General features: G+C 44.8%; 4 protein-coding genes across 9 annotated transcripts in view; 2 read left to right on the forward strand and 2 right to left on the reverse strand.

Annotated features, from left to right (window-relative positions):
* Positions 1-16175: 16175 nt before the first annotated feature.
* On the reverse strand, positions 16176-19991 carry LOC115658658 (cytochrome c oxidase assembly protein COX19). The gene is made up of 3 exons (XM_030577928.1): positions 19744-19991; positions 17962-18073; positions 16176-16776 (listed from the first exon to the last, which is right to left on the reverse strand). The coding sequence occupies exons 1-3, from the start codon at positions 19823-19825 to the stop codon at positions 16689-16691; spliced, it is 282 nt and encodes a 93-aa protein (XP_030433788.1). The 5' UTR covers positions 19826-19991; the 3' UTR covers positions 16176-16688.
* LOC115658657 (cytochrome P450 2K1-like) lies at positions 19480-41314 on the forward strand. Of its 2 annotated transcripts, none has more exons than XM_030577926.1 (9): positions 19480-19528; positions 35239-35401; positions 35599-35748; positions 36481-36641; positions 38301-38474; positions 38924-39065; positions 39686-39873; positions 40501-40642; positions 41086-41314. In XM_030577926.1, the coding sequence occupies exons 1-9, from the start codon at positions 19514-19516 to the stop codon at positions 41271-41273; spliced, it is 1323 nt and encodes a 440-aa protein (XP_030433786.1). In that variant the 5' UTR covers positions 19480-19513; the 3' UTR covers positions 41274-41314. The 2 variants fall into 2 exon arrangements, with proteins under 2 accessions (XP_030433786.1, XP_030433787.1); XM_030577927.1 differs by lacking the exon at positions 19480-19528 and adding an exon at positions 31375-32071.
* Positions 41315-51916: 10602 nt separating this feature from the next.
* LOC115658656 (cytochrome P450 2W1-like) lies at positions 51917-64162 on the forward strand. 2 transcript variants are annotated; one of them, XR_004002359.1, is made up of 10 exons: positions 51929-52114; positions 54465-54627; positions 55561-55710; positions 55839-55996; positions 57993-58163; positions 59206-59347; positions 59867-60051; positions 60928-61069; positions 61186-61305; positions 63821-63905. XR_004002359.1 is itself a non-coding variant. In XM_030577925.1 (9 exons), the coding sequence occupies exons 1-9, from the start codon at positions 51917-51919 to the stop codon at positions 64009-64011; spliced, it is 1500 nt and encodes a 499-aa protein (XP_030433785.1). In that variant the 3' UTR covers positions 64012-64162. The 2 variants fall into 2 exon arrangements, 1 of the variants encoding a protein (XP_030433785.1); XM_030577925.1 differs by lacking the exon at positions 61186-61305 and having other exon boundaries at positions 51917-52114; positions 63821-64162.
* Positions 64163-118148: 53986 nt separating this feature from the next.
* The window catches only part of C10H7orf50 (chromosome 10 C7orf50 homolog), a 200222-nt gene continuing 174191 nt past the window's right edge, over positions 118149-144179 (reverse strand). For 3 of the 4 annotated variants that reach the window (XM_030579174.1, XM_030579176.1, XM_030579177.1), the window contains exons 4-6: positions 131196-131291; positions 124615-124696; positions 118149-119237 (exon numbers count right to left, since the gene is read on the reverse strand). In XM_030579174.1, coding sequence (XP_030435034.1) covers positions 119055-119237; positions 124615-124696; positions 131196-131291 — 361 coding nt within the window. In that variant the 3' untranslated portion in view covers positions 118149-119054. The remainder of the gene's footprint in view (positions 119238-124614; positions 124697-131195; positions 131292-144179) is intronic. The other variant, XM_030579175.1, reaches the window with a different exon arrangement.

Consider the following 144179-nt stretch of genomic DNA (forward strand, 5'->3'; position numbering starts at 1 on the left):
CTTGTTTCTTGGATTATTAAGTTCCATCCATAGACAAAGGATGCATTTCAGAGAGAACTGCAGCAGTGAGTGGAACAGAGGCTGGGGAATTCCTGAGTTCTAATCCCAGCCCTGACACTGACTCCCTCCAGTAACCTTGAGCAACTCTCCCTTCATAGAACAGGGACAAGAACCCTCAGCTCCCTCCCATGAGGAGTCATAAGGATGGATTCATGTACATCAAGTGTTGCCAAGATGAAGTAGGCTATGAAAGTGCAAAGGAAAATTAGGCATGGGTGATAAAGTAGGAAAGTAACAATCTTTGGCCTCACCTCTGCAAATGGCTTTCCCAGGCAGATCCTGCACCTGTACCAAAATTCAGGGAGGATCCATGTAAATCCAGGACTCCACCCAGATGGGTCTGCTTGGAGGCTAAAGGCCTATATGATTTCAGCATCACTGCATTCCAGTAGCACCCGGTCCTTCTCAAAAGCACAGCGCCATGAGCAGAGAGACCTGGACTGATTGTGAGCCCCGTCCTCCCGTTAGCTAACAGTCGCACAAGCAGACCTAGGACTTCACCAGACTACTGGTGCATGCAAGAGTGAGAGAACAGGAAGGTTTAGACTGGTCGTGGGGAGGAGGAAGGAAAAGAGCTTGATTTCTCTGATGCTTCTGGGAGGTTTGTCTAGATACATTGGACACATAACCCACATTTTCAGTCTGTTACCATAACTGCCAATGAGCTCTGACCCTAGCTGCACCCGGGTCATGTCCATTTTCACCTCATGCTGTTTGGAGTCTTGAATCTCATTCATACAAAGTGCTCAAGGGGAAATCACAAAAGGGAAAGTTAATGGTCACGGCTGCTTTTCTGCTTTAGTGGCCACTGGTGCTGGAACTAGGGGTGCCGGAGGTGCTGCCGCACCCCCTGGCTTGAAGTGGTTTCCACCATATACAGGGTTTGCAGTTGGGTTCAATGGCTTTCAGCACCCACAGTACATGAATTGTTACAGTATCCCTGCTCTGGCTAGTACCGCTGCATCCAAATAATCCACTTACAGTTGGAAATCAGTACCTGGAGGTGACAGTGTGGATTCTTCTTGGCTGGTGCACAACTAGCTCGATATCTGAACAGAGCCAAGGGGAACAATAGGAGATGATTATGTTACTTGGTGCCTCTGGGATACTTGTATATTTGTATTCCTCTGCTTTGTAACATAAACTATATAACACACTACATGAAACTCAGATAGTGGTGCAGATCCCTTGTCATTAGTGAACAGAACCAGTTTTGTATGTATGAAATATTACACCTAGGGGCCATATCCTCAGCTAGAGTAAGACGGCATAGCTCCATTCAGTTTGATGGCGCTACACTGTTTTATACCAGCTGAGAATCCAGCCCTATCAATGAGCCCTGTTCTGCTCTCACTTACAGCAGGGAAACCAGGAGTAACTCTTCTGAAGTCAGTAGGCCTTATTCTGATCTCATTTATACCACTGTTAATCCACTAACTTCAGCGGAGTTACTCCTGATGTATAGCGATGAAAGTGAGAGCAGAATTGGCCCAGTAGGGGAGAGTTGGAGTGAGAGAGGAGACACAGACCCTAAGTGTGTATCAACTTGTTCAACTAAAGCTGAAGTGGTTTCTCAGTGCTGGCGATCACCAATTCATTCCGAGTAGGAGACTGCAGGAGGACAAGTTCCACAGTGTACAGCACACAAGGCAAGCACTTATCAGGGAAATTGCTTTTGCTCCATTCCAGTAATTTAATCTCTTCCTGTTCAAATGCACATCCTTATGGGAACAGTTCTGAGACATTTGAACCAGCCGTTTGCATGGCACAATGTCTCACTGCCCTTCAGAGATGAAAGTGAAAGTAAGCATGCCAACGGCTGAATGGTGCATGCAGATGGGGAACTGGTGGTTACTGTAAGTGATGCAGGATATAGAACATGGAAGTGATAATGCTGCCTGCAAGACAGACGATGGCAGGAGCATTCTGTGACAGAGAGAAAAAGGAAGTAGCAATAGGTCACTTCTGGCTAGAGAGACCAGACAGCAAATGTTAAAAAATCAGGACAGGGGGTTGGGAGGTAATAGGAGCCTATATAAGAAAAAGACCCAAAAATCGGGACTGTCCCTATAAAATTGGGACATCTGGTTACCCTACTTCTGGCCCTAGTATCCCAGAAAAAGGACTTTAAAAACCGGGCCACAGAAGAGAAAGGTAGCAAAACTTTATAATAATGCGGTATGTGTGTCAGTCTGTCTTCCAACCATGCTTTGTACCAATGCCCTCTGCTGGTTGGAATGTCAGAACCATTCACACATATAAGACCATGTTGCCCTCTGTGGCTAAATGCTAGTACTGTGTAGCATTGATGTGGATACAACATTATCTGGAAAGAGGCTGTTTGGAGGAGGAAAGAAGCAGAGCTAGTTGGAGAAGGGTGACAAAGGTCCCCTCAATTTCCACTCCCCTAAAAAAAATGTTTAGTGGAAAATATTCAGCACAATTAAAAAAAAATTAATAATCTCTAAGTCCCAAGTTGCTGTAACAATCCTCCCTTTTTCATACCTTAGGGCAAAATGGTCTGAATAGCTTTGGGAAGGCTTTGTAACTTGGCATCTAACAGACAACATAACCAGAAATAGTTGCGGTACCATTATTATATTTGTTAAATATTTTTGCTTTCAGTGATGCCTTCTAGCAAGAGAGGGCAGCACTGCTCCACAGCCAAAGCCATGCGGGAGCATGAAGCCAACATCATGAGAACCTGCAGCCAAACTTCTTCAGTGCTACAATAAACAGGTGCAAAAAATAAACTGTTCTACAAAAGGTTATAAAAGTCATCCAAGCCAGCTTAGAAAATGGCAGGAGAGAGACAGGCTCTTTGTACCCATGGATTCTTCAGATCAGCTGCCCGCCCAGGGGACCTCTACAAGAGTGCTTTAGTAAACCAACCAACCCAGGTTATAGGTGCAAACCTGATTCCATGTACCAGCCAGCCCAGGTTATTACTGTAGCAGTGGGTTTAATGTATCAGTCAGCCCACATTTGTGGTGCCACTGAGTGATTTGCCGTACCAGCCAGCCCAACCTGTTAGTGCCAGAATGATTTAAAATATTAGCCAGCTTAGGATTCAACAACAAACAACATCAGCCTGCTTATCACTTACACACACTGGCAGCTCAGATGAAGCCATCAATCCAGAACCCTCTCTGCTTTAAATTAGCCCTGTTAGCTGGCACTGGAGCAGCTACTCCTGCAACTGTCCTGAAGTGAATATTCAAGAAGCTGGGGACAGAGATTCCAGGCAAAATTCATTCATCCCTTTCCAGATTCTTTTTGAGGGAATGGGAATGAACTCTGGGATTCCCCCAGCACCCCATTTACCCCAAGGAAAGGCCCTGCATGGATTCTGTTCTACATAGGTTCTTATACCATACACACACTACACATCTCTCCAGGTAAGGCGGGCTGGATGTAGCTCCGTCTAGAGTGGATCAACACTGTTCCCATGCTGTCCACTTCTACATGGAGCAAGGCACTCCCCTTGAGCTATGCTTGCTGCCTCCGCAGTGCTCCCAGACTCTCAGGGAGGCAGGGACTGAGCTGAAGACCAAATTCAGCTCATCTGCATAATATCACATTGACTCTCAACAGAAGCCACAGGGAGGCATGCCAGGGTACAATGTCATAGTCTATGCACATAGACCAGTACTACCTAAGCCAGCGATGGCAACCATGTGTGTATTGGTACTCCTGGCTGAGATAAACTGAGGTGGGTACTCACAGGTGTGATGGCATAAACACCTACTGTATCTAGATGAGACAGCTGCAGATTGTCTGGACAGAGGTGGAGTGACAGAAATATAAAGCCAGGATATGGGCACGTGCTGATGCTGCCTTTGCAGTATATCTGAGTTTATGCTCTGGAGACACACACATACTGGGCCAGACTATGGGCCCCTGAAAATGTGTGCTCTGTTAGTGGCTAGGATGTAGCACAAGGTGGGGAACTCAAAGGGTTAATGATGCTTTTCTACACCTTTTAGTCAGCAGCCTGCAAAAATTGAACTCAAACTAAACCCAAGACACAGAAGCCCAAGTGGAAAGGGAAGCTACCTCCAAAAGGGAATTTTCTGTTATCACAAATAAATGAAAGCACTCAGATTAAGTCAGCCTCATTAAACTCATTGACTCAGTCCCCTGACATTTTGTATTGATATTTATTAATGGTGACTTCAGACCTCATCCGGTACTGACGATTTCTTCTCGTTCAGTTCAGCGGCCTGCATTCTTACTGATTTTCTCAGCACTGCCCTGCCCTGCAGCTTCTGTGCAATGCTGAATGCATCCTGGGTTTAAAAGTAAAAATTCACCTCTTGGAATCCTCCTGGCAGATCTTAATCCTGACTCTCTGTCCTTCCTGCTTTTCAGATCTCCCATGAAGTCAGCGGATGTTTCATGGGCATGGAGCAAATTGTACGGTCACTGCGCTTCCTGAATAACCCAGTGAGGAAATCCTCAGAGTGACAGCAGGTCATTCCATAGGTGAAATCCTGGCCCATTGAAGTCAATGGGAGTTCAGTGGGGGCAGGATTTTCCCCAAGGCTGCTACTGAAGCATCAAGGTTGCAGTAACTCAGGAGCCAGTCCTACATCCCCACCTTCCATGAGTGAAAGGAAGGGCTAGTGGATCCAAGTATGCCAGTGGCCCCCAAAGGGCAGCATGCCATGGCATGCAAGAATCTGGACCTTCTGTGCTGGCTCCCCCAAATCCTGCTTTGCCTGAGCCAAAGAACAGCATTGACTCGGCTATGGTCAGAGTCCTGTGTGCCTGAAGGATTTGTCCCCTACAGTATCATAGCAAGTCCACAGGGCAGGCTAACGTCCAGGCCTGTGCCCAAAGCTTAGCTGGAAGGATATTCTTAGGGGCTACATGTATTTCTATTAGGGCTGTCAAGCGATTTAAAAAAAAGAATCACGATTAAAATTAACGTCCAGGCCTGTGCCCAAAGCTTAGCTGGAAGGATATTCTTAGGGGCTACATGTATTTCTATTAGGGCTGTCAAGCGATTTAAAAAAAAGAATCACGATTAAAATTAACGTCCAGGCCTGTGCCCAAAGCTTAGCTGGAAGGATATTCTTAGGGGCTACATGTATTTCTATCAGGGCTGTCAAGCGATTTAAAAAAACAATCACAAATAAAATTAATCGTGATTAATCATGCGATTAATTACACTGTTAAACAATAATAGAATACCATTTATTTAAATATTTTGGATGTTTTCTACATTTTCAAATATATTGATTTCAATTACAATATAAAATATAAAGTGTTCAGTACTCACTTTATTTTTTATTACTAGTATTTGCACTGTAAAAACAAAAGAAATAGGATTTTTCAATTCCCCCGTTACAAGTACTGTAGTGCAATCTCTTTATCACGAAAAATGCACTTACAAATTTAGAATTATGGACAAACAAACCTGCGTTCAAAAATAAAACAATGTAAAATTTTAGAGCCTAAAAGTCCACTCAGTCCTACTTCTTGTTCAACGGATCGCTGAGACAAACAAGCTTGTTTACATTTGCAGGAGATAATGCTGTCCACTTCTTGTTTACAATGTCACCTGAAAGTGAAAACAGGCATTCTCCTGGCACTGTTGTAGCCAGTGTCACAAGATATTTACGTGCCAGATGTGCTAAAGATTCATATGTTCTTTCATGCTTCAACCACCATTGCAGGGGACATGCACCCATGCGGATGGTGGATTCTGCTTGATAACAATCCAAAGCCGTGCAGACTGATGCATGTTCATTTTCATTATCTGAGTCAGATGCCATCAGCAGAAGGTTGATTTTCTTTTTTGGTGGTTCAGATTCTGTAGTTTCTGCATCAGTGTTGCTCTTTTAAGACTTCTGAAAGCATGCTCCATACCTCATCCCTCTCAGATTTTGGAAGGCACTTCAGATTCTTAAACTGTGGGTTGAGTGCTATCTTTAGAAATCTCACCTTGGTACCTTCTTTGCGTTTTGTCAAATCTGCTTTGAAAGTGTGCTTAAAATGAACAACGTGCAGGGTCATCGTCTGAGACTGCTATAACGTGAAATATATGGCAGAATGTGGGTGAAACAGCAGGGAACATACAATTCTCCCCCAAGGAGTTCAGTCACAAATTTAATTAACACTTTTTTTTTTTTAAACGAGCATCATCACCATGGAAGCATGTCCTCTGGAATAGTGGCTGAAGCATGAAGGGGCATACAAATGTTTAGCATATCTGGCTCGTAAATACCTTGCAATGCCAGCTACAACAGTGCCATGCAAACACCTGTTCTCACTTTCTGGTGACATTGTAAATAAGAAGAAGGCAGCATTATCTCCTGTAAATGTAAACAAACTTGTTTGTCTTAGCGATTGGCTGAAGAAGAAGTAGGACTGAGTGGACTTATAGCCTCTGAAGTTTTACACTGTTTTGTTTTTGAGTGCAGTTATGTAACCAAAAATAAATAAATAAAAATCTACATTTGTAAGCTGCACCTTCATGACAAAGAACTTGTATGAGGTGAATTGAAAAATACTATTTCTTTTGTTTATCATAATTTTACAGTGATATTTTTAATAAAAAATAATATACACTTTGATTTTAATTACAACACAGAGTACACCATATATATGAAAATGTAGAAAACCATCCAAAATATTTAATAAATTTCAATTGGTATTCTATTGTTTAATAGTCGATTAAAACTGCGATTAATCACAATTAATTTTTTTAAATCACAGTTAGGGCTGTCAATTGCAATTAACTCACACGATTAACTCAAAAAAATTAATTGCAATTAAAAAAAGTAATCACCATTAATCATAGTTTTAATTGTACGGTTAAACAATGGAATGCTAATTGAAATTTATTAAATATTTTGGATGTTTTTCTGTTATCAAGTAGAACCTGTCATCAGCATGGACACATGTCCTTGTTAGCACTGGGGAATCCAAGAAGCAAATAAGGAACCTCATCGGCCAGCTCCTGGAAAGCTGTTGTTGAAACTGAAAAAAAAGGAAGTACCCTGCCCCCTGAAAGGAGGGAAGTGACAGCCCACATCTGGTGCTTTGTTAAACCACATCGATTAAAGGAACAAGCCTGAATCATTCCAACCCATCATACTGACTCCCCTCGAGGCTGACTGTTGATAATTACAGCATTTACTTCTGCATCTGAGGGCTTTTAGATACACTTGTAAGTTAGAGCACATTAAAGCAGCCCCAGGCTCCCTAACTCCTGACCTGTCCACACTGGCAAGGCACTAAGAGCGCCCGGACTCTGCAGCTGGAGTGCTTTCACATCCACAAGAAGCCTAACTCTTGCTGCGCTCTGGTTGAAACGCCCGGGCATCAGTGTGAACAAGGCGTTGCACTACTGCACTGTGATCAGCCTCCGGATACATCCCATAATTCCCTGAAGTCAAGTGGCCACTCTTCTCATTGTTTTGAACTTGGCTGTAGGAATGTGGATATCCCAGGCATGCTTATCTGGTCCAGGACAAAGCAACCATTAGTGTGGAATGTTGTTGCTGTGAGTGTGTGAGAGAAAGAGGCAGGAGGGAGAGAGGGGTCTGCTGCTGTCTGAATTTACAAGACAGCATACTGACACACTCTCAGCACCCCAAAAACCCACTCTTTCTCCCCCCACAAATACACAACACACTCCCCGTTACACTCTCCCCTCCCCCCATTTGAAAAGAATGTTGCAGCCACTTGCAGGCTGGGATAGCTACCACAATGCACTGCTCTCTGTGGTGTTGCAAGAGCTGCTAATGGGGCCACGCCAGTGCGCTTGACTCTGACAGTGTAAACACACAGCAGCATTTTCCCTGCTGTGGTCTCTGAAGGCTGGTTTAACTCCCAGCGTCCTATATCTGCAAGTGTATCCATGCTCTGACTCTTCTCTTTGCTAGGCTGTTTCTCACCTTGGCTCATGACAAAACTAAGGCTCACGGATACAGTACAATGACTGTCAGGTCTGCATGTTGTTTGGAGTATGGTATTCATTCAGCCAGACCTGGGTGGGGGTTAGTAAGCAATCGAAATTGATGCACACATTAGCTCACCTGTTGACCGTGCCCCCCATTGACCTTACCATCTTCTGAAGAAGTGCTGCAGTGGTCCTTAACATGGTGCCCACGGGCACCATGGCGCCAGCCGGGGCATCCATATGCACCCACATACTGGCCAGCGGACAAGGATCCGCCAAAATGCCACCAAAAAGCAGCGTCATCAAAAGGCATAGCTGCTGAAATGCCGCCGAAAAGCGGCATTATCAAGAGGTGTTGCTGCCGAAATGCTGCTGATTTTCAGTGACAATGCCTCTTGACGTTGCCACTTCTTGGCGGCCTTTCGGCGGATGCTTCTCCATCAGCCATGGTCCTCAATGGCTCGTCGTCCAGTACCTGCCACCCGGAAAAGGTTGGGGACCACTGAAGAAACCAATGGCTAACCCAGAAGCTAGACAGAAAGACAGCTATCACAGAGTGGGCTAATAGGTCCCAAGAAGAGCAATGAAAATCTGCCTGTGATGGGGTTCTCCCATCACCTACAAGAGAAAGGGGGGAAAATTAGATATATGTTTCTCTTCTGGGGTGATAGGTCTGCCCTCTTTGGCTGGGAGGCAATCAAGGTAATTATCCATTAGGCATCTGGCCCTTATAAGCCGGCTGAGGGAACTCAGTGTGGAGAGAGACTGTAGGACTCTTCTGCCAGGGAAGGCCTAGCATTTTGGAGCTGGAGAGCTGAGTTACAGGAGCAGCGCTAAGCCCTGTGGTGGACCCCTGGAACAAAAGACAAGGTGTCCAAGAAGGCAGGTGCGGCGCCAGGGTTTTTGGCGCCCTAGGTGGGGGTCCTTCCACGCTCCCAGTCATTGGTGACAATTCTGCGGTGGGGAGGGGTCCTCCCGTTCTCCTGGTCTTCGGGGCACTTTGGTGGAGGGTCCTGGAGTGAGTGAAGGACATGCCGCAGAATTGCTGCCGCTGACCCAGAGCGCGGAAGGACCCCCCACCGCCGAAATGCCGCCCTCCCAAATCCTGGTGCTCTAGGCGACCGCCTAGGTAGCCTAAATGGAAGCGCTGGCTCTGCAAGGAGATACTCCTGGGGCAGTGTTATGGAAGGGGAACAGGGAATAGAAGCAGCCCACAGGGAAGTCCTGAGCTAAGGCCTCTAAGAAACAGGGAAATGAAGAGACTATCAAGAAGAACTATGAGCTGAACCCAGGAGATGCAAAGGATCTTTTGTTTATGTTGGAACTTTGAATTTTCCGGAAGGGGATTCACTTTTATAAGACCTGGCTGGAGATGACCAGATGACCCAGAGAGAGCCAGTCCATTGAAGGGCTAAAGAAGTGGTCACCAGAGCAGTGCGAAGGATGAGGATCCCGGGCAACATTGCACCCTGAGTCACGAAGGGGTGTGCTACTCAGAGTGATGATGTGCCATTACGCTGCCACTGCACCATAAGAACAGTGGGCCAGCCCCCAGGAAATTAAAGTACAAGCTGCGGCCTAACAGGAACTCTGCATGCCTACGCAACTGATTTGGATTGCTATCTCCAAAGTCTTTGTCTCGAGCGATGACGCTGACATTTTGCGTTGGAAGCCATATGGCATTATTAGCTACATTCCAAAGCATTTTATCATGAAATCTGCAAGCCAAAAAACAATAATCTCTGCTATGCTGATGGGAACTCAGCTTTGCCAGCGTTCCTCAAACAGGAGTGATTAAAAAACCTAGGGGAAGGGTAGTGAGGCACCCAACTTCCATTGACAGCCACTAGGAGTGGGGCACTTGCTTTCCATTTGTGCTTTTGCAAACCTGGATCTAAGGATAAAGACTCTTGTGGATAAAAGTCTCGAGATTTAGAATAAAATTAATCAAACCAGGTTAATAGCCTGTTAGGAATATTTCACTTAAGGGACACTTTGGTGTGGCTGAGGTGGAGCAGTCCACACTAATTAAACATTTGATGGAGCTCTTGTAAATCTTATAATAAATTACAAAGAGTCAGTGTATTAGTGGGGTTCAACTCATTCCCAGATAGCATGAGTGAGAGAAGTAAAGAAATGCACTGATATTTGTTAGGAATGGGAAGGATCTGTGTGGTAATGCTTTCTTTGGTGCATGTAGCATTAAATAACACAGGGTAGTTCTCTGCTTGGTGGAGTGCTTAGCACGAAAGGAAACTATCACCAATAGGCTGTGTCTTTTTTTCCTGGAATTTAACACTGTTGCTATCAGCAGCAATGGAATTCTAGTGGAGACCAGGCATTAACCATGGTGTTGTCTAACCTGCTCAGGGTAGATCTAGATGACATGCTGGTAAAGCATGCTAATGGCTGCCTGGCACCCTGTCTAAACTAGCACCCCTATGGCTGCTAATATTGAACCGTATGTAACAAGAGTATCTGGAGGGGGAAGGCTAGTGTGGACGCAGACATACAGCGCTGTAAATTTTAACACAGACTAAGGCTTGCTCCCTGTCAGAGCTTGCAATCTTAAGCCCCCCTAGAAAACCACTGGGATGATAGCTGGTAGTAAACACTATGCCCCGTAGTAAGGACATGTGTAGCCCTGAAATAGACAAGAAAAACAAGAGACGAGTCATAGGAAAAGAATTCAGAGGAGACAGTGTCAGCTTGCGTAGACTTCTCTATATACCAGGCCGAATGTTTACCCTTACGCTCGTGAACATCCATTTTAATTGTTTTGTTATACTACATATCCCACTTCCAGACAGATCAGTTGCATCACAGAAGACTAAACCCAACTGCTAATAGCAATGGAATAATAATAATCCTTTACTGCCTTGCAAAATTCAACCCATCCATTTACCCAGCTGCGTGGGGGTTTTGGGTGAGTAAAATATCAATAGTTTTTTTCCCCTTATTCTCATCATTACGACAAAGGAAGGTCAAGTTGATTTTGTGCCTGGGCTTGTAGTTTTGTGACCATTTTGCAAGACTAATATAGTCTATATGGAATACAAAAAGAAGTTACAAACCATCCTGCCAAAGGGTTGGTGCCTGAGGCCAGCAATTCTCACCTTTTTTCATACTATGAGCCCATGTCAGAAGAGAAAATGTCAGGCCTCATCTCTCCGTAATGAAAGGGTGGGAGGTTGAGACCTCCATGATGAGAACCCACACATCAGGCATACCTGGCAGGTCTCACTCTTCCAGAGACCACATCCCACCCTCGTGTCTGACTGATGCCAGGACTCAGACACAGTTCCACAGGTGTGAACAAAAAACACACAGGATCTCAAAGGCTGCAGAGGAAGAAGCCAATAGTTGCAGCTGAAGCCACTGTGGCGCCTTATCTTATCTGCGTCGGTGGATGTGCTGTCCAGCTCATTTGCTGTAGCCTGAACTTGCCTAAGTGTCTGATGAAAAGACACTGTAATCATTTTTGTATTTGTCCCCTTCTCAAGGCAACAGGTGACTCAAGGAGAAACTTCTGCCTGTAACATCTCATAAATCATGCATTGCAGGTTGTTATGATGAACAGCTGAAAACAAGCTCCCCATGGTGTGGTGTGTGAGTTTAAGAACTCTTTGATAAAGGTAAGTGGAGTGGAAGGAACTCAGCTCTCAAAACTGTACAATACCATCTGTGTAGCAGCAATGGAATGATTCAATGGGAGCTGGATCAGGCCTTTATATAGTACTTTTCATACAAGGCGTTCCAGGTACTTTGGAAATGTTAATATCTGTGAGCCAGATAAGTCCTAATAGTCATTACATGGGTGGATAAATTGAGGTAGTGAGTGGTTAAGGTCACAGTGCAAGTCCAAAGAAGGGCTACCTCATGGCAATATTTACTTTGGGGAAACTACTGCAATATTCACATTTAAAAGGTTTTGGCTAAACTGACTTTAATCATAACTAAAAGCTTCCTTGGGTGATGCTGTCATTAGATACAGTGCTCAGAGTTTTACTGAGTTACAACCTCCCAGAGGTTCATTGTGATTGGAATATAACTAGTAGAAAGCCTCGAGTTACCATGGGAATTAAACCACATGGAAAGGACAGCTGTAAGCATTAGCAGATTAAGATCTCTTAGATAAATGGCTTGATTTCCGCTACTGCACCAAAGAGTCAGTGCACAAGGCAGTGCTGGGTATATAGGAGTAAGCTATTTTTTCCCCACACCAGGCAGCTAGAACTACATTTAGTTTAGTAGTTTGAACATTGAAGCTGATCCCTATTCAGCAACCATTTGATGCTCCACAGGTGCCCCGGCTTTCCACGAGGTGGCGCTTTGCTACAGCTTTTGTAGGTGGCACAACCCCACCTAGGACTCAGTTTGACATGGAGCCCACGTTTAGGCACAGAACTGACCTTGCTTCTCATGCCAGGGGCAGAAGAATGGCAAGTTAACTCACACTGCTATGGGAGGAGATGGGTCAACCTGAGACACAGCAAACCCTTCGCTTTCATCCCAGTCCTGCCAGAATACACCCTACCATAAGAGGGGCTTGCTCCTGGATCTAGGAACAGGAAGATAAACTACTAGCTCATTAGTTTGCTTTGGTTTAAATGCTGGTGTCATTTTAAAGCTCACTCAGGAGGCACAAATCCTGATCCCACAAGCAGAGTGGAAGTTTAAAAGGAACTTGCCTGACAAAAGATGGCCTGGATCAGCTGGTCTTCCTGCAGGACCTGTGGGAGTAGGGGAAAAAAGGGAATTCTGGAAAGTTCCACTTGTAGGGCTGCTCCCAGGTTGTTCCATGGTGGTGGGGAAGGGACTTAGAATGCCCAGCCCCACCCCTCCCTTAGCTGCACTGGAGCATCTGTATCAAGACCTTTGCTGCGTCACGGCTGTCCTGGGGCCCACCTTAAAGCCTGAACTACACCCCCGAGTATATTGCCTTCTCCAGGTAATTGCCACAGAGCCAGAGGATGTGTGCCTCCACCCCTCCCCAGACACTTACTCTCCACAGAGAACCCTCTGTCTTTGACCCGTACTGGGGAGCTGACTGACCTTTCGGCACAGGCAGGGCAAGATTCGTTTGAGAATTGGGGCAATGAAAATTGGATCCAATGGTGGGGGGTGGAGTCTCAAAATTCTCAACGCCATGCTTCTGTCTTGTGGACTTTCTGGTGCTAGTTTAGCCTCTGCTGAAGGATACAGCATGCTCTGCCATTCCTCAGTGGTTTTGTAGTCCAGTCTGTCAGTGATGGGCAGGGAGTCCTGCCCATAGCAACAGCCCTTTTGCAGTCAGACACCCTCTACAGACTTACTTGCAGCATCCCAGAGGCTACTGTGTTGGGCCTTCTTCACAGCAGTTTAAACTGTTTTTTGGGGCCTATCACACCTGTTGAAGCTGGTTTAGGATTTGGGTTTCAGGGATTACAAATCAGAGAAATGCCCCACCTCAAATAACCTGAGTAGTTTAAAATAAAGCATCTTTGATCATTCCAGCTCATCAGATGCAATTCAACCATCCAGGGCTTTAGCAACAGTTTTATTTCTCCTGCTCACATGGTTATAGAAGCAGCATCTGATGCATGTTTTTCCTAATACGAAATAAGTCATGGAGGAACTGTCTTTTTAGGATAAGATCTAGAGACAAAACCAACTCGACCATTGAGAAAGATGTGGTTTATTCCATTACCACTAGTGGGCTCCTTTATTGCCTCAAGGGATTCTCTTCCCCTTATAATATCCGGGGAGCACAGAGGCATGAAATTTGATTTCTTTATTCTAAAGATAGTGGAGATTATTTTAATAATTTTCCTCTCACACTATTACTCTGAAAATTTCTCATTCAGTGGTTTAATATAAAATCCTTTAATATCTGCTTCAGCAATACAAATCTCTGCTTTCTTTTCTGTAAATGTATTAATCTCAGTAAAGGATATAATTTAAACACTGAAAAAGAATGGTACAAAAATATAGGGGCAAGTCTGTTTCCAAACAATGATGCCTCTGGCTGTTGAGGGTCTGCTCAAATCGCATCAGGTTGGAAAAAAAGGTTTTGTATGCCATGTCCATCCATCAAGGTGTATCTGTCCAGTAGGACATCCAAGAGAGAACCAGAGAAACAGACAGATGCAACAAGAGTAGCAGAAAGAGAATGTGAGAAGCATTAAATACAGATTGTAAACAGAGAAAGACCAGCATGAACTAGAGTGAATTACTATTGCTTTAGCACCACCAGCGTGCTCACCCTCAGACAGATCAACAGCAAACCCTGCCCCACACTACTTACTCTCTAAGAGCTACATGGGGTACTTTGGAAGAAAACAAATGCACAGAGGATTTTGTGGCTGATTTTTTATTTTTGAATTTTAAACCCACTTCTATATGGCCATCTGACTGGCCAAACCTTATTGGTGCATACTTTTGGATTAAATATCAACATCAACTAAGATTTATTTTCCTTTGAGTATAAGAAATGGCTCTGTCTCTGTGGAAATCCACCAGGAAGCAACAAAGTTCTCAGAGGCCATGACCATGCTATAGCAATATAGCTATGGCACCACAGCTATGCTGCCTGAATCCTGTAGCATGCACACACAGACTATAGCGAAGGAAGAGGAGTTTCTGTCCCTGAGCTACAGTAGCTAGGTTGATGGAAGCATTCTTCTGTTGAATTAACTGCATCTGCACTGGGGGTCAATTCTGCATACCTACAGCGCTCAGGAGTATGGATTCTTCATACTCCTGAACACCAAGGCTATGTTGACCTAAGTGTAAACCAGGCCTCGGATCCAATATGTAGATTCCATTGCAAATCTATCTTAGGGCAGGTCTCCACTAGAAACGCTGCAATTGCACCAATGCAGCTGCACCTGGTGAAGACATTCTTTGCTGGGGTGGCCAAGCTGTGGCTCCGGAGCCACATGTGGCTCTTCAGAAGTTAATATCCGGCTCCTTGTATAGGCAACGACAACGGGGCTGGAGCTACAGGTACCAACTTTCCAGTGTGCCAGGAGGTGCTCACTGCTGAACCCCTGGCTCTGCCACAGGCCCTACCCCTACTCCACCCATTCTCATCCCCTCCCCTCAGCCTGCCATGCCCTCGCTACTCCCCCCTAGAGCCTCCTGCACTCCACAGAACAGCTGATCAGGAGGTGCAGGCAGGGAGGGGGAGGTGCTGATTGGCCGGGCTGCTGGTGGGTGCGAGGCACTGAGAGTGGGGGGTGGGTAGGGGAGTTGATGTGGGCACTGTTGATATATTACTGTGGCTCTTTGGCAATGTACACTGGTAAATTCTGGCTCCTTCTAGGCTCAGGTTGGCCACCCCTGCTCTATGCTGACAGGAGACTGCTCTCCCACTGGCATAATTACTCCACTTCCACGAGAGAGCCTCTCCTACCAACATAGCGCCGGTGTGGACAGCGCTTAGGTCGTGCCACTCAGCGGGACATCCTTTTCACACCCCTGAGCAATGTAAACAGTAGTATAGACCTGCCCTTATTGTTTTGTAGTAATACCCATCACCGTGACATCCGAGCACCCCCTTCAGAATTACGTTAGCAAAGTGATGTCACTAGTTGATTTTTCAAGCCTGTTTTCTTTCCTAGGCTTAGAACTTTTGTTCTGCTCATTTTTAATATACATGTTTTGCTTTTAAAGATGCAGAATGTAAGAAGAGAGATGAAGTATCATTTTTGGGGAGCAACACAGAGCCACACCCTGGCTGATGTCCTGGGGTTCTCAATTAGCCCCAAATTCATGTTTTATTATAGACATGCATCTAAATGCTGTCCCTGCCTAGAGTCTGGTTTCTCCATAGAGAAATCCGAGGGAAGCTGTAGCATGCAAAGACACTGCACCATTAAGGATCTATACATTGTTATAAAAGTAGAATCAGCTGAATGTTTGTATACTGGTCAAAGAGGGAGTTGGTGTGTATGATATGACTAGGGTAAGAAACTGATAACCTGCAACATTCTCATGGTGGTGAAAGAGAAAAGCTGCACAACCAGGACATAAGTGGAGAGAGGAAACCCCAAAGGAAGGTGAATTTAATATAAATGTGTGTTTAAAAAAAAAAAAATCACATGCACATCACATGCTATATAAGCATCCTATTTCCAGCTGATTTGTGCACCAGTACTGCAAGCAAGTTATTAAAACCTGCATCATGTTCACCTTTAAAAACAAGTCTACATTATGAGACTCCAATAATAAAATTAAGTTTATTATAATGTTTTGATGTCCAGTTACACAGGTACGGAAGAGAACAACACTTGTAATTAATAGAGAAGAGAAAGCAGGCCCGAGTCTCCTACTAGTAAAACCAGCTTTTTCATCTTATAATACAATTTGTCCAAACAAGAGATTTTACCTTTTAGACCCATTGGAGGATCTTCGTTATTTCAAAGAGTTATTTATCTAACAGAATAAGAACATGTTGATAAATGGCATTTGTTTTCTCTGATGCAAATTTTTCTTATTGCTCTGCAAGCCTATGCTAAGAAATTAACTAAATACTGTTTTTCTTGTGAAATAGTTAACATAATGGTATTTTCTAAGGAAAGCACTTTTATTCTTTCAGAGCTCTTACTTTAGAATAAAAAGCTTTGGTTTCCCCCAACCCTTGAGAGAATATATTAAGATATAAAAAGAATGTACAATATGTACTACAATAGCATCATGATTTCCATACATAGGTAGAGTTGTCTTTTCTTCATTATAATTTTTTATGCTTTGCTTCTGATTTCTCATCTGTTAGATCTTTGAATCCCAATTTTTCCAATGGCTCCTTAGCCATAAGTTGCCTAAATAAAAAAAAAGCATAAGCTGCAAAATGAGCTTTGTTACCAACTTAGCAATATTAATACCTATTCAGTAGCAATAATGTCACTTAAAACAATATTTACTTTTAAAGGGTCCGACAGTGCTGCTGAGAGAGTGTTAACTGCATACCCCATCCATCTCCCTCAAACTCCCAACACCTCACAAGATATCGGCCTGCTAAAACCAGGGTTGTGAGTTCAATCCTTGAGGGGGCCATTTAGGGAACTGGGGTAAAAAAAAAATGTCTGGGGATTGGTCCTGCTTTGAAGCAGGTTGGACTAGGTGACCTCCTGAGGTCCCTTCCAACCCTGATATTCTATATCAATTCAGGAACAGCCATGTCCAGTAAATGCTCTGTTGTTTGGCCAGAGCTTTTCCAGTTAAATGTGTTAAATATCCCATACTGCAAGACAATAGGTTATTTAGGAATTGAGCTGAGTCATGGAAATGCACAATAAGAGTAAGAGCTGATTTTCCAAGATAGCTGTAGAAACTGCTAAGTGTGAAATGCTGCATGTCTATGAAAACTAGCGCTATTTTACTAGAATGGAGGCATGAAAACCATCATATGTCCCTTCAAAAAGAATTTCAATACTCCCTCCCCCAGCTGAATAACTCAGGAAGAGGTTTACTTTTTAACTTTAAGCATGCTACGGATGTGGTCCACAGTGAGGACAAGTGTCACTGAGGTGTCAAAGGAAATTGGTTCACGAGAAGAAAGAGCAGTGTGCAGCTGAACTGGCTATATATCGCAGTGACACCGGCCCTTGGAGAGGTCTGAGTCCGTGACAACTAAAATTTGAGCTAATGCTGTTAGGGTTCTCCAAGTCTGTTTTTAAAGGGGATAGGTGCACTTTTCATACTTCCATAACTCAAGAAAGGCACTATGTGAATGCCTACGTGAATTCACTTCTGATGCTTACTGATAGCGAAAGTGGGTGTGGTCACTGGAACTAGCTTTAAAAGGTCACCTTTGTTTCAAGTGGAACTAGCAACAAGAAAAAAAAAAAAAAAAGGGAAATCAGTCACCTGCAATACCACAGGCGAATACAGTCCTGCACTCAAAGAACAACAATCTGGCAATGATGCACACATGTGCCAGTCTCACACCAGTGAGCCTGGAGTGAAAACTCATCTGCTCGAGTGTTTAAAAGAGATTTACTTGCCTCTCCATTCTGCATTCTAAATATTCCTTTGACTCCAGTCTGCACGAAGCATTCTCAAAGCTGTTCTCTCTCAGACACTTCATGAATTTCTCTTTAAATACTTTACATTCACCTAGAACAGAAAACAAATTTAAAAACAATTACAGAAAAAAGAAAAAAACTGGAGTGATGTTCTAGCACTGATACAAATTGTAAGGGAGATGGGCAGTTCTGCATATGGTTGGAACCTCTCCCTCAAGCTGTTTGTGAGTTCACAGACCAACCTATATGAAAGTCTGGACCTGATCCTGCAAAGTATTATGAGTGAGCAGTTATTAACTCTATGCAGTCAAGAACCATGAATCAGCACCCAAAACACGATTTATAACAATCTTGTGATTTTTAAGGCAAACAAATATGAGGTCTTATTTGCCTTCTGGTGTTTGAGCCTTTCAGGGGTCCTGTTTTCAATCTTTACTCTGCAACCAGGAAGGCTGGAGAGTTTCTGTTTATCAGCGAAAGCTGAGATTCTCATGTGGGCTGAGGCTGTGAGATGATGGCTAGTATCACAAGATGTGCAATGTCAGGAGAGTTGGCAATGCTGAGTACTGTGCTTGCTATCAATGGGGATCAACAGTACAGGCCCAAGAGTGGTGAATTTGTCCCACAGAGGTAGGGCCCTACAGAACTGATGATCCATTTTGGTCAATTTCATAGTTGTAGGATTTAAAAAAATCACAAGTTTCATGATTTCAGCTATTTAAATCTGAAATTTCACAGTGTTGTAATTTTAGGGGTTCTGACTCAAAAAGGAGTTGTGAGGGGGAGGGGAGTCACAAAGTTATTGTAGGGGGGTTGCGGTACTGCTATCCTTACTTCTGCGCTGCTACTGGTGGCAGCATTGCCTTCAGAGCTATGCAGCTGGAAAGTGGCAGTGCAGAAGTAAGGATGCATCCGACAAAGTGGGTACTCACCCAGGAAAGCTCATGCTCCTATATGTCTGTTAGTCTATAAGGTGCCACAGGACTCTCTGCTGCTTTTACAGATATGGTATTGTCACCTTACTTCTGCACTGTTGCTGGTGGGGCACTGCCTTCATAACTGGGTACCTGGCCAACATTCACCACTCTTTGGCCACTGAGCTCTGACAGCAGCACAGATATAAGGGTGGAAATACCGCAACACCCCTAAAACAACCTTGTGACCCCCCCCAAAACTCCCTTTTGTGTCAGGACCCCCAGTTTGAGAAACTCTGGTCTCCCACTGTGAAATCTGTATTGTACAGGGTAAAAGCCCACAAAAGATCAGATTTCATGGGAAGAGACCAGATTCCACTGTGCAGGGCACCTTTTTCATGACTGTGAATTTGGCAGGCCCCCAGGGAGCTGTGATAACGGGTCACCCAGGGGGGAGGGAACCACGGCCTGAGGGGACTGCGCTGGGGGAGGGCGGGCTGCGCAGGAGGGTTATGAGGAGGAGGGGCAGGCTGCGCGGGGGGCACTAGGGTACCGGGTTGAGGGAGGTTGCGTGGGGGAGGAGTCACTCGGCGGAGGGATCGGGGCAGGCTGCGCGGATGAGCTCCCCAGGGGTAAGCGCGGGGGAATCGCCCAGCGGAGGGGGAGGGGCAGGCTGCGCGGGGGGGCAGTCACTCGGAGGAGGGGGGCAAGCTGCGCGGGGGGATCGCCCGGCGGAGGAGGGGGCGGGCTGGCCGGGGGGGGTGTTGCCTGGCGGTGCGGGGGCGGGGTCAGACTAACTCCAGGCCGGGGCACTGGGGGCGGGGAAGGGCCCGATCCCGCTGCGCACCGAAGTGATCCAGGGGGAAGGCGCCCTTGTCCGGCGGCCGCGGCGTGAAGCTCTTGCTCCCGAAGTTCATGGCCGTGGACATGGTGCCAGTGCTGGTGCCGGGCTCTCTACCTGAATCGGCCGCTGGCCCAGGAGGAGTAGCCGAGCGCCGAGTCAGGCCGGAGCCAGCGAGTACCGAACGAATCGAGCGGGAGTCCGCCCAGCCACCCGCTCTGGCCCCGCCCCCGCAGGGACTCCTGCCCCCAGGGCAAGTGAGCCGGATTGCCCCAAGGCAATGGCCTTGCCGTGGCAACGCCACTGTGCAATGACATCATCTGACAGTGACTCCAGCACCGGCTGTGCCAAGAATGACATCACTGCAGTGCCAGCGCCCACGTTGCCATGGCACCTCCATGCCTTGTGTCACCATGGTAACACCACCATTCCACCTTCATGTCATGGGGGGGCACTGAAGTTTGTTGGCCTAGTGGAGCTGCCTCCTTCCTGGACCGCGGCACGAGGCTCCTGGGACCAACGTGAATGCAAACACACACGCCTGGTCCCTCTCTGCACTTCCCCATGAGCGCTCACCACCCACCAGTCACAGCCAGGGCCTGTTAGAGTGACCAGACAGCAAGTGTAAAAAATTGGGACAGTGAGTGGGGGGTAATAGACGTTTATATAGGAAAAAGCCTCAAATATTGGGACTGCCCCTATAAAATTGGGACATATGGTCACCTTAGGGCCTGTCTTAGTACACCTTGGGCTCTTTAACACTAGGGAGAGAGTTCCACTCCCTCAGCCCTTCTGCTGTCTGGAAAAATCTGTAAGTAGCAGCGGTGGTAAATCAGGTAGAGCCCTGCGTGGATACAAAGCTTGTATCTCCATCCAATCCATGATCCGCAAAAATAGTCCACAGATATAAAGCGGATATCGGAGGATTTGCAGGGCTCTAAAAATAGGGTTTAAAGTGCACCACACCAATCTGGCTCAATTGATTAATTGATTTTGGCCTGGTCTGTGTCCTCCCATCTTGCTACTTTAAGCGCTGATCCTGGAGCACTCAAGTTTTGAGCAAGGGAGCAGAATTTGGGCCTTTATACTCATGTGGGCCCACTGACCAAGAGCAGCTGACGGGGGTGCTGGTCCGGAGAGGAACCAGCACTGTCACTGCATAGCTGCGGTGTGCATGGAGCATCATGGACCACTGTGGTGGGCTGCCCCAGGCACAAGCCCCTGCTGCCCATTCCAAAAAGGCCGTCCCTGGTCCCGATGGTGCCCCAGATTTTCTAGTGCCTAATGCAGCTGCATAAGGCTGAGTATGTCGAAGGATGGCCCTGAGGGGAGATTGCGTATGTGGATTTTCTGTGGACCCAGATAGACCACAAATGCCCTTGTACTTGATCCAATTAATCTCAGTGAAATGAACCTTTTCTTCTTCATAAAATCAGTTATTTTCCTAATATGCCTCCATACTCTTCCTCAGCTGTTATTCCAAATCCAACAAATGAGAACAAACTCCGTGGAGAATCTATTTAGGGAAGGTTTTTTGCTGAAATACTGAGATAGTTATCTAATTCTTAAGCCTCAGGATAATCTGTTTGCACTTCTCTTTTTTAATTAATCCACTGCCTGAATTAAGGAAAAACTAGTCTAAACAGCTCTTTGGTGGAGACAACTCAACAGAATTTATGTAACAATCCAACCACCTAATTGCTGAATCAACGGTATTATTATTATTATTGTCTGTACTTTTCCAAACCGGCATATTTAGTAAAAGGGGGCCTGATCCTGAAAGGTATTGAGCACTCATCATTTTCCTTGATTTAAGCAGGAGTTGTGTACCAGCTCTTCTCAGGATTAGATCAAGAGGACTCAATTTAAAAAATTGCCTTCTGGGCAATATAAATATATAATCGCTGGTGAAGTGCTTTGAGAGCCTTTGAGATAAAGAGATTTAAGAGTTGACGTTCCTTTGAAAAAGGCTGCAGAGGTTACACACAACTTCTGCTCTAGGGGACCGTCAAGCTCTGAAAAACTTCAAGGGGTGAAATCCTGACCCCATTTGAGTCAATGGAAGTTTTGCCATTGACTTCAGTAAGGCCAAGATTTCACCCAAAATGTGTGTATCTCAGCAAAGTACTTCCTTATCCTCCATAAACCCTTAGCATGCTCAGTCACACTCAATTTAACCTCTAAGCCAAGAGCAGGTGTAACTCACACTCCTCCTGCATGTGGTATTCTGTCCTATCTAGTGGCGCCAAGACGACCGCTTAGAGAGAGATCGAGTCTGCTCTACAGCCTTAGCTAACAGAGTGGATCCCACCCGCCAACGGCCAGGACCTGTCAGTGTTACATAGGGACTTTCCAGCACAAAATTCACCTTCAGAAATGAATGAGCTAATACCGTCTAGTGAAGGATGGAGAAGCTGTAAACTATGCTGTGTAGCCTAATTAGTTGATAACAGCACAGGTGCTTAGAGATGGGGCAAAATTATGTAGTTCATAACTGGACAGCCTTTTTTCAAAAGGTCAAATAAATACACCAGCAGCAACTACTGGGAATGGCATGCTGTGTATTGTATGAACATTCTCAGCTCTCATTCTAAAACAAGACTGAGAAATGGTGTTGATTTAACCCAGATTTGGTTAAAGCAGGTTTTTCATCTGTTGACTTTCTTTTAATTAAATGAGTGAGATAAGTAGAAAATATTTCAGGGTGAAGAAAAACAGTTGCAATTGTTAAGAGAATCTATTACAGAAATATTACCTGCAGCACCATTTAAAGTGCTTTTTCTTTATGCTTTGATTGTTTTCCTATTACCGTACTTGAAACTCTAAATGGAAAATTATACAAAGTTGTATTGCATAAGCAACTGTTTTACACAGCTTGAAATATGAGATTTTATTTATTATTATGTTTCCAGGCCTATGAACAATAGATGTTTTTATTATAAAGTAAATAGCACTTTTCCACTTGACTTCATTATAATACTTAGCAATAAAAGGGAGATGTTTCTCTCTCATAAATATATACAACGTGATGCCTCCTGGGCCTCAGAGGAATAAACACACAACAAAAAGCTTTGCTTTTTCTGAACGATTTTAATTGATGTATCAAAGTATCTGATTTTACCAAACTGCCTGAATTATGTTTCAGAGTTCCAGGCTTAATGGGCTGGATTACTGCCTTCCTGCACTCCCCACAGTGAAAGTGGAGAAAGGGGGATCAAAGGGAAAAATCTCATTGAGGATCCCATTTGAAATTATTTCCTGATCAACAGGAGACAATATGTCTCTGTCTTTTGGTTGCACCTGAAAAGTTTTGTTCTCCTGCTACATAATTCACCATCTAACTTAGGGCAGTTAGTCTTTTTAATGACCCAAACTTGAACTTGGTTCTAGAGGAGGTTGTTGGTTTTTGTTTACTTACTTTATTTATTGCCGGTATTGAATTTATCTTCTAGAGTTTCCAGTAAAGATACCAATTGTATTAGAATTGCATATAAGCAGTTTAGTGGTTCATTTTCCCAAGGGTATAAAATGAAGCCAAAATTAGATAACCAGTGTGAAAAAAAGGGAGTGCCAACCCAGGAGCAAATCAAGCTAACTAGTTCCTTCAATACTTTCTGCTCTGTAAAAGTAATGCTGCAAAGTAACACGATGATATTGAATTAAATGCTTTCCCCACATTATCTCTTTTAAGAAATATGGTAAGTGAGATTCCCTGAGCTGAGAAGAACTAAAATAGCTGTGCTATAAGAAGATGCTGACTGAACATTAATGCCAAGATTTTTGAAAGCAACTCGTGCTTTGGGTGTCTCCAGTTTGGGGTTCTCAGTTCAAAGCACCTTATGTGCAGAGGTGCTCAACGTTTTCTGAAAAGCGGGCCACTTTCTGATGCTTCATGTTGGCCACCCAAAAACCGAAGATCTCCAGACACTAATTACTTCAGAAAATCTGGACCTTCACCTTTCAGTTTACATTACTTTGCACATGTAAAAGATCCCCCATTACTTGAATTAGTGTTGTTCTTTAGATTATATAACCCACAATAATAATGAAAAATTGTTGTTGTTTTTTAACAAAAAGATTGCTCAGTAAACTTTCTGACAGTAATTTGTGTTTATTTGTACAGACAGAGATTTAGGAAATTGTCACATTTTGGGGTTCAACCCAGACCTGTGAGAGGTTGTCACCACTTGCCCTATTGCCCTAGGTGCCTTAAACACTCTGCTACTGTAGCTCATAACCCGGACACCAACAGCCAGCAGACAAGGGTGCTGTTCCCTGAATATCTGTGTTCTGGGAAGCCCAGGTTAAGCTCTCTCTGACCCTACCAGCCTGCCTACAACACAGCAGCCTCACCCTGCTCTCCACCAGCTTTGATTACTACTTGTAAGGTGACCCTAATTCACCGCCAGTCCCAAATTTCCCCCAAACCGTCTGCCCTCAAGTGTCCAGCCCTCTTCTGGAACACTCAGAGAAGTAATAAGGTTTGTTGCTATTTGAAGAGACCAATATACAGTTTATTACTTTAGCTGGAGTTAACAATTCCTTCAATTCAAACAAAACACTTGGTTGCTTTAGATTAAAAATAAAACAAGTTTATTAACAAAAAGACAGAGGTTTGAAGGGAGTTCAAGTACAAGGGAGAAATACAAGTAGGTTACAAGCAAATAAAAGTAAAATATACTTTTCAGTGGCTATGACTTTACAATTTACTGCCTTGGTTCAAGGTAGTTTTCTTACCGATCTTCTTCTTCCAAGCAATGGCTGACTTTCAGTCAACGCCTTCCACAGAAGTACAAGGTGCTGGTTTCCCTTGTCTTCCTAGGTGAATGATCTTTGCCTAAGCAGGTTTCTCACCTATATTCAGTTCCCGAGTCTTCAGCCTCTTGGTTGAACGACCTTTCTTTCTCGGCTTGCAAGAACTCTGGCCCCTTGTGTCTGTCCAGTGATGGATGCTAAGATGGCAGTTTCTTTCTCGTTATATCTTCCCAATCTCACTGTGACCAAAGCTGTTCTTTGCTTTCTGCGGACTTCCTATCCCCCGTCTGATTTATATGTAAATGGGGCTTCCATTGTTTTTTGGTCACATCTTGTTTAAATTTATGGGTTACCTTCCTTCTTGTCTGGAAGAAAACCCATTTCTGCCTGTGTTTGATCACAGACTTTAAAGTATAATATCATTAAGTATCCATAATTCCTCATATAGCGTTAAAACATACATTTCACAATGATATTAATCACCAGTGTGTAAGCAGTTTTCATACAGGACCTTACTTGATAATACAGGTTTCAGAGTAGCAGCTGTGTTAGTCTATATCTGCAAAAAGAACAGGAGTACTTGTGGCACCATAGAGACTAACAAATTTATTTCAGCATGAGCTTTCGTGAGTTACAGCTCACTTCTTCGGATGCACAGAATGGAACACACAGACAGGAGATATTTATACATACAGAGAACATGAAAAGGTGGAACTATGCATACCAACAGGAAGAGTATCTAAATACAATTAACTCAGGCCTAAACAGAGACTGGGAATGGTTGGGTCATTACACTAATTGAATCTATTCCCTATGTTAAGTTCTCCTCACACCTTCTATGGGTCATCTTAATTATCACTTCAAAAGTTTTTTTTCTCCTGCTGATAGCTCATCTCAATTGATTAGACTCTTCCTGTTGGTATGCATAGTTCCACCTTTTCATGTTCTCTGTATGTATAAATATCTCCTGTCTGTGTGTTCCATTCTATGCATCCGAAGAAGTGAGCTGTAGCTCACGAAAGCTCATGCTGAAATAAATTTGTTAGTCTCTAAGGTGCCACAAGTACTCTTGATAATACCGTAATAGTGCTTACAATTAATAGATTCAATTGTTTATCATCTGAGGTTTAGACCCCCGCAAGAGGCTATCTCCCCCACTCAGTAGGGTTGATGGATTTGTTTACCTTTTATGTAAAGGTGCCTTTATTGTGTCTGCCTGATGACCAGACTGGTCGGACAATCAAATACACTTTACTTTATCTAAGGCAGGCTGTGCTTATGCATTGCTTGCCAAACAAATTTTAGGAACATAATTCTAGCACATATTCATAACTCATTGTACACAGACCATACATACATCACACAAGAATATTCATGATCAGTGAGTTATTAGTTTTCCAATGATATCTTATATGATGCCTTTTAGATACAGATTATGATGACAACAATGTGTGAGGTATACTATATGAGGCCTGACAAGAGCTGCTGACATAGAGTAGTGAACGACCAATGGGCCGCTGTATCACAGAAAGTGTACATGTTTCAGCCAGTTAGAGTTAGCTATGATACTCTTTTATAGCTACCAAGCTCATGTACAATATAGAACCCAAATCCTGAACTGGAGTCCATTAGCTTGGATGCCAGTGAGATCTTGCACTGATCCCAGGACTGTCACTAGCACATCCCATTGCAGGGACACAGCCTTAGAACACAGAGATCCAAAATACCAGGTACTTAATCTGATAATATTTTGTAGGTCAGATCATGAAGTCCTGGCTTGGGCAAAACTCCTAAAGACATTAGGGCTTTATCTTGGAATAGTTGCGAGAAATGTGTGTTTGCAATCAAATGAACAAGAACAAACACATCAGACATGAATTTGATACTAATGTTCATTCTTTATGGAAAGAAGAAGCTGAGAAAAAAAGCCATGGCAAGTTGTTCCAGACTGTCAGCTTTCCCTATTGCCGATCTGGAGAACACCCCCAAGAGAAAGAGCAATCCATGGCCATTCAATCCTAGCCTTGCCCTGACACTGCAGCTAGTCCAGGGTTCTCAGTGGGGCTTTCTGATATGTATTATTATGTTATTTAACATTTGTCTTGTGTTAGAGTCTACAAGCAAACCAGGTCAGGGTCCTATTATGCTTGGCACTGCACAAACTTAGAGAAAATGCTGAATCATTCTCTCTCAAGATTCAGCCAAAGCAGCACCAGGAATTGAAAGAGAAAGAGAGAAAAGAGCAACAAAGAATAGTCAGAATGTGCAGAAAGTTGCCCAAAGTCACACAGTGAGTGAATTTGCAGAGCCATGAAGAGAGGTTTTGACCCTGATCCCCAATTCTAACCACTAAAGAATGCTCCCTTCCCTGCATGGACTCACACATAGGGACATTTTTTGGAGTCAGTTGAACCAAAGTCTTAGCTGCATTTAAGATACAGGTTGTATCTCTGTCTCTGTCTCCATTATCAATTGGGAGTGACTAGGAAGAAACTGCTTAATCCAAACACAAGGAACCCAACTCTGCAAAGAAATATCTGACTAGATGGATATTTGTCTGTCAGAATGTGGCCTGAGACCACTAGCTCATTTCACATAGATTCTGACTGAATCTCAGATGACTATTATTTTGAGTTACTACCATCCTGGTAAAATTCTGAGCTGCTACCATTTAAATAGGCAACCTGCAGATGAAAGATCCTATATCCCATGATCTTTGAACTTTCAGTCTCCCTAGAGTCCACAAAAGCACGAAGAAAAACTCTTCATAATTCGACCTCCTCAAAAATCACTTCTCAACTCTTAACAATCAAAAGAAAAATGTCTTTTCTCCTTGGCAAAAATTAAGGTCTCACAAGTCGCATCTCTGCCATCCATAACAATGGTTTATACTACAAACAGAAACTATAATGGGCACCCCCATCAGTTCTGAAATCCCAGGATCTCCTGTTTGTTTTGTGGCTATGAGAGACTGAATGAAGAGCAAGACTGATGGTTCTGAAAGCAGCAGAGCTCCTGCAGGAGATTTGTTGCGAAGGGAGTGCCAGCAAGCACATAGGAAGATTGTTACAAACCCAGAATCTGCATGTGTCCAGCTTTGTTTCCCTATGGAGCCTAGTGCAAGAGGCAATTTACGAACCCCATTTGCTTTTCCAGTTAACAGAGCCATCACACACAATATATCATGACTCCAAATGTCAGATGCACAGAACATGGAAATGCAGCTAGCATTCTTGGAAAATCTGCATTAAGATAATCATTTTCAAAAGTACTTTGAAGACTTTCTTTTCTAAGCAGACTGATTTGACAGTTAAATGACATGACTTACTTGTGCCACAAAGTTTGTATCAGATACTTAGGATATTAGTCACTTATGCTTTTAAGAAATAAATAACAGGGGCACAGAAGCTGAAGGAGACACAGGTGGGATCTCATATACTCTGCCAATATACCATTACAGGAAATGGAAAGAGGCCAAGATTTGAGAGCTTCCCTCTTGCCCCCCCATCAGCATTTATCAAGGTGAAAGGAATCCATAACAGCAAAGAACATTGTGCTTTTTATCACACCAAAGTCTTTTTAAAATGTTAACATTTAATAGGGTGTTCCCATGCTTTATATATTTCAGATAACAATGCATGGGCTGGTAGACATCACTACAGGTTGTAATTCGGCTGAAAAGTCTTGTGATGCATATGAGCTGCTTGAGGTTCACTCTCCTGGTTTATTACATTATCAGGACTCATTGATTGAATTACAGCCTTGTAATAGCTCTCTCCCTCTGCATTATGCTACTATTATTGTAGTTGTTATTACCCTATCTCCGATTAGAGGATTATATGTCCTTCTCAGGGCAAGCACACAGAAATTAGGTAAATGTGGATGTTTAATCTATTAGCCCAGTTTCTACAAGAAATGCATGAATTATTTCCCTAAACTGCAGATAAAATGACGTGTCCACACAGTAAAATTTGGTCCCTGGGGGTTGATGCTCCCCTCCAGCTTGTGATGGTGGAGGGGAAAAGAAGCTTCGCAGAGTGAGGAGCAATGTGTTCGGATTGCCTCTGAGGCCTTTCCACTCAGCTTATCCAAAACACCTTATCCAGTCCTGGAAGAATACTTCATCCAGCTTCCCAGGGGTCCAAAAATCTCAGTTTGAATCCAACTCCTCACTCAGGTGATTCCGTTAGGCATGTGACAGCTCTCTGCCCAGGCTGGCCAGGCCCGACACAGGTTTTAGGTACGGGCTGATACCACAATTCCAATTCATGCCACACGCTACACAGTTTATATTCATCTTTCCTACTACTAACATCTATACTTCTTGCATTTAAGGACCAATTACGTTGCAGATTGTGTAAGGCAAAAGTTCTCACATAATCATTCCCTGCTATGTCTGCACTTATCGAAGAATCACACTACAGGTTCTTAAGTCAGTAGGAGTTTTGCCCGAGAAAGGTTTTGGCACTGTGTAATTACAGAATGTAACTATAGTGGTTAGGAATCAGGTACTATCCTTTAAAATAGTTTGGGACCCCTTTAGTGGGTCTCCTATCTTCTATTGCAGAAGCCATCAGAACCCTAACAGGGCAATAGCTAGACTTTGTATGTTTGTGTACCATTAGTAAAAATGGATATTTGGAACCCAACTGTGTCCATGTGGTTTCCTCATATTCTTAATATTTATCTTAATATTAATTCTTAATCTTCTTGCAGCATCAGCCCTTTCCTTGCCAGTTTCTGTGAGCAGGGCCTGCCTCTGGCTCACAGCTTCACTTTGCTTTATGTTAGCAAAGTCTTGGCCATTATTTTAGTTCAGGCCTCAGGCCTCATACTGGGCCTTTATCAGGGCCTTCACTTACTACAGTGGAGAGAGCAAAGACAACAGTTAGTAGGATCCGTCAGCACATATCTTCAGGCCACCATAGATGTCTCTAATGGGAGCTCCATCCATCAGAAAAGGGTACTTTTGGGAAGGTCCATTAAAGGAAATAAACTCAGCACGGCTTGCATAATGGCTTGACAAATCTTCTGAGTGATTTTCCTATCCATATCTTCCCTCTTTCTTTCTGCACACCTTGACCGGAGTCTACACTTCCTAGGGTTATTCCTTTTTTTTCCATAAAACCCCTCTGATAATAAGCATCTAAGAGCGGACAGGGATGTACAGTCGCCTTTGTTAATTTGGTTAGAGTTTATTGATTCAAGCTGCCTTTGGCTGATGTACTTTTATTATTAATAAATAATCAGCATTTTCTCATCCAAGCAGCTCACACCCTGAGGCTTCTGAGGCCCCTAGCAAAAGTATTATTAAAATTAAAGATTTCTACAGGGGTCGACTACAGCATGGCCTAATAATCAAGCAGAGTCTACAGCCAACGTGAAAAATGCCCTGATTTGGAGAATATTTTATATAGAACCAAACTGGCTCCTGTCTTGGCCCCTGGCAATAGCTTCGGGCTATTTTGTAACAATTTGTTTTGCAGAATACATTATGTCTCCAATGAATTTGAGAGCTAGATTCACTCCACTGGACACAAAGGAATGGAATGAGCTTTTGCACGGTGCTGCACCAGAGGGGAGCATCACTTCTTGGACTATCCTCTGGGAATATAGCTGGGGATTGCTGATGCAATTGCCAGTAGCAACTCCATAGGCTGAGGCTGCCTGTGAGATGCACCAAATCACTCATCATCCACTCAGCTTGGATTTGCCTCCTTCCTGGCTGGGTCCGTCCTGCCTTGGGACTGCATCAGCCAGCCACAGGCCTCACACCACAGCAAGTGTTGCAGGCAGCTTTTATCGCTGCACCCTACTTCTTAAGTCCAAAGCAGACTGCGAAGAGTTACAAAGGGAGCTCACAAAACCAGCTGACAAACCAGCAACAAAATGGCAGATGAAATTCAAGGTTGATAAATGCAAAGTAATGCACATTGGAAAACATGATCCCAACTATACACACAAAATGATGGGGTCTAAATTAGTTGCTACCGCTCAAGAAAGAGATGTTGGAGTCATTGTGGACAGTTCTCTGAACACATCCCCTTAATGTGCAGTGGCAGTCAAAAAATGAACAGAATTTCAGAAACCATTAGGAAAGGGATAGATAATAAGACAGAAAATATCATAATGCCTCTGTACAAATCCATGGTACATCCACGAATACTGTGTACAGATCACAACATCTCAAAAAACATATATTAAAATTGGAAAAGCAACAAAAATGATTAAGGCTATGGTACAGATTCCATATGTGGAGAGATTAAAAAATTGGGACTGTTCCATTTGGAAAAGAGACCATTAAGAGGGGATATTATTGAGGTCTATAAAATCATGAATGGTGCGGAGAAAGTGAATAAGGAAAAGTTATTTACCCTTCCCATAGCACAAGAACCAGGGGTCATCCAATGAAATTAATTGGCAACAGGTTTAAAAGAAACAACCAACCAAACCAACAAAAATAGGCAGCAGGTTTAAAAGAAACCAAAGAAAAATTCACACAGCACACAGTCGACTTGTGGAAGTCGTTGCCAGGAAATGTTTTGTAGGACAAAACTATAACTGCATTCAGAATAGGGTGACTAGATGTCCCAATTTTATAGGGACAATCCTGAAATTTGGGATTTTTTCTTATATAGGCACCTATTACCCCCCACCCTGTCCCGATTTTTCACATTTGCTGTCTGGTCACCCTAGTTTAGAAAAAAATTAGATAAGCTCATGGAGGATAGGTTATTAGCCAGGATGGTTAGAGATGCTACTCGTGCCCTGGAAGTCCTAAACCTCTAACTGTCAGAAGCTGGGAGTGATGACAGGAGACAGATCACTTGATAATTGTCCTGTTCTGTCCATTTCCTCCTGGCATTGGCCACTGTCAGAAGACAGGATACTGGGCTGAATGAACCATTGGTCTGACCCAGTATGGCTGTCTTTATGCTCTTCCACTTTATTTTCTGCTGCTCAGGGCTGGTAGCGAGGGACCAGAGTAACCCACGGGCAAATTCAGCACAAGGGACTTCCCTTTCCCATTCTGGGTCCAATACTTCAATGGGAGCAGGAGCCAGCCCTTACTCTCCTGAGTGCTCAAACACATTGCTGAGGATATTCACCTGAAAATAACCCCCTGCTCAAGTGTTGAGGCTGAAATAGGAGCCCTGGCTTGATAATAGCCAGGTTAATCCATGTTTGAAACAGGGCTTTTGCTGCCATTTTCCCAACAAAATCTGATCTGACTGTAAGTAAACAAAGGTCTGAACCTCTCTCAGTATGAAAGAGCTGCATTCCCAGGGTGTGTCCAGGCACCTCTATAAAAGGAAGCACCAAGATGAGATGCTCACGTATTTGTTCACCTCGCCCTGTGCTGTCCCTTGAGCTAAGTATGGCCACGGTGAAGGTTTTGCTGCAGTACCTGAGCACCAGCTCGCTGCTCTGTTTGACAGGTGGATTGGCGGCTTTCATTTATTTTTTGACCCGCTCCAAAAAGTCAATTTGCAGTTTGCCTCCTGGGCCACCTCCCCTTCCTCTCATCGGGAACTTGAATGTGGTGGATCTGAAAAAGCCGTTCCAGTCGCTGATGGAGGTAGGATAGATATGACAGAATAGATATGAGGAGCTTTGCAATATTTGCTGATTGGGAAGTAAAAGGAAATCTAGTGAATGAGGACGTCATTGTATCTGCATTGTGCCATTTGTGGAAACAAAAATGACCTCATTTAAAATTTGTATCTATAGCTACGCACACACACACACACACGCACACAAATATGGTCCAGTCAGAGCCATGTGAGTGAACCCTGGAGCATGTGACAATCCCCATTTAATCTAATGAGACACTGGGTGGGTGTAAGGCACATTCGTGTACATCTGATTGCAGGATAAGGATCATATATTAAATAGACCGAGCTGTACCTCCTTTTTAAAAAAGCTATCACTCCAAACATAGACAGACTTGCTCATTTTTAGATTATTTCCAGCGTTAGATGTTTATTGCTAAGGCAAGTGCAAATTCATCCCTTCCCCCGAGCCAGTGTTAAGTAGGGTTGGCAGGAAAACAAGAATTATTTTTGCAAAAAATTGAGAGAGACACACACTCACCACCTTGGAATAACCAGTTGTCCAGTGCTCTGAATTAAGTAGAACAGGGACTTGAGACAGGGTCCTCCATATTCTAGGTAAGTACTCTATTGTATTGGGTATCCAAGGATGGTGTGGGCAGGTGTCTTCCTCTCCTTCCCATCGACTAATTCCCAACCACGCCTATATTTAAGATTCTTGTGCATGATTTTAATTTCACTCCATTTGGGCAGTTCCATGGACACTTTTTTCCTACAGGAAAAAAATGGCTTAAATATATTTCAATTTGACAGCGGTGTTCCTGGGAAGAGGTGTGAACAATTGAAATTCCTTTCAAAGCTCTTTTGAATCCCACAGCATGCTGACTCATTTTGCCAACCAGTTTGCCTCCTATCTTCAAATCTACCACATGAAATATTCATGTTGCAGACAGAAGTCAGCAGCAGGAAGTCAGATTTGATGCCAAGAAACACTTATGCAAAGAAGTAACTGAAGGAAAGTGGGCAAATTACCATGATTGCCCACTGATGGTATGGTGCTGTGCAAAAAGTAGACAGCAAAGAATCTCCCAAGCTCTCAAACCGTCGTATGATGAAAACAAAATTCAAATTGTCTTGCATAATAACAGGAGCCTCTTGTAATCTGAAATACTGTTTACAATATGTACATAATGCATTGCAAATCAGCATCTGGGCACATACGAAAGAAGATGAAATGTGTTGGAGCAGATGACTTAGAGTATGTTTAAACTAGATATAAAATTCTGAGTGAACAATTAGATTGTCAAAGCTGCTGTGGAGTGTAACAGATGATTCATTCTTAGCTAGCTATTAAAGCCTAGAGCTCCTGTGACATTATCCAGGAGTATATGCCTCAAGGCTGGATTCCAGCATCTGATGGACACCAAATAACCCTCGATACGACTGAAACACTATCCTCCTCGCAACTACTGAGAGACAAGTGCCAAAGATAGAATTATTTTTGAAATTGTTTCTTGCAAATATTGTCGATTGTATTTTAATGCTTTATGCACAAGTCCATTGATAACAGGTAAGTTATTATACGTCAACAGGACCCAATGCAGTGCATTTCTGCTACAGCATTTTATAATGGTCATGGTGTGAGAGTGGCAATGTTTCGGACTGCGATTGTAGAGACACTAGTGCTGGCTGCTAATATATTAATAAATATCTGTTTGTCAATTAAAAACTTGGCCCGAATCCCAGTCTATGAATGAACTGTGCTCAGTCCAGCTCAAAAAAGGGTTGCAAAGGTGGCTTCAAACCACCTTTATGCCCCCAAACCCTGGGGCTGGACTAGCACCCGGCATAAATTAGAGCAAACTTGGGTATGCTCTAAGCTATGCCTAGTTGCACACAGGCCCTGGGGCTGTTCTATCAGCTGGATGTTGCCAGGTCATGGGATGTCTTGCCCACGTCCCCTTTCTGCCGTAGCACTTAGAGGCCTCAGTCAGAGATCATGGTCCCCTTTGTCCTAGGAAGTGGCCACACATAAAGAAGACATGGTCCGTGCCCCAAGCAGCTTAGGCTCAGATCCTCATAGTTAGTTAGACTCCTAACTCCCTTTGAAATCAATGGGAGTTGGGCACCAACAAACCTTTGAGGATCTGGGCCTTAGCGGCTCAGTATAAGACAAGAGAGTGTATGCTACAGACAGATGGGGGGAGCACAATACTGAAGCTGTTCCAGCCACACCCCTCAAAGTAGGGGCCAGCAGGGCAGTGGCATAGCAGTTGCTCTGGTCGCTCTGCCATCCAAGACACAAATCAGTCAGAACAGGGGACAGTATCTGACTCACCTCCGATCAGCTATAACAAAGGCAAAAACATTTATTTATGCTCAAATATATTTGTTAGTCTCTAAGGTGCCACAAGTACTCCTGTTCTTTTTACAGTCCCCTGCAACCGCCCAGTCTGACCACATCTCTTTTGCAGAGAAGAGGTGCTGGAATTTTTACCCACTAAATGATCCAATTAGCTAAACATTCTTAGAGGCTTTTAGAATGAGTACAAGAAACTCCTCGGACTTTGTGGTCTCTTCTACAGCCAGTATTTAAAAGCTAGAAGGAAAAACGTTTATTTTGCAGTGACTGGGCTAATTCTTTACATACAGTGCAAAGATTTTCATGTAACCAGTGTAGGGCCAGATTACGCCTGTCACCACACCTATGCTGTGTATGCTACTGTGCGCAATGGTTAATCTTCTGGTTAATTCAAAGGGAGTGAGACACCTGGGTGTTTTTGAAAATCCTAGTAGGTGTCTATCTGCATCTGTAGGTGCCTAAATACCTTTAAAAATATGTCCCTGAATGCCTCCCATTCCTACTGAAATCATTGCAAAGTCCTAGTGAAGTCAATGGGAGTTAAGGATGCTCAGTTCTGCATAGAATTGGGCCCTCTGGACTCTTACTGGGCCGGATTCTGACCTCAGCTCTGTATAAAGCTGTTCTTAATTCCATGAGTGTATTCTGAAGACAGAACTTTTCCCATTGGGTGTGAGAGGCATAAGAGGCTTAGAAGATTGTGGGGTTACTACATTTCTGTGGGCCAAAAGCAGTGGATCAGACAGTGTGTACACAGATGATTGTACACTGTTAGCTACATCTGGGATCCAGACCTGTTTCTGAATTAACATATTTACTTACATGTTGAAGCTCTCTGAGAAGTATGGCAACATATTCACTGTACATTTTGGACCCAGAAAGGCAGTGGTGCTGGCTGGTTATGAGACCATTAAGGATGCCCTTTTAAATCATGCTGAAGAATTTGGAGAGAGGGCAGAAATACCCATATTTAGGAAGACCACACACGGAAATGGTAAACAAGCTTTTGTTTTGTTTTTGAATTTGATCATATTTAGTGTATTCTTATGAAAAGGAAACCATCCTGTTACTACACATTTTCATACATAGAATACTTTGAAAGTACATAGCAGCTTTCACACAAGGAAGTAAATGTACTTTACAAGCACTCATTAATCAAACTCAATACCAATGTGTTCACCTGTATTTTAGGCATAGTGTTCAGTCACGGAGAGTTATGGAAAACAATGCGAAGATTCACCTTATCTACCCTACGGGATTTTGGAGTTGGAAAGAAAACCATTGAAGTGCGAATTCTTGAAGAGCTAAATTTCCTCATTAACTATTTTGAATCTCACCAGGGTGAGTGTTAAGAATTTCATCCTGAAATGGACAGTTAAGCCCCAGTTCAGAAAGGTAATTTAGCATGAGCCTAAGGCTTTGTCTACACTGGAACTTGATTGGCAAAACACACCCACCCCCCGAATGACAAAAGTTTTTACAGACGAAAAGCACCAGTATGAACAGCGCTTTGTTGGCAGGAGCGCTCCCCTGAGGACAAAGCTGCTGCCGCTTGTCGGAGATGGAGTTTTTTTGTCAGCAGAACAGCTCTCTCCTGCCAATAACAGGAGCTACACTGCGTGGCTTTTAGCAGCACAGCTGTAGCGGCACACCCATGTCTCTAAAAGCTGGGTAGTATAGACATAGCTAAGGATGTGGAGTCAATGGGATTTCTCATGTGCTTAAAGTGAGGTGCATACTTAAGTACTTTGCTGAATTGAGGGTTTAAGCATCTAAAAGGGTAGCCCTGGTTCATATCCTGCATGGTGAACTTGTTTAGCTTTAAAAGTTAAGGACAACATTTTCAAGGGAAACCATAACCAAGGTTCTGATTTTGTGCTCACACTCATTTGTATGTGCAATTTTACACATCATTACCTCAGCATGTACCAGAACTTAGTCAACTGCTCTAGAGAAAACAAAATCTAGTCATTTCTATCTGAGAGTGAGCACCTCTGTGTGGTAGGCTGAAATTGATGTTTTCAGCAGGAGTGCAATTCCAAAGCCAATTTATTTTAATTGTTTTAAACATAGAGAAACCCTTTGATACAACGGTGATACTGAACAGTGCTGTATCCAATGTCATATGCTCTATATTGTTCGGGGAGAGGTTTGAATACGAAGATCCCATATTTCTAGCTTTGCTGAAATTGTTAAATGAAAATACCAAGTTGCTGGGCTCTCCTATGGTGCAGGTAATTATTTTTAACTTGGGGGGAGGGGGTTATTAACACATTCCCACTCTGAACAGACTTAGGGCTAACTGCTGGGTTTAATAGCTAGAAATGAAGAGGGGATGGGATTGGTTGTATGGAGAGGGAGCAACCATCATAACCAAGCAGTGGTGACCAGAGGAAATCTTTAGAACACAGCAGTTGCAGACGGAATGCCTCCGGGTCATTATGAGCCCACGCTCTGCAGTAGCCCTTTGTTGTCCTTTAAGGAGAAACAGTATATTCCTAACTCCTCATCCCGGCTACCCGATGCTACCATGGGTGCACAACTGCCTGCAGCCCTTTGGGCTTCTATCTCTGTGTTCAGGGAGTGTTAGCAGCAGCACTCTGGCTGCCTCCTGCATGACGGTGCATTCTGGCTGCCTCTTCCAGACCAACCCAGACAGAATTTGGTAACTCAGATCCAATGCAGAATCACCACATACTAGATTTTCTCACCTCAAGCTATCCTGCTGCGCCAGCAGCTTTTGCTGAGACATTCAGTCGCTCCTGTTAGTTCTCCCAGCCTCCTGGGATGGGATGGGGATGGGCTGTAGGTTGGGCAGTTAGCTGGTTTATAGGGTGTTGGTGGTCTCTGAGTGCAACAGGGCAGGTGCTCTTTGGTCTGGTTCTGTGCTCAGATCCCCACCCTCCAGGTCTGTGGCTCTCAGTGTCCACAGCAGACAAGGCGGGAAGAAGCAGCGTGAGTGTTAAGGTTTAATTCCTTTCTGCTGCAACACGGGGATGTTCCCTGAAAAGAAAACAGCAGATTAATGAGGAACTTGACTGAAATGGACCAACCTGTGAAGGGCCAAGTGAAAACAGACCCCAGGGGCCTTTCCCCAACTCACTCACAAGAAGTGACATTCACTCTAACCACATAAAGACCCAGCGATTGATGGTTTAGGGGAGGGAGAGAAAACTGACCGCCACAACCTGTGGTCTGCCCTTGTGGCTGCTATCCCCCAGCTGATGGGGAGGGGTCACTATCCCCTTTGTGCTACTTAGGTGGGAAATCAGAGCCATTTCTCCCTCATCTGGATTGATCCCATGCCTCTCCCCATCATAACCCCAGCAGCATGCCATGAATGCTGGCCTATTTCAGACCAGTGTGAAGACTCATCCTCACCACTGACCTCTGCACCATTAGTGAATTTCACCTAACACAGCACACTCAATGAAACTGAAAAGCAGTAAAATAAAAGGAAAAGCTTCTCTATGCCGCATATAAACAAACTGAGGAATCTGTTGTCGGAGAAGGATTGAGAGCAAACATGGAGGGCTGAATAGAAAGGGCATAATAGCTTTATAACCACTCATAACAGTTTGGGCTGTACAAACTAAAGCATGGATACAGTGACCTTCCAATCTTGAAACTTCCGGGCATCCATAGTTCACATGTGGGGGGTCAGAAAGGAATTGCTTGTGGCACATCAGAAACATTACATGAATTAGTTAAGTACCCACTGGGGATTCTTCTCCATGCTCTCAGAGAATCAAACTCTGGTCACTGCCAGAGCCCATTAGACTAAGGGTACAAATGGTGTGATATGCGGAAGGCCAACTCCACCCATTTTATATAAAGATGGTACATGGGTTCACCACAATGCCGGTGAGCATTAATCCTTTTGTTTTTCCCAGTTATATAATTTCTACCCATCTCTTGGATTTCTGTTTGGAGCCCCAAAGACCGTGCTACGAAATGTAGATGAGCTGAATGCTTTTCTGGAGAAGTTCTTTAAGGAACACAGGCAGGAGTTTAATGAAAACAACTTAACAGGTTTTGTTGATGCATTTCTGATGAAGCAACAGCAGGTACTTTAAAGCTAATTCTCATCTTAACTTGCATCTTTCCGTTCTGTTAGCTTTCACTTCACTTATTAATGCTGAGCATCTGGCAGGGAACAGGAGATGTGAAGACACAGATTTGTTGTGATCAGAATACTCTAGACCAGGGCTAGATCCTCCTACCCATACTCACATTGAACAGTACCTTACACTATAAGTAGGCTTATTGAAATCACTAATGAAGTGACCTATCCAGCACTCCTTGCATACCTGCAGCATGACCAATTCTTTTCTATTCCATGGTGTTTGGTCTACAATATATCCCTTTTATTCCCTATAAAATAAACTAAAGTGGTAAACTCACCCTAATATATATATCCATACACAACTGGAACAAAGATGACAAAAATACAAAAGCTAAAGTCATCTGTATCACTTGCTGTAGAACTAATGTTCATTTTTTGCATGTTTTGAAGGAGTCGAGAAATTCTCACACACACTTTCACAATGAGAATCTTCTGTTCTCAACACTGGACCTCTTTGCTGCTGGCACTGAGACTACATCTACCACTGTCCGTTGGGGTCTTCTTCTGATGATGAAATACCCAGAGATTCAGGGTAAGACTAAGAACTAATCTCTTATAAAAGTCTGTTAAATACCTAATCAAGTCTCCAGTTACAGAAGGCAGACAGCAGGGTTCCCGCAGTTGAGACTCGAGTAAAAATTAAGTGCTAAATTAGAAAACATCTAGCTTTACAAAGAGGTTTCATTCAGCTAATCTTAACTGAAATACATAAGCAAACAAGAAAAGCTGAATTCCATTTCTGTTTATAAGCCTCCATAAGCCTCCACCCATCAAAACTCTCTTACAAGCTATCAGGTGACACCAGCATAACAAACTTATAGGTTTTCCATTTTATCTGAGATGGTGGGCTGGAGTCTGCTCTCCCTTCCACTGAAGACTGTGGAGTGACACTGATGTGAGAATAGAATCAGGCATGGGATTTACCACAATACCCCCTAACTCTGCATTGGCCCAATAATAGCTCTGAGGGACCTACAGACCCACTCGCACTAATTGATGCAGCATGCAGATTTTTTACTGAGGAGTGCCATCCAAATCCCGGCTAAATTTAATCCTATTGAGATTGCAAGACAAAGTGAGATCACAGCCTGTGGTAATGTGTTCTCAGCATTCCCTGACAACTGGAATCCATCTCCTTTTTTCCTTTTCAAGGAAGGATTCAGGAAGAAATGGATCAGGTAATTGAGCCAGGACAAATGCCCATGCTGGAGGACAGGAAAAAACTGCCTTACACTGATGCAGTGATACATGAAATACAAAGGTTTTCCAATATCGTCCCAATGAGTGTTTCACGTTCAACTTCCACCGATGTAAATTTCAGGGGTTATATGATCCCAAAGGTAAGCTTTGAGGCTGGCAACAGAAACGGCAAATATTCATGCATTTTTGTGAAAAACTAGTAAGAAAATAAATGTAAGAAGTCTTGGCGTTTGGTGTTTCAGTATTTAATCCCTCCCTCTACCATCTGTGCTACATCCAGAACGGATGGTGCAACTCTGGGCCAGATTCTACACTCAGTTATAGCCGTTTAAATCCAGAGTAACTGAACTGCTGTCAGTGAAGTTACTCTGGGTTTACATTTGCTTATCTGAGCACAGAGTTTGTGCTGGATCTTTGTTCAGAGGGTGAATGAAAACGTTTAGGAAAGAAATCACTTTTTATTTCATGAGATGAGGAGGGAGAAGTGGAATATTAACCGGTCTCAGTATCAAAAACCATGTATTCTGGCTACTAAACATCCATAAACAATGCTTATAGCTTCCTGTTCTGATGTTTATTTCTATGCACGTGAATCTACCAGATTAAATATTCCACAGAGTAAGGAAATATCCTGTAGAGCTAGTTAATCCTGCTCAGAAATCCATCCACTGTTTACTTTCTTGCATGGAAGAAAGAGTTGAATTTGTGAGAGTGACCACCACAGACCACTGGCTGCTGCACCTGCCAGTTTCCCTTATTCCTTCCAGGGAATAGAAGTGATTCCTCTGCTGACCTCAGTTTTGAAGGACAAATCGCACTGGGAGACACCAGATCAGTTCAACCCTTCCCACTTCCTTGACACTGACGGGAGCTTTACTAGGAAGGAGGCATTTATACCATTCTCCATAGGTAACAACAACTTCCTGTGCTCAGTCTGTAGTTATGCTGATTGTACAGCAGGAGCAGCAGATGCTCGGCACCTCTGAAAACCAGGCCAAACATGTCTGAAATGAGGCACCTGGAAATGAGGCATGTGATGGTACTTTGGGAAATTTGGGTACAAGTCATCCAAAGCACATAGGTAGACACTGGCATTCCTTTGTCTGCCAACCTCCAGACACCTGGAATGGTCACAGTTTCTCACAACTTCCTGAATGGGCAGAAACCATTTCCTTTTAAACAGCCCTTCTGACATATAGATTGGGGGGGGGGGGGGCGGAGGTGTCGGCTAGCTCCTTTGGCTGCAGTTACAGTCTGTATATACATTTTAAAAGATCTCAGACAAAGGCACTGACCAAGCCATGCCTTGCTGACTGTCCTTCCACTGACCTACATGTTGGTTAACTTTACAGGACGAAGGGCTTGCGTTGGAGAAGGACTCGCCAAAATGGAACTTTTTCTCTTCTTTGCGGGTTTGCTCCGGAAATTTATTTTCCAGCCCCCTCCAGGGGTGGTGAAGGCCGATCTAGATCTCACTGCTGACGTTGGCTTTACCTTAAACCCAATGCCCCATCTGATTTGTGCTGTGCCCCGTGAATAACTGAAATGTAACTGAATGCAATAAATATTGTCCATGGCTGATGTCTGAATTTGGATCTTTGATTGCAACGATGCAAAAAACAAAAGATAATTAATGGAGAGTGTCACGGGGTGAGATTCCCCCCTGCGGCGCCTCCTGCTGTTCATCTGGAGAATTAGCATTTCCAGCCTCCGGAGCACCCTCCGGTGTTCTGCTTGCCACTGGGCCCGAGTCCCTCCTGGATCCCGGTACCCCTTTCAGGCCACTGTGCTGCCCCCTGGTAGTGCCTCCACAGATCTGGGTTTCCCCTCCCCAGGGAACCTTCACCCTATATCCCCACCTCGCCTCAGACTATGGCTACTGCCAGTCTTGATCTAGCCCCCATTCACTGGGGCAGACTGCAGTGTAAATGCCACTCATCACCGGCAAGGGGGGGGTTGGACCTGCTGCCTCTGCCTACCCTTGGGGCTGCCCCTCTGCAACCCCAGTACCTTCTCGGCCTTTAACAAGGCCTGCAGCCTGGGGGTTTTCTAGGCCGGAGCTCCCCAGCTCCTCTGGCCTTTCCCCAGCCCTGCTCCACTCTAGGTACCTTTGTCAGCTCCCAGGCAGCCAAGCCCTTCTCCCTCAAGAGCTAGAGGGAGGCTCCCAGCTTCCCTGGCTTTTATAAGGCCAGCTACGGTCTGATTGGGGCGTGGCCGCAGCTGTGGCTGTTTCCCCAATCAGCTGAGGCTTGCTGCTTTCCCCAGCAGCAGCCCTCTCCCAGGGCTGATTTAAGCCTTTGAAGGCAGGAGTGGGTGACCACCCCGCTACAGAGAGAAAGGGATGATCTGTGGTATGACAGCTTATTCCCTAAGTGCCGGAACTGCTGTGTTACGCTAATAGGGGGCGCTACCTTGCAACGGCTGACTCAGAATCATAGTGGAGGTGGAAAAGACTAAGGGTCAGATTGTTCCTGCATCGCGGAATGCAGGTGTGGTAGCTAAGTTCAATCAGTCTTTCCCTCTTGTCAGCCTGGTACAAGGCCAAGGTCACTCATGGTGCCTGTACTTCTATGTGCCACTGGGGCCATGGCCCAGCCGTCCCATCCCCGACAACTCTTGGCTAGCCCACAAGTTGGTTGGGAGCAAGCTGCACCATTCTAATAGCAGGTGCAGCCTGCATGCTTCCCCTCCTCACTAGGTAGCTCAGGGAGGATGGAGCTGAGGATATGGCCCTGGGGCCTTTAGGAGAAGGAGAACATGAGTAAATGCTGATTGGGAAGCTGTGCCCAGCACAGAGACGGCAGTGTGAAGAGAGAAGCAAAGGCAGGAGGGTCTTGAGGAAACACAGGGAGCCCATATGAGACAAACAAGTATACAAAGCAGCACTTTCAGTCTCTGCTAAATGAAAGCCAGTTGCTCCATCAGATGCCTATAATTTCCCAGCACCCCTGTCTGTAAGAATGGGGAATTCTAATGGATTAACTGAAATAACTGGAAGTGTCCAGTTAGTGCCTTTCTGCAGATAGAACCTGCCACAGACTGGGAAGATATTTTATGTCCTAAGATAGAATAATGTGCCAATTACCGAAAGCATTCAAACCATCTGTCATGGTTGTGCCAAGAGCTCTCTTTTTTATTTTAAAGCACTTTACATCCAATTGTAAATGGCACTCCCAACTCTATCCATATTTGTTTGTTTGTATTTTTAATTTCCAGCTCCTGGATTCCTGTGATTACCTGAGAATCTCAGCTTCCATTAAAAAAAAAAAGTATGTTTTTAGCCCTCAAGATTGTAGAGACAAGTCTGAAAATGCGGACCAGGTACACCCTAAAGGCATGGAAACCAGAAGGCAAATAAAACAAAGTCAAGATTTATTGGGTTTTTTTTTTAATCTCATGATTTTCAAGCCAATCTCATGATTTTGGGGGGCCTGATTCATGATTTTTTGAATGCATAGAGTTGGCAACATTGCATTCAACCAAAGCACACAAAGACTCTATACATCTCAAGTGTATCTGTCACCACTGGCCTCATTCCATTCCTTTCATGCTATCTGTTACTCCCACTAAGGTCAGATGTTTCCCCCTCCTTCATATCATTCTTTTCAAGAACTCTACTGACTTCTGCAAAGTAGGGTGACCAGATGTCCCGATTTTAAAGGGACAGTTCTAATTTTGGGGTCTTTTTCTTATATAGGCTCCTCTTACCCAATTTTTCACATTTGCTGTCTGGTCACCCTACTGCAAAGCAAAACTGGGTATCAAAACCAGAGCCAATAGACATCCCCAACTTGGAAACAATGGGATCCATTGCTGCAGTGGTACCTATAAACTGGCAGCAATCCATGAAATTTTAATCTAAGGAATGAAATTGATGTGAGTGTTCTCTGCTGAGGAAGCCAGTGTGGACTGACTGTATCGTCAGACTCTTCCTCTGGTATTTCACAACACACAATACAAGCGTCACCCTGATTATAACCTATCACTCAAGAATCAGCTGGAGCACAGCCAGCATGCAGCTAGAAATACCTGATGGGTTTAAAAACCTTCTTGAGACATTTTGACTCAAAATTTCCGCTGAGCCTCAGCTTGGGCTTCCTTCATGCAAGCACAATCTTCCCTTTCTATTTTTCTCTGTTAGTCCCAGTTCTATTGGTGTCACATGGGGTTATAATAATGATCTGCTAAGTGAGGGTACAATGTTCAAAAAGAACAAAGTGACTACACCCCATTTTCAAAAGTGACTGACGCACTTAGGTTCCCAAGTCACTTCTGGAAATGAGACTTACAGGAAATGAAAATTCTGCCTTCTTTGCTCCCCATTATACAAGACATATATTCCATGCTCCAAGGAGCACGATGTTTCAAAACTAAGCAGCAAAGTCTCCAGGAAGAGCAATGTTATATTGTCTGGTCTCCAGTTTACCAAACAATGGGCTTGGGTTTGTTTGATGCCAAGCAAATGCAACTGCCATTGACTCCAATGGAAGCTACAGGTCCTCGGCACCTCTCAGGATCAGTATATAGCACAGCAAGATTTGGGGTCAAATTCTGACGCATGCAAAAGGTGCAATGGCCCAAGTACAGACCCAGGTATGCTGCAAAAGCAGTGTTAATATAGGCCCATATTCTATTCACCAGACACCCCATTCTATCCCCACATACGACCTCTGTGCAACCTATGCTACTAAGAGCATATTTAGAAATGTAGACACCTTTTCAGAAATACCGTACTTAGCTCAAAGGAAAGAATTTAATCTGAACTCAGAAAATTGCAATTGAAAAAGCAATTATAGCCGTTCTTTCTTACTTATTATCACCTTTAAATATCTCACCATCACAAGAATATGCAAATTCAATTCATATATGCCTAGTTTAATCATATTATGATCCTGGGAACTTGGCAACCGCATTAGCAATGCCACACCTGGTTTCACCCACCCACTGCGTAATAAGGACTAGAAAGATTAAGAGTCTCTATAGCTCAACTCATGGTGAAGTAGAGGCTAAATCTGCATGCACAGGCAGTTCTCAGTGCACGTCTGGTCAGTATTAGAAGGCATGTGCAAACTCAGCATAGACCAGCCCCTATAGGTTTGGTTAGAGTCACAAACCTCCATGAATTCCTCTTCCCCCACAACTGCCTTTCCAGAACACCTGCCTCACCTTACCCTTTGATGTCTTCAAGGGAACTGGTGACCTGACTCCTCCTGTTCTGTTCAGGCCAAGGCTCTTCCTGGGTCCTCAGGTGGTGCCAGGGTGCTGTTCACTGCCAGCCCTTCAGAAGGGTCTTCAGAGGCGAATCTGTGTGGGTGACTTCATCTCAATCCACCAAGGCCTGTTCTAAAAGGGAAGGGTGGTATGGTGAAGGTGGAGTCTGAAGCACTTGTCCCACACATAGGACAGGAGATGCTGGGAAATGACTGTGTTCCCAGCCTGCTCTCTACTGAGTTTCCTGCAGAGATGATTCTTAGGGAACCCGATGGGTTCTGTAGCAGTAGCACCATCATGCCAGCTATTTCTCAACCCCAGTGCCTTTTTGCCAGAGAACACCTGCCATCAGGGTCGGTGCAACCATTTAGGCAAACTAGGTGGCCACCTAGGGCGCCTAGTGATTGGGGGTGCCTAAAAGTCCCCTCAGGCAAGGAGATGGAGTGGAGGTGAGCTGGGGGGGGGCGCGCAGGGAGGGCTGCCCACAGTAACGAGGGAGGGGAGGCGCACAGGGGAACAGCTCCCCGCCCCAGCTTGCCTCCACTCTGCCTCCTCCACTGACCACACAGCCTCCTCTCTAAGTCTCCTCCAATCAGGGCTGCACGCCTGGGCGGGGAGGACAATTAGAGTGGCGCCAGCGTGCTCAGTGGAGGAGGCAGAGCCGAGGTGAGCTGGATGGGGGAAAACCCAGGCAGGTTTAACTGCCGTGGCGGGGTGGGGGAGGTCAGGTCTCCCCAGGCAGGGTTAGCTACCACGGGGCGATGGGGGAGAGTCTCCCCGGGTGGGTTAGCTGCCATGGGGGGACAGGGGAGTCTCCTAAGCGGGGTTAGTTGCCTTGGGGGGACAGGGTGGAGAGGGGTTAGCTGTTTTGGTGGGGGGGTAGCTGCTGCGTGGGGGGGCTGAGTTAGCTGCTGTGGGTGGGGGGGTTAGCTGGGTGCGGAGTGCAAGGTGGAAGTTTTGCCTAGGGCGTGAAACTTCCTTGCACCGGCCCTGCCTGCCATAGCCTAATATTGACAAAGGTACTAGTAGCCGAAAGCATCCCTGATTACAAGTGGGGTTTTGGCTCTGCACAAAACTTTTGAATGCCTTAGTCATGGGGAGATGGCGACTAGCTGGCACTTATGTTCAAGTTTGGTCACCGTATCTTCAAATACAGCAGAATTAAGGAGCGGGAGGAGGGTCCAGGATGGGGCAATAGGATGGGGCAATAGGACTGATTATAGACATGAAAGACCTCTCACATAGAGAGAGGTTGCAAAGAGTGCCACTGTTTGCGTGAGAGGGCAGATGAATAAGAGTGGGGGGGCATGAGAAAGATAGGCTAAATAATGAATGATGCGGAGAAGGCAGATCAGACACTCCTGTTCAGCATGTCTTATTGTAGAAGCACAAGGGGACGTTCATTGAAATTGAAAGGCAGCAAATTAAAAAATAATAAAAGAAATAATTTTTACACAATGCAGACGTAGACTGTGGAAGTCAGTGCCATGGGATAGCACTGAAGCCAAGGATTAAAACAAACTGGACCCCAGAGCCTCTAGAGTTATAATAAGGAAGATTTAAAAACCCTAAGAATTTGGGAAGGGATGGAAACCTTCATGCTTTAGGTCATAAGCCAATCTTCAGCTAATGGTGATCAGGCAGAAAAATTTCTTCTGGGCAGATAAACCCATAATTGTCTGGTGTAGTTTCTTGCACCTTCCTCTGAAACACCTGACATTGACCATCGTCAGACACAGGAAACCGGGCTAGATTGACCACTGGTCAGGCTCGGTCTATGTTCCTAATGCTCTGTATGTAGTTACGGAGAAGGCAGTCATAATAAAGAAAGCTAATATGGAAGTCACTAATAGGTGTCTCATAGACTCACAGACTGTAAGGCCAGAAGGGACCATCAAAATCATCTAATCTGATCTCCTGCATAACGCAGGCCACAGAACCTCGTCCACTCCTGAAATAGACTCCTCACCTCTGGCTGAGTTACTGAACTCCTCAAATCATGGTTTAAAATCTTCAAGTTACAGCGAATTCACATTTATACTAGTTTAAACCATTAAGCCAGTGACTCATGCCCCATGCTGCAGAGAAAAGCTAAAAACTTCTCTGATTCTGTTCTCCCTCACATTTGGTTACTTTAGTGTGACATTAGTAGAGCTATTCCTGATTTACGCTGATGTAAGTGAGAGCAGAATGAGGCCTCAGTATGGAGAATGCTGATATCCTAACTGCTGATTGAAAAGCACATGTTGATGCCCATCTACAATGTACACGTCTTTGTTTAGTGATTCAGGCTTGTGCACACATTATGCCATACCTGCTGCCATCTGCACATTATATCTAGGAATGGCTAGGGAGCTAAACAGGGACACACTTCTAAATCCCCTTCATATGCATTGGATTAGGAGAGTTTATTTCAGGTACAGAATGGAAAAATGGTTTATATTTTGTTAATATAAACATGTCTATAAACAGGTCTATAAAATCATGACAGGTGAAGAGAAAGTAGAAAAGGACGTGTTGTTTACTACTTCTCATAACACAAGAACTAGGGGTCAACAAATGAAATTAATAGGCATCAGGTTTAAAACAAATAAAAGTAAGTATTTCTTCATACAATGCACAGTTAACCTGTGGAACTCCTTGCCAGAGGATGTTGTGAAGGCCAAGACCATAACAGGGTTTAAAAAAGAACAAGATAAATTAATGGAGGATAGGTCCATCAGTGGCTATTAGCTGGAATGGTGTCCCTAGCCTCTGTTTGCTAGAAGCTGGGAATGAGTGGCAGGGGATGGATCACTTGATGATTACCTGTTCTGTTAATTCCCTCCGGGCTAGATGGACCTTTGGTCTGACCCAGTAGGGCCATTATTATGTTTTTATGACTGTTTCTCCCAAATATGGATGATGAAGAGTCATGATCCTGATGTGCACATATCAACCAGTCTGATATGCCTTTCCTGCCAGTGTAAGAGAGAGAAGAACCAGGCCCAAAGACCTTAAGAAATATAAATGGTATCTGTATATTGGGCACCCAGTGGAGAATGCAAGTGTTATGATCACTGGGCATTCTTGCACAAAGGAGACACTAGCTACCCCAAGCAGTTACCATGTCAGCATATGGTCCAATGAGCCTCCAAAATATTTCCTTTGAAAAATTTGTGTCGTGTGATATCACAAACAACAGAACTGGACAATGGTCTGTCTGAAATCAGATGGACACTGAAACTTGACATACCCAGAACTAGCCCAATCCACCCTGTGCATAGGTTTGGAAAGTTGCTTTGGGGGAAGTTGGGCTGAAACAGTAGCTGTGGGGTTAATCTGGGGACCTGGATATGCACAGCGGTCATGTTGTACAGTGGGCGTCATGCTGCTTGGGAAGTTGGAGTCATGGAACGGCTACCAAACAGTTTGGGAATCTGGACTGGGGCAGTGGGTGCAACAGTTTGGGAATCTGGACTGGGGCAGTGGGTGCAACAAGATCTGGAAGTTTAGATTTCAACTAGAAGGGTAGAGTGTTTTCTTTTCAAGGGTTGATCTCTGTGTGTGCTCAGGCAGGGGAGCACGTAGCCAGGGGCATGTCAGGGAAACACGTAGCAGATGCATTATCTAGACAGGAATTTCTTGTCATCACAAAAACCCCATGTAACCTTGTCATATCAAAGCACCACACCCAAGGGCCTGTTTCCAGAAGGTCTTTTCTATGGCAATTGAAAACTATTTCTGAAAAATCCCTTTTTATTATTTAAACATTAAACAAAGTTAGGGCAAAATGCCAAGTCAGTAGGTAGCAGCACACAGCTCCACAGGCTGGGGGTATGGCAAGCCAGGGAAAATCCTGCAAGATAGCACAGGTCATAGTGGCTTGATGTGTTGGGAGTATATTGACTATTCCTTTCTGAAGGGAACAACATACTAGCTTGGTGGTTGCTGTGGATGGCAAGGTATGCATCTGTTGGAGAGCATACAAGTCTTCTCTCTCACACTGCATCCCTTTCTGTCTAAACATGTCCCTCATGGTCATGCAATCATACTCTAAAGTGACACAACAGCAAATTTGGCGGGTGCACTGTATCCCACATCTGGGCGCCATCAGAATGTCTGCATCATGTGCATTATGCCAGCAAAGGTTTTTGCACCTCTTTACATGCCTGCAAAAGCAAGAGTTAGTCTTGTGACACATTTTTGGAACCAAGGCTTTCCATGAGCGAATGACTACTGCAGGCAGTTTTATAAAAATTGCTTCCAGATCTACATGTATCATGTAACCAAAAAATGAGTTTGCCTGCGTTTTTGGAAGGGCTAAAAAGCACAATGAATTTCACTGGTCCTACAACACCCAGGAACAATGCTGCATATTTTTGAGCCCCATCTACCAGTACCGTATCTAACTATTTCCGTATTGTGACAGACGCAGGCCAGTGGGGTACAGGAGTCTGGTAGAGGGCAAATATACTGGTCACTGGGTGAGTAGTTTTCTGTTCCCTGAATGACCAGAGCAGGGGCTGCACTAGAGTAATCAGGAACCTGCTAGAACCAATTAAGGCAGACAGGCTGATTAGAACACCTGCAGCCAATCAAGGCAGGCTAATCAGGGCACCTGGGTTTAAAAAGGAGCTCACTCCAGTCAGGGAGAGGAGAGGAGAGGAGAGGAGAGGAAAGTGAAGTGAAGTGAAGTGAAGTGAAGTGAAGTGAAGTGAAGTGAAGTGAAGTGCGTGTGAGGAGCTGGGAGCAAGAGGTACCAGAAGCTGAGAGTGAGAGGCTGTGCTGCTGGAGGACTAAGGAGTACAAGTGTTATCAGACACCAGGAGGAAGGTCCTGTGGTGAGGATAAAGATGATGTTTGGAGGAGGCCATGGGGAAGTAGCCCAGGGAGTTGTAGCTGTCATGCAGCTGTTACAGGAGGTACTATAGACAGCTGCAATCCACAGGGCCCTGGGCTGGAACCCGGAGTAGAGGGCGGGCCCGGGTTCCCCCCAAACCTCCCAACTCCTGATCAGACACAGGAGAAGTTGACCCAGACTGTGGGGAAGATCACTGAGGTGAGTAAATCTGCCAAATTAGTGCAGGACCCACCAAGGTAGAGGAGGAACTTTGTCACAGTATGTACATCTGTAGAGCACTTGTGTACCATGAATGCAGGGGAAGCTGCAGGGCACTGCTTGAAAATGAATGTAAAAAGCCCCAGACATGCTCACGCATGATTGCCAGGTCTGAAGCTGAGTTGGCCGGCAAACAGAGTTCCTCTTTCAACCCCACTAGGAATGTGGTGTAACAATAAACTCGATTCAGATGTTGGAAATTCATGTAGAATTGTTGTATTTTCTGCCATCATTTTAGAATGCTGGTGCCAATGGAAAGCATTTTCACGTCGGGCAAATGATGCCAAACTAATGAAGCAATTGCTTCAGTAATGTCAAGGATTAACTATTATGTGTCTAATCTTGCTGTCATTCTTGGGAAGATGTCAGTTAAAGACTGCTGCTTTTAGTTTACTATTTCCACACAGCGCTTCTGCACATCACTTCCACTCTTTACTGGCTCCTTATTAAGCTCATACCGACAGCAATTATTCTGAGATGTGGCATGAAGGCGACTGCTGAAGGGTAAGATTACATTATAATTAAGGCTATTGATTTACAACCACACTTTCAACTGCCATGCACTAATACACTTGCAGAATGTGCTGGTAACATCCATTTGTACTCGAACATGTGAATTTGTGTGTGCAAACAAGAATTTGTACATGCAAAGCAGGCAATTGGGTGCACAACTACCTGCTTTGTCCACACAGTTGCACAATTATTCCTGAAAATTCTCATCTACATGCCCAAAGATGAGTTTTGCAGGCTCAGTCAGGTTCAAATGCAACACTGATGAAGGTCCATTTGAAAATTTGACCAATAATATCATAGTTCTCCATGTTTCACTAAAATCAGCAGAATAAGTATTGGTAAGATTCCAGATTTTAGCATATGTCCCTGGTCCGGCTGTTCAGGCCTTGGAGTGTTTTACACTCACTTTGTACAAGCAAAAATGACTGTAGAAGGTGTAAGGCAGAGCAGAATTGGGCCCACAATTTCTATCTAAGATAGAACAAACAGGAGGAGCTGCACCCACTACTACACACCTTTACTGAGTGGGCATGATAAGCATTTGCATACATTGGACATGAAGCTTTACAGTCAAGTGCCAGTCTCTGTCTATTCCAAAGGCCATAATCAACCACTATGAGACTCACTTGCCATGACTATTTCTTGAAGAGTCTTGTGGTTGTGGCACAGATCTGGGCATCAGAAGTGCTAGGGTTCGACTCCACACTAGGAAAACAGACTGTTGCTGACAATACTTGTCAATGACAAATCCTTATGTTCCCCACTTTCAACAGGCATCAAAAATGGTCTATCTATACTAGGGCATTTTGATCCCAGCTTCACTAGAAGCTACACCATTCTCAAGCCAGATGAGGATAATCCACTGCTGACAATTCTACAGGCCACTGCCCTCGGGTAGACAGACCCCTGGGTTCTATTCCTATCTCTGCAACTGACTTACTGTGTGATCTTGGGCAAGTTACTTCACTGTCCTGTGCTTCTGCACAAGAGGCATAATGGTACTTACGTCACTGCTCATAATGTGCTTTGAGATCCTCAGGTGGAAGGTGCTATAGGAATTGCAAAGCTCTCTCATCAGACACATATATTCCTGCACAAGTATGCACAGGCTTGTAACGCGAAACCCTCTTTATTTCTGGACAGACATTGCAAACTGCTTAGACCACATTCTCCAAGGTGTTTAAGGAGGGTGGAGTTTACAGTATTTATTTAGGTATTTTGCAAACCCTAATCAGAATAGAACACTTGCGACAATCACAAAGAACAAATATAAAACCTGCAGCTACACTCTGAACAGCGCCACCACATTTTTTTTGTTATTGCTCCTAGCCCAAAAACCAGATTGCAACTGGAAAAAAATGGCTTTTTTCATGCCCTTTATTTCTGATCCTGCATTAATTTGTCTGCTGTGTGCACTGCTTTTATTAGGTGCATTTTATTTTTCACTTGGCTCTAAAAACTCAGCTTTTAAACTACCTCCTGGTCCACCTCCTCTTCCGATCATTGGTAACCTGCATTTGCTGGATATTAGACGGCAAGATAAGTCACTATTGAAGGTAAGAAAAAAAAAAGCACCTCATGCATTTTAAGTCTGCCTCAACTAAATCAATGAGAAGACTTTGTTTTTGTTTATTAATCTGAATTAAATTTTAGAGCAGTAAAAATTGCACAATAATGTTGTCTCAAGCTGCTTCTAGCTCCTGTCTATATGGTGGAAGTGTCATTTCTGATCAACCACTAAAAAAGGGCCCCTGGGTAATGTGGATTTTTTCATGTAAACTTGATAAAGTACATGAAGTATATAGTGTTTGTGGGATTTTAAATATGAACTTGACAGCTCTCATACCCAGAGGGCTTTTAGAGTATTAGCAAATAACTAACATGAAAAAGAAAATCCCAGGAAGAAGTAAGAAGAATTCACTATAAAGAGTCCAACAGCCACATAAGAAAGGGTTAAATCCAGTTTGTTCTTATGCAGTTGTTACTCCATTCCTAAGTGTGCAAATTCCCATTGAAATCGATGGAGTGGCAGAACAACAGGATGGAATTATTTTGTCAAGTAGCTGGAATAAATACCCTGTGAACTCTTCTGTTAACTTGTAATTAAAACCACTTATCATTGTTTAAGCAGACAGAGAGTTCTTATCTATAAGAGGATGCTGAAAAGGAGCCTGTCAGGCTAGGTTCAATCCAGGAGCTTTGCTTTTCCTTACCCCAAGAGGACAGTTTTGCAAAACTTCACCCTGGCTGTCTGAGCATGTTTCCTTCCTGCCCATCCAGCTCTGCCTCGGATCTGTTTCTGTCAGTGTTTAATAAACAGGGCAACAAATATTTGGGGTCCTGGTGCATGACTGAGGCTCCTAGACAAGAGGGTGACACAAATAGTAAAACAGTAATCACTGCAGGATTCCATCCAGTGCATAGCGCTTATTGGTTACTAACAGATATCCTGAGTGCATTCACCTCCTGTGGGGTAGGGGGGAGGAGTAGAAAGGGGATCCCATTCTGCTCCCCTAAAAGTGCAAGGCATATAGTGGCTAGCAGCATGTGCTCACTTGCCACCCCCATGAAACTAGGATTGTCTCCCCAGGGCGTTATGCTACATGCAGAGCGTCCACGGGAGTCATTAGCAAACATGATTCTTTACCAAACATGAACAGAAATCCGCCCTCCAGCACAGCCAACTCTGTAGACATACTTACGAAATTAGAGAAAGTGGAAGTGAGGCAGTATTTTTTCTTGAACCAACTTCTTGTGGTGACAGAGACAAGCTTTAGCGCTACAAGTGCTCTTCTTCACATCTGGGAAAAGTAGCAAGAGTGTCACAGCAAAATAGAAGATTGAACAGATAGTTTAGAGTAGTCAGCAAAAAAAAAGTTCAGATGTATCAAACTGTCAACATTTTTGGAATAAAACATTTAGATGTTTCCTTTCAAAACAACTTTTAGTATGAATTTTCTTAAATTTTATAACGTACAATAGAATAGAATACAATATAGTAGAATATAAAGTCAAAAAATCAAAATGAAACATTTTGATGGAGCCAAAATATTTTTTTTTAATATTTTCTTTCATGGAGAATTTTGCAATTTTCAGTTTTCAGTCCAAATCAGAACAAAAAGAAATTTAAAAAACTTGAAATCCTGCATGAAATGGAATATCTGTTCTTTTTACAGCTCTAGCAATAGAGTGAGTCACAATCACTATAAGAATTGTTGTACATTTTGTAACAACAGGTCTGTTTGTATCTGTCTCTCTCTTATTCCTCCACTTTGTTTATTAACTGATTCCCATTCTTTAGGGGTGTGTTTGGTTTTTATTCTCATTCTTCTTATTAGCTTCCTGTAGACCTGAGAATATTCTCTTGTGGCTCTGAGCTCAAACATCCAGCTAATAGTCTATACCAGTCTATAGACTATACCAGACTATCCTTTTAATGACTATACTTCAGCTACCTGTCATGGAACGTTTTCCCCCCTTTCTAACTACCCAGCATTGTTTCTGAATCAAGAACAGACATCAGTGTCTTCCTAGATTTTCACTGACTAAATTAAGAGAAGTGCAAAGAGTAAACAAAGTGTGTAAACACTGAGGATTTAGGAATATCTAATTTTTAATGTTCAAGAGTATGTAAAATATGAGTTTGTTTAAAATACATGGGGCCAGATTTCCTGGTCTGAATACCATCGAGTTGGAGATCGGGCTGATGTGTATGTGGTTTTCCCCACACAGAAGAGGATTGTGCTCCTACTAGACCAATGAGATTTAGTGCTGAACTCATGCATATGCTAGTCAGATTAGTGCTATAAACAAATACACCAGAATAAGTCGGGTATGAAGAGGAAATGAGGGGTTTCTTAATGCACTCTCTCCGCTGGTGATACTAAAACCCTGCCTTTTTTTCAGCTAGCAGAAAAATATGGGCCAGTGTTCACCCTCCACTTTGGGTCCCAGAAAGCTGTGGTACTGACTGGATACGAAGCCGTGAAGGAGGCACTTGTGAACTTCACAGATGAATTTGTAGACCGACCCCCCATCCCAATATTTGAACAAATCCAGCATGGAAATGGTACTGGCCCTTGGAGATGTGAGAATTTCAAAAGGGCTCAGCCTTGGCCTCTCTCTTCTCCTACTGCCACCACTGCCTGAGAACTTTTGGAAGTCCTGCCCCAAGTCTGTATTTTAGCTAAACTGACCCCCAAATTCTGTTTTTCCGGTTTGCAGCTCTTGTCATTAGTGACAATTACTTTGGCAAACAACTTTGTGACCAGTTAACATCCTGAATTTTAAAAGATGAGGGCAGAATTTTAAAGGCACAATGGCAACTATGTGACTAATTCCCATGGGCAGCCAATGTGAGTTAGGTGCCTCACTGCCATTAATGCATTTTACCTGAGGAATCACTTCATGAAAGATGAACCATACTGGATCTGGCGCTCAGGTATTTTGCCTCTCCTGCCAGTCGGTACTGCCGTTTTGGATGTATTCATTCCAGAAAGTCCTGCCTCCAAAAATGGCCCTCTGTAGAATAATATATCACAGGTTCAGATAAGGGTTATGGGCCAAATCTGTGATCCCTTCCCTCAAACAGTGCCATCGATTCCCCGAGGCAGTTCCTCTAGCCTTGCAGCACCTGTTGAATGGACCAATAGAGGATTTAGGTCTTCAGGGCTGTTAATTTGACACATTACATCAGCACTAAAGTCACACAGAAAATGTATTAAAAAACCGAGTGCTCTAAATGCCTAGTTGCCTCCCACATGAGTGAGATGGCAAAGACTGAACTGGGAGGAAAACTATTTCCATGAGGTAAAAGATGGCTGGGATTGGTGGATAGAGCTAGGAGGAGAACAGAGAAATGAATGGCAAATGGGATAATGGAACAGTAAGGAGAAATGGAGGGAGAGAAACTGTGGAGATATTTTCATATTCTTTTAAGTAGAGTAGGATCCCCTTGAGTTCTGCGTTCTCAGCAATCACATATATCTCACATACACCTTAGGTGTATTTTTCTCTAATGGAGAGCTGTGGAGAACGACACGAAGATTCACTGTGTCAAGCATGCGTAACCTTGGAATGGGGAAAAAGCTGATAGAGGAAAAAATTCTTGAAGAGCTTCATTTACTTATTGCGACAATCAAATCTTCCAGAGGTGAGCTGGGGAATATTAAGATTAAATATCGCATTGCTCAGACTTTTCAAGCACCGTTGTAAACACAAGTCAGTGGTGAGACTGTGGCATGAGAGTTCTGTTTATGCTTTTGTTTGTTCTTATTACAGGTGAGCCATTTAGCCTTAAGTCATTTAACGCTGCTCCAACCAACATCACCTTTCTTATGCTGTTTGGGGACCGGTTTGACTACAAAGACCCAACCTTTGTCACTCTGTTAAGACTCATAGATGAAGTTATGGTTCTTCTTGGATCTCCATTCTTGCATGTAAGTAACTCTTCCAGCATATTTTGAGTCATACAGTCTCCATGATTCAGCACAGCAGATCTCAGGCTGTAAGAACTAGCACATCCCATCTAAAAATCATAGCACTCAGGGTGCTGCCTTCATAATTATAATCAGTGTCATTAAAATGGAGTCTGAACCTCAGACCTTATTTGAAACCAAGCTGTATACTATGTAACTGCAACCTGCCTACCACCATTTACAAATCATTGGTCTAACAGACTGAACAAAGGGGCTGTGAGTTAGGAATCACCCTGTTGTGCAGGGTTGGATTCACTCTCAAAGGACAGGAAGCAGCACTACACGCTCCCCCAACTCTCCAGCCAATGTGCTTCAACCATGACATGGGAGGTAACCCTTCTAGCCCCCAAAATGGAGTTCAGGCTCTGTACCCTCCTGGCCTCAAAGCTGAGATTACCAGTGAGCATGAGAAATAGTGTCAGCTGTATTCATGGATTTAGTAACATGTCCATAAGATTGAAACTCCAAGAACATTTTGTGTGGTGACTATTTTCTACGTCTATTAGTGACCTGTACTGAATTATACTTACTAAACAAAGGTTATCTACATTGCATCTGTAACAAGAAAAACTTGTTTGGGTGGAGGAAATCCACTGGTTGGTTTATAGGTCCCTAGACAGAGTCACAAATCCACAGTGTTCCTGAGTGTTGTAATTTGCATTTGGATCATTATTTCAACTGGGGAGGTGCGGGGAATCACATTTCACCTGACAGCTCCTTCTGTTGTTCATGTGAGGATGGTCACATGCAGGGTTTATTCCAGCCAGTTCATGGCATGTATCACACTAGGAAACTAAGGTGATAGTTGTGTTTTAGTATGAACTGGTATCACAGTATCTATTCGCGCCAGCTAAGGTGATAGGTAATAGTGCAGAATGGAAGATACTGTGCTCATGAAAGTTTACTAACGCGCCTGTTTCAGGCAACGATATATGAATAACTGGTGCCTGGGGCTACAACCTACTAGTTCTTGTTTTTATCAGCACGACAAGAGCAACATCTTTGTGACCAGGCTGCTGATAACCTCTATGATACATACAATAGTCCCACCGAGAATTGCTGTCTGGTGTGGATCTGAGATGAGAATTATGCTATAAGAATTTTAGCCCTGTACTGAATGTTGGTTCCCCCTGCAAATTTGAGACTTTATCTTTTTAATTTATTCTATTTGTTCTTAAATGTCATTTCATTGTGCACGAAAGTGCAGCCCTTGCCTACCTCGCTTGTATTTTCTAATCATAGTCCCTGTTCAGAGACAATGGCTGTGTTAAATATGCTTCATAGGAGTCAGCAAACTATTTAATCATGTAACTAGCCCCACTGAAATCAAAAGATTAGATTTTGTGACACAAAGTGGACTTAATGTGGCCAGAGGAGAATTTTCTTTGTGCTAGGGAACTCTCAGCTGACATAGCCCACTCCTGCCCCAGCCCAACATAGGGGATACAGGGTCGGCATGTCAGGGACTCTTGGCAGGAGGGGCTTGGTGGAGCAGTGGACCCAGTTCGTATCTAGCATAAGGTTCCCAATGGACCCTACACCTGTAGTGTAAATTAGAGCTGCTTCCTTTCAGCTTTACCCTTGAGCTGAGACCTGGCGCCTCAGAATCAGGGAGACACAACTGGATCCCTTGTGGCTTCATCCCTGCATTTTAGCGGAGTGCAGATGCTGTAGAAAATCTGCCCCAATGGGACCACTCATGAACTTCTAGTTAGGCCTGTGCTTAAGAACCTTGCTGAATCAGGGGCTGAAAGCTTAAGGCCCAGCCCTACATTCAAATGTGCTAGCTTCATCCAGGTGGAGTCCCAGTGACATCAGGAATGTTGGTTATCATTGCAAACTTCTACGGGACAATGTTACAGACCTCTAATGATGCGCCGTCCCAGTACCCTTTGGCATGGCTCTTCCTGTATCTTGGCACATTGGGGTTAATGCACCCATTTTTTTTCCTTACTAGTTTTTTAATTTCTACCCATTCCTTGGATTATTTCTCAAAACCCACAAGATTTTACTTAAAAAAATAGAAGATGTGCGCATCATTTTAAGGAATTACATCCAGATCAGCAAACAAGATCTTAGCGAGAACTCACTGAGCTACATTGATGCATTAGTGTTCAAACAGCACAAGGTACGTGACTGAACTTCTCCATTTACAATTTACTCTGTTTTCAACAAAAACACTTAACTAGATCCTGGTCTCAGCCACATCAACTTAACCTTCCTGAGGTCAATGCCGTTATCCAGATGGAACTGAAATCAAACTCCGTTCCCTTACTTTTGCCATAATTTATCTAGTGAATGTTTCACCAAAATTGGATGTGAAAACATGACCCCACTTTATAATCTATGATCAATTGTTTGTTCCTACAAGAAAATCAATGGGATTTCATAAAGGATGAATCTGACGCTTTGTGTTAATAAAGAAACCAATCATTGATCTCATTGTTCTAAAAGGAATAAGGAACTCAAAGGAAGTCAGTTGTTATATCACAGCTACATGTCCTGGCCCTGCTTTTATTCCTTGCATCCAGCCACTAGGATTTCTAAGACAGATTGATCTCAGTGTAATATTAAAACAAAAAACCTTCAGATTCTATGTTTTTCTTCTTTCAAACAGAGCAGGGCCAGATATGCACACTGCACCTCCTAGCCATTCATACTGAGCTGGGTTCAAGGATCACTGTGCTCTGGCAGGGGAGAACGTTCACAAAATCTTTGCATACGTTCCAACCGGGCAGGCAGAGTGGGAGGTGTCTCTTGGAGGTTTGAAATCACTGAACTCGAATCTCTAGCTGCACACAGAAGGGAATAGGTATTTCCAACCCTTGCAAAATGAACTGCAGGGGTGAGTTTGTGAAAACCATCCAAAGCGGAGCTCAACCCTGCTGCAGCTTGGAGATGGACCCTGAACCAATCGCTTGTATCAAAACCCCTCTAGCTTCTGGGGAAATTCAGCTCTCCATGCACCTCTGCACTGTGTGGCTCAGACCCAACTCTGCCCTTGGTTCTGAAATCCTCCGCTGGCTTCCCCTTGGATTGCAAACCTGTGAGAATGCCTGAAAATGCAATGGGCGAGGTGGGACTTCCCAAATCTTACTCAATTGTAATTTTGCCTCAGTCAGAGTGAACAAGAGCACTTTCAACACTAACTGAAACTTGTGTGTTTAAAGGAGACAAACAAGAAAGACAGCCTGTTTCATGATGAAAACATAATAGCATCTGTACTTGACCTGGTCATGGCTGGAACTGAGACAACTGCCACAACATTGCAATGGGCCATCCTACTGATGATGAAATATCCAGAGATCCAAAGTGAGCCGCTCTATGGTTTCACTCTTTGTCTGTGCCTTGTTTTAATAAGAAAGTCAGGTTAAGTGTCCAATGTGTAGATACCAGTGCTGCTTTTGCCACAAAAGCTGCATTCATGTTCTTTATTATTAGCTATTATTTGTATTGCGGTAGCATGTGGGAGCCCCAATCACGGATCAGGACCCCAATGTGCTAGACACTGTATGAACACTGAACAAAAAGATTGTCCTTGTCCCAAAGAGTTTGCAGTCAAAGTTGATTAAGACTAGTTTCTGTCTTCCAAAACTGGATTTTTCTATTTCCTAGAGAGAGCAGGGTAGACAAGGGTTGTGTAGGTAGTATGATACAAAACAAAACAAAACAAAACAAAAACATGTATGCCTGAAATCCAGAGAGACTTGAGGTGCCTGAGGAAGCCAGGTTTAGGGTTTGCAAAATCTGGTTTGTTTTTGCCAAAGCAAATTCATAAGTGGGGAGAGAGCCCTTCTGATAGGACACATTTGTGTTTGCTTCTACTTTTAGAAAAGGTACAAGAGGAGATTGGGACCGTTGTCCAATCAGGAAGCCAGGCCACATATGAAGACCGGATAAACATGCCATTTACAAATGCGGTGATACATGAAGTACAGAGATTCATCACCCTGCTGCCACACGTTCCACGGTGCACATCTGTTGATACACATTTCAGAGGCTACTTCCTCCCCAAGGTATGTATCACTTTTTTTTAATGGATACCACTACGTTCCGCCCTTTGGAAACAGCAATGAATGGATCCTTGGATACTAAGGGCCAGATTCTGCCATCCTCATGTGAGTAATTCCTCCCTCCAAGAGTAGCTCTGTTTGACTCAGGGGGGCTATTTGCGGAGTGAGGCTGGCATGCAGGATCTGGCCCCAGGTTTGCAGTTTCCAAGGCAATGCTGGGGATTTAGCCACCTTCTAAACACTCTACACTGCCTTGAAAATCTCAACCTGTATCATGTACAGTGCTCTGAATGGAAGGGTTCAAATCATCTATGCAAATGCACCTGGTAGAAACCGGAATTAAAGCTGGAATTTGGCACAGTCAACAGGTAAAATCCAGGTTTCAGTGGAGTCCGTAGCAAGATTCACATTTACTTCAATCAGACCGAGGTTTGGGTCACAGGAAGAAGCAAAGCTTAAACAGCAGGGTGGAGACTGACAAAAAGTAGATCAGTGGAATTCAATAATCTTTTAGAACCAAATCCTGCAGCCTTTCCTTGCCTTAGCCACCAGTACTCGCACGGCTACAATGTCCTTGCCCATCTGAGTATGGTATTGGCAGCATCATGTCCTGCTCTGAATATTGTTGTTATTATTATTGCTATGTGGTAGCACCAAGGAACCCCAGTCAAGGGCCAGGACCTCATTGTGTCAGGCACCGTACACACACTGAACAAAAGGATGCTCATTGCCCCAAAGAGCACTGAGTTATGTACCTCTAAGGGAATTCCTCATGATCAGAGTGTCAGTTTGATCAGAGATTTCATGTTGCTTTTGGAAGTATAGGGGGTTTGTAGAGCCAAAGACCTCTTTTAGTTTGCGCTTCATGTTGTATTCCAGGGAATAACCGTGATTCCTTCCCTCACCTCGGTGCTGCTGGATAAAACACAGTGGGAGACACCGCATGAGTTTAATCCCAATCATTTTCTTGATGCTGATGGGAAGTTTGTAAAGAAAGAAGCTTTTCTGCCATTCTCCACAGGTAATTAAGGGGTCCTATCCTGAAAGGAGCAGAGGTTTCTCAGGCTCTGGTAGGATCAGGAACTTTGTACTAGGTAACAGAACATTGATCAGGAGAGATCTATTTCCGTATTTCAGAAAGGACCAAGCAAACCTAATACCCAGCCAAGCAGAGCCAATGAATCTGCAACAGACCTGACTTATCTCAGCATAAGCCTTCCCTCTAACAAAATGGATCAGTTCTCAACTGATACAAAGGTAGGCAAAGGAAAGGAGGGGTATCAGCTCCAAAAGAACATAGAAGGAAGCCCAAAAGGTGCCAAGGAGAGGCCCACCAAAATAAACAGGACTTGAATGATACCCTAAACCAGATACACGAGGAACTAGCATTGACTTACTGTGTGGCCTGGACACATCACTGAATCCTTTCTGGATTTCAATTTCTTTGTCTGAAAAATACAGTCAATAATACTCTGTCACAAGGAGGTGGTGGGCTTAATTGAAAGATGCTAGACCAGGGGTGGGCAAACTTTTTGGCCTGAGGGCCACATCTGGGTATGGAAATTGTACGGTGGGCCATGAATGCTCACAAAATTGGGGGTTGAAGTGTGGGAGGGGGTGAGGGCTCTGGGGTGAGGCTGGGTATGAGGGGTTGGGGATGCAGGAGGGTACTCCAGGCTGGGACCGAGGGGTTCAGAAGGTGGGAGGGGGATCAGGGCTGGGGCAGAGGGTTGGGGCACGAGAGGAGGGCAGGGGTGCAGGCTCCAGGCAGCGCTTACCTGAAGCAGTTCCCAGAAGCAGCAGCATGTCCCCTCTCCAGCTCTTACGTGGAAGTGCAGCTAGATGGCTCTGCATGTTGCCCCATCCACAGGCGCCGCCCCTGCAGCTCCCATTGGCTGCTGTTCCTGGCCAATGGGAGCTGTGGGGGTGGAACTGTGAGCAGGGGCAGTATGTGAAGCCCCCTTGCTGCCCCTACACATAGGAGCTGGAGGTAGAACATGTTGCTGCTTCTGGGAGCCACGTGGAGCGGGGCAAGCCCTCAACACTGCTCCCCGGCATGGAGTGGGGCAAGCCCCAGACCCTGCTCCCCGGCAGGAGCTCAAGGGCAGGATTAAAGCATCTGAAGGGCCGGATGTGGCTTCCGGGCCATAGTTTGCCTACCCCTGTGCTAGACAGAGGTGTAAAATACTGACCTACTCCACCCCTCTAAATGTGTATTTGCGTGTGCATGGATGCGCGCGCGCGCACACACACACACACACAAACATGCAGCCAAGGTGGAATAAAACAAACAGCCCATCCCAAGAATTCTAATGAAGTTTTGATGGGCAAGGAACATTGCAAGATATCAGAAATTTCCTGTGAAATTCCATCCTAATCCCTCTTTAGTGAAGAGGTGTCCTCTACCCAGCCTCGCTGCTGTGGCACAGCAGTAAAGGTTTCCAAATGCTGTTAATTTCCAAAGCTGACTCCTTCCTGGCCTGCCTGTGCTGTTATCCAGCAGAGTGTATTACAAGTGGGCACAGCTGGAAAGAGTAGCCTTACCAGGAATTTTACAAATCCCAGCACTGCAGGAATCCTAAAGTATTTTAGAGGGAGATTTCCTACAGAATCTCTCAAATCCTGCATTGCAACCTGACACTTCACAACTGTCTCTGTTAAAAGTTGGCTGTGGGAGCTGGGGATCAGGAGTTCAGCTGTGATCCTGGACCCCACTTTCCAGTGCAGGATTTGCTGCTACCCACACTGCATCAGCCGTGAGTTTGTATTTTTAATGCAAAAATCATCAGCAGTGATTTTTTGATGTCAAAAGCCACGTTCTTGCTTTCCCCTGATTTCTTCATGATGTCATCTCTCAGATCCTGTTGTTCTGGGACAGGGCATCCCACTTAAAAAAAAAAATCTTATGGGAGCCAAGAACAAAAGACAGTCACCAAAGTGGGACTGGCTGGGTGATAGCCTACAAGTCTTCAAACCATTCCACCTTTGGGGAAGGGAACGTTTCTCGGGAAGGTTGATTTTTAAGAGAAAGGGGTTGTTTGAAAGTGCTCAGGGGCTGGGGTGTCAGGATAAGTCTGTGGATGATGTCTGTGGACTATGGTTGCATCTGATTATTTCAGCCTAGGTACAGAACCCCATTGTGACGAGTGCTGTACAAATACACAGCCAGAGTTCAGCCATGTCCTATCCACTAGAGACTACAGCCTGCCAGGGAAGAGGGTGCCTAATAATTTCATGTATTACATAGCCTGGCAATTTACCATGAGGCTATGACCTCCTTGCTATGTGAACATGTCTGACAAAGGAATCAACATGCATATCGTGGCGACATGAGCTACTGGCATAATCATCTGGCTACAACACAGATTATTTTGCTGTAACTATATGTCAGTTCAACTGGGTACAAAGGTACACGAGGAGTCCCATTACTGCTCCTAATAGATGACCTGATGACTATTATGGGGAGGTCTTCACTACCCACCGTGATCTACTGGGGGTCAATTTATCACGTCTAGTGTAGATGTGATAAGATCGATCCCTGATCATGCTCCCCGTCAACTCTGGAACTCCAGCTCGTGAGAGGCGGAAGTGGAGTTGACTGGGAAGCTGCAGCAATCAACTTGCTGCCATCCTCATGGCCAGGTAAGTTGCGTAGCTGAAGTTGCATATCTTAGGTCGACCCCCCACTAGTGTAGACCTGGGCTATCACATTAAAATTAACCTCTGTAACTATTTCTCTTACAGTTAAATCTAATCATTTTTGACACTGCAGGGCGCAGGAATTGCATTGGAGAAAGTCTGGCCAAGATGGAGCTGTTCCTGTTCTTTGTAGGGTTGCTGCAGACCTTTACTTTCCAACCCCCACCCGGGATCACAGAATCAGACCTGGACCTTGCGGTTCCTCAGACCACTTTTACTTTAAGACCACAACCTCAGTTGGCCTGTGCTGTTCTGTGTGAATAAGAAGGACAGTGTTAGGGAATCATTCCTTTGCATTGACTTCGACTGCACAGAACATTTCTACTGGGTGCAGCAAAGAGAAGGCAGAACCTTGGAGAAATGGTTAATATGGTCCAGATGAGACAGCTATTGCATTATATGCACTGCAGTCACTTCGCACTCTACTTCTCATAGACTTTAAAGGACTATTGTGATCATCTATTTCAGGAGCGGGAAAACTTTTTGGCCTGAGGGCCGCATCGAGTTTTGTAAATTATATGGTGGGCCAGTTAGGGGAGGGGGCCGTGGCCCGTCCCCCACCTCCTATTTGCCCCCCTGGGACTCCTGCCCCATCCAACCACCCTTTCTCCCTGTCCCCTGTCTGCCCCTGGAACCTGTGCCCCTGACTGCCCCCTGCCACCGCATCCAACCCCCGCTCTTTCCTGACTGCCACCCCCAGGACCCCTGCCCCCATTCAACCCCGTTTCCCCCCCGACCACCCCGACCCCTACCCACATCCTGTCCTCTGACCACCACCCCGAACTCCTCTGCCCTCTATCCAACCCCCCCCACTCCCTTCCCCCTTACTGCGCTGCCTGGCTGGTGGCAGTGCAGCCGGGCCGCCCAGCTGGAGCTGAGCCCCGCGGCTGCCGCCACCACGCATCTCAGAGCACTGGGTCAAGCTGGGCTCTGCAGCTGCACTGCCCTAGGAGCTTACAGCCTCGCCGCCCAGAGCACTGTGCTGGCGGCAGAGCGAGCGAGCTGTGGCTGTGGGAGAGGGGGACAGCAGGGAAGGGACTGGCGGCTAGCCTCCCTGGCCAGGAGCTCAGGGGCCGGGCAGGATGGTCTCGTGGACCAGATGTGGCCCATGGGCCGTAGTTTGCCCATCTCGATCTAGCTGGACCTCCTGCACATTGCAGGCCACGAAACCTCACACACCCACTCCTGTAATAGACCCCTAACTTCTATAATGTACACGCTCCTGCACCTATGGAATAAGCTGTGTTCTGAATAAGAATATTATGGGAATCTGATTGTAAAAGCTACCTCTCTCAAGAAGGCAAGAGCACCATTAATCTGTAATGGGCAGAAATGCTGTAGGGGCCTCATGCTAGAGCCATCCAATAGGCTCGAGTGCAGTGGTACTCACACTTCATTGCGCCCTGACCCCCTTCTGACAACAAAAATTACTGCACGACCCCAGGTGGGGGAACAAAGCATGAGCCTGCCCAAGCCCCACTGTCCCGGGTGGGGACAAAGCCAAAACCTGAGCCCCACCACCCCAGGGGGGGGGACAAAGCCAAAGCCCAAGGTCTTCAGCCCCTGCCAGGGGACCTGTAACCTGAGTCCTGTCACCCAGAGCTGAAGCCCTCAGGCTTCAACCATGGGCAGTGGGGCTCAGGCTTTGGCTTCAGCCCCAGAAAGTCTAAGCCAGCCCATTAAAACAGGGTTGCGTGACCCACTTTGGGATCCCGACTCACTGTTGGAGAATTGCTGATCTAGTGAATTTCTTCAAGGTTTCTGTAGCCATTCGTAGCTTCTACCAAAATTCTACTAGGTTACCCTCCCAGATATGCTCCAGATGTCAACGGCTGAGGCTACAGAACTGAGAAAACTTGACTTGTTCACATGATTTGAGAGTGAGCTGTTATTACAACTTTTGGGAACAGAGTTCTTAGAGGAGAAGTGAGTGAAAACTGGAAACTGACACAGGCAGTTCTGTCTCTGACAATCCAAGTCTGCTTCATCATCTAAATGAAAGAGAGAAGAGATGCCTCTTGAGGCCAGCACTGGCAGCTGACTATAAAGAGCCGATGACATGGAAAAGTAATCCAATGCCATGCACACTTTTATGAATTTCCGCCCTCCTTGGGCTGGCTAAATGAGAGAAAAGTTCTTGTTCTCCACACAATGGATAACTAGCCTGATTTTTGGAACCCATCCTTGCAATCGGTTTTGAATGGGGTCTGATGGATTGTTCCTGTGTCAGCTGGACAATTGGGACCAGGAAACCAGTGGGAGTAGGAGGTGGGCTTTGAGGTTTGTTCTGTTCTGTACTCCTGGCCATGGCTGTCACCTCTGCCGGAGAGTGCTCTTTTCATCTGCCATTGTATTAATGAACCGTGCTCTAATTTGTGTCTAACTCAGGCATCATTCTGTGCTTGTATTTGCCTGCTAACTCCTATCGCTGCATATCCATTATCCTATCAGCTCTCAATATATGTGTTCCTTTTTATTTGGCCACCCAATAAAGTTTTAACCCAAAATATATTTATTGCATATAATCTACAGAACTAGAGTCATTTAAACAGGACACAGAAAGTTGCTTGGAGACAAACCTCAGAGAAAGAGATTTGTCCTACTAAACTGAGGCAGACTGACAGCCCAGATAATTACCCCAGGCTGTGGGCAAACTTGTACAGCCCATGCTGCCGTGGCTAGCTGGGGTTGTCACTATACAATCTACAACCACACCCTGTGATTGCAGTGTCCGCGTGTTTTCAGATTCACAGATTTGACCGTTATGATCATCTAGTTTGACCTGCATAATGCAGGCCAGAGAATTTCAGCCAGTGTCCCTACATGAAGCCCATTCTTCAGGCTGAAGTAAAGTATATCTTTGGGAGAGGCATCCACTGATGTCAAGCATTCAGTAGGAAGTCCTCAACATTCTGCACCAAGAGTGAGCATGCTAGGACTGACTCACTTTTCCTTTCATCTGCCCCAGGATAAATTCTCCCTCCCACCTCTGATGAAGGACTTTCCTTCTACTGAATAGATACAGGCTCCTTGTGCTCTGCCTAACCCTTACCCCCAAAGCCTGCCTGCAGGCTGTGAAAGCAAGAACCTTTCTTCCCAAGAAGACAAAAAGCCTCCTGCTTCCCATCAAACTTTTGTTGCTACTCATATTGCTTCCCTACTTGGAAATGCTGCGGGCTCTGTGCCAGTTGCTCTCAGCTGTTGGCAGCTGCTGCTGGCCTGCACTACTTCTCCTGGGCTGGGGATCCCAGTCCTGAGGGAGATATCAGAAGGAGATGGTCAATAGTGGACATCAGGCCAAGGGAGGGAGGCTGGGTATTCTTGAAAGAAGGTAGGCAAGTCAGGTTAGGAATCACTCAAGGCAAGTCCTAAGTCAGGCCTGTCCCCTCAGCTTCCACAATGGCTCCCTCCTTCCCTTCCATAGCACTCTTTAGTGACATCCCCCAAAGCCTGGTCTTGCTCCATTGAAGTCAATGGGAGATTCCAAGTGATATCCATCTAGGGATGCACTGGCTTCCAAACAGTTAAGAGACAACACAGTCTAGTGATTAGAGCCAGAGATGGGGATTCAAGAGACCCAGGTTTTATTCCCAGTCGACTCATTGTCTGAGATTGGTCACTGAAAGGCTCTGTGACTCATTCTCCACACCTGTAAAACACTTATCTTCCCAGTGTGTTATGAAGGTTTATTCGTTCATGTTTGTAAAGTGCTTTGAGAGCCTCGGGTTGGAAAGTAAAATGATGATGTCTCTCTCCTATCCTGAACAACAGCTCTCAGACTCTGCTGAAGCCCAGGCGTCACCTCCCACACTTGACTCTTCTGATGAAGTGGGAGGAGCCTAGTGAGATCAGCTGTTTGTAGAAATTTTGCCAATTACACGATGCAAATACATCAGAAATGACTGAGATGGACTATTAATCAGAGCCAACCGATCAGCTTCTAATGTCAGGGGCAGAGAACAGGCTCTGATTTACAATTTTTAAAAAATGTATCACACTTCTTATGCTCATCCCTGGATCATATGGGTAGAATGCATCACTCTACAGCCCTCAGACAGCGGGGTACATCTCTGCGTGAAAGACTCCTCCTGTGCGTCTGTCCACCCGAATTATGGAAAAACATCGACTATGACTCAGCTTCAGATCTGACAGAAAACACCTGCTCATGAGGCTTTGAAGTGGGTGTAAAAACAATCTCCATATTCTTCAACAGGCTTCAAATTTTCACCTCCTCTACCTGCAAAGTTTGTTGGTCAAATGCTTGTGCCCTGCATTGCACTGTAACATTTCTAAGGAACCTAGTTTATCTATCACTCCCCTTTTGGCCACAAGATGGCACCAATATCCTACCATGGCATTGACTGACAGCCCTGTCTTGCAGTCCTTACTCAGGAAAAACTCCCATTGAGCTTTCCGAATAGGGCTTGTCTGAGGACAGAAAGACTGTCCTCAGACATCCACTGGAACAAAGTATATACAAATTAGCATACATACGAGGAAGATAAAACCCTGGCTGGGATGATTTAGTTGGTATTGGTCCTGATTTGAGCAGGGGGCTGGACTAGATGACCTCCTGAGGTCTCTTCCAACCCGAATATCCTATGATTCTAAGTCTTAGAACATAAAGTTATATGTCCTATGATTCTAAGTCTTAGAACATAAAGTCATATTATCATTAACCAAGAAAAATTCAGACATTACTCAGTGGGTAGATTCCTTTACTTCCTTCTCTTACAAGTCTCACCACCAACTGAGGAACTCCTGTCCCAAAGAATTTGCAATCCATGGGCTAGATTGTGAAGCCTTTACTCACCCAGGTGAACATTCATTTGCACGAGTAGACCCATTGGCTCCTCTGTGGCTTGCACAACCTAGCACTGAATGAGAAGAGAGCAACAGTGGAGGATGTGGACCAAGGGATGAGAAAGAGCTGCGAGGTCAATCTCCCATCAACCATTGCATGAAACGGAATTTTCTCCACATGATTCCCTGCCATATGTTTATCTGCTTGAAGACTTTGAGTGAGAGTCTCTCCCATCCCCATTATAAAACCCTATCTGCTCCTTGTACTGGCCTTACACACAGCATTTAAGACAGATTAAAACATCCCATACTGTAAATGAGAGTCATGTGTATAAACAGAGAAATGGACATTGGCTTCTGTGCAATGCCCACAGCCAGGTGAGGCATTAGGGAGCAAAACCATGGAGGAAGCTGTAGCAGGAGAAAAGTGGATACACAGGGTGCTCCTCCCTCTATGTCAGGGGTGGTCAACCTGTTACATAAGAACAGCCATACCGGGTCAGACCAAAAGTCCATCTAGCCCAGTATCTGTCTACTGACAGGTGCCCCAGAAGGAGTGAACCTAACAGGAAATGATCAAGTGATCTCTCTTCTGCCATCCATCTCCATCCTCTGACAAACAGAGGCTAGGCACACTATTCCTTACCCATCATGGCTAATAGCCATTTATGGACTTAACCACCATGAATTTATCCAGTTCCCTTTTAAATGCTGTTATAGTCCTAGCCTTCACAACCTCCTCAGGTAAGGAGTTCCACAAGTTGACTGTGCGCTGCATGAAGAAGAACTTCCTTTTATTTGTTTTAAACCTGCTGCCTCTTAATTTCATTTGGTGTATGTTGTATGGTGTAAGTTCTTGTATTATGGGAATAAGTAAATAACTTTTCCTTATCCACTTATAATAAATTCATAAACTCTAGGACTGGAAGGGACCTCGAGAGGTCATCGAGTCCAGTCTCCTGCCCTCATGGCAGGACCAAATGCTGTCTAGACCATCCCTGATAGACATTTATCTAACTTACTCTTAAATATCTTCAGAGATGGAGATTCCACAACCTCCCTGGGCAATTTATTCCAGTGTTTAACTACCCTGACAGTTAGGAACTTTTTCCTAAAGTCCAACCTAAATCTCCCTTGCTGCAGTTTAAGCCCATTGCTTCTTGCTCTATCGTTAGAGGCTAAGGTGAACAAGTTTTCTCCCTCCTCCTGATGACACCCTTTTAGATACCTGAAAACTGCTATCAGGTCCCCTCTCAGTCTTCTCTTTTCCAAACTAAACAAACCTAATTCCTTCAGCCTTCCTTCATAGGTCATGTTCTCAAGACCTTTAATCATTCTTGTTGCTCTTCTCTGGACCCTCTCCAATTTCTCCACATCTTTCTTGAAATCCGGTGCCCAGAACTGGACACAATACTCCAGTTGAGGCCTAACCAGCGCAGAGTAAAGCGGAAGAATGACTTCTCGTGTCTTGTTTACAACACACTTGTTAATGCATCCCAGAATCACGTTTGCTTTTTTTGCAACAGTATCACACCGTTGACTCATACTTAGCTTGTGGTTCACTATGACCCCTAGATCCCTTTCTGCCATACTCCTTCCTAGACAGTCTCTTCCCATTCTGTATGTGTGAAACTGATTGTTCCTTCCTAAGTGGAGCACTTTACATTTGTCTGTATTAACATATAACATATGTCCTTTATTTGTCCATTGATGCACCTCTCTGTGATACTAACAATACTGTTGCCTTCAGAACGATGCTGTCTGGTAACCACGCAGAAGTGTCTCCTATAAACAACCAAACAGTGCATCTGGGATCTTCCATGCCTCCACGCTAGTCATGTTGTTGATTCTAGGACTGGACAACTGCTCACTAGTGAAATGGCCATGTTATCTCTACTGCAGAAAGTAATGAATGGCATGTAAACGCAGGACATTTTCAAACTCTGGTGCCGCAGTGAGGTTCCTTAATTTCTATTTAGGCCTCTATGTAAAGCCGTTATAGAGCTCCTGGTACCATAGTACCTCTGTGCCTCACAATCCTTAAGTGTATTCCTCCTCACAAAACCCCCGCGAGGTAGGGCAATGCTGTTATCTGTACTGTACAGAGAGGGAGTTCAGACTACGACATGCCCGAGGTCACAGACAGTCTGTGGTGGAGAAGGGAACTGACCCCAGGTCTCTTGAGTCCTACTCTAGCATTTAAGCACTGAACCACCCTAAAAGTGCCCTGATGTTCAGAGATGCAGAGCCCACACAGCTCCACTGACATCACTACATAGGTCCTACAGGAACAAGTGTATTGCTGTTATCTCTATGAGTGGCCTGGGGATCTGTATGTAACTCTGATAGGAACTTGCTGTGGACATTGCTAAAATATTCCTGATATAAATATATGGATCATTCTTAGCATGGAGCCTGATCCAGCCAGACAGTGATACCTCTTGAGGGGTACTAGGCATGCTGCCTCCCTGCAGGATCAGGCCTTTTTAGTTACCTGTGGAGAAAATCAGGAAAGTTTCTGTCTTTGCAAATTTTCCATCAGCATCAAAAAAGTGGTTGGGGTTAAACTCATTCGGTGTCTCACATGGAATTAACAGCATCGAGGTGAGCAAAGGAATCATGGTTGTTCGTCCCTGGGATACAAACACACTGCTCATTAGCAGGTGTCAAACTCACAAACTCCGGTTATCTTTGCACATTCAACAAAATAACAACCCCCCACCCACAAACAAACTCTACCAGGCTGCAGGCAAATCTTTACCATTGAATGAAAAGCTTCTGGAGACGAGGACTGGAAGACATGAAGACTCACCCTTGCTTTAGTGGCAAAAATATTCTGCTCCACTGTGAAGCTTTCTAATTCGCTGGGGTTATTGATATTACTGCGTTATCATCAGTTGTATTATTCTTATTTATTACCAATCATGGTCCAGGATCCCACTGTACAAACACTGAGCTAAAGGATGGTTCCTGCCCCCAAAGACCTTACAATCAAAGCATAAGACAAGACACAGGCAGACAGGGGAACACTAGGAAACAAAGAGACAACATTGGTCAGCATGGTAGGCCATGGAGCAGTCTCAACACATCAGTTGCCTAAAGCTGTCAAGTTTTTTGTAAGCATCACAGCAAAGGAGCATTTTAATGAGGGATCTGAAGGAGGACAATGATGTAGCCTTGTGGATGTTTATGGAGAGCCCCTCCAAAGCTCGAAGGGCATTAGACAAATGACAAAAGGGGAGGGAAGAAAGGAGTGCTCATTTAGCACAAAATCAGGATGTTGAGAACAAAATTAATCAGACACGAAAGAACACAAAGAGAAGAAATTATTTAATTGCTCACACGCTAACGCTAGGAGTCTGCTTAATAAACAAGACAAACTGAAACTGCTATTACATTTTGAAGGCTCTGTTTCTGTGATCTTTGCAGAGTCCTTTCCCCAAGCAACCTTCAGCTGTGCCCAGCACTGGCACATTATCTTTATCATGTGGCCTGATCCGACAATTACTTCTCTTTAAGGGCAGCAAAGCAAGGAACCTGCTGCTCATCCCATCTGCAGGCTCCACAGACTTCTTCATTGGACTTCCTGATTCACTGTTCAAGTGGCATTCTTGGGTGTCCTCAGCACTCATGCCCCCAAACACACACTCTACTTCTGAAATGTATGTGCAGGCAGCGAAATCCCGCATCCCACAAGGGCCAGAGAAGGAAAGATCCTCCCAAGGAGGCAATCACGGTGATGGGTGGCAATATAAAATTCTAAAAGGATGAGAATGGCTTTCATGCACTCAGATATAGGGATATATTTGCATATGATTGGTGCTGAGAGAGCAGCAACTAAAGCAACACAGGACAGATCTCGTAGGTATGTCAAGACCTAATATCAGACTTTCCTTTAAAAGCAAAGGTACAAAGGTGTGAAAGATTAAAACCGAAGAGTGGCTCACTCAGAAACTCTGGCTATTTCAGCATCAGCAGGATGAGCCATTGCAAGGATGTGGAAGTCATCTCAGTTCCAGCCATGAGGAGGTCAAGCATGGATGCCAGCACGTTTGCATCACGAAAAAGAGGTTTGTTTTAGTCTCCTTTAAAATAAAAACAACAGACGTTAGAGTAAAAAGGCCAAAAATGATACAGCAGTGGAGCACTTGCTTTTACTTTGGCCAGTCAGAACTAGAACCATATGAGATGGGAAATGGCACCTAGTCGGCCATGTTTTACAGGTCTCTCCAAGGGCCCTGGGTTTATGAGCCAAAGGTCACCTATGAAAGCCAGTGGAAAATATTAAAGACATAGGTAAAAGGTCAGAACTCACATAAATAATACATGTGTGTGTGTGTATAGACTGATCTACCCTCACCTGGATAAAACTAGAAACCTGTGTGTTATAGGCCCTGCACTGCTACCAGCTAAAGGAGTTTCTTGTTTAGCTCAAGCAGCTTAGGGACTATGTGATTTTTGGATCAGGAGGACCTGTGTTTTATTTATGTTGCACCTATGAAGTTCCGAGTGGGCAGCATAGTTATATTGTGAAGTTCTTAAAGGTGGCCACAGATGTTTTGGTTCTGCTGATCTTTGCTCTACATTTCTGGACTGTAATTGTGGGTTTTACCCCTTGTTGTAGTCTCATGAAATCATTATTTGCTGGTGAAAGCGCTAAGAGAAATGGTATGTTCTCATGAGCAGTGTAATAGGGCACTTTCATCTCTGTGCAAAGTGTAAACTGATCTCTATTCTAGTGTCCTTAGGGAAGTATGTGATGGTCTTTAATGCATGGAAAGAATGAGATACTTTGTCTCTGCCACTCCAGTAATAAAGGGTACCACCTGAGGACAAGTTTTGCACAATTATGTCACATGGCATAGTAAATTCTTTGGGTCGAATTATCCAATTTCTTGCTTTTACTGCAGGGCCAAATTTTAACAGCTTGCAAAGATGTCTGCTGGATGTGAAAGATGTTTAGGTAGTGTAATTATTTTCATATATAACTTAGTAGGACATACTTTTTAGATAAACTACCCTCTGCATCTGCATATCACATTTTAACGGAGCTGTAAAATACCTATTGTTTAATCACTAAGGCACCGATGTAGCTCCTTACATTGTTTTCATGATATCTTGTCCACATGTCTTGATGTATTTCCTAAAGACCACACATCCCTCTTCTGCGTATCATCTTGTGGGGTTGAAAAGACATCTAAGGAATGGTAGAAATTAAATAACTAAAAGCAAAACAAGATCAAAAGAGAAATTAGATGTGCTAATTATATTGCAAAACTAAAGTGTTCTGAGAGAGAAGTCATCCATACGGCCATCAAAATGACACATTACTGAAGTTTTGTCCTTTTCGGTAACTCAAGCTTTCCATGTATAAAGTGTCTCTTATTAAAGAATCTCTAGAGAAATGAATGGAGCTTATCAGACTCGTCTAGACATAGACTATAAACATTAATTAAAAAAATACAATTAAGGGAAAGTCACAGAGAAACTGGTGAAACAATGAAATTACATTTTAAAAGAGGTAATAAAACAAAATCATAAAGCATCACACTTAAGGGGGAAACCCCCACAAAAAATCTTAAGAGCCAAATGTTGTTTTAAAGTTGTTAGATCATCATTTTTAGCTTTCCCATGAATTATAAATCAATCACACTCAATTACTCAGCAACATTAAATTTCACATCACAATAAACGGTTTCAGTTTATACACCACATTGCTATGTTATTATAAACCAGACTCCAAATAAAAATCACAAATCTCTCGGTCCACCTTTTGCTAACTGGTTATAATTTTTGCTGTTTGCTGCAGAATCCAAGCCAGCAGTAAACAAAAAACAAATCCAACAAAAATGAAAGTTTTTACTCTCTTTTGCTGCAGCAAACTTACACACATAGAATAATCAGGAGTGCTAATGCACTGTCATAACAGCCATTTAGAAGACGGTCTCCACACTAACACAGCAAAGATGTGAACTGTTTCTTCTAGTCTTCATACCAAAGTATTAAACTTAAACTTAATATTAGCTCCTTGACTGTGATTGAAAGTTTAGTTAAATCCAGATGGAATGCACTTTTTGTGCCGCCAAAGTTACAGGCAATGGAAGCACCCACCGCAGGGTGTATTATGGAGTAATATAACCTGCATTCACTACTCTGAGACCTTTATCAGGATCTTAAAGGTGACCAACAGATTCAAAATGCCAAATCCCAATAACATGTGCCAAATTGCCCCCATAGCGAGGCTAAGAAAATTAATTACTTTTGGGCACTCGCACAATATTCAGCAACAAGTAAATCTTCCTATTTAGAAACAGGTCAACCATTCAATAGTTTTACTAGTATGTTTTAAAAAGGAAAAACTCTGATCGCCACTTTGTGGCCTCTCTCTTCTGTCTCAGACTGTAATGCCTCTTGCCCAGCGCTTAGAGCATTCTCCATCGGCACTTAACAAATAAGAGTAGCCATACTAATAAAAAGAAAAGTTTGGCAGAATCCCACACAAGACTCCCACCAAAGTGCTATGCTCTCTTTGAGAAACAAAGGGCAGGAAACTTTTTCTAGGATTGCTGGAAAATGCTGAAGGAAGGACAAGGCCCAAGTTAAGATCCTAACCAGGGCCAGCTCCAGGCACCAGCCAACCAAGCACGTGCTTGGGGTGGCACCTTGTAAGGGGTGGCCAATCTTCGGGTGGCGGAGTAGTGCTGGGGTGTTTTTTTTTGGTTCGGTGAGGTTGTGCTCAAGGTTTTTTGCTTGTTTGTTTTGGCTGGGTGGCGCTGGGGGGTTGTTTGTTTCTGTGGGGGGGGGGCGGCACTGGGGGGGTGTTTTGGCAGGGCGGTGCGGTGCTCAGGGGTGTGTGTTTCAGCAGGGCAGGGCAGTGCTTGGGGGGGTTGTTACAGCATGGCGGGGCGGCACTTGGGGGGGTTGTTTTGGTGAGGCAGCGTGGTGCTTGGGGGGGTTGTTACAGTGTGGTGGGGTGGCACTAGGGGGGTTGTTTCGGCAGGGCAGCGCTGCACTCGGGAGGGGATGTTTTGACGGAGCAGTGTGGTATGGCGGCACTTGGGGGGTTGTTTCAGTGGGGTGGGGCAGCACTCAGGGGGGTGTTTTAGAGGGGCAGCGCGACGTGGCACTCGGGGAGGTTGTTACGGCAGGGCAGCGCTGCACTCGGGAGGGGATGTTTTAACGGGGCAGAGTGGCATGGTAGCACTTGGGGGGGTTATTTCAGTGGGACGAGGAGGTGCTTGGGGGGTGTTTCAGTGGGGCAGCGTGGCGTGGCACTTGGGGAGGTTGTTACGGCGGAGTGGTGCTTTTTTTTTTTTTTTTGCTTAGGGCGGCAAAAAAGTTAGAGCCGGCCCTGATCCTAACCCTACAATCCTATCTGTGTTTCTGGATTCCATTCACTTGGAGAAAAGTTGGAATCACTGGAAAATGTTTGGTTCTTTTTTTCAGATTAGATGCATGTGGGTCCTTATCCTACAATTGGATCGGTGTGTGGATTCCATTGACAATGATCTTATTTTAAAACAAACAAAAGCATAAACATACTCATCATTCAACAGCTGGACAACACAGTGGTCTGTACAGCAGCGCTGTAAATCAACATGAAACTACGGAGACTAGAAATAAGGCATAAAGCTTTGAGAGTGAGAGTAATTAACCATTAGAACAATTTACCAAGTTTTGCGGTGGAGTTTCTATCCCAGACAATTTTTAAATCAAGTTTGGATGTCTCTTCTCAAAGATCTGCTCTAAGAATTATCTGGGGGAAGTTCTACGATCTGTTTTATACAGAAGATGCGATTAGATGATCACAATGGTCCCTTCTGGCTTTGGAATGTATGAATCTATGAGACATTTAATCAACAAATTCCCACTTTAACTTTGAAGATTTTGTCATCATCATAAGAAAATGAAACTCTTCGAGAAATCTTCCTTCTATCCATTTATTTTAATCTATTCCGAGATCCTGCATGTTTGATAGGGTGAATCTAGGTCATTCTCCCAGGTCTCCAAAAGAAAAGGATACACTTCCAGGAAGGATCCCATGTAATGCACTTAGCAGGACTTCTACAATAATATTTATAACATAGTCAAGTTAGCTGAATAGTTTTACGCAAGAAATTCATTACAGTAAGATCCTTGGGAAATAAGTTGAGAGTTATAAAGAGGTGTTGTACCAATGATAGCAGTTTTTATGCTTTTATTATAGGTGGAGCTGGTAGTGCTGCTGATAGTGAAGATTGACACCTGACACTTTTCATTCTAAGGCCCTCTTTTCAGTTGCTTATAACTTTGCTTCAGGCTGAAGTTTTCCTTGCTGCATGACTGCTTCTGGCTGAATTTTTCTGGGGAAGTTTCAGATACAACAGTTCAGATGTTTCAGAGAACGAGATAAGGGGAAAATATGTTGTTTTGTCATGTTAAAAAAAACAAAACCTTACAACTGTTTGAGAAATTCTAGCAGCTCCATGTTTTAGGAAACAGACTTGACAGGAGAGCTGCCCTTCTAGCAAGGATGTGCCTTTTGCTGCCCCCATGAAAATAGCCCCAGATTTGGCCTACACCAGCCCCTCTAACATACTCCAGCCCCTCATAGCTCCTACATACGTCCTACAAACCAAGCAAACACTGGAAAATCTACCTTAGCTGCCTCCATACGCCCACTCATGTCCTGACATATCCAGATACAGTAGAACCTCAGAGTTACGAACCCCTCGGGCATGTTCGTAAAACATTGTAGTTGTTCTTTCAAAAGTTTACAGCTGAACATTGATTTAATACAGCTTTGAAACTTGACTATGCAGAAGAAAAATGCTGCTTTTACCCACCTTAATTTAAATGAAACAAGAATAGAAACAGGTTTCCTCACTTTGTCAATTTTTCTTAAAACTCCCCCTCCCTTTTTTAGAAGTTTACGTTTAACACAGCACTGTACTGTATTTGCTTTTTTTTGTGGGGGGAGGGTCTTTGTTGCTCCCTGATTGCGTACTTCAGATCCAAATGAGGTGTGAGGCCGACCACTCAGTTTGTAACTCTGAGGTTCTACTGTAGCACGATCCAGTGTTGGAACAGGCCAGGCCTAACAAGACAGTTACAATACGTATTACAACATGTGATCCTTTAGCAGGTTGGCGGGACAGCTATAGACTAAGGACTGCTGAATTAGCAGGGCTGCAGTACCTCAGACTATCACAAGAGGATAGAAGAGAGCCAAACCTATGCTGATTTATTCCAATAAAAGAGTTCAGTGTAAGCTTGGCTACCCTGATGTGAATGAATATAATTCAGCAATGACATACACTAAAGCAGGCCTAACAAATTAAATAACATTCTGAGTCCATATAAGGAAATCAATAACAATAATATTCTCTATTATTCAGCCATGATAAACTGAATTGCCCAGACCATCTAAACAGCGGAGTGGAGTGCATGTACATTAGAAAGCAATAAAATGTGGTATGCCTTAGGGGGAGAAAGGAGGGAAGGGGGAGAGAAAGGTTAATTTCCTCTCTGCATTAGGATTACTTTCTCTCTCGGGGAGAGTCTGGGAGGGGGAGAGAAAAGGAGGGGGGAAGGTGGATTTTCCTCTCTGTTTTAAGATTCAAGGAGTTTGAATCACAGTGATCTTCCAGGGTAACCCAGGGAGGGGAAATCTGGAAGAGGCAATGGTGAGAGAAAGGGTTTAGTTTCCTTGTGTTAAGATCCAGAGGGTCTGGGTCTTGGGGGTCCCCGGGCAAGGTTTTGGGGGGACCAGAGTGTACCAGGCACTGGAATTCCCGGTTGGTGGCAGCGCTACAGGTTCTAAGCTGGTAACTGAGCTTAGAGGAATTCATGCTGGTACCCCATCTTTTGGGCATTAAGGTTCAGAGTGGGGAATTATACCATGACAAGCTTATTTGGTGAAAATAAAATTGCAGCTGATGCCTCACCTACTGCACAGTGTGTGGTTTTGTAAACTTCCACAGTGAAATCCTTCAGCTCCTTTATGGGGATCTTCTATTTCACATCAGTTATTTGTTAGTGCCTTAAAAGCCTTCTGGCACTGCAGCTGTCACATTGCTTCTAAAACACAACAAGCCCTACATAAAATGTGTTACATGAACTGTCATGGAAAGGAAATGCCACGTGTGAAAAGTGTCTGTCTGTGAAAGCACGAGCATTCAGATACAGCGATGTGCATCAACTGACACAATAATTGGAAAACCAGCAACTGACGAAGAGCCCAGTTCTGACACCTTTTCTCCTGCTGAGTAGTCCCTTACTACATAAGTAGCTGCATACATGGCTGAAGGACAGATGACACAGTAAAGCACTTCACCACCATAGCAGAATTGGGCCTGTAGGTCCTGATTCTGCAAAAGACTCAGACATGTACTTAACTTTAAGCACAAATAGTCCTGTTGATATAGGACAACTCATGTGCTTAAAGTTAAGCATGTGTGCAAGTCTTGGTAGGACTGGGGCCTCAAAGATTACCAAGACATTTTCAAACCTTTAAAAACTTATTACACTTTTTAAAATCACATTTTGGTCCTGCTTAGTCCCTTTTGAATTGCAGCAAGTGATAGAATTTTAAATCAGCAAATGTTTATACACCTCTACCCCGATATAATATGACTCGATATAACACGAATTCGGATATAACATGGTAAAGCAATGCTCCAGGGGGCGGGGCTTCGCACTCCGGCGGATCAAAGCAAGTTCGATATAACGTGGTCTCACCTATAATGTAAGATTTTTTGGCTCCCGAGGACAGCATTCTATCGGGTAGAGGTGTATTTCAAGTAAGATACATTGAAAATAAATTAATTATCTGACCTCCCTTAGTGATTCATCGGGCCTTTTCATATCCAGCAACTGCAGGCTACCAATGATCAAAAGAGGAGGGGAACCAGGAGGCAAATTTAAAGCTAGTTGAAAAATAGGCTGCAGCGAATGAAAGCAGCACACCCAGCAGACAAATAATAAAGGTAGAGCCATTAGAAGACCAATGATTAGCTGCTGCTTAGCTTTGGTGAGCAACGGGAAAAGCTGCTTGAACAGTTCTTAGAAAGTGGTCATTGATGTCAGGTTTTTGCACACTATCTTAAAGTCGGAATTTAACTCATCTTCTCTTCACACACTGAGATCCTGTGCTAACTTAGCAGGTTGCAAAAAGTAGTCTGAACACAACTAAAAGAGACTTAAAACTACAAACTCGCAGAATGGAGAGATGGGAAAGGCCTACTTCATTCCCAGAGACTAGTGCAGAATTGTTCTGTCTGCTCTCCAAGGTAGTAAATTGTCCAACATCTGTGGTTCTACTTCTTCCCCCATAGACTCTCGCACAGTCTAAATAGCTTTACTGTAAGGAGATATTTCCTGATGGGGGTCTGAAGTTTTCCTTAAAAACAATGAAGAGTCCTTGTGGCACCTTAGAGACTAACTAATTTATTTGGGCATAAGCTTTCGTGGGCCCAAATCAATTTGTTAGTCTCTAAGGTGCCACAAGGACTCCTCATTGTTTTTGCTGATACAGACTAACACGGCTACCACTCTATAAAGTTTTCCTTGCTCATTTTCATCCCATCACATCTAATTGGTCTTTTCCTGAACCATAAACAATTCTTCCTCTTCCTTAACATGAATTCACCTCTACACACTGTCCTCCATAGATTCTACACATGCTTTGCAAACATTAGCCCCGCAACAGCCCTGAGAGGTAGGTAAGCATTATTTGTTGCATTACACACAGTAAGAGGCTGAGGGTATGTCTATACTGCAGTTAGACTCCCATGGCTGGCCTGTGGCAGCTGCCTCTGGCTCTTGGGACTCAGGCTAAGGGGCTGTTTAATTGCCATGTAGGTATTTGGACTTAGGCTGGAGCCTGAATTCTGGGATCCCATGAAGTGTGAGGGTCATCAGGTCTGAAGAAGAATCCTGTGTAAGTTCAAAAACTTGTCTCTCTCACCAACAGAAGTTGGTCTAATAAAAGATATTACTTCACCCACCTGGTCTCTCTAAATTTTTTTTTAAAGGGATACTACCCTGTACCTATGCCCTACATTTTAAGTATGAATGGGAAAATACCATTTTTCACCTTCTGATGACTTTCTCCAGGAAAAATATTTTGCATCACCGTTATGACGTAATGAAACGGTGTCAGTCTGGATGATATTTTGGGATGGTTCCAAGGTCCTGCAAGCTTCGCTTTTGCATCATGGGACTTTTCCTTAACATCAGGACCATCCCACACAAATCAGGAAGGCTGGTGACAAGTAGCGTGGGAACTCAATGCTTTGACACAACTCCCATTGAACTGATTCAACTCCTGCTCTTTGTCAAACATGTAGCCATTTTTGACAGACACTTTGCAATCCACAAACAAAACACAATAAGTGCAAGTCTTAGTAATTGTCATTTTACAGCATTAGAGTTGCTAAGTGCAGTAGGTTGAGAAATGCCCAACCGTAGACTGAAAACCTATTTCTAATTATTAAATGGAAAGGACTAATGGAACAATCAGATTAACTAACCAATAGTCACCCATCTGTGAACCTATTACCCTCCCTGCCTTCTCCATTAGCTACATGCACTGGGAGGAAAGACGGGTCACTACACACAGGGGAAAATAACCCATGAAAAAGACAAAGCTGAGCAAAGATCAGAAGATCTCCCTCAACTGGCGTTAAATACACTTTCACGTAGGGATTTAAGTTAAATATTAAAGCAGAAAAAATTAAACTTTACCTGGAAGTCAATGACCCTCATGAAAAATTAAACACTGGCAATTACTTCAGAGCCAGGCCATTGACAGAGATGCTGGGAATGTCAAAGACGGAGAGGCACAGAAAGAGGAGTCTGCCAGACACGCTGGATCAAATCGAGCCCAGGCCAGTAGTGACGGAAAGTCATTGTCATCATTCCATGGCTTGAGTGTGGAGATCAGTTTCTTTTGGCAGTAATTGTCTCAGCAGGGCTGATAGGCCAACATAAACTTATCTACTTTCTCTTGCACCTTGGGATGTTCCCTCCAGGTCAGAGTTAGGGACATGGTCCATTGGCAGGGATGCTTGCACTATTGCATTTTGCACTGTATCATGTGGATAAATCAGTCTTCAGTAGCATTCCTCTGGCACTTTTCAGGAGCACTGAATCCACAACATGTAAAATACTCACAAACAATAAACCAGACAAGGCAGGACATGACAGTTCAGATGAGCAGGCATTTTAGTGGCATGGCTGATGTTCCCTAGACACTCAGATGAGTCCACGGAGTACACAATAGAATTCTGGCTGGGGGTCTTTGTTTTCGCCACGTGTGCAGCATTTTGCAAGAATTGAATTTCACATGAAGAGGAAAATAAACTGGGGGAAAGGATCCCTCATTTGAAATCAAGCTCTTCTTCATCTCTTTTTAGGACATATAATTTGTATCGATTTCTTTAAGGTGAGAACAAAGAATGTATACAGGGGAAAGTAACATTTCATTCCTTTCCCCAATAGACCTGCTCAGCTTCTTCCAATCTGACGCTGCTCTGAGCAGATGTGTCATTACTTTAGAAGCCCGGGTTTCAAAAGTGCTCTTCTCATTTTGTACTCCTGCCAAAGGCTTCCGAATCCCTTCCTAATCCTGATGCTGATATGCTCCTTCTGTCATTGCCCCACCAATTCTCTGAGCCATTCCCACTTGTGGGGCATTTTGAGCATGAATCAGTCTATGCAGTTAAAAAAAAACAACTCATCCCGCCCATCTGCCATGCCCCTAAACCTCAATCCCAATCTCTATCTGGAGTTTAATTATGAATAAATACCACATATGGAACACAAACATCTTTTCTCTTTTTTCTTTCGGTCTGGAGATTTCTACTCCAGTGAATCCTTTCTAAATTCCATCGCCTCCCTATACTGATCTTGTCTCTGCATCCATGCCTGTTAAGCAGTCTTCTCCCTGTTGCATTGTATTACCTCTGTAGGAAGCTCTTTGGGGCAAGGATATGGGTGGTGGGTATCATAGGCTGGGGGAGGCTGAGTCTTCCCAAACAGCCCAGCATGGCCCCATCCATGCGCCACCCACCTGATGCTCCGGGGCTAGGGTTGGGAGAGCTGGGACTGTGCCACTTACCCAGTGCTATGGGGCTGGGGTTGGGGGGCAATGCAGCCGTACCACCAGCCCAGAGCTTGGGCTGCCTGCCCAGGGCTCCAGGACTGGGGGCGCTTGGGCTGCCTGGGGCTAGGGTGGGGAGGCTGGCGGCTGTAGTGGGGGTGCTCTGGGATCTGGAGGGGGGGTGGAAAAGGAGGGGGAGGGGAAGGGCTGTGGGCATAAGGGAAAGGGCAGGGGACTAGCCTCCCCCCAAGGGCCAGTTCACCTGCTGCCCATGGGCAGGGAGAGTGGTTTACCAGTAAGCTTGGCTGCCATTTATGGAATTATAAAAACAACACTATTTCTAGAATTTGTCCTCCAAAGATTTCAAATCATGTTACAAATATCAATTCATCCTCTAGACCTCCCCAGGAGGCAGGTGGCTGTTACCTGCCTTTCACAGAGGACTGGGGAAGTTGAGACAGACAGATTTACATCCAACACACACAAGAAAGCACAGGCAGAGTCAGGAATAGCACTCGGGCCTCCTACCCCCACAGTCCCAGGCTGTTCTATAGCTGAGTTACCAGATCTGCACTCAAAAATCCAGCACTCCCTCACTGCTGGAAGGACGCTGTGTTTGCCTTGCTGTGCTAGCTTACAAGGTGGTAGAGACAACGGTGTCGGGCCTAAAGGCAAGGTAAGCACTTGGTTTTAGGGGGCCCTGTGCAAACTGGGACATACAACACTCTTCTCCCCACTTGTGACTGGGCTTCCCAGTTTCCCCATGCCCCTGCTAAGTGAACTCAAGGCCATGGAGGTGTACAGATAGGAGCTTGTACTCCAGGGAGGTAATAAGTGAAGCAGGAAATGGGGCAAGTCAGTGTAGTACTAGTGTCAAACTGCAGAGAGACAAGGAAGGAGCTGAGGGGGGCAGGGAGAGTTGAAAGCCAATGTGATGTGGGTGGTCTATTGGAACTTCTAATGCACTATCAGCTGTTTGGTGGTTGGGCTCCGTGCCCCTGGCAGCCGCCACAGCTTATAAGTTTCCAAATAAAACGTTCAAGACCATTTACGATTATTTTTCTTTCAAACTATGTTTTGAATGTTATTTTGAATGGCTCATTGAACAGCATGAGCACCGTGGCACCTTCTCTTGGAACCTCAGTTAACACCTGCCATCAGCTGGGACTCAAATGAGCACAGAAAAGCGGATTTGTCACCCTTAATTTACCTCATTGTAGCTAGAGTGGGGCCCAGCCCAGAATTTTGGATTCCTCAAAGAAGTTCTAGTCCATCTCTTAGGTAGCTACTACAGCACACACAGCGCCAAACTACTTTCAGTTTTGGAAATTAGTAGATGCATTCTAATCTTTAAACTTTAAAAAAGCAATGACTTCTTGCTAATAGGCTAGAATTGATGCCACTTAGTTTAGACTGTTCTCCACAAATAGGGCTCAGGGACATGAGTTATTATTGGGAGGGTTTGATGGGGTTTTTAGTTTTGATTTTGCCAATGGTTAACTACAAGAAAGTTGAAGCTTAAGGGCCAGAGTTGCATACCAGTTCTCCAGTTTCCTTGTAATGCTTTCCAGAACAAATCCATCGTTTTCTTTAGCATAATCTCTCTCTGATGCCCTTGGGTCAGCTCAGCCTTGATGAATGCTAGCACATCATTCTTCATGTAAACATTAAGTGCTCTCTAGTGAGGAGGATGTTATTGGCTCCATTGTACAGATGGGGATTTTCAGAAAGAAAGGTGAAGTGACTAGTCCAAGACCACACAAGTCAGGATTAGAACTCAGGACACCTTCCAATAGACACTCTACAGAATTAGGTTGCATTGTAAAATCACCAACTGGGACTGATGTCCCAGGGGATAATAAAATAAGCTAAGCTGTCATGAATAGATACATTTTTCCAAATGGGAAGAAAGTAAAACATGACCTGGAGTCTTTAGACTATTCCATGCGTCAATGTCCCTGAAACTGGCCAGATTATATGACGATGAGAACTTCACAGAAGGGAGAAATGTTTCCCCTTTTTATCTCAGAAAGATTAATTTTTAATCAATGACTTCAAGTTAAACTGTATCAAGTTTTGAAGTCCAAATAAACAGTGTGTACAATTACCAAGTCCAAAGCAAGCAAACAAAGGGCTTATCTGCTTTTCCATAGAATCCTAACAATTTCCAAAATTTCTCCCCTCTCCAGTGTGCTTTCAGGTCCTGCCAGAGCCTTCAGGAAACAGGTACTATATCAAACAATGTTTGCTTCATAAAACGTTAGCTTGCAAAAACTGAAATTGTCATAAAATGCACGGTAAAAAAATTGTGTATTAATAATGCTTGCTCATTTTGTAAGCTTCACAAAATTCAGAAACGTTTCAGAATTTTTCCATGGAATTTTGCAAGTTGCATCACCATTACCATTTTTTCTGAATTGGTCAAAATAGAAAAAGTGAAAATTTTGCCTGTGAAGAATAGCCTTTTGCCATTATACCAATGGTGAACATTTTGACACAAACATAGCAACTTCTTTAAAAGGGGATGAAATGTGGGACATTTTCACCAGGAATTCGGATCTCTTTTCACTGCTCTAGAACCCTTAAGTCAGGAGATGATGGGAAACAAAGCTAGAAACAATCATTTTGTACCGTACACAGTATAGTTTTAAGCATATGATGAGGTAAACCTAGCTGTCAGAATAAAGTCTTACAAGTCATTGTTAAAGCGTTTGCACATTTTATAATGCAGAGTTATTTTATAATCACCATGAAATATTCTAAGCAGAAGTTACTGGGTCATTTTCACATTTCTTGAGTGATGGTCGCTCACAACCAGAGCGGTACAAAACTTAGCCTGAATATTACCCCAAATCCATGAGTCACCAGGTGTCACTCCCACATCACTACTGAATTATTCAACAGCGGACACAAGACGTGTGTCTTAGGCCTGGTCTACACTATGCGTTTAAACCGATTTTAGCAGCGTTAAACCGATTAAACGCCGCACCCGTCCACACTACGAGGCCCTTTATATCGATATAAAGGGCTCTTTAAATTGGTTTCTGTACTCCTCCCCGATGAGAGGAGTAGCGCTAAAATTGGTATTACCATATCGGATTAGGGTTAGTGTGGCCACTCATCGACGGTATTGGCCTCCGGGCGGTATAGACTCATAGTCTCATAGACTCTAGGACTGGAAGTGACCTCGAGAGGTCATCGAGTCCAGTCCCCTGCCCTCATGGCAGGACCAAATACTGTCTAGACCATCCCTGATAGACATTTATCTAACCTACTCTTAAATATCTCCAGCGATGGAGATTCCACAACTTCCCTAGGCAATCTATTCCAGTGTTTAACTACCCTGACAGTTAGGAACTTTTTCCTAATGTCCAACCTAAATCTCCCTTGCTGCAGTTTAAGCCCATTGCTTCTTGTTCTGTCATTGGAGGCTAAGGTGAACAAGTTTTCTCCCTCCTCCTGATGACACCCTTTTAGATACCTGAAAATCCCACAGTGCACCACTGTGACCGCCCTGGACAGCAATCTGAACTCGGATGCACTGGCCAGGTAGACAGGAAAAGGCCCGCGAACTTTTGAATTTCATTTCCTGTTTGGCCAGCGTGGAGCTCTGATCAGCACAGGTGACCACGCAGAGCTCATCAGCACAGGTAACAATGCAGTCTCCTGAGAACTGAAAAAGAGCTCCGGCATGGACCGCACGGGAGGTACTGGATCTGATCGCTGTATGGGGAGAGGATTCAGTGCTAACAGAACTCCGTTCCAAAAGACGAAATGAAAAAATATTTGAAAAAATTTCCAAGGCCATGATGGGAAAAGGCCACACCAGGGACTCAGTGCAGTGCCGAGTGAAAGTTAAGGAGCTCAGACAAGCCTACCAGAAAACCAAAGAAGCAAACGGAAGGTCTGGGTCAGGGCCGAAAACATGCTGCTTCTATGCTGAGCTGCATGCAATTTTAGAGGGCTGCGCCACCACTACCCCACCCCTGTCCGTGGATTCCAAAGTGGGGGTTGTAATCCCAACCATGGCTGAGGATTCTGCGGAGGGGGAAGATGAGGAGGAGGAGGAGGAGGAAGAAGAAGAGGAGGACGACCTTGCAGAGAGCACACAGCACTCCGTTAGCCCCAACAGCCAGGAGCTTTTTGTGACCCAGACGGAATTAACCTCCCAGCCCTCCCAAGCCACTAGCCCAGACAGTGAAGCCATGGAAGAGACCTCTGGTGAGTGTACCTTTGTAAATATAAAACATGGTTTAAAAGCAAGCGTTTTTTAATGATTGATTTGCCATGAGGGCTTGAGATGCATTCGCGGCCAGTAAAGTTACTGGAAAAGTTTGTTAACATGTCTGGGGATGGAGCGGAAATCCTCCAGGGACATCTCCATGAAGCTCTCCTGGAGGTACTCCAAAAGCCTTTGCAGAAGGTTTCTGGGCAAGGCAGCCTTATTCCATCCACCATGGTAGGACACTTTACCACTCCATGCATGTAGCAAGTAATCGGGTATCATTGCATGACAAAGCATAGCTGCGTATGGTCCTGGTGATTGCTGGCATTCAAGAAACATCTGTTCTTTATCTCGCTGTGTTATCCTCAAGAGAGTGATATCGTTCATGGTAACCTGGTTGAAATTCAGGAATTTAAGTAAGGGGACAGAGATGGCCATTCCTGCTGGGCTGTTTGCCTGTTGCTTAAAAGAAATCCTTCCTTGCATGTAGCCAAGTGGGGGGAGGGAAGTAGCGTTGAGCTTTTTCACGTTTGGCTATCAGGGATCTTCCCTGCTACCAGCCATGTGGTGGGGGGAGGGGTAAAGCGATCATCCCACAGAATTGGAGGGGGTGTGTGGCTTCTGCTGCTGCATGTTAACAGGAAAGAAGCATCACTGAACGGGATTTGCTTGGTTTTTGGGAAAGGAGGGTACTATGTATATGAAGCCTGCAGAAGCCAAAAGACAATGGCTTACCATGGCCGCATGCAAGCTGAATTCTGATGCCCGGGCCTGCATCTGTGAGATCTATAACACCAGAGCCGCAGGCACTCAATATTAAGATGCAAAATGCGACCTTGTAGTGAAATCATATGTGCTCTGTAAGGTGAATAGTGTTGTTCACTGTGAAAGAGTATAAGCATTGTTCTGTAAAATGTATCTTTTTAAATACTTCTTTCCCTTTTTTCCCTCCCTCATGCAACTGCACAATTTTCAAGTCTCCCTACTCCATCCCGAAGGCTAGCTCAGATAAGGCAGAGGAAAAAAGACACGAGACGAAATGTTCTCGGAAATCATGGAAGTGACCCGCAATGAAAGAGCTCATCTGCATGAGTGGAAGAACTTGGTATCAAATTACAGGAAAGATGCCAGTGAACGTGAGGACAGGAGGGACGCTCGAGATGAGAGGTGACGCCAGAAAGATCAGAGCTGTAGGCAGGAAGATATGCGGTGGCGGGATGCAACGCTGGAGCTGCTGTGTGATCAAACTGATATCCTCCGATGTCTGGTGGAGCTTCAGGAAGAGCAGCGGGGTCACAGAGTGCCGCTGCAGCCCCTGTGTAACCACCCTCACCACTCACCATGTTCCATATCTTCCTCACCCAGACGTGTAAGAACGCGTGGGGGAAGGCTTCGTGCACCCGCCCACTCCACCCCCGGGGATAGCCCAACCAAAAGGCTGTCATTACATTGAAATGTTTTTAGTAGCTTTTTCCTTCCCTCCTATCCTCATCCCAAACCACACCCAGGATACCTTGTCATTTCTCTCCCTCTTTTTATAATGACTTTTTAATAAAGAATACATGATTTTTAAACGATAGTGACTTTATTTCCTTAAGCAAGCTGTAATCGAAGAGGGAGGGTGGGTTGCTTACAGGGAATGAGTCAATCGGGGGGGGGTTCATCAAGGGGAAACAAACACAACAGTTACACCGTACCCTGGCCTGTGATGAAACTCGTTTTCAAAGCTTCTCTGATGCGCACCGCTTCCTGGTGTGCTCTTTTAATCGCCCTGGTGTCTGGCTGCGCATAATCAGCAGCCACGTGATTTGCCTCAGCCTCCCACCTAAAGGTCTCCCACTTACTCTCACAGAGATTGTGGAGCGCACAGCAAGCAGCAATAACAATGGGGACATTGGTTTGGCTGAGGTCTGAGCGAGTCAGTAATGTGCGGCAGCGCGCCTTTAAACGGCAAAATGCACTTTCTACCACCATTCTGCACTTGCTCAGCCTGTAGTTGAACAACTCCTGACTACTGTCCAGGCTGCCTGTGTATGGCTTCATGAGCCATGGCATCAAGGGGTAGACTGGGTCCCCCAGGATAACTACAGGCATTTCAACATCCCCAACTTTTATTTTCTAGTCTGGGAAGTAATTCTGTTGCTGCAGCCATTTAAACAGAGTAGTGTTCCTGAAGATGTGAGCGTCATGAACCCTTCCTGGCCATCCCACGTGGATGTTGGTGAAACATCCCTTGTGATCCACCAGTGCTTGGAGCACCATTGAAAAGTACCCCTTGCGGTTTATGTAGTGGGTGCCCTGGTGCTCCGGTGCCAAGATAGGGATATGGGTTCCATCTATCGCCCCCCCACAGTTAGGGAATTCCATTGCTGCAAAGTCATCCACTATGACCTGCATGTTTCCCAGAGTCAGAACCTTTCGTAGCAGCAGCTTAATGATTGCTTTGGCTACTTGCATCACAGCAGCCCCCAGAGTAGATTTTCCCACTCCAAATTGATTCCCGACTGACCGGTAGCTGTCTGACGTTGTAAGCTTCAAGAGGGCTATTGCCACTCACTTCTCAACTGTGAGGGCTGCTCTCATCTTGGTATTATGGTGTTTTAGGACAGGGGAAAGCAAGTCACAAAGTTCCATGAAAGTGCCCTTACGCATGTGAAAGTTTCGCAGCCACTACGAATCGTCCCACACCTGCAAAACTATGCGGTCCCATCAGTTTGTGCTTGTTTCCCGGGCCCAAAATCGGCGTTCAATAGCTAGAACCTGCCCCATTACCAGCAGGATCTCCAAAGCGCAAGGGCCCGCGGTTTGAGAGAATTCTGTGTCCATGTCCTCATCACTCTCGTCGCCAAGCTGCCATAGCCACCTCCTCCTCCTCGCCTGGCTTTGGAGGTCCCGGTTCAGCATAGACTGCACGAGAATGCGCGAGGTGTTTACAATGTCCACGACTGTGGTATTGATCTGAGCAGGGTCCATGCTTGCCATGGTATGGCATCTGCACAGTTCGCCCAGGAAAAAAGGCGCGAAATGGTTGTCTGCTGCTTTCAGGGAGGGAGGGGTGAGGCTGTACCCAGAACCACCTGTAACAATGATTTTTGCCCCATCAGGCACTGAGATCTCAACCCAGAATTCCAAGGGGTGGGGGAGACTGTGGGAACTATGGGATAGCTACCCACAGTGCAACACTCCAGAAATCGACGCTAGCCTCGGACCATGGACGCACACCGCAGAATTAATGTGTTTAATGTGGCCGTGTGCACTTGACTTTATACAATCTGTTTTACAAAACCGGTTTATGTAAAATCGGAATAATCCCATAGTGTAGACGTACCCTTACAGCAAGCACCACTTAATTCCAGAATTGAAGAAATCCTGAGCGCTTAGACTGTGTGTGGCTACCTACAACGATTCAACAGACATTCCCTTTTCTCCTCATCCTGTTCACCAAGGGCCTCTTCTGAATGGGGTGATTTTGAGAGGGGTGTTCAGAAAGAGTTGAATCCTGGGATGAAAAACTACTTTAGGGCATGTCTCCACAACTTCCATTTGGCCTGATTCTGTCCCTACTGATGACAGTAGGAATTTTGCCATTAGTTTAAATGTGAATGAGAATAATTCCATTGACTTCAACAGGAGGATAACCACTTAGCATTTTGCAGGAAACAGTATAACAAATACCACCTTCAATAACATTAACTTACTCTTCCAAATGTAGGGTTCAGAAAGTGCCCACTGGAAAATGAAATGGACTGACCCCTTTCTTCATGTGCATAATTACACCTGCTAATATTTTTAGTATGCACAATGCACAGGTTAGCTGATATGGTGGAACACTGCCAAGGATATTCAATGACTATGGCTAAACTTGGTGTACTTTATTCATGTGCGGTTTTGGCTTATAATCTGCGGTATTATTGTTCTTTCTTAGCCACACTAGAAAAGGTGGTTAGGTATCATAACGTCCCATAAAAGGGGCTTGCTTTCTAACAGTTGTCCATATAAGTGATAGGAGCATTAACTGTGGATTTTCTGTAGAGTGAGATGTAGCTGAATTTCAGAATTCAGTTTTCCTTTAGACATTTACTCTGATTGTTGTGACTCTTCATGTTCCACATGTGGGTTTGCTATTATTTGATACTGAGTCTGTGTACAGCCTGTAAAAATATACAAACAACATAGAGCTGAGACAAACTGAAAGGAACGGACAATGGCATTGCTGGCTACTCTAGTTTAAAAGAGGAATGGGCCATGTGGCTAAAGTGTCCCTTGGTACAAATGAATTCACCACTGCATTCTGGCAATGTATCAAATGCTTTAATTTATGTTTGATTGCACCATCCCACAGGACTGTGAATTACTGAGATTTTATGATTTGGTTAAAATGCCAACATATTTTCAACTCCCAGCTTCAAGTTTGTGGTACATTGGAAGAAAGGATACTTTCTAGAATACAACGTCTTATAAACATTGGTTTGATGACTATCATACCAGAATTGTTTTTGGCGTCTTTAAACATAGTAATCATAAAGTATTTTGAACAGTAGCCTACAGCTATTGAATAATCTTTAATCTCAGAATAGAAGTAAACCTCTTCCTCTCTTCTGTCCTGGTCTTTTGGGCATTCTGAGGTTATGGTGGTTCTTTCTGGTTTCCTTTTCTGTATTTAGCAGGCATGTCCCATCTAGATACCACGTCTCTGATCTGAGTCCCAATCCACCAGTTTATTCTGCAAGGAAAAGAGTCAAAAGGACAAAGTACTAATGGGAAAGTTTCAAGGAGGATAGGCTTCATCTGTTTGCATTTACATTTTTAATAGGGTAGCATGATCTAGAAGACAGAGGTGGGAAGTAGAAGCCAGGAGACCTGAGTTCTATTTGCTGGTCACCATTGATTGCTGTGTAACCTTGGCAAATCTTAAGTACACCTCTACCCCGATATAACGTGACCTGATATAACACGAATTTGGATATAATGCAGTAAAGCAGCGCTCCGGGGGGTGAGGGGCTGCGCACTCCAGCAAATCAAAGCAAGTTCAATATAACGCGGTTTCACCTATAGCACGGTAAGATTTTTTGGCTCCTGAGGACAGCGTTATATCAGGGTAGAGGTGTACTTTTCCTCTGTTTCCCTATCTGTAATATAGGGATAAGAAGATACATTTCCCCATGTAAGGCTTGGTGTGCTCTTTAGAGGCATAGTGACAAGTACAGTAGAACCTCAAAGATATGAACACCAGAACCGGACACTGGAATTAATTTGCAAACTGGACATCATCAAATTGGACCTGAATAAAGACTGGGAGTGGCTGGGTCACTACAAAAAGTAATTTCCCCTCTGCTGATACTCACACCTTCTTGTCAACTGTTGGCAATGGCCAACATTCACCTTGATTGCATTGGCCTCGTTAGCACTACAAAAATAATTTTCCCTCTCTTGAAAGTCACCCCCTCTTGTCAACTGTTGAGAATAGGCCACTTCTACCTTAATTGAATTGGCCTCATTAGCATTGCACTCCCTCTTGGTAAGGCAACTCCCAACTCTCATCTTTTCATATACTGCTTACTATATTTTTCACTCCATGCATCTAATGAAGTGGGTTTTAGCCCACGAAAGCTTATGCCCAAATAAATTTGATAGTTTCTAAGGTGCCACAAGGACTCCTTGTTGTTTTTAATGAAACAATGTCACTGATGTATTCTTGATCTCTTTGCATTAGCAGTTTTGGTTTTTGCTTTGTTCAAAGACAGCTGAAATACTATTCAAAATTATTTAGAAAATGAAGAGGGGGGACCCCCCCCGAAATATTTTATATACATAAGAAAGCCATTCAACATTTTCTATGACTCAGCCAATCTCTATAAACAATTGTCACTATGAATATAGTTTCATAGCCTGTTCTCCGCTATATCCTGTTTTTAAAAAATAATAAAGTAATATGATTTAATAAAATGCAGAGTATTATTTCAAGATAAATTGCGGTATTAATGGTCACTTTTTGCCTCAGTTTTTATTTAAATATTACAAAAATTTGAAAACCAAACAGCTATCCAGGCTATTTTGAGACTGAGGCCAACTCCTGCATTTAACTGTAAGATTTTATCTAACTTTGAGGAATAGTTTTCGTCCTGGTTTTCTGTATTAATTCACTTGGCAAAACTTTTCCAAATATTAATTAGGCTTAACTATAATTTGCTCAGGAACTTCTCCTCCAGGAAGGAAAGCAAGAACACAGGGTAATTCACAGTGTAACATTTGTAATGCAATCATCTGTTTATTGAAGTTTTCCATCGTTTCGGTACAAAAAGTGCATTGTGGGGAAAAAATAACCAAGCCTTTAAATTAAAACATGTAGGAGTTTTTCTTTTTTTAGACCCAAGAAAAAAACAAAGTTCCTGTTTGTAACAGGCAATGAAAGCTACAAAGAGGAGTTTATTAGGGGCAGCTAATATTTGGTTGCATTTATGCAATAGGCTTCACCATTAGACAACGGACCACAAGCTGAGTTCTATGATCCAAGTCAAAAGCATTCACTCAGGCAAAACTCCTACAAACATCCAGGGAGTTTTGTTTGAATGAGGACTGCAGATTAGGAGTTGATAGCATCCAGGTGCTTTGTGATAAAAACCAGAGTATGGTGACTTGTGGAAGAGTCTCAAAGAAAAAATTCAAAATTTCCCTCTCCATACTTTTTAATTGCTTACCTTCTTACCCATCCAGAGTAAGACAAATTTGAAAGCAGACAGATTTCACCCCAGTGTACTCTCCCCTCTTTCCAGTACCAGAGTTATTCCCCTTCTGCCAGTACCAGCTTTCTCCATTCACAAGTCATCCCCTATCCCTTGTGCTGGCTCTTCACATGAGCATTGGGCAAGCAGCTTATCTCCCCTGTGCTGGCAGCTCCACTTCTGGTAGTGGTGCACAGACCACAGGCATGACAGGTTCTGTGAGGTGCAGGAATTATGCTCCCACAGAGCAGAGTGAAACTGGAGTTTCATTCCAGTTTGAACCAATTTAAATCCAGAACTGATGACTTCAGTTAAGTTACTCCAAGTTCTACTCCAAAGAAGAAAGATGGTCCAATGGTTAGGACTCTAGCCTAGGACACTGGGAGCAGGGAATTGAACCCCACTCTCCCATCACAGATTTCCTCAGTGATTTTGGAGAAGTCACTTAGCTTCTCTGTGCCTCAGATAGTAGCACTTCCCTATCTCACAGGTGGATAGCTGGGGTAAATATATTCAATCTTGCCTGGTGCTCAGATACTGCGGGGATGAGATCCATATATGACCTTCGACAGATTCTGCTTCCAGTTGTAGAAGAGTATCTGGATGATGGATCAGATTTACTCAGAGATGAAAGGAGATATTTGCAAAGCACTTTGAACATGTACATTCCAAGTGCAAAATACTATTATTATAGTTTGGTTAATGTCATAACAAGTAAATACCTCTGCATTCTCCTCCTTTGGACTGAGATGTCCTCAAGGAGATGTGTCGGCTTTGTGCTGCTACTGAGCATACTTAGACATGAATTAAAGTTTTTTACATGTATTCCACCTCTTTTGCAATAGTTGTATGCAAGACCCTATAAAAAGGAACTGTTTTTCAGTTGTTTAGACCCTAACAGGAAACTTCAAACATAGTTCAAAGAAGTAACTAGTTTGTTCCCCTCTGCACACCACAGAGTACAATTCAACAAGGACAAAAACTCTCATGTAACATGGACACTTTTTTTTTTAAATATTTAAATGTTATGGCAGCCAAGAGTCATGACAGGTGGCACGTTGCCTTAAAAGACGGTTACTCACCTTTGTAACTGTTGTTCTTCGAGATGTGTTGCTCACATCCATTCCAGTTAGGTGTGCGCGCCGCGCGTGCACGTTCGTCGGAAACTTTTTACCCTAGCAACTCCAGTGGGCCGGCAGGTCGCCCCCTGGAGTGGCGCCGCCATGGCGCCCAATATATATCCCTGCCGGCCCGCCCGCTCCTCAGTTCCTTCTTGCCGGCTACTCCGACAGTGGGGAAGGAGGGCGGGTGCGGAATGGATGTGAGCAACACATCTCGAAGAACAACAGTTACAAAGGTGAGTAACCGTCTTTTCTTCTTCGAGTGATTGCTCACATCCATTCCAGTTAGGTGACTCCCAAGCCATACCTAGGCGGTGGGGTCGGAGTGAGAAGTCGCGGCATGGAGCACTGCAGTTCCGAAGGCCGCATCCTCTCTCGACTGCTGTACCAGGGCGTAGTGGGAAGCAAAGGTGTGGACCGATGACCAGGTCGCTGCCCGACAGATTTCCTGGATGGGCACACGGGCAAGGAAAGCCAGCGACGACGCCTGTGCCCTGGTAGAATGCGCAGTCACACGGCCCGTAGGGACATGGGCCAAGTCATAACAGGTCCTGATACAGGACGTAACCCACGAGGATAACCTCTGGGAGGAGATAGGAAGCCCTTTCATACGGTCCGCTACCGCCACGAAAAGCTGGGGGGATTTGCGGAAGGGTTTGGTCCTCTCTATGTAGAACGCGAGAGCTCTACGGACATCCAGCGAGTGGAGCTGCTGCTCCCTGCCTGAGGAGTGAGGTTTTGGGAAAAAAACCGGGAGGAAAATCTCTTGGTTGACGTGGAAGGCTGAGACCACCTTGGGTAGAAAGGCAGGGTGTGGTCTAAGCTGTACCTTGTCTTTGTGGAAGACCGTATATGGGGGGTCTACCACAAGGGCTCGGAGTTCCGACACCCGTCTAGCTGAGGTGATAGCTACTAGAAAGGCAGCCTTCCAAGAGAGGTAAAGCAGGGAGCAAGTAGCTAACGGCTCAAAGGGGGGCCCCATGAGCCGGGACAACACCAGGTTAAGATCCCAGGTTGGAGCAGGGGGACGGACGTTAGGGAATAACCGTTCCAGCCCTTTAAGAAATCTCGACACCGTCGGGTGAGAAAAAACGGAGCGACCGTCCGCACCCGGGTGAAAGGTGGAGATAGCTGCCAGATGGACTCGCAACGACGATAAGGCCAGACCATGTTCTTTGAGGGACCAAACATAATCTAAGATTTCGGATACCGAAACTTCCATAGGGCGGAGATTTCTCTCTACGCACCAACAGGAGAAGCGTTTCCATTTTGCCGAATATGTGGCTCTTGTGGACGGTTTCCTGCTGCTCAAGAGCACCTCTCTCACAGGCGTGGAGCAGCGCAGCTCGGAACCAGTTAGCCACGCAGGAGCCACGCCGCTAGGTGCAGCGACTGCAGGTCTGGGTGACAGAGAGACCCGTGGTCCTGGGTAATCAGGTCCGGATGAAGGGGCAGGGGAACTGGGTCGGCTACGGCCAAGTCTAGCAGCATGGTGTACCAGTGCTGTCTGGGCCATGCCGGGGCCACCATGATCACACGAGCCCTGTCTCTGCGCACCTTCAGGAGGACCTTGTGAACCAGAGGGAACGGAGGAAACGCATAGTACAGGTGGGTCGACCACTGGATGAGGAAGGCATCCGCTATCGACCCCGGCTCCCTGCCCTGAAAGGAGCAGAATGCTTGGCACTTCCTGTTCCCCTTGGACGCAAAGAGGTCCACCCGGGATAACCCCACCTCCGGAAAATGGAGAGAGCGACGTCCGGGCGAAGGGACCACTCGTGTGACAGGAAGGATCTGCTCAATCGATCCGCCAGCGTGTTCCGTACTCCGGGAAGGAAGGAAGCCCTGAGGTGAATGGAGTGGGCTACGCAAAAGTCCCAGAGTCGTATCGCCTCGAGGCACAGGGAGGAGGACCTGGTGCCGCCCTGCTTGTTGATATAATACATGGTCGTCGTGTTGTCCGTGAACACGGCTACACAATGACCCTGAAGCTGATGACAAAACGTTTGGCAAGCAAGGCGGACCGCTCTCAACTCCCTCATGTTGATGTGTAGCCCCACCTCCTCCTGGGACCACAGGCCCTGCGTCCGCAGGGTCCCTAGGTGGGCCCCCCAGCCTAGATCTGAGGCATCCGTTGTCAGGGATACCGAGGGCTGAGACGGGTGAAAGGGAAGACCCGCACACAATACGGACTGGTCCAACCACCAGCCGAGGGAATCTAAGACCTTCTGGGGGATTGTGATTAACATGTCTAACGGTTGCCTTGGCCTGTAATGACTGATAAGCCACAGCTGGAGAGGCCTCATGCGGAGCCGAGCGTAGTCGGTCACAAAAGTGCACGCCGCCATGTGGCCTAACAGGGTTAGACATGTCCTCACTGACGTCAACGGGGCTGACCGCAAGCGTTGAACGATCGCCGCCATGGTCTGGAACCGCTGCCGAGGCAGCGAGGCCCTGCCCACAGTGGCGTCCAGGACGGCCCCGATAAATTCCACCTTCTGAGTGGGCCTCAGGGTGGACTTGTTTGTGTTTATCAAGAGGCCCAGACTCGCAAACATGCCGGTGATCACGCGGACATGGCTGTTCACCTGCTGTTCCGACGTGCCCCGAATCAACCAATCGTCCAGATAAGGGAACACGTGGACACGGTTGCGCCGAAGATGCGCCACGACAACTGCCATGCATTTTGTAAACACCCTCGGGGCCGTGGACAGGCCAAACGGGAGGACCGCAAATTGATAATGACGAGCCCCCACAACGAAGCGGAGGAAGCGTCTGTGGCGTGGCCAAATGGCAATGTGGAAATACGCGTCCTGCATGTCGAGGGCGGCGTACCAGTCTCCCGGATCCAGGGATGGAATAATGGTCCCCAGGGATACCATGCGGAACTTCAACTTCACGAGGTATTTGTTGAGCTCTCGCAGGTCGAGGATAGGCCTGAGGCCCCCCTTGGCCTTGGGGATCAGAAAGTAGCGGGAATAAAACCCCTTGCCTTTCTCGTTTTCGGGAACCGCCTCTATAGCTCCTTTGCTGAGGAGCGTCTGCACCTCCTGCCGAAGGAATTGCTCGTGAGAGGGGTCCCTGAAGAGGGACGAGGAAGGAGGGCGGGAAGGAGGAAACGAAACAAACTGCAGGCGGTACCCCGTCTGCACCACGCTTAAGACCCAGCGGTCCGATGTTATTTGGGACCACGCCGGGAGGAAAAACGAAAGGCGGTTGGAAAACGGGGGGGAAGGATCCATAGGGGAAACTGTTACTGCGCCCTCGAGCGCCCCTTCAAAATGAAGGCTTAGGACCAGGCGGGGGTTTTGAGGAGCCTTGGTTCTGCCCCCCTTGGTTCCCCGACTGCCTGCGCCTCCCGTTCCTGCCGCGGCGCCTGTAAAGGTCCTGCCGCTGGCGGAACTGGGAAAACGGCCTGCGTTGTTGTTGTTGTTGTTGTTGTGGCCGGAAGGGTCTACGCTGCGTCACGGGAGTGTGCATCCCGAGGGACCGCATAACGACTCGGTTGTCTTTCAGACTCTTGAGTCTGGGGTCTGTTTTGTCAGAAAACAGGCCCTGGCCTTCGAAAGGAAGGTCTTGTATAGTATGCTGGAGTTCCGGCGGAAGGCCGGAAACCTGCAGCCAGGAGATGCGACGCATCGTAACTCCTGACGCAAGGGTACGGGCAGCCGAGTCCGCAGCGTCCAAGGAGGCTTGCAAGGCCGTGCGTGCGACCTTCTTGCCTTCGTCCAAGATGGCCGTGAACTCTTGGCGAGCATCCTGTGGCAGCAGCTCCTTAAATTTGTCCACTGCCACCCAGGAATCAAAGGCATATCTGCTCAGCAGGGCCTGCTGGTTGGAGACCCTGAGCTGCAGCGCCCCAGCCGAATACACCTTACGGCCAAGGAGGTCCATCCGCCTGGCCTCTCTGGACTTGGGGGCCGGAGCCTCCTGGCCGTGACGCTCCCTATCGTTCACCGATTGCACTACCAGTGAACCGGGAGTGGGGTGAACATGTAGATATTCATAGCCCCTAGAAGGGGCCATGTACTTTCTCTCGACTCCTTTCGCTGTCGGAGGGATGGAGGCCGGGGACTGCCAGATAGTATTGGCATTGGCCTGGATGGTCCGTATGAAGGGCAGGGCGACCCTGGTGGGAGCATCAGAAGAGAGGATGGTAACAATTGGGTCCTCTATCTCCGAGACCTCCTCTGCCTGCAGATTCAGGTTTTGAGCCAATCGCCTGAGGAGGTCCTGGTGCGCCCTAAGAGCCAGCGGGGGGGGACTGTTGGAGGAGGTACCCGCCACCGCCTCATCCGCGGAGGAGGATGATGAGACCCCAGGCACAATAGTGTCCAACTGAGGGTCTTCCTCAGCCCTCGCCTCTGTCTCAGGAGCCACAGCGGAGTCCTGCTGTTTGGACCCTTCATCCCCTTCCGGGGAGGGAGGGGGGCGAGACAAGGAGGCTTCAGGGGCCCTACGCTCCGCAGTCGCCGGCCTAGCAGGGAGCTGCTGGGGGCCCTGGGCCTGATGGTATGCCCAGGGTGTCCAGAATCCCCACTGTTGTGGGCCTTGGTCCTGCAGCGGCGGATCAGCAAACAGCGCCGCCTGCCGGTCGGTGCCCAGCGCATAGCCGCTGTCCGTCTGGGAGGATACGGACGGCTGCCTCGAAGGCCACGGTGGGGCCGACCCTGGATAGTACGGGTCTGCGCGGGCCGGCACGGAGGATCGTCTCGGTGCCGGGGACCGGTGCCGGGAGTCATATCGGTGCCGGGATCGGGACCGGGACCGGGATCTGTCACGGTGCCGGGCGCCGCTTCGGTGCCGGGCGCCGCTTCGGTGCCGGGACCTACTACCAGCTCGGTGCCGGGAGATCGACCGGGACCGGGACCTGCCACCAGCTCGGTGCCGGGAGGTCGACCGGGACCTGCCACCAGCTCGGTGCCGGGAGGTCGAGCGAGACCGGGACCGGGACCTGCCACCAGCTCGGTGCCGGGAGGTCGACCGGTGCAGCGAGTAGCGTCGGGACCTGCTCCTGGAGTCGCGGTGCCGGTGTCGACTGGAGCCTGACCGCGACCGTCTCGATGCCGACCGGTGCCGCGAGTGCGACCGGTACCGCTGAGGGGAGCGGTGCCGGGACTGCGAGCGGCGTCGGGATCTGGAGCGCCCAAGACGTCGGGACCTGGATCGGGAACGACTGTCTGTGGGCGGTGCCGACATCATGGGCTTGCCTCTGGACGCGACCCGCACCGGAGGTACCGGGGGTGGCAGCCGAGTAGGCTCCGTCAGGGCAATAAGGTCCCGAGCCGAGGCGAAGGTCTCCGGTGTGGATGGGACCACTATCTCAACCCCAGATCTCATGGGGGAGCTCGGCGGCACCGGACTCAACGGACCCGCCGGGCCCGGAGTCAACGGTGCTGACGGTGCCGGCGGCGCCGCGGCCGATGTCGAGGCCGGGCGCTCTAGCCGGGTCTGCCTGGCCGGAGTATTAGACTTCGACGGCCTTGGCTCTGGCTCCAGTGCCGGAGAGGGTCGGTGCCGAGGAGTCTTCTCGGTGCCGGAGCGATCCGGTGCCGGTGCCGATACCACGGCCTGCGAAGCCGTCGGGTCAAGTGCCGCCTCCATCAGGAGAGTTCGGAGCCTTTGATCCCTCTCCTTCTTTGTCCTCGGCTTAAAGGCCTTACAGATGCGGCACTTGTCAGATCTGTGCGATTCCCCGAGGCACTTCAGGCACGCTTCGTGGGGATCGCTGGTAGGCATGGGCTTCTTGCAGGCCGCACACTGCTTGAAGCCCGGCGAACCAGGCATGAGCCCGGTGCCGGGTGCCGGGAAGGGCTAAGCCCCCGGCGAAGAAGTACTTTACAACTAATTAACTTAACTATCAACTTAACAAACTATTTAACAACTGTAATGGAACTAGAGAATAACAATAGATAACGATAGATAACTAGGAGAGCTAGGGACGTGGAGGACAGCTATGCCGCGCTCCACAGTTCCAACGACCGACACGGCGGTAAGAAGGAACTGAGGAGCGGGCGGGCCGGCAGGGATATATATTGGGCGCCATGGCGGCGCCACTCCAGGGGGCGACCTGCCGGCCCACTGGAGTTGCTAGGGTAAAAAGTTTCCGACGAACGTGCACGCGCGGCGCGCACACCTAACTGGAATGGATGTGAGCAATCACTCGAAGAAGAACAAAAGCACACAACTTCAGGAGGTTACATTCCTTACCATCATTCCTACACTCAGGCATGTTTCATGCCCCACATGTGGTTTCTTGGCTCTGGGCAACCATGTCTATGTGCTGGCATGTAATGGTGCTCACTCACAGGTTGAGTGTGCTATTTTTAACAGGACAAAGGCAACAAATAAATAGAGGTGCAGGTGGCCAACTTCCAGCATTTTGCAGGACCTACTCTTCTGCAGGACATCCTTCCTTTGTGAAAGACAAAGAAGAGGTTGTTTGCATTTCCTCATGCACCCCCAATAGGTTTAGTTTTGACTCACAGTGTGACAGTCAGCTTCATCCTACCCACTTTCAGCCTGAGGACGGAAATAGTTTGAAACAACTGGGTGTGACTAGCAGCAGCCCAAGCCCATAAATGAGGCATTACATTCAAGCAAGAGATATGGCTGATTCTGCTTAAGGGTGCAGAAGGGTGGCTGTTGTCTTGCTGTTGCGACTCACAGAATTCCCTGTAGATTGATGCCCTGGTTCACACAGCCATTCAGTCAGCCATACTGTATCACGGTACCATATTGTTGCAATTTCATGGAGCTTAAGGAGGTATGGCTAATTCAAAGGATGCTACCAAAGCATCCTTTATAGCTCCACCAGAATAGTGCAGACAAATATCCAGTTTCAAAGTCATGCTTTGGTTCCAAGCCAGCCCAACTGCAGATGTTTATTTCAACAGTTCCACAGGTACACATGGACACTTGCAGTAAAACCACAGCCAGGATCTTGCCTTCGGAAGCTTACAATTTAATTTAGACATAGCACAGCAAAGGATGACACAGACAGGGTTGAAAGGATTGGTGTATATGAAAGATAAGCATTACAACAGTAAAAGGTCATGTGATGTTTCAGTTACACATACATCTCACTAGCTCATTTAAAAAAAATGAATCATGTAATTAAGGGGGAGACCCCCCCAGTTTAGGTTGCTTCACATTTTCCATTATAAAAGATTGTTTATTTGAGAAGCACTAACACCACTATTGTTTGCAGTGGGCCTTCGAAATTTAGCAGGAAGAAATTATTTGGCTAGGAAAGTGCTTTTCTTTGTTCCATTAAATTCCTTTCAGATAGAGCTGTTATAAACAATTAAATCACTATTTCCCTTCTCTTGCTTGCATGTTTTGGAAGAAAGTTGGCAGCATGCCAAAGTAATGGAACGTGAACATTTTAAAGAGCTGGGGCCATGCTCCCACCAGAGCAGGAGCAGCGCACACTGCATTGAGAACAGTACAGAGGTCCCAGAGCAGCTGTAGCAGCAGGGCAAATTCCCTTGATTAAATCTCTGGACCTGTCACATGGTCCCAGTGCCCCGTGACCTTCCTCTGGGACACTGCCTGGAACAGGTGCCCCCACTTCCTGGGAGCTAGAGGGGGGACAGAGAGAGAGTGCACGCAGGATCAGGCTATCTTGACCATCTCTAGGCACAGCACATGGGACCAGTGGCCCATTTCCACTCTGGGATAACAGCCTTCTCCTGCTACCAGCCACTATGGTTAGGCTCAAGGCATAGACATCTGTGCTGCAATGCAGGGTTCAAACCCTTATGTTTGTACCTAATTATTAAAAAGTCATTTAACCTCCCCCACAAAACACTAGGAAATCACAAAAACTATAGTACGAGAATTCCACAGAAGTTGGAAGTGAAGCAATTGAAAGTTAGGATATGCCATATTTATTGTTGCCCATGCAACCTTAATTCTATCTCCTTGTGTGTATACATTTTAAAAGTCTTTCATTCCATGCATGCTGTTTTTTGGGTTTTTTTTTTAAACAGAGGAACCCTGCCTCATTAGCTGCCCCAATTGGCTGCACAAGGGGTCAGAATTAAAGTTACATGCCTACAGGTATTTCCTAATTTGGAGTGCTTTGTATTACAACCCAAATATGTTTCTTCTCATGAGGTTTTTTGTACGTAGCTGAATAGTTTGAAATAGCAAATGCTGGCACGTGAGTAGGAGTGGCGCACGCTCGGTACTGGAAGGCTAACTGGAAGCAAAGAGTGTTAGGAAGGGACTGAAGGAGGAAAGGGAAGATATAAGGCATAGAAAATCAGGGAGGAAGCTCCTAGCAGAGGATGTGGAAGATGGAGGCCACAGGAGCGACAAGGCAAAGACCCAAAGCATAAAAAGATGAGTAGAACTCCCATTTTTTGCTGAGTGTAGAAAAAACAATAGTAACAGGCAACTTCATCACTGTTCTCTTTCCATACGAGGGGTCCTCCAATTGTAATCAGAAATAATATAAAGTGAGCAGTGTACACGTTGTATTCTGTGTTGTAACTGAAATCAATATATTTGAAAATGTAGAAAAAAATCCAAAATATTTAATAAATTTCAATTGGTATTCTATTAACGGTGCAATTAAAACTGCGATTAATCGTGATTAATTTTTTTGAGTGAATCGTTATGAGTTAACTGCGATTAATTGACAGCCCTAATTATATTTATTGATTAAACTCGTTTTCCTGCTAGGTAACGTGTATGCAACAAAACCATACTGAACCGAACCAGGTCCTGGAGGTGGGGTTACAATTCCTAGAAGTCGGATTCAGTATGAAGACAAATTGAACCAATGGTTTCTCTTAGCTTGTTGAAGCTTGAAGAAGCAGCTTGTGCTAAAATGAAAGTTTGCCAGGTATGGTGTTGACTGAATGGAGGTTGAATGGTGGTTGAAGCACGAAGGGACATATGAATCTTTAGCGCATCTGGCGCGTAAATATCTTGCAATGCCGGCTACAACAGTGCCATGCAAATGCCTGTTCTCACTCTCAGTGACATTGTGAACAAGAAATGGGCAGCATTACCTCCTGCAAATATAAACAAACTTGTTTGTCTGAGCGATTGGCTGAACAAGAAATAGGACTGAGTGGACTTGTAGGCTCTGAAGTTTTACATTATTTTATTTTTGAATGCAGTTATTTTTCTGTACATAATTCAACATTTGGAAGTTCAACTTTCATGACAAAGAGATTGCACTACAGTACTTGTATTAGGTGAACTGAAAAATACTATTTGTTTTGTTTTTTAAAGTGCAAATATTTGTAACAAAAGTAAATATAAAGTGAGCACTGTACACTTCGTATTCTGTGTTGTAACTGAAATAAATATATTTGAAAATGTAGAAAACATCCAAAAATATTTAAATAAATGGTATTCTATTATTGTTTAACTGCACGATTAATTTTTTTAATCGCTTGACAGCCCTAAATATAAGACAGTTACTCACCTTTGTAACTGTTGTTCTTCGAGACGTGTTGCTCATATCCATTCCCATTAGGTGTGTGCACGCCGCGTGCACAATCGTCGGAGAATTTTTACCCTAGCAACATCCGGTGGGTTGGCTGTGGAGCATCGTGGAGTAGCACCTTCATGGTGCTGGATATATACCCCTCCCAATCCAGCGCCCCCTCAGTTCCTTCTTGCCGGCTACTCCGACAATGGGGAAGGAGGGCGGGTTTAGAATGGATATGAGCAACACATCTCGAAGAACAAGTTACAAAGGTGAGTAATTGTCTTTTCTTCTTCGAGTGCTTGCTCATATCGATTCCAATTAGGTGACTCCCAAGCCTTACCTAGGTGGTAGGGTTGGAGTGAGACATCGCTGAGTGCAGAACTGCTGAACTGCTGTGTCATTGTCTCTAGATGGCTGAACTAATGCATAGTGAGCTGCAAAGGTATGTACAGATGATCAAACAGCAGCTCTACAGATCTCCTGGAAAGTGGCTGACGAGGCTTGGGCCCTCGTGGAGTGAGCTGTGAGACTCGGGGTCGGGACACCGGCCAAGTTGTAACAAGCACGGATACAAGAGGTGATCCACGAGGAGATGCACTGCGAGGAGACCGGTAGGCCTTTCATCAGTTCGGCCACTGCAATGAAAAGCTAGGTTGTTTTCCTAAACGGCTTTGTACGCTCGACATAAAAGACGAGGGCCCTACGAATGCTGAGGGAATGCATGTGTTGCTCCTGCTGCGTGGCATGGGGCCTTGGATAAAAGACTGGGAGGAAAATGTCCTGGTTGACATGAAAGGTAGATACCGCTTTGGGAAGGAAGGCAGGGTTGGGGTGAACCTGCACCTTGTCTTTGTGGAAAACTGTATACGGTGGTTCAGACGTGAGGGCCCTGATTTCAGATACGTGTCTCGCTGAAGTGATGGCTATAAGGAAGGCTGTCTTCGAAGATAGATAAAGGAGCAAACAGGTGGCCATCGGCTCAAAGGAGGCTGTGGTTAAAGGGCTTGCGCCAGGTACCCGGGACATGCATCCCCAGGGAGTGCATGATGGTTCTGGAGTCTTTTAGGCTCTGTAATCTAGAGTCCATTTTATCTGAGAATAGGCCCTGCCCATCAAATGGTAGATCCTGCAGGGTTTGTTGCAGCTCTGGCGGTAAGCCAGATACCTGAAGCCAGGAGATGCATCACCTAGTGATGCCCGACGCCAGGGTCCTAGCCGCAGAATCAGCTGCATCAAGGGAGGCCTGTAAGAATCAGCTACATCAAGGGAGGCCACCTTTTTGTCCTCTTCCACTAAAGCCCCAAACTCGTCCCTGGTCTCTCGTGGAATCAGTTCCTTAATTTACCCATGGAGTTGCACGAGTTATAATCATAACGGCTCAAAAGCGCTTGCTGGTTTGCTGAAGGCCCCCTGCTCTGTAAATTTTGCGTCCAAACAAATCGAGGTGCTTGGCATCTTTAGATTTGGGCGCTGCAGCCTGTTGACTATGCCGTTTCCTTGCATTCACTGAGGACACCACCAGTGAACACGTCTGAGGATGAGCATACAGGTAGTCATACTCCTTAGAGGGAACAAACTATTTTCTCTCTACTCCTCTGGCTGTAGGTGGGATAGAGGCAGGGGTCTGCCATATTGTCTTGGCGTTGACCTGGATGGTGCGGATGATGGGCAATGCTACCTGGGACTGGGTGTCAGCTGAAAGGATGTCCACCACCGTGTCCTCCAACTTCACCATCTCGTCTGCTTGGAGGTCCATATTACGTGCCATCTTACGTAGAAGGTCTTGGTGAGCACGTAGGTCTATCAGAGGGGGACCTGAGATAGTTGTTTCCGCCACCGGCTCATCTGGAGAAGACACTACAGGGGCTAATGGATCCTGTGGCAGGTCCAGTTGTGGAGGGTCCTGATGCTCAGGATCCGCTGTGCCGGGTGTGGGGCCTGCGTTGGGGTGGGTGCAGATGCCTCCATAGCCCCTGGAGGGGGATGACTGATGGTGGCCTCCGGTACTCAGGGCTCTGAATGGGCTGAGCGGGAGGCTGCGGATGGAACCCCTTGGGCTTGGTGGTACTCCCTCGGGGCCCAGAAGGACCGTTGTGCAGGTTCCTGGCTAGGGTCTTGGGCTTTGTCCTGCCATTGACCCAGGTTATCCTCTGCCTGGCCCAGTGTGGGATAGGCCAAGTGTGATGTGCTGTCTGACTGTGAAGAACATGAGGCATAGCGCAAGGGCCAGCGCGGTGCGGAGCGTGCCTGCGCTGACTCTGCTGGGAATGGTGCCGGCCACAGGAGAGAGGTGCCAGCGTGGTGCCGGGGAGTGGTACCGGAATTGAGAATGGTGCCGATGGTCATGCTGGTACCAGGATCCAGACCTGGATCGCGATGAACACTGCCAGCGGGAACGGTGCTGGGAGCGGCTTCTTGAATAGGATCGGCGCTCTGACTGGTGCCAGAAGTGGCGTCGGGAGTTAAAATGGTACTGAGGTCTGGAGCGGTGCTGCAATGCAGAACAGTGCCAGAAGTAAGATCTGGGCCACGAGTACAACCGGTGCCGTGATAGAGAATGGCGTTGGGACTGCGAGTGGTGCTGGGACCTGCTCCGAGATCAGGAGCGGTGCCGAGTGTTCCCGCTTGGAGATGGTGGACATATTAGGGCTGGCTTGCCCCTTGACTGTACTGCATGGGCGGGACGTGGTGTCTGAGCCTGAGCCGGTTCTGGCTCTTCCCTCGGTGCCAGAGTCAACGGTGCCAATATTGGCGCCTGTACCTTCGGTCGCTCTGGTGCCGGATGCGAGTTCGAGGTTGGCAAAGGGTGTGCCGGCACCTGTTGTTGAGAGGCAGCCCCGTCCGGCTTGCAAGGTCTCTTATGCCCCGGGGACAGGGAATGGCACCAAGGTGCTTGCGCTGGACGCGGTGCCGGCAAGGACTGGTGCCGTGGGTCTCTAACCGAGTCTCCCTGCAGTGCAGTACTTGAGGTTGCCACTGGAGCACTGTGCACCGAGGCACTCGGTGCCGGAACTTGGCGTGCCGAAGGAGGATCCAGGCTGAGGATAGCCTCCATAAGGAGCTGCTCGAGTCTAAAGTCTCACTCTTTTTGGTTCGAGGCCTGAAAGCTCTACAGATCTTACACTTTTCGGCCTGGTGAGACGCCCCGAGGCACCTTAAACAGGAGTTGTGGGGGTCTCCCATTGACATAGGCTTTGAACAGGCTGAGCACGGCTTAAACCCCGGAGCCTTGGGCATGAGCCCAGGAGGCATGCAGGGAGCAAGGGGAAGGAACCTCTTCCAACCCGCTAACTTTATTTACAAACTAATTCTACAACTATCGAGACTACTGTACTACACTAACTATGTAACTATAAGAACTAGAACAATTATCCAAACTGGGAAGTAAAAGCTAGGGAGAGTGGAGGACAGCTCCACAGTTCCAATGACCATCACGGGAGGTAAGAAGGAACTGAGGGGGCGCTGGGTCAGAGGGGTATATATCCAGTGCCGTCAAGGCACCACTCCAGGGGGCTCCACAGCCGACCCACTGGGTGTTGCTAGGATAAAAATTCTCTGACGATCGTGCATGTGGCACGCACTCACCTAATTGGAATCGATATGAGCAAGCACTAGAAGAAGAAAATCTAATTTCTGAATAGATGAAGTTTTACCATGTAAATTCCTGTGAAGAATTTAATTATAAATCACTGCTACAACCAACTTGCTTTACAAAAGGAAAAGCACATTAAGTTGTGTCCTAGAATGACTAGAATCACAATAAACAATTAAGATCCTTATTTGCTGGGATATAAATAACTTCTCCATAACTGTAATAACTGTACAGGATGGAAGGCATAAATGAAACCTCTCATGGCTAAAACTGATTAAACCACAGGAAAGTTTTATGCTGATAAAACCTGATTTAGTTTAATTAACACTAGTTCAGTATTTGGATTATACATTAATAACAAAATCCTGATCTTTGGAAAGCTTTTTTTTTTAAAATTAAACATTTAATCAAATGACATCTCTGACTTTATCCTGGGCCCAGTGAAATCAACAGCAAAGTTCTCATTGATTTCAATGGTGCAGAATTGACCCCCACCCAGTCACTCACATGGCTTCAGCATAATAATGTAGGTCTAATTTTTGGAAACAGGAAAAGATATGGACTTCTTAAAAGTGGAAAATGCAGAGCTTCACCAATTAAAAATGTTTGAGATCTGTTTTACTCAGTGGAAAAAAAATAGTATGTGATCATGCAATTAATGCCTGCACAGGTTCCTTTCCTGTAGTTATTTCTGTGTAAATTATTTATAGACTGAATATACTACCTGATGGTTTATTCTGTACATTTAATACTGCAGGTTAAGCTGCACTCATATCTTTCATGCTGTTCTCCAAAAATGCGTAAGTTTGACACTGGATAGCTCTTTTTTAATGGCTGTTGCTCTGCTCCGTTCCATGTAGTGTGTGGGAGGAAGAAGAATTTCTAAGTAACTAGAAGGTGTGAGATCAGACTAGGTCCACTCTTCTTTAAAATTAACCAATAAAACAGAGTCATCCTGCACTGGGTGAAAAATGAACTACACATTCAATATCTACAATTTCTGCTTCCTAAACGAGGACGGAGAATCCATTTCCCCAGTAATTTTAGAACCATGGTAACAAATTAAAAGTGAGGGCAGACACTAGATAACCAAGAAGATGCACAACACACAGTGGAGATCATCCAAATTAAAGAGAACTCTTTTACAGTGTCAAATTTTTAGTAATTAGTATAGTCATTAGAGGCACATCTCCAGCTTTAAGCAATTTTGAGTAATTAATGTTTTTATATTTTGCATGAGAAGTCCTGACTTCAGCATTTTCCTAGTGTACAAATTCTTCTAGTCAGAGCCACACAATGCAGATTAACTCAGTCGAAAGGCAATTAGAGTAAGCAGAAGAAAATGTAATTTGTCAGTCAGTACAAACTATTACTTCTAGTCTTGGATTTGATTTTTATTAACAATACAATTGGCTGATTAAAAGAGAGGCAGACACGTGATTTTGTCAATTCACATTAACACATTTGCTGAGTATCTAAGCTACAAATGCTATAAAATACTGAACATTTAAAAATGATCATATAGACAAAAAAGCTGAACAAGTGACAAACCTGAATTCCTTGCATAGGCTAGACTGCTTACAAGATTTTAATGAAAGTATAGACCAGGGGTCGGCAACCTTTCAGAAGTGGTGTGCCGAATCTTCATTTATTCACTCTAATTTAAGGTTTCGCATGCCAGTCATACATTTTAACGTTTTTAGAAGGTCTCTTTCTATTAAGTCTATCATATATATTTAAACTATTGTTGTATGTAAAGTAAATAAGGTTTCAAAATGTTTAAGCAGCTTCATTTAAAATTAAAATGCAGAGCCTCCCAGACCGGTGGCCAGGACCTGAGCAGTGTGAGTGTCACTGAAAATCAGCTTCTGTGCTGCCTTCGGCACATGTGCCATAGATTGCCTACCCCAGTATAGACTTTAGAACTTAAAATATCGAAGAGGAGGCCTTGTTATCTGTATTAAATAAACAACTATTTAAAATAGTCAACTGTGTAAGAAGCTGGAGTATGGCTTAGTGGCTAGTGCACTGGGGTAGCAAGTCAGAAGCCCTGGGTTCTATTGCCAGAACAACCACTAACTTTCCTTGGGATCTTGGGTCAAGCTTTCTGGCTCAGATCCTCAAAGATATTAAGGCACCTAACTTCCTGTGCTTCTGTGCCTGAGACTTCTCATCTGTAAAATGGGACTAACAACATAGACCTACTTTCCTACAAGCGTTCTGAAAGACATGTTCATAAATCAGTGTGAGATTCTCTAGTGAAAGGGTCTGTAGAAGTGCAAAGTATTATTAAGAGAATCTAAGACAACAATTTGCCCTTTCCTGTTTAAATTAGTGTTGGACAGAAAATGGAACTTAGAACACTGAGGAATTAAGAGGCCTGGTAACTTTAAGCTAACAAATATACAGTAGCAATACAATACATGAAGTTTTAGGTTCCTTCTACCTAATAATTGCTAGTATTGGGGAGTGGCTTAGAAGATGCCAGTGTAAAAGAGGGGAAAGGGAAGGAATGGGATCTGGTGGAGATGGGTGTTTCTGCTCTTATATGAGGCTATATCACTTCTCTAGAAAAAACCATCACCATTGGCTTTGAGAGAAACCCAGAAAACACTTTCTCCCACTCTCCCTTCAGAACTAGCCACACTGATTAATCTAACAACAACAACAACAACAAAAACAACAAAAGACATGCCTGATACAGAAGATCCTTCATCTCTGGTTCTTTCTCACACTTCTCTGCTGAACTATATGGTACCTTGGTGTTGGATGCATGAATGGGCGAGTCTTCAGAATTCAGTCAACCCCATCATAAAAGGGGCATATTTTCTGCCCTGAACGAACCCTACTGTTATTGACCCAGCCCTTATTATATAGGATCGTTAGTTCCTTGTGTCACCACTTGCTGTTCTGAACCCCATCTCATCCAGTTGCTTTTCATCTCAGTTATTTATTGTGAATGACTCAATTCAGTTGGCTCTGGACCTCCTCGTCTTCCAGACAGCCAACAGTGCTCATACATCAGCTCAGGCCAGCTGGCAGCACATGGGTACAATGGCATTCTCTGAGATACGTCAGTGATAGAATTAGATTAAATAGAACAACAAGTTGATTGGCAACTGTGCTCTAAAATACATGTAGGACTATTAGTATAATTAAATGGCTTCCACCCATCTTTACCCTCCTGAAGAAAGTCGATGAGACAGGCCACCTAAACACTGATTGGTGACTTGGGATATGGTATAGTAGGACTTTGTGTACCTGTCTCCATGCCTTTCTTTCATGCCATGTGGCCTCTATGCTTTCATCTACCTAATTTGCCATGCAGCCACTCATCTACAGACAAGCCCTGTTCAAGATTCCTTCAAATTACATCAATCCAAAGGTGAAAGGCCTCTTAAGAAACAAGTGGAAATGAGGGACCTCCCATCCTTATGGGGGCAGGAGGAAATCTTATGACTATGTTAGGGTCACGTGAATTAAGTGGAAAAAGGGAGAATCTATGTTCTAAATTCAGATACATTCAGGGTAGTTTGCCAACAGTCTACTCATGCAAATGGAACTGCTTCCTTTCACATTAGCACAGAAAACACAGATTATTTCAAATTCTGAACGCTACTCTAAATATAAGAGGTGTGATATTACCGCCTTCACATAATCTTGGATGGTAAACTATACTGAGAACAGCGGACATCAGAGCGCACATCTGAAGAAGCAAAAAAGACGGTTACTCACCTTTGTAACTGTTGTTCTTCGAGATGTGTTGCTCATATCCATTCCAGTCAGGTGTACGCGCCGCGCGTGCACATTCGTCGGAAAACTTTTACCCTAGCAACTCAGTGGGCCAGCAGGTCGCCCCCTAGAGTGGCGCCACCATGGCGCTCCATATATACTCCTGCCGGCCCACCCGCTCCTCAGTTCCTTCTTGCCGGCTACTCCGACAGTGGGGAAGGAGGGCGGGTGCGGAATGGATATGAGCAACACATCTCGAAGAACAACAGTTACAAAGGTGAGTAACCGTCTTTTCTTCTTCGAGTGATTGCTCATATCCATTCCAGTCAGGTGAATCCCAAGCCTTACAAAGGCGGTGGGGTCGGAGTGAAATGTGGCAGAATAAAACTGCTGAGCCAGAGGCTACAGCCTCTCTTGACTGCTGAACCAGGGCATACTGCGAAGCAAAGGTATGGACCGAGGACCAATGGAGCTTCGCGACAGATCTCGTGGGTAGAAACACGAGCCAGCAAGGCGGCAGATGAAGCCTGAGCCCTGGTAGAATGCACAGTGATGTGGCTTAGGGAAATATGAGCCAAATCATAACAAGTGGGGATGTCCGCCATCACCCAAGAGGAGATCCTCTGAGAGGAAAACAAGCAAGCCCTCCCTTTGGCCCGCTACCGGGCAGAGCTGGGGGCACCTTAGGAAATGATTCTGTCAATATAATGCGAGCACTCCACAGATGTCCAAGGAGTGCAACGGTTATGCCCATTGCGTTGAGCTGTGGGTAACATGAAAGGCCAAAACACCTTAGGGAGGAAAGCCGGGTGCGGTCATAACTGCACCTTGTCTTTGTGGAACCTAGTGTACGGCGGAACCCCCGTAAGAGCTCTGATCTCAGAGACCCGTCTGGCCAAGACTAGGTTGAGGTCCCAGGGCGGGGCCGGGCGGCGCACCCGAGGGTGCAAGCGCTCCAAGCCCTTGAGGGGCCTCGAACCCATAGAGCGTGGGACACTGAACGTCCATCTTAGCCTGCTGGAAGGTAGAGATGGCTGCCGAGAGTATCCTCAGCGATGATACCGCCAGGTCCTGCCGCTGAAGGCCAGAGGCAGGCCAAATAGAGGGGATCGAGACCTCAGCCGGAGCAAGATCGAGCGTATTGCAGCTGTAAAAGAAACGCTTCCACCTGGCCCGGTACGTTGACCAGGTGGAAGGCTGCCTGTCACCCCGACTCAGGTACGCAGCAGCCACCGTGAGGCGAAGAGGCTGCAGGTCCGAGTGACGAAGCCTGTCGTTGCCCTGAGTGATGAGGTCTGGGCTGACAGGCCGAGCAACGTGGTATGCCAGTGCTGCCTGGACCACTCTGGAGTGATCATGATGATGCGCGCTCTGCCCCTGCGGAGTTTGAGCAGGACCTAATGAACCAGTGGGAACAGTGGGAAGGCATAATGCAGTTGGCCTTTCCACGACATCAGGAATGCGTCCAAGAGCGATTCCGAGGAGAGACCTTGGAAGGAGCAGAACACCTGGCATTTCCTGCTCTGCGGTGAGCGAACAGGTCTGTGTGAGGAAACATCTCCACTTCCGGAAAGCGGGACGCCTCACATGGGGCAGAGTGATCACTCGTAAGACAGGAAAGACCTGCTGAGTCAAAGAGGTAAGACGTTCCGAACGCCTGGGAGAAAGGACGTCGCCAGCTCCATCGAGTGGGCCATGCAAAAGACCCGGAAATGGATGGCCTCCTGACAAAAAATGGGGGGAGGACTATGTCCCCCCTGAATACTTATGAAGCACCTGGCCATTGTGTTGGCTGTAAACACCGAGATACAACGGCCTCGCAGCTGCCGCTGGAACCCCTGGCATGCCAGGCGGACTACTCTCATTTTTGGAGCATTAATGAGGAATGCCAGCTCCCTAGAAGACCAAAGGCCTTAAGCTCGGAGGTGACCATGAGCACTCGAGCAGAGAGATGATGCGTCCGCCGTCAGGGGCAGTGAGGGCTGGGGCGGATGAAACCGCATCCCTGTCCACACCAAGGAGGAAGTTAGCCACCACTCTAGGGAGCCTAAGGCGTCCGAGGGAACGGTAACTACCATGACCATTGGCTCCCTGTCCAAGCGGTACGCCGAGGTGGGCCGGACTTGGAGAGGACGGAGGCGGAGCTTGGCGTGTTTGGTTACAAACTTGCGGGCAACCATGGACCCAGGAGACTGAGACAAGAACGAGCTGAGGTCGTTGGGAAAGCCTTCAGACCTCAGATGATTGTTGCCATCGCCTAAAACCGCAGTTGTGATAAGCAGGCTCCAGCTAGGTAGGAGACCAGGATAGCCCCTAGGAAGCCCAACCTCTGCGTGGGAACCAGAGTGGATTGCTCTATAGTAAACCGCAGGCCTTGACCTGTGAATAAGACCATGGCGATGTCCACGGGCTGAGTGGTTTGTGTCTCAGAGTCTCCTCGGATAAGCGAATCGTCCAGATACGGAAAAACGCATATCCGACATCAGCGACGGTAGGCGGCGACTATGGCCGGAAACCGGGAGTATTGACAGTCGGCTATAGAGCGGAGGCATCTCCCGCGCGGAGGGAAGATGGCATTGCGAAAGTACGCGTCCTTCATATCCAGGGCGGCATAGTAGCCCCCAGGAGGCAAGGATGGAATAATGGTTCCCAGGGATACCATGCAGAACTTCAACCTTATCCTAAACCGGTTGAGTCCATGCAGGACCAGGGAGGTCTGAGACCTGTGTTCGAGTGGGGGACTAGGGCATAACGGGAGAAAACCCCTTGCCCCTTTCGCCCGCTGAAGGGGGAAAGGGCTGGAGCAAATTAAAGGTGGTACCTATGCTCCATCGTGCGCAGGACCCAGCGATCTGAAAGTAACTGGGGCCATGCCAGGAGAAAGCGGGATTGAGATCCCGTCCTGCAACTGGTACACCGCCCTCAGGCGAACCTTGGAAGGTCCGTCTTTGGTCCCAGTGGTAATTGCGAAGGACCTTGACTTTGGCTCTTTAGGGGTCCTGACGTTTGTCTGCGACCACCTTGGCCTTGCCGTTTGCCAGAGTTCTGCCTCTGGCTAGGCACAGAGTATGGCGGCTGGGGCCATAAAGGCTTGCGTTTGGTCGCTGGCGTATACATGCTGAGACGCATTAGGACCCTATTGTCCATCAGGCTTCGCAGTCTGGGGCTGTCTCTGCCGCGAAGATGCCTTTACCAACAAAGGGTAAATCCTGAATGGCATACTGCAGCTCCGGCCGGAGGTTTTAAAACCTGAAGCCATGAAATGCACTTCATGGCGACACCCAAGGCCAGAGTGCGGGCCGCAGAGTCTGCTGCGTCCAACGAGGCCTGGAGGGACGCTCTGGGAACCTTCTTTCCCTCGTCCTCGAAGACGGTAGCGAACTCCAGGTGGGAGTTTTGAGGGAGAAACTCCTTCACCCAGGTGCTATAATTATCGCAGCTAAGCAAGGCTTGTTGCTTTGCTACCCAGAGCTGCAGGGCCCCTGCAGAGTACACCTGGCGGCCAAGCCTGTGCATTCGCCAAGCCTCTTTCTGCTTCGGGGCTGGCGCCCGCTGGCCATCATATCAGGATCGTGGTCCTGAGCATAAAATCTGCGCATATGGGATGACACGGATGCGCGTCTGGACAGCCATGGAGGTACTAAAAGAAGGCACAGGCAGAGTCTCTGACTCACCTCGGACCTTGCCCAACTCGGAGAAGGGCTACAGGAGTCAAGGTACCTGCCCCGGTGCCAGAGGTCGGAACGGTGCCGATAGCGGGTCGGCGAACGGGATACCGACTGGTGCAGCGAGTGTGACCAGTACCGAGGAAAACAGCACCGGGACTGCCAGTGGCGTCCGGCGTGCCGACAGGACGTGGAGTGTCTGCGGGACCGTGATCATGAACGGTGCCGCTCTGCTGTGCTGACAGGGGACAGTCCCCTGAAGAGACTGTATTACCCGTACCGGCGGTGCCCGGGTCAGGCAGCACTGACCCTGTCATGGCACTGAGAGCCCTCGCCGTTGGTAACATCTTCGGCGTGAAGGGAACAGCAGGCTCAACCACAGTGCGTACTGGGGAGCTGTCAGGCACCGGATTCGACGGCCCTCGTGGGACCGGGATCCACGGTACCGAGGTCATCAGAGCTCCGGTAGGTGCCGGTGCCGGGCGAACCGAGTTAGATAAGCTGTCTGGCTGCGGTGCCGTCCGCACTGAAGCAGCGGGAGTAATACGCTCAACCACGGCGCGTGCCGGGGAGCCGTCGGGCACCGGATTCGATAGCCCTTGTGGGACTGGAATCGACGGTGCCAACGTTGTCGGTGCCGGGCAAGCCGACTTAGACTAGCCCTCTGGCTGCGGTGCCGTTGGCATGGAAGCAGCCGGAGCAAGAGCTCAACCACGGCGCGTGCCGGGGAGCCGTCAGGCACCGGATTCTACGGCCCTTGCGGGACCGGGATCGACGGTGCCGACGTCATCGGTGCCGCAGCAGGTGTCGGTGTCGGGCGATCCGACGTAGACGAGCTCTCTGGCTGCGGTGCCGTTGGCACGAAGCAGCAGGAGCAATACGCTCAACCACGGCGCGTGCCGGGGAGCCGTCAGGCACCGGATTCTACGGCCCTTGTGGGACCGGGATCGACGGTGCCGACGCCATCGGTGCCGCAGCAGGTGTCGGTGCCGGGCGATCCGACGTAGACGAGCCCTCTGGCTGCGGTGCCGCTGGCACGGAAGCAGCAGGAGCAATACGCTCAACCACGGCGCGTGCCGGGGAGCCGTCAGGCACCGGATTCTACGGCCCTTGTGGGACCGGGATCGACGGTGTCGACGTCATCGGTGCCGTAGCAGGTGTCGGCGCCGGGCGATCCGACTTGGATGAGCTCTCTGGCTGCGGTGCCGCTGGCACGGAAGCAGCAGGAGCAATACGCTCAACCACGGCGCGTGCCGGGGAGCCGTCAGGCACCGGATTCTACGGCCCTCGTGGGACCGGGATCGACGGTGGCGACGTCGTCGGTGCCGGGCGAGCCATCCTAGACGACCTCTCTAGCTGCGGTGCAGTTGGCACAGAAGCAGCAGGAGCAGTAAGCTCTACCACGGCGCGAGCCGGGGAGCTGCCAGGCACCGGATTTCGTGGTCCTGGGGGACTGGAATCGACGGAGCCGAAGTCATCGGTGCCTCTGCAGGTGCCGGTGCTGGGTAACGCAACTTAGGCGAGCTCTCTGGCTGCGATGCAGGTGGCACGGAAGCAGCGGGAGCAGGGGGCTCAACCACGGCGCGTGCCGGGGAGCCGCCAGGCACCAGCAGGAATCGTAGACTCTCTCGACCTCGGAAGGGAGCGGTGCCGAGTCGACATCGGTGCCGGCGACGGTCGGTGCCGAAAGGCCTTGGTAGTACCGGCGGGGTCCGGTGCCGAGGCGCTTCTGCCCGCCGCTTGAATATCGCTCGGCGCCCAAGGTGGAGGGGTAAGTGAAAGTCCCGCACCTTTTTGTTCTCGGCTTAAAAGCCTTGCAAATGGGGCACTTATCTGTCCTGAGGCACTTCAAACAGGAGTCATGTAGATCTCTCTTCGGCCGCGGCTTCTGGCAGGCCGGGCCCCTTTTAAAACCCGGTGAGCCATGCATGGCTCCGGCACTGGGCTCATGGAAGGGGCTACTTCCTGAACCCCGCTAACTAAACTAACCATGTTAGCAAAGAAAACCCGTATAACCATACAAATATATATATAAAAGGGTTATAACTGCATAATTATATACGAGAAAACGAGTAGCTAGGGAAGTGGAGGTCAGCTAAGCCGCGCTCCACTGTTCCAACGACCGACACGGGCGGTAAGAAGGAACTGAGGAGCGGGTGGGCCGGCAGGAGTATATATGGAGCGCCATGGTGGCGCCACTCTAGGGGGCGACCTGCCGGCCCACTGAGTTGCTAGGGTAAAAGTTTTCCGACGAATGTGCACGCGCGGCGCGTACACCTGACTGGAATGGATATGAGCAATCACTCGAAGAAGAACCAGTGTTTATGAGATGAGGATGTCTTTTTGAGCTTCTCATTTTATCTTCCAACTGAACTTCATCTTGGGGGAAAGCATGGAGCTCTTCAGGTTTGGTTTGATTTTAATTTTAATCTGCTGCCGCCTATGCTTGTAGTAAAAAAAAAAAATAAAACGGAAAAAGGATACAAATGAGAAGTGAGTGCGGCAAATGCAAAAAAGGAGGAAATGAAAGAAAACAATAGAGATGAAGATATGGCAAGAAGGGGAAAAATTAGAGAGAATGAGAAGGGAGCCAGGTAGCACAACCGGTAAGAAAGAAAATGTCCATGAGCAACATGTGTGTCCTCACTGTTTCTGCTCTGGGGATTAACAGGCACTCTGTTGTTTTGTTCTCTCTTTCTTATACCTTGGCTCACCCATTATGTTAAATTCCATAATAGTTACCATATTAGAACAGCACATGTTAGATCACTCAAAATTTTTGGCTCTCAATATAATTGTCTTAAAGAGGTCACTATGTATAAGCTGCTTTTATAACTGGCTGTATATTTCAAAAGCTACAGCAATTCATGTATGTGTAGGTTGTCAAAATCCAGCCAAATGCTGTAATTACAAAACCTTTTGAGAATCAGGTCATGAGTGCTGGTTAGGAACAAGTACTCAATTAGTATTGTTATTAAAGTAAGATCTCAAACTTTGGAGTAATTAATGCCCTTGTTTTTTGCATAAAAATCTGGTCTTCAGCATTCTCCTAGGATACAAATGTTCCCTAGTTGAAGCAACTGAATACAGATTAACTCAACTGGAAAACAATTACAAGAGAAAGATGAAGATGTATTTTGTCAGGCTGAACACAAAATGTTATAACACAGCATTTCCTAAAGGTATGATTGGGTGATTTCACAATGGACATCTGATTTGGACTATTCACGTCTCTACATTTTCCAAATACCTAGCTATTGTCATAAAGTCATCCAAAAAACTTTAAATATCAAGAGGAAAACTAACAAAGCTGACAATCTCCAGATCTTTGCTTAAATTGCTAATAAGTAAATGTGTTATAAACCCATGTTCGACAGACTGAAAATGATCTTTCCCAAATCCAAATGACATGCTGCTAAAGCTGAAAGTGATAGATTACAGCTGGCTAACAAAGCACTGTGCTTTACATTCACTTTTAAGACTATCCTTTGTGAAAGAACCTCCAGGCTTTCTGTTGGTTGGATTGTTTTGCTTTTATTAAGAGACACAAAGCTCCTCTCTTCAGTTAATAGCTAAAAGTGAGATGGATGAAGAACTAGAAGTGAGATGGATGTTTCCACTCATTTCCAACACATGCAAAAATTACTTGATGGGGCCAAAATAGAATGTTTAATAATGGGCAAACACTATGGTTCGTTTTGATTACAATCTCCTTATAAACTGTTTAATGATTGATTTTAAAATATTGTACAATGAGCAATTGAAACATGAAATCTTATCATAATTACAATTCTTAATGAAAAAAATATGTATTTACATATTTTTTAGAAGTTATTTGTTGCATTTCACCTGCTCTCCATACAATGGTAGAGACAGATGAATCTAGAAATCTAATGACAAGGTTTACACACTTTCATGATAATAGTTGTAAAACTTTTCGTATGCGCTCACACTTCTCCAACAGGCCTGGATCTTCTGTATCTGAATTGTCATACTCTTTCATAAGAGCTTCAGCTTTCTGCATGGTTACATCTCGCGCACTGCCTTTAAGCCCCTCCAGATAGTCCAATAAAATAGAGAAATATTCATCTGGAACCTTTAAGAAGAGAGATAATTGACAATGTAAGTTACGTGATGGGAGAAAATCTTAGCTGACAATTAAAGTCATGTGATGGCACCAGGCTGAATATATACCAGGCTGAGTCAGACAACTATCAGGAACACATGGTTATTAGATGCAAGCAATTCTCAACTCAAATGGAGATATTTATTGGCATTGTGCTAATCATTGTGGGAGACAATCATTACATATTTGCTCTTTGCTCAGCTTTCAGGATAAAACTCAAAGCAAAATGCAATCACAACAAAAGCTGAAATACCTGTTAGTACATCCCTCCACTTACTGACCAACATCTCAACCCTACACGAGCTGTTGAAGGAGAAAACAGTGGCCCAAATACTACCCTTGGATATATCCGTGCAAGTTCTACTGAATTCAGTGAGTTGTATGTACATATCTGAGGAAAGCACTTGGCTAAACAGCTCAGAATATGCCTAATAATAGCCACTTTCCACCCTCAATGCCCAAAATTACCTGAGCTGCTGGGAAGAGATACCACCCACTGTCAAACAACAGATTGTGACGTTGACAGAACCATCATACGAGGGGCTAACATTTAGTTTGAAAAACAACAGATAAATTCAGACATTTGGAAACCATTTTTAGATCATAGTGAATCAGACTCTGATAGAATCATTTAACTAAAACCTGCCTAATGTGAAACAGTGTCACCGTCTTCAACCACCCCATCTGTTTTTTCTCTTCTCTATTGCCTTCTCATTAGTTAGTTAGTAATAGGTTACATTTTAGCTTCATCAGCTAGGATATAATGCTGTTATAATCAATAAGTTGTATTTACATTACTGATAATCCAATAAAGACATTTTAGACATTGGTTTATTCCACATTTTTAACCATAAAGTAATGTATTTTCAAGAATATCACATAATGTGATTTTCTATGAAGCATTTCTTAAATGTATGTACAATTTCTATGACAGCAATCTCTGTTATTAATAAAATATTTTCCTTGTGATTCAGAAGAAGTTAAAATGATCTGTTCTGCAAACATTTATGCACATTTAATTTTACACAGGACTTCAACAGGACTACTCAATATGTGTAAAGTGAAGCACATGCACAGGAGTTTGAAGGATCAGGGCCTTACTGAACAGAGGACAGTATGCTTTTATTCTACCTGAGAAATACGACTTTACAGAAGAAAGAATTTTAACAGATAATGAACTTTATAAGTTATTTCTGCACTATCATTGAGCCCGGTAACTTCACCGACTGAAAGTTCGATCACTTGCAGTGTACTGAGGAAATCAGACTCCAACAATGTCACAGTAAATGAAGGATAATACAAAGCGCTAAACCAAAAGCAAAGTCTATATTCAGACTTATAATTTATCCAGTAGGGAGCCAACTATCACTCTTCAGCTACAACACTCTTGTTAAAAACCTACCCACATGAAAAAGGAAATTAACCAGAGGCGTAGTGATGAAACTAACTATACACAAAGTGCTGTCAAATGCATAAAGTAAATATACTGAAAAAATGAAATCTTCTTGTTTTCTAATCTGTTTCAATTACAGTAAATTTGTAACAATAGTAGTCAAAAAAGATAAGACACAAATATGAGGTTTAGGTTGATAATATTCCTTTAATGGAAATAATTCTCTCTATAGTGAATGTTTGAACTCAACAGCCTCTGTGTACTCTGTACTTTAGCCAAAATATCCATATATAATTTACCCTTCTTTTTACCAAACTTTATTTGTGCAGTCAAACCTCATCATGTATAATTATATCTATCATTATATAATTTAAGCAAAGTGCTTAAAGGGGCAATTAGTAGTCTATGCTAAACTTAGAAATTGTATGTGTGGAGAGAATCATGTGGCTGCTTTGTTCTTAAGGCTATAAAGCATTTAGTTTTCAGTCTCAAAGGAAGGCGAACAAAAGCCTTTGAAACATTTCTTTAATCTAGCTATATAATTTATCCCAAATAAGAACCACGTTAACCAGAGAGTATTCTCTGTATTTTTCCCTCCACTGAATATGCAATAGCGGCAGACAAACTTAATGGGTTTATGGTTTTGTCTATCATTTCCACTGCCATTTATCTTAGCTTTTGTTTCATTTCCTCTCTTCCAAACAGTTTCCTTGCCTCTACCCTCATCTGGAGAATGGTTGCTGCTTGTAGACTTGTGGTGTCCACAGTTAGTTCCACAGGACTGCATAAGCACTCCAACTGGGCTTGGCAGCAAAAATAAATCAATAAATAGGGCAAATATCACATTTTCCTCCGAGTTTAAATTGTCACCAAAACAATATTTAAGAGCTTCTTGTTGAAAAATTATTTTTCTTCAACAAAATGATGCCATAGCTCCAAAGGACAGGGAGTTTGTTGTACACAATTCAAATAATCACTATTAATAAGTGAGAATAACTTTTGCAGAACCATTTATTTTAATGATGATCTCCCTGATGTAATCTGAATTAGGCCTGAGGCAATATTCCAGCTGGCTGTTGATGTCACAGGAAATAAATCAATTGAATATGTACAGTCCAATAGTGCAGTTTAGGTATGTAGGAGCTAAACATTTTAAATGGTAATATCTATCTAGAAGCAAATCAAATATTATCAACTCTTGAGTGTTCAACAGTACTATATAACTGTGAAGGTGTTCAGCATGTACACATGCCATGGGCCCCCGCAAAGATGTAAACCAGAAGGCTCACACCTTTGAGTGGAGTTCTGGAAAAGATCAGGTTTAAACTACACATGGAGTCAGACCTGGTAACAGGGGAGAGGCAATTTGACTGCAGGGATCTCAGCTCTCAGGCTGGAGTGCTGGACAAAGGGTCTGAACTCCAAGAATGTGCCCAGCAGTTCCAAGACTGGGGCTATGCCTGGTATCTGCTGAGATTCCAGAGTCTTAAAATACACTGGATCCAACAGGCTGGATCCCCTCACAAGAGTCCAGGGAGCTGCTAAGAGGGGGCATTCAACCAGACCTATGACACCAGTCACCCACCATCTGAATTTTACAGAGTCAGTCCTAACTGATTTTATAGACAGAAGCAAGTACAGCTTCCTCTCTGAGTCCCACTTTGTCCTATTGCAGGACCTTCAGTTATTAACTGGGCACCACCAGAAGCTGAAGATGGAACTTGGGAAGGAACAGAAAAAGTGCTTTCTTTTATACACCGCTAGCCTGCTATAATGCGACCCGATATAACATGGGTTCGCATACAGCGCGGTAGCAGCGGGACTCTGGCGGTGCTTTAAAGGGTCCAGGACTCCGGCTGCTGCGGGGAGCCCAGGGCCCTTTAAATCACAGCTGGAGCCCTGCTGCCACTATCCAGGGGCTCCAGCAGTGGGGTTTGGGCAGCGCTTTAAAGGGTCCAGGCTCCCCACAGCAGCTGGAGCCTGGAGCTCTTTAAATCACCACTGGATCCCTGCTGCTACCCTGGAGCTGCGGCAGCAGGGCTCACTGGTGATTTAAAGGGCCATGGGTTGCTGCAGGGAGCCCCAGGCCCTTTAAATCACAGCTGGAGCCCTGCTGCTGTTACCCAGGGGCTGTGTCAGCGGGCTCTGCTGGCGATTTAAAGGGCCTGGGGCTCCCTGCGGCCGGAGCCCCGGGCTCTTTAAATCACCGCTGCAGCCCTGCCACTGCTACCCCAATATAACGGCATTTCACTCATAACGCTGTAGGGATTTTTGGCTCCCCACAACTGCGTTATATTGGGGTAGCGGTGTACTTTATTCATGACTGAACTCTGTAGAGTGTGTTGGCTAAAGAAGAGGGAGCAGAATTTAGATATAAAAATATATTCACCAAAGTGGACACCCTTACTAAGGGCCTGATGCAGAGAAATACTTACGTGTGTGCTTAACTTTATGTACTTGAGTAGTTCCTCATTCAAACTCATAGAAATCAGCGGAAGCAGCTTATTTAAAGACCATTTGCAATCTGACCTCACCAGTAAAAGACAGTTTAAAATATGCTAGTGTAAATAACTCATAATAATCTCAATGGATTAAAGAGGATACCAAAATAGGAAACATTTCTATTTCAGTGTTGAGAAATACAGAATTAAGCTATGTATTGATACTCAAATCTATTGAAAACATGCTATTTGACATAAATTGGTTAATAGTATCTTCAATGTGAAAAGAAAGAAACCCAAAGACAAACAGGTGTAAAAGCAAGGACATCATTTTGGCTCTGAAATAGCTCCTAAACCGCTGTAGAGAAAATATGTTGTGTTTGGTAGGATGTTAAGGATGGTTTTAAAGGAGAAACAAATTTAAAATAATAAGCAAATTATTCCCCATACCTGCAGTTAAACTTTTATTTTGTCACTTCCTAAATACAGTTATGCCAGTAAAATTGTACTAATGCTTTGTGAACATTTTTGCCTAAATAAAACACTGATTTTACTATTTTTTTTTAATCTTCCTTCTTATCAAGGTAACACTTTAAGTTGGTACCTGGCTTGAAATCTGCATCAAAAAGGCCAACAACTATTTTAATTGTGTATAAAATAAGCTTATCAAAAAACCTTTAACTGTATGGACACATCCAGACAATGGGCAAAAATTGATTCTATGTCAACTAAAAGAACAAATGAACAACCCACGATGGATTGGCAAGGTGGTTTGTTCTATTATGCAACAAAGTGGAATGGTCTGAAACATTCCCTCAATGCCAGCATAACCAGAGGCTAACTGGAAATTAAATCTCGTTTTCAAAAGTTATTAAATTGCTGGATTCTACCGCTGGTGCAAGCCTAGCCATTGATTTTTAACATAGATGCACTGCCAAGTCTAAGGTCCCATGTACATTGCACTGAGTGAGAAACCATATTATCAGCCTGCTAACATGGTTTCACATCTGAGTCAGAGCCTGAAAGGATCTGCAACAGCTTCAGCTGCCTAAAATGTGAGTATCTATGATATTAGTATTGGGTTCCACATTCAGAAGTTCAGATTAACCAATACAGTTGAAATATGGTCTAAATTTATCATTCATTTGTATTCAAAATGCAATAATACTTTTGTACATTAATTATAACAATCTAGTATACACAGGAGAAAGGTCATTCCAAACCACCTATGGTCTATTATGACCTTTCTTCTAAGTCTTGCTGCATTAACTACAAACGATTTAAAGCAGAGATTGGCAAACATGTATTGCCGATTGTTAAGAAAGGCTACATTAAACACTGCTGATTTTAAAATCAAATGTAGACATTGACTCCTTGTCCGGATTAAATAAAAAATGACAAATGTGTTGGGATACCATAGTAACATTGGTTAACAAAAAATAGGTGTAACTAATTTATAACTAATTGCTCCAAGATATTATTTCACTAAATAAAAAGTAATCTTAATACAAACCTTCTCTTTCTCATACATGTGCAAAAGAAGCCAAGTCTGCCTGGTCTTTTGAAACTTCCATTCTTTTGTTTTTTTGGACCAGCTGTAACAAAATAAATGAGAAAAATAATTGCTCAAATAAAATACTGGATAATAAAAATACTCAGCACTCACGTAGCACTTTTATATAATGATTCAAAATGCTTTACCAGCATTACATTAACTGTGCTTTACCAGCATTACATTAAGCCTCATAATTTCCTTGTGACCTAGGTGTTAGAATACAGGTGGCAAAAGTGAAGTACAGAAGGATTAAGTGGCTTGCCCTAGGTGTCACACAAATCACTGGGAGAGCAAGCAGAAGAACCCAGGAATCCTGACTACCAATCCCTTGCTCAAGACATAGGATAATTTTGCATCATATTTGAAAAATATAGTATATTTTAAAAGCATGCAAACAAATGCACAATGTCTGAGAATAGTCTCTGAATGCCTCACATGCAAAAATTTTAAATATGTAAAAATTGAGCTGGGCTAAAATGTCAGACTGATGTGTGCAATTTGCATATAGTAAGACTGTGAGTTGAAAGCTGGTATATTTTGTTATAAATATAAAGAGGGAAGAAAACTGGTTTGAGAAAATGGGTAGTTCTCCTAAAAACAACAGTAGAATAAGGAGCGAGTAACAAATCTCACTATGAAATGCACCCTCCTTTTTTGCCTCTAAAACATAATACACAAATAAATAAATAAATGGAGATATCCTATCTCCTAAAACTGGAAGGGACCTTAAAAGGTCATCGAGCCCAGCCCCCTGCCTTCACTAGCAGGAGCAAGTACTGATTTTGCCCCAGATCCCTAAATGGCCCCCTCAAAGATTGAACTCCCAATCCTGGGTTTAGCAGGCCAATACTCAAACCGCTGAGCTATCCCTCCCACCAAAATCTAATATCTTAATATGAAACAGTACTAGTCAATACACTGAAGCATTATTACAGATGTATCCCAATAGAAGGAAACAAATTCTACTAAATTAAAATTATTAGATTTTAATCTGAAAAAAAGACAGTTATCTTTTCTGTAACTGGTATTCTTCAAGATGTGCTGCTCACGTCCATTACATATTAGGTGTATGTGCTCGCCACATGAACCAGTGAGGGAAGTTTCCCCCTCAGCAGTATCCATAAGGGAACGGCTTTGGCACCCTCTGGAATGTTGCCCGCCTAGTGCAGTATAAGGGGCGCTGCCGGCTCCCTCCACCCTCAGCTCAACCTGCGGCAGGGCATTCCTGCTGCTGGAAAGGTTCCACACATTGACAAACCTCATCGCGTAAGTCTCCGTGTTCCCTCTGACTACAGTCAGGGTCTATCTGTCTCCTGGGTCACATGGCAGCATGCACTTACATGGTCCTCCATGCCAGGCTCCGGATCCGGCCCCTGCAACAATAGTCTATTCTCAGTCCCGTGATATCCTGGAATTAAAAAGTACCGGGAATAGAACCCCTTGTTCCTGTACTCAAGAGGAATTTCTTTGACTGCACCCAGACGTAGCATCCCCTTTACCTCCTGCATGAGGAGACTCTTGTGAGAGGGGTCCCTGAAGAGGGATGGGAAAGGTGGGTGGGAAGGGGGGGTAGAAAGGAACTGGAGGGTATAACCCTGTTCCACTGTGCTGAGGACCCATCGGTCCAAGGTTATAGCCAACCAGGCAGGGAGGAAGAGGGAAAGGTGGTTGGAGAATGCTGAGAAAGATAGATCCGGGGAATAGGCTGGTAGGTTGCCCTCGGGCACACACTCAAAATGACGTTTGGCCCCCTACTTATTCTTGGTCAAGCCCAATTGGGCAGAAGGTAGAGGTGGGTGGCTTGGGTGGCGCTTGTAGCTCTTGGATCATTTATGAGGCTGGTTCCGCTGGCTGCTGCGGTTTGAACCGCTTATGCGCCAGGGCTGGGATGTAGAGACCTAGGGTCTTCAGAGTCGTGCGAGCATCCTTGAGGCCATGCAATTTGCTGTCTGTTTGCTCCACAGTTCTCTCCAAAGTTCTTAAAGGGTGGCATGTGCATTAGGATCTGTGCTAATCTACTGGAGAGGTACGCCTTGAGTCCATCAATCAGTGTCCCCAGTGCTAGGGAGGGAGACTGGTGCTAGTTCGTGGATAGCACCAGGGGAGCACTGCACACTGCACAGCTCCAGTGCCGGAGTGAGTGCTGACTCCATTAGGAAAGCTCTTAGATGGATATTGTGCTCCTTCTTCATCCTAGGTTTGAAGGACTTGCAGATATGGCACTTGTCACTTATGTGCCCTTCGCCTAAGCACCTTAGGCAGCTGGTATGTGGATTGCAGGGCTTAAAGCCTGGGGATCGGGGCATGCCTCATCCCCTGGCTGAGTCCCGTTCAGAACTAACAAAGTGTTCGAGAATTACTACTAAGGGTATCTAAGAAACTACTAACTATGTATAACTATTTTACAGGATTTCAAAGTTCACAAGAACAGAGAACAAAACAACACAAGCCAAAGCAGCAGACATTCCAGCATCGTCACTGGCGGCAAGAAGGAACTGAGGGTGGGGGGAGCCAGTGGCGCCCCTTATATTGTGCCATGCAAGCGCCACTCCAGAGGGCACCCAGAGCCGTTCCCCTACAAATACTGCTGAGGAGAAAACTTCCGGCACTGGTGCATGTGGAGAGCACACACAGCTAATACGGAATGGACATGAGCAAGCACTCGAAGAAAAAGAAACATCTCTACAGGTATGATGCAAGTCCACCTTTAATGTTCCACTTTGTTTTACATAGTAATATTGAGAATAGAAATCAACTGGAAAGCCAGTTAGGCAAGAGTATTAACTTTGTTCAAACACTGTCAAGTCTAATAGAGCAAAACCGCCCTCACATTAAATTTCTTCTGCACTAGCAAATCAATTATTCAGTGAACTCTGTGAAACAAAGACCAAGTGATCACAAATTTGTCCAGGAGGGTTTCATGAGAGCTTCTGTAGAAACATACAAGTGTACAAAATAAGCTCCTTTTTAACTTCAGAAGTTTCCAAACTCAGAAGGGGACCGGGGGGAAGCCTATAGTTCCTTTCAGAGTTTTCATAGGTAAATTAAATGGAAATCTGCCACAAAAAGACAAGCAAAAAGCAAACAAATGATAATAAATTGAAAAATAAGACAAATGGTTAACAACCCAATGCACTATATTTTATACCATCAATTAAAGGTAAATCTGCAAATGAAGAAAGTCAATCCAGAAGTCTACTACGGGATATTGCAGTTAAAGAATCAAACTATTAGAGAACAAATATTAGACTGAAACTGAAAAAGCACAAACACTGACATAAGCAAAGATCCAAAAGTTATGGAATCAAATACAAAAATGAAAAACAAAGAAATCAAAAAGCTTCAGTTAATCATGATTCAATTACTTGTGTTGTTTAACCACCCAGCAAGGATCCTGCTGTAAAAAGAATGGCTAGAATCAGATTTGTGGAGAATAAAAAATTAACAACGCAGGAGAAGGGAATAAAATTCAACATTCTTCACTGGTATTTTGCATTCATTTGTAGGCAACTTCTCTATGCATCCAAACAGATGCAATGGCTGCAAAAGGGGAAACTGGCATCCATGGAAAAACAGATAGTTTTTCATCAATTGACTAACCAAAGTGTGTTTGTTCTTTAAAAAATATAGTATATGGTATATTCATGATGTTGATGGAAACCATGTCTGTGCCTATTACACTGGACAAACTCTTCATGAACAGTTCATTCTAATCTAGTGCACCCGCTGCACTATTATGGTCACGATCAAATTCAGCTGTCATTTAAAGAAATTGCCTGATATGTCAGTCATGTTTTCCCACATATGGGTTATTGGGGCATTCACATTTTCAGAAAACAATTCTACATTTTTTAACTAGTGCTCTTGGCTTGATTGTACTGGTTGCACTCATTCTCCCAACTTTGTTGCATGCCAAACTCTGGTCCCATTCTGAGCCCAAGAACCCATAATCATGGACACAGAGTTAATATAATTTTCATAACAGAATTTGTGTGGTTGTTCCATGTAAAGAACCCCACCCCTCCCCTATAAGCTTTTAGTATACTCAGCATAAATATTTCATTAATACAGATGGCTGAAGGAGGAGGAAAAACTGATAAATGACAAGAATATCACTGTCAGATCATTAAAATCTACAAAAGTATCACTTTGTGAAGTGCAGAGTGTGGGAGAAATCTGTTAGAATTAGATATTTATACATTCACTGTTTTTTGGGTTGCCCTACCTTTAAAGTACAAATAAAGGTTAAACTCTTTCAGTACAATTTAATACAACAAGCCACATGCAGATTATCCTAGTCACATGCAGAGATTTTGTTAAAGGACTTCAGGCTTTCTTGGCATATTACAGCACTAATGCAGCCTTTTTATCTTGAGTGATTTAAAATCTTGTATAAATAAGATAAACTACACTACACTTAATAATAAACCCTCTTTACAGACAATCACTCCCTATTTTGGTGGTCTTTAGAAGTAGCTATATCCAGCACAATGTCCATATGTAATATAAGAAGTTATGGCACTAGATGGAAATATGTAGATGTAAATATTTTTCCCATTATGCTTAGGGCAAATTTTCTAATATATCATACAACTGCTAATTATTGTTATGGATATAGTTACTGTTTATATCTTTTTATAAGCACAAGCTGACTGAAAAAAACATGTAGCTGACTGAAGTTTAATGGATCTTAAACTGACGTTTCAATGTAGCTTTAAAAGAGAAAAGTAGAAGATACATAGGAAGTTCATGGAGTTCATCGCAGCTTGACTCAGACAGTCCAGGACTTTTTTGGAGAATGATAGTCTCATGTGGGAGGTTTGCTCAAAACCCTCAAGACCCATCCACATTATAAGTACAACCATGATTTTAAAGTCAGTTCATCAAGTCTCCTGTGACTATTATATAAAACACGATTGAGTTGTGTACTCACAGCAGCAAATTTTATAACACAACCATGCGACGTTCACACTTAAACTACTTACCCATGTGTTTATTAAAAAATGCTGGGAAAATCTAGGCAGCTCTCTAATAGCACCCAGAGGGTATGAATACAGTGGGCCACTAACAGTATGTGGGGACAACGCGCTCTGGGATCTTCTAGTACGCAGAGGCCTCAGACTAAGGAAAACCAGTTCCACAGGCATAGTCAGAGAGTCTAAGCCACACAGCAAAACAAGTGTTACACACTGGATATAGGAAGACAATCACATGCCTGTTTAGACTGCAGGCGAGGGCAGAATACTATTAGCTGCCATGGTTATTAACCACATATATAGAATATTGAGTGTGAACACAAACTATGTTCAGAGCCAACCATGTCACAAACTATGTGACAAGGCTGTAGAATGGACAGGGCTAAAAAGACAAAGCCCAAGGAAACAGAAAAAATGAGAGCTACCCCCTCATGACCATATAGACACAGGGTAAGATCTGGTACACTCAGGAATACAGGCACAGGCTGAAGTGGCTTTAAGCAATCTTCTAATGGATTCATTCTCAAAGATTGTGAGGCTCTCAGACACTATGATGATGGAGGCCATAACTTAGACATACATAAGAAAAAACAGAAACAACCCCCCAAGCTTGTTAGCATTAAAAAGAAGTTCAATGTAATATTTCGTTGACTTTCAAGACAGAAACTGAATTGATTTGTAGTTTTGGTCTTTTAAACAAGCCAATTGAAATTCTGGTGACCAAGATTTTTCAGACCCCATATGTAAATCTTTTTATCATTTTAAACAAATATTGTCTGCTTTTCTTTTGGGATTTACCTTGACATTTTGCCTATTTTGTTTTGCCAAATCTGAGCTTTTCCAGCTGGTAGGGAGAACACAGTCTGTTTGTTTAGAAGGCAAAGGAGTTAACCTAGTTAAGCACAAATATATTTTCTATAATGAACTTAATTAAAAATTCCTAAATCCTTACTCAGACATTTGGCATTTCAAAGCGACTTGTACAAACTAATAGTTTACAGTATACAGTATATAAATGATACCCACACATTTGTGTCTCCTTGAGCTCCTACCTTATTGCATTCATTTGGGAGGCGGGTAGCATGTGTGAATGTCAGGACTAATTCAGCAGATAAATTAGAGAAAGAGTTGCTGTACCAACGCATCAAGCCAATGGGTCAGCCATATGTGGCAGGCAAGTCCCAGGAAGCTGGAGAACTTGGCTGTACTTGTCTAAGGTGGCATGGAGGTATGAGGAGTTTGGGGAAAGTTTATTTTTTGTGGAAGAAGAGCATTTAGATGCCCAACACAGTACTTGGACTAACTGAGCAGTCCCAGCCCTTGTAATGTATATAGCACATTTGGCACTGCTAACCTTTTCTCAGGCCACATCATGTTGAAAGCATTTAAGGGAAAAATACTTGTGTCTTATTTATTCATAGTTTGGTCATTTATTTTGTGTTCAACTATTTTCAGAGTCTTCCCCATAACTGTGAAAAGTCTCTTTCTTTTCAATAGCTGGTTTCTTAATGATTTATACTGCTAGCACCAAGCCACCTGTATCCAGATCACAAAGAGCAGCACCTTCTGGAGCAGCTCCTTCTTAGGGAAGGGTGAGAGTGACAGGAGACGCTTGTGGAAGTACAGATTCTGCAAAGTGGATGAGGGCGCTGGAATTGTCTGTGGGATAAGAAGAAATCTCAGTGAATGTTCAGCTTTGAGTTGACGTTAGGCAAGTTTGCCATGTTTGAAAAATAAATTCCAAATGTAAAGTATGGATACATTTTCAAAGAACTGGGTGGAGGACTGTGCCCTAAGAGCCACTAATGCCCACTGGCATAGGAGTAAATGTCTCTCATCTGAACAAACCAACTCACTACATACAACACTGTGTTGTCATGGTATTTATCCAAAAGGTATTGTGTAACGTATCACATAAAAGCCAATACTATACTGGCTATTAATTTCATTGTAAAATGCATGTGTTAATATTATACGTGAAATTATGAATTTCCTCTGTGTGATGTTACTAGAAAATGTTTAAGACAAGATAGCCTACCCGAGGGAAATGTAATAAACAGGTCTGTCCTAGACCAATGTGGGTTTACCTCAATTTACACATTAGCCGAAATCAAAGCTATTGACCTAAACCAGCCGTGGTTATACTGATCCTAAACTCAAGAGACAGAGAACTAACACAGCTCCTGTATACAGAGAGACACGGGAGACTGAATCCCCAGGAGGCCTTTCTGACTTGTAAGAGAAAGGCAATCCTTTTGGGGATATAAAGAACAGAGAGAGACTCCATCTTTATCCTTTACCTTAGGAGACAACAAAACCAAGCAATCTGATGTCTGTGATGGGTCCTGGCCAGTAAAAGCTGGAAAGGAGACCGGGGATGAGAGAAACCATCTTGAACAGACCGCATTTTGCTAGATTAAGTTTTAGACTTTTAGAGATGTGTTTTCATTTTTATTTCCTTGTAACCATTTCTACCTTTATTTGTTTTACTTCGTATCACGTAATCCATGCTCTTGTGTTAATACACTTGTTTTGCTTTCATTATAAATAATCAATGCTGTGTAAGTTCAGTGAAGTGTGTACTTTGAGAAAGGTAACAGGTTGGAATGTTTTACCTTCTTGCTTTCTGTGTGAGGGTCCAGTCAGAGGGACTAGTCCAGGGTTTCTCAGACAGGGGTCGCTGCTTGTGTAGAGAAAGCCCCTGGTGGGCCGGTTGGTTTGTTTACCTGCCCTGTCCGCAGGTCCGGCCGATCGCAGATCCCACTGGCCGCAGATCGCTGCTCCAGGCCAATGGGAGCTGCTGGAAGTGGCAGCCAGTAAGTCCCTCAGCCCATGCCACTTCCAACAGCTCCCATTGGCCTGGAGCAGCAGGGACCCGTTTGCGAAACCCTGGACTAGTCCCTGAAGTAGGATGATTTGGGGGTGAACTTGGGGTTGGAAGGGTACTAAGCAGGGCTGGTGCAACCATTTAGGTGACCTAGGCAGTCGCCTAGGGCGCTGGCATTTGGGGAGTGGCATTTTCTTTGGCAGTGACTGCGGTGGCCGGATCTTCGGCCACCCCGGTCGCTGCCGGCATTTAGGCAGAGGGAGCTGGGGCAGGAGAGCGCATGGAGGGCCGCCTGCAGCAAGTAAAGTGTGGGGGGGGGGGTGGCCCTCCCTGCGGTCTTCCCTGAGAACCCCTGCCCTGCCTCCTCCCTGAGCACACCATGGCTGCTTCACTTCTCCCGCCTCCCAGGCTTGCAGCACCTAAGCTGATTGGCCCTGCAAGTCTGGGAGGTGGGAGAAGTGAAGCAGCCAAGGCGTGCTGGGGGAGCAGGCGGGGCAGGGGTGAGCTGGGGCGGAGGGGGGTGCCTCAAGGTGGCAGCTGGGGAGCTACTGCAGGGGGGGCACCTCAGGGCGGGGGGAGGAGCTGCTGTGGGGGGGGCTCCTCAGGGCAGAGTGGGAGAACTGCCGTGGGGGGGCTCCTCAGGGCGGGAGCTCGGGGACTAGGGAGGGTGCAAGGTGGAAGTTTCACCTAGGGTGCGAAACATCCTTGAACCAGCCCTGGTACTAAGGTCAGACTGCAAGGAGTAACCAGGCTGGGCAAAGTCACGGTGAGGCTTGTGGGTTGCTGGCAGGCTGTTTGGGTCCAAAACTGCATAGCCACAAGACACCCAGGGTTACAAGGCTGATGGTGACCAAACCTCATACTGGCCTGCTGGGTGGAGCCCAAAATGTCACAAGGACCATGTTGTAAAATCGTAAACAATACTTTGAAAACGTAGGAATCACATAGGTGAGGTAGAAGAACAGACACAAATGTGTCAAATTTATTTATTGTACTAGTAATTTTTCTTACATTCGGAATGATTTTGTTTTGGCCATTTTTGGGAAAGTGAATGTGCATACACTGCTATTCTCAAATCCAATGTTTGCAAAAATAGATGGATATATTAAATTATGTCCCAGATAAGGTTTCTCCATATTGTTCGGATGATTGAAAGAAAAAATGTCACTGTTGGGCTCTCTTGCCAGAAGAGAATTTTTTGAAATTGTCAACAGATCCTAGAATCAAGACCATGTTTTTGGCAGAACAGCTATACTGGCAACACTGCTCTATCTGTGGTTTTAAAAGCAACTTTAAATATGTTCTTCCATCTGGTTCAGACACAGAATACTGGCTAGAGATCTGTGCAGGGGGAGAAAAAAAAAAGGTTACGGACACTTTTTTTTTTTTAGCAGCAAGGTAAAAAGCACAGTGAAAAAAAGAAACAACAAAGCTGTCAAAAGTGCTTCTTCTAATATGTCATTTCTGCCCTGGTGTCTAGTAAAAGGGCAGGCGGTATCTGCACAGGAGACTGAACTAGAGGCCAGAAATCTCTACAGAAAACATTATACAGTAAAAGGAAGATCCTGAAATGCCTTGAAGCAAAGAACATGATCCTGAAATGCCTTGAAGCAAAGAACATGTCTGTAGAAAGATAAAATGTGCATCAACCAAACCCGGATAATCAAAAATTTGGATAATCTGGAGAGCGGGAAAGTGCGAGGTTGCAGAGCCATCTAGCAGCCACAGGAGTGATCGCCTACTTTTGGACATGTGTGTGTTAGTTGTTTGGTTTATATGGAGAGCCAGATAATGAAGGGTCAGATAAATGGGGTTCTACTGTATATTTTCATTGATAGTATTATTAATTCTTTATATTACAGTTGTATCTAGGAACTCCAAACAAGACTGGGGCCCATTGTTCTAGGCACTGTACAAATAAATAGAGAGAGACAATCTTTACCTTGAAAAACTTATAGTCTAAATAGATAAAACAGATCAAGAATGGGAAAGGAAATTGGCCCAGAGTGTTGACATGAAGACTCAAAAATCACAGCACGTCAGTGACAGAACCAAGAACAGAACCCATGTCTACTGAATCTGAGGCCTTGGCCACACTGGCACTTTAAAGCGCTGCAACTTTCTCGCTCAGGGGTGTGAAAAAACACACCCCATGAGTGCAGCAAGTTACAGCGCTGCAAAGCACCAGTGTAAACAGTGCCCCAGCGCTGGGAGCGCGGCTCCCAGCGCTGCAAGCTAATCCTCATGGGAAGGTGGAGCATGTGCAGTGCTGGGAGAGCTCTCTCCTAGTGCTGGAGCTGCGACCACACTTGCACTTCAAAGCGCTGCCGCGGGAGTTTTGAGTGTAGCCAAGCCCTGAGTTAATACCCTGCCCATTGGACCATTCTGCCTCTTCTAGTATTTTTTGTTACTTTTCATTCAAGATGTCACAAGCAGCCTTATACTGGGAAGATTTGTAGTTGATTTTGAATAGATCCCTTGATAGTGCAGCTATTGAGTTACTGGTATTAGTGAGACTGCAAAATATTATGTTTTGACTCTAAGGCCAGGTCCACACTACAGCGTTAAATCGATTTAAACAGCGTTAAATCGATTTAACGCTGTAACCGTCCACACTACAAGGCACTTAAAAACGATTTTAAGGGGTCTTAAAATCGATTTCTGTACTCCAGCTAAACGAAAGGAGTAACCCTAAAATCGATATTACTATATCGATTTAGGGTTAGTGTGGACGGAAATCGAAGTTATTGGTCCCATTCTTTTACTGAGCTACCCAGAGTGCACCACTCCGGAAATCGATGGTAGCTTGGGACCATGGATGCACACCACTGAAGTAATGTGCCCTAGTTTGGACGAGTAAAATCGATTTTATAAACCCTGTTTTATAAAATCGATTTTACTAATATCGATTTTAAGCTGTAGTGTGGACGTACCCTAAAAATGCAGCTAGTAGTAGTAGTGATGTTGAGAACTTAATGTGTTCCTGCCTGTAGCAACAAAGAAGAGCCAGCTGGTAGGCATGAAAGACCAAAGGTGATTTGTACGATTTCTAACACACTGTCAATGTACTTTGCCTACATATATGAACAGGAGAAAAGATGGGAGTAGAACAGTCTCACAAGAAAAAAGTATAATCCATTTTCTTCCTTCCCAATGTATTCTCTTTTATTCCACAAAAGCCCTTCAGAATTTTGCCTGTCTTATCTGCATCCTGGGATGAATATGCTGCAATAAACCACCTGGATGATGTGCTGAAGTCTTTCTGTCCAGATGTCAATCTTTTTCTACACATAATTCTGATCACCCTGATTGCCAAGAGCAGCAGTGACAGCGTGTACAGTAATGGGAGAGAAGAGAAGAAAATAACTAACATTCTTTCCCTCCCATGAAGAACATCTTGGGGGATGTGTGTGAGTGAGGAAGGAAGGGGGCCCCTTTGTTGGCATGAATATAACTCAAAAAGCCAACTGCAAGCAAGATCATTTACAAATGCTGCCAGTAATGTCTCATTTATACAAATACTTTATAATGATCAGATGAAGGCTACATTACCAGCCTCAGGAAAAGCATAATAAGGTCTCGTTTTCTCCCCCGCACCTTTCCCCTGCATATTACCACAATGTTACAAACTATCTGATTCCTGTATTAAAATACTCCTGGTGGTTTCTGATACCTAGCTTGTCTGGGACTGACGGCTTCTTTTGGCAGTTTCTAACTAACCAGGGTTTTTTGGGTGGTTGGTTTCACTTTATGTTCTAAAACTTTTTGTTAGCCTTTTTTTCCCCCTAGCTAGTTTGGGATCCAGAGGAGAAATGATGTAGCAGCTTTGCACATAAGAGCAAAACTGAAAAAAAATTGTTTTAAACCACATACTGTACTGGGTATGGACTGACTCCAGGTGCTCAAATATAACTCTGTTTTCTTCCTTCATTTCTCCACTTCAATAATTTTTAAATCAAGATGGTGTGGTCTCTTTCAAGGCTTTAGGGCTATATCCACAAAGGGGCTTAGGCACTTAACTGCCACTTTAGTGGCAAAGTCCAAAATTTAGTCCCTCAAAACCTCTGCCCAGCTGCTGTGGGAACTTAATTTTCCACTGGTAAAGTCTCTGGTGCTAATTCTGTGGGAATTTAAGTTTCCACTGGCAAAGTCACCCTGGCGCCAAAACTTCTGTCAATGGGCACACACAAAGCTGCCTAATTCCTGATTCTGCTAAGCTGCTTGGCACCTAAGCTGTGGTAAGTTTGTCAAACTAGGTGTCGTTTCCTTCCCCGCACCACTAGTGGGTTCAAATCCCTGCTCCAAATCAAGTGGGGATTTGAATCTGGATCTCCCTCATCCTGCCTTAACAACTGGGCTATTGTATATAAGGCGGTAGGGGGGCACCAGCACCTTTTCCTGCATTTTTTCATGAGGAAGGGCTGACCTGGTTTAGGCACCTAACTCCAGGAGCATTCATGATTGTCAATCCTGAACAGAGGCTGGGGTAGAGTAAGGCACCAAAGTCCCTTTGAGGGGTGGAGCTTAGATCTCCATCTCTTCTTGGCATTTCCTATTGGTTAGTTTAAACAGTTCCCCATTCAGCTTGCTGGCTTCTGTGAATCCTATTTTTTGGTGCTTATCTCATCCTATACAATATATAGGAAGCCTGGGCACCTAACTCAGGGCTGTGAATTCCACTGGGTGGCAGGGTGCCTAAATGTTGGGCATTAAAAGACTGTGCCTAAAGTCCCTTTGTGGATTTAGCCCTAAGTATTATATTGGATAAGATGTTATCTAGTACTCTCTGGAAGACAGATTTAAATTGTCCACAAAATTTGACAGTCAAATGGAGGGATCTGAGCAGCCCTTATAATCTGATAAGATTACAATCACCATCTGTGAGAACAATAGTTTGACAACTAGTGACTTTCCAATCAGAAGGTCAAGAGGTTCCCATCAGTCTGGAATATGATCAACTTCACTGGGTATTTCTGCAAATCTGTAAAAGGACATGTACCAGAGTGGATAAAGATAGAGGTATATCCAAAGGTCCTGATCTTACTCAAATTATATCATTTTTAAATCTCCCATGATTTCAGTGGTGCAGGATCTGACTTGAAGCGATTACAATTAGAAAGTGTGTAGGGTGGGAATAGTGGAGGGGGGAATGAGAGAATCTACTAGAAGCTGTTATGAACAAGTCAAACATTCATTAAAAGATAAAATATATAGTCATTGAGCCTTGCTACTTTGAGCAGAAAAACTTGCAGTGGTTAAGAATATCAACCAATTATAACTTTTGCTTAGGAAATACTGAGGTCATGTTTTTGTGCCTAGTGAATCTGAAAGTGTTGTCAGAAGAAAAAACTTTAAACTCAAGGATGAAAATTCATCAATGAAACTTCCTGAGAAGGGAAACAGGAATGAACAACTTGGAGAAGAATTTGGACTCTGAAGCTCTGGATGTGTGATTTTGCTTTGATGTAGCTAGGATGCCGAAGTATCAGTTTATGGCTTGATAGATTTCACTGGAAGTTTATCATCATCTCCCTATGAGCTATTTGACAGCAATAGGTAGGGTGCAGCTGGCACCATAAAGAGGTGTGTACCCAGCTGAGCCTTTAATCAACAACACTGTTGAAAATTTAGTGTTTCTTTTTGACCAGATGTTTTTAATATAGCTTTGGTTTGTGTATTGTGGCATTACTCCCACCTTAGTAATGAGCTATCAGACTTTTATTGCCAACAAGCTACAAAGTAGTCCCCATCTCCAGTTCCAGCCTCTAACCCTTGATATGAGTCATTTCTTCTGGGAATAGGTAGGAGAACTGATATTTATCAATACTGATACAATCCTTAGACACTTGGGCAGCTCTGAAGTTTCTGGGATTTTTATTTTTTGAATAGGTCCATGGTCACTATTCTAATTATTGATAGATAACTGGAGATATTTTAAAATCTAAATAAACAAAGTGCATAGAAAAAAATTAAAAAGTCTATCCAAGGCTCTAGACACCCTAACATCACAATAAATCCCAGCAGCATTATAGAATCACTTTACAGAAGTGACTCCCTTTCACACTTACAGAAACTCCTTTCTACCCCTTTCATCACTATGGGAAGCATGCTCTCAGCCCTCTCCAAAAACCCAGTGGAACAGATAGTTTTTACACCATGCCTAAAGGATCACCAAATTTGGGCTATTTTGGGCTAAGGGTGGAAGCAAGCTCCAGAATCTCAGGGCCTTCACAGAGAGCGACCGGACATCCGCTCTATCTCTTACATAACGAGGGGGGAGTCAGGTCCTCCCTACTGACCGTAGCTGTGGCAGTATGGAATGAGGAGAGAGGTGACTACTCAGGTAGACCAGTTCTAAGCCATTTAGGCTTTTATCGTTCATAACTAATAACTTAGACTCCACTTGGAGATCAGTAATTCACCCTACTGTTTCTAAAGGCAGATTTCTTAAAGCTGACAAACACAATTGCCAATAAAGAATAATCTAAATGTACCTGATTCTGAGAGCCCTCTCTTAGATCTTACCGTTTCTGCTGTTATTGGCATGCAATGCCACATACCTGGCAAAATCTTCTTCTGCACTGGGGCATGAGTGTTCAGGACTGCATCAAATTTTCTCCCTAATATCTTGTGATAGGCACGATGCAGCTGAGATTAGATTTCTGCCCCAACAATTTATGCTTGGGGAAATTGATTCACCAATTACTGCTTCCTGTGGATGGCTCCCATTCCAATTTCATTTTATTCATCTAAAAGAAACAACTTTTACTTTTTGGCATCATTATATTAATAATGAATGTGCGAAGCGGGAGTCTAATTTGATTAAGCATCTTGTTTTATTTTTTAAAAAACATGTCTTGTTATTTTAAGTTTGGCCAGGAGGTCATGATGGCTCCCTGGAGCTAACTGATTAATAATCACTGTCAGCTGCATTTTACATTTTAATTTTGGCTTTGTTCAACTAGCCTAGACTCTTCCCTGCAGCTAGGAAGCTACTTTCCATTATATTTTCAATGTTTGGGTTTTGGCTGAGAAGTCTTCACACTTCCTAGGAGCCAGAGAGAATTGTTTATTCTTTAAAAGTTTGTCTCATATTTTGTGACGAAAAGATATGAAATCATGCACAAATTCCACTATGTTTCTCTCACGTCAAGAGCAAAACTAATTTGAGTGGAGAAAGGTGGGTAGGGGATAAAAGGTGCGTGCTAGAATAAATAGAAAACAATCTGGTCTACAATACCTGTCCTGCAAAAAACCTTCACAACCAAAGATGTGGAGGGCTCATAGTGTACCAGCTCTGGAGACTAGGATGTAACAGTTGTGCTCCGTGGATGTTGAATAGGCATCATAAATAAAAACCCGAATGAGATCTCATGTGACTAAAATTGGACAGATCTATAAAATCTAGTATCAAGGAATAATAACCAATAGCTAGGATATTTTGGTAGGTTTTGCATATGACACCAATCTGTAATATTAACCGACTTTAAGCATTTTCCTGAGTTACAGTGATAATAATAATGCACTGATAATAATGCTTGTTATCTTGGAGAAGGGTATTCCAGTCAGTTTTTATTACTCTGTTTTTATAGTGACTTGAAAAACGAGAAGTATCCTATGTTTTCTTCATGTTGTATGATTAGACACAGGTGATCCTATGAGGTGCTCAGCACCCATAACTTCAGTTGGAATTGAGGTGCCCAGTAACTTGCAGGATCAGTCCCAATGTAGGTTGGCCTCATACTGCATATATCTTTTGCTTCTGCACCTATGATATCTTTTTTAATAAAGGTCTTTTCACTTTTTCAATTAAAAAATTCATTTGGGGCAGCCGAGTTAGATCCTGGGTCTCCCACCTTCCATATGAGTGCTTTAACTACCACCCTCCAGAGTCATCTTCATGCTTGCTTTCTCTCTCTGGTCCAATGAGTCTTTCATTAAATACCCACAGTGGAATGGTTTCAACAGAAGAGACTGAGAGCGTCCCACATCAGAATATCTCAGACCCCAGTGGCTACGGCACTCATTTGAGAGGTGGCAGACCCCAGTTCAAATCCCTTCTCCATTGCAGGTAGAGGAGAGACTTGAACCTGCGGTCTCCCACATCCCAGGTAAGTACCCTAACTACTTAGCTAAAAATTATGAGGGAGGGCCTCCTCTCCCTCTGACCCCTGCCCATTTTGTGTACTCTGAGCTACAGGGGCCTGATATGGTATGCGAAGTCTGAGAATGCATACCGAATCTGGCAATGAAGGCAAGCTAGCTGGAGGAATGCCTATCTTCCTCCAGTTCATACACTGCTCTGGGGCTTAGGTGTGGGGCTGCAGCACTAATGTGCAGAGGGAACTTTGAAAAAATTCAGGCAATGAGCGATTTTAGGGTTATGTATCAGCTGAGCAGGATTTCTGTGAATCCCAGAGGTGCCTAATTCTGGGATTTAGGCTTCTAAGGTGGCAGTTAGGCACCTATGTCTTTTGTGACTTTACCCTTATTGGATAGCATATAAAGCAGATGGAATACGGAAGTCAACTAGCAAACGTATCTAATGACTACATTCAATATACTGTAATAAATTGCCAAGAAAATTCATTTATGCCAAATTATATTTTGCTGGAAATGAGAGTCATTAAGAAAGGATGCATTCAATTTTTGGAATTAAGTTTGAAAATTAAGCAGTTTCTTGACAGGAAAGAGAATTAGGCAGAGAAACAAACTCTTCTGGTCAAAGTATTTCTGGGTTTAACACTTGTAGTATATTTCCCCCCCTTTGAGGAAGCACTTACTGCAAGATGGTCAACCTCATTGTTAATACATTTTTACAACCATTATATTTTATCTGAGAAGACTTATGATGAGCTTTTAAGACCTTACCGAAGTGAAAAAAATACAAGTAAACTAGGGCTTGAAAAATTGCATTCACTAGCAGTGAATGGGAAGCCTTCTTTGGCAAGCATGGAGGTTTTAAAGTAAACTCCTTTATAATTATGAAGATAATCCTGAAAACATGAACTGATGTAGTATTGTTTTACCTAATCTGCAGACAGACCACTCCAGTGCTTCTGCTCCTGCTCTTGCTAAGCAGCAAAAAAGTGAAATTAACAAGATTCTCGTCAGTTTCACTATACTATTTAGAACCCTGTAAGCAACATTGAAACTTTTCAAGTCAGGTTAATTTTACAAGGTTTCTGCTGTAAAAACCTATGGAAGGTTCTATGGAAAAGCATCATTGTTTTTGTCTTGATGGAGATGGAGGACATTATTATTAAAAATTGTAACAGAAATCCACTTAATGGTGGGTAGTTGGCTATATTATAATTTTCACAGTTGATTCTGGACTCAATAGATGTCATATCCAAGGGACTTAAGATTTTGTGTTAATGATACTATTAAATATAGTATTTTCCCCAAAGAGAATGTCTGAACCAAAAGATTGTGTAAATATTTTGACAGCTTTGCTTCACACAGACATAAGAGTAGGAGTCCAGGGAGGCGGGGGGTGAGTTTCAAAGTAAATTGCTCTGTAGCTTTTACTGAAATATGCTTTGAGATTTGTAGTTGTGACCCTCCATAAAATAAATTAAAGTTCCAGAGAGGAGCAGGAATTGATTACAAACTGTAAAGCAGGATTAGAGTTTCTTATTCTATTTCTCCCTTTTTGTAAATTGAGTGACCATTTATGATTATGGAGATTATAGGAAGAAGTCTCTTGCTTGAGCCATAAACTAAATAGGATGATGAGCAGATTTAGCAAGATGCAACAGCTACTGATTCTGACAGAAACTTAACAGGGGCAACAGCCTCTGCAGCTTTTCCCTTTCTTTCTTAAGACGCACATTAAGGCTAAGCAAATGGTTCAGTGAGCTAATCCAAACCTGCTCCAGATAAAAGGTAGATTGGTGTTATCGAAAAGAATATTAACAACTGTATCTTAAAAGGTTTGGTTCAGATAAACGTCCACAAGTCTGACTGCTTCTCTGAACCTTGTATGAATGAGATGAACCCCTGATGCCTACACAATTTGACTGGAAAATCTCACAACAGGTGAGATTCTGATGCTTCTTTCTTCTGACTGCGTTGGAAATATCGCAGAACAACTGCAAGATCTCAGAACTTCTGCTTCCTGTTCCAGCTAGAACCCAAAAGCTCAGAGACTCATAATTAGAAAATGTTGGGGGGGACGAGCGGAAGGGGGGCGGCGGGGAGAGGAGACGGGAGACACGTGTGTGCATTTGAGGGAGCTAACCCCATATTTCAGGCAATTCTCTTACTTGCTTCTGGAAATGAGCAAAGGTTTGGTTGTATTCTTTGGAGGTAGGGAGGGATTCTTATTTTCTCCCTAAACTAATTCAGCACCAGTCATATTATTCCTCATTCTTTTACTAGTATTACCATAGCTTAAAGTAGACTCAGTTGCCCAAGACTGTAGACCCAGTCCACAAAAATACAGAGCTATGAGATGGGTCAGTCATTTGTCAGGGGGCAGTTACAGAGTAACCATTTTCACCTTCAGCATTTTGTCTTTTCTTTTCAGGACATGATGCTACTAAAAACAGGACTGTAATTCCCACATGTGTGTCTATTTCAAGTTGGAAATTCATCTAATGAGTTCAATCGGGTTTCTCTTCTGACATTATCACTCTTAACATCCAAAATACTTGACATGTGCCTAATTGAAACACCATATAGAAAGAGAGGGGACAACCTGGTACGATGAGATGGCTGAGATTTTTGATTATATGATTTTGCCTACCTGGAAGTCCTCCTCAGTGTCCAGAATGTTATAGGTGTGGTTGAGGTAATTCACGGGATCCTTGATAAAAATAGATATCTGACAATAGCACAGAACTGCTTACAGTTCTTACTTTTGGTTTCAATTTTTCCAATTAAGCAGTAACTAATAATACGGGGGAACAAAACAGCACAAAAACACCAGTTTGTTGGATTTAGTTTTCGTCTGATAGCAAATTTCCCTTCAGATAAAGGGACTGACTGAACTAGCCTCAGCATCAGGATTTATATAGACACCTGTTGAAATAACATGTTTGGGGATGTATATTCAATTTCACCTCTCAACAGCAGGTCAAAACAAATGGCATTATCTTCAGAATAACCTTACTGCCTGGAGGAGTGGCAAGAGAGGCCATTTTACCAGGTCCTTAACGTTGAGCATCCTGGATTAAATTAGATCATCTGAAGCAGAAAGCTCCTTTGCTCAGCACCAGAGAAAAAGGTCAGGAAAAGGTCTAAATTTTGATAGCACTGGTTCCTTACAAAGCCCATGGTGAAACTCAAAGAGACTCGGTGGATTTACCTAATTACTCAGGTTTTTTTTTCTCACTGGGGTTCTGTAGGATGCAGCCCATGATGGTTTGTTTATTTTTTAGTACGACACAATACAAAAATGAAACTAATTAAAAAGAAAACTAAAAGGTTCCCATGCATCACAAAAGTTCACGATATCGATCCCAAAGATGTAACTGACACAAACATAACACGATACCAGGGCCAGTGTCATCGCTAGATCTGTATCAATGCAGACTTTTGTGCAGGTGCTGGGCAGTGGAAAATCCAGTAGGAGTTGAGGCTTTGGGCAGCACAAAGTAGCTGCCACTTCTGTTGGGCTGGAGAGGAGCAGGAAGGGGCCTGCCTAGCTCCCAGAGTGAGTGGTGCTGGATAGGAAGGAGGTGTAGCCTGGACAGTGAAGGGAAAGAGCGGGTTTT

Source organism: Gopherus evgoodei, chromosome 10 (genome assembly GCF_007399415.2).
Source record: "Gopherus evgoodei ecotype Sinaloan lineage chromosome 10, rGopEvg1_v1.p, whole genome shotgun sequence".
NCBI lineage: Eukaryota > Metazoa > Chordata > Testudines > Testudinidae > Gopherus > Gopherus evgoodei.

What these genes read in the sequence shown, in the direction of transcription:
- LOC115658658 (XM_030577928.1), bottom strand. Translation starts at nt 19,825, where the DNA reads ATGTCCACGGCCATGAACTTCGGGAGCAAGAGCTTCACGCCGCGGCCG. An exon ending in CTTCCCCCTGGATCACTTCG is followed by an intron (nt 18,074 to 19,743) that starts GTGCGCAGCGGG and finishes TTTCTGTTCTAG; the next exon opens with GTGAATGTAAAGTATTTAAA. An exon ending in TTAGAATGCAGAATGGAGAG is followed by an intron (nt 16,777 to 17,961) that starts GCAAGTAAATCT and finishes TTTTTTATTTAG; the next exon opens with GCAACTTATGGCTAAGGAGC.
- LOC115658657 (XM_030577927.1), top strand. Translation starts at nt 31,817, where the DNA reads ATGAGATGCTCACGTATTTGTTCACCTCGCCCTGTGCTGTCCCTTGAG. An exon ending in CGTTCCAGTCGCTGATGGAG is followed by an intron (nt 32,072 to 35,238) that starts GTAGGATAGATA and finishes TACATGTTGAAG; the next exon opens with CTCTCTGAGAAGTATGGCAA. An exon ending in GAAATACCCAGAGATTCAGG is followed by an intron (nt 39,066 to 39,685) that starts GTAAGACTAAGA and finishes TTCCTTTTCAAG; the next exon opens with GAAGGATTCAGGAAGAAATG.
- LOC115658656 (XM_030577925.1), top strand. Translation starts at nt 51,917, where the DNA reads ATGGCTTTTTTCATGCCCTTTATTTCTGATCCTGCATTAATTTGTCTG. An exon ending in ACAAATCCAGCATGGAAATG is followed by an intron (nt 54,628 to 55,560) that starts GTACTGGCCCTT and finishes CATACACCTTAG; the next exon opens with GTGTATTTTTCTCTAATGGA. An exon ending in TAGTGTTCAAACAGCACAAG is followed by an intron (nt 58,164 to 59,205) that starts GTACGTGACTGA and finishes GTGTGTTTAAAG; the next exon opens with GAGACAAACAAGAAAGACAG.